General features: G+C 37.9%; 1 protein-coding gene across 4 annotated transcripts; it reads right to left on the bottom strand.

Annotated features, from left to right (window-relative positions):
* Positions 1-30,758: 30,758 nt before the first annotated feature.
* On the bottom strand, positions 30,759-95,265 carry MON2 (MON2 homolog, regulator of endosome-to-Golgi trafficking). 4 transcript variants are annotated; one of them, XM_066183165.1, is made up of 35 exons: positions 95,037-95,265; positions 81,894-81,957; positions 77,841-77,968; positions 76,883-77,014; positions 75,301-75,430; positions 74,678-74,775; positions 73,423-73,548; positions 72,462-72,656; positions 71,621-71,745; positions 71,097-71,236; positions 68,356-68,509; positions 66,100-66,329; positions 64,879-64,960; positions 64,000-64,181; positions 62,650-62,762; positions 61,466-61,570; positions 61,135-61,215; positions 60,977-61,050; positions 60,808-60,898; positions 59,506-59,607; positions 57,192-57,302; positions 56,343-56,518; positions 53,013-53,175; positions 52,228-52,521; positions 51,264-51,462; positions 49,307-49,935; positions 46,191-46,334; positions 45,675-45,692; positions 45,280-45,408; positions 43,151-43,341; positions 36,468-36,528; positions 35,051-35,174; positions 34,066-34,348; positions 33,275-33,357; positions 30,759-31,432 (listed from the first exon to the last, which is right to left on the bottom strand). In XM_066183165.1, exons 1-35 carry the CDS (start codon positions 95,145-95,147, stop codon positions 31,269-31,271), a joined length of 5,232 nt encoding a protein of 1,743 aa, XP_066039262.1. In that variant the 5' UTR covers positions 95,148-95,265; the 3' UTR covers positions 30,759-31,268. The 4 variants fall into 4 exon arrangements, with proteins under 4 accessions (XP_066039262.1, XP_066039264.1, XP_066039263.1 ...); XM_066183167.1 differs by having other exon boundaries at positions 34,066-34,273; XM_066183166.1 differs by lacking the exon at positions 45,675-45,692.
* Positions 95,266-104,204: the final 8,939 nt, after the last annotated feature.

Below are 104,204 nucleotides of genomic sequence, written 5' to 3'. Positions count from 1 at the left end.
CGGCTCTGTGTGACCTGCATTGGGGATGAAGTAGAAACCTCAACATTGCAGACATACCCAGGGTCATGTTCACAAGGGTAGCAATGGGGGAAGGATGTGAGCAGAGCATGAGCAGCTCTGTTGCTTCATGTGAAAATAAACTCTAATAGCAATTAAGGGAAAGGAGTAGGAAATTAATAAGGCAGTAAAGATTTTTCAAAATTGGTCACAAACCATTGGTTTATCCCTTGAAAAGCTTAGTTGACAAGGATTCTCTCATCCCTTTGTCCCCCTATCTCTTTCAATAACCATCCTTCTTCATGCAAATATAGCTGGAAAGGGGGGAACAGTGAAAGGTTAAAATGGAAGCAGGCTATCTTTCATCGACATGGTAATTTCGCTGCTTGGCTCAATGCCAAGCGCTCACTGCAGCCACTAGCTGCCATTCCAACATGAGTGAAAGGATCTTTAATAAGAGTGTAAATAAAAGCCAGGCTGAGAAATGAGTTTTCCATCCCAGCAATCACTGGCCTAACCTCGGCTGTAAATAGTCTCTCAGAGCAGCACAGATGGAGTACCAGCACCTGGGGATCAAGGCAATCTCTGCACATTGCAATTTAAACAGCTGGGTACAATTGAAACACGAATTAGCAGGGATAGACGGAGGGATTCCATTTTGTGTGCTAGGTAAAAACAAATAATTCTTTTTCCCCTTTTTAAAAAAAGGTGGTGTATGGGGGGAGAACTTTTGACATGATCTTGTGGGAGGTGCTCATTGCTGCAGCTGTTAGATTAATTTAACCATGAGAATTTCCCACAAGGTGCTGTAAAAACAGAGCCCTAATTTATGATCATTGATTTAACAGCTCGTAAGTGATTTATCTGACCTCAGTAAAGATAGCGAGGACACCAGAAGAATGATCGGTCATTCTGGGCTTTGTGTGGCTGTGATTGGCCTTATTAATTTAGAGCAGAAGGTCTGTTTCAATGTCTTATTGAGACAGTCAGAGGCAGTTGGCAACTGAACCATTTTAAATACTTTTTTTTTTTTTTTTTAAGCATTACTAATGCTGCTAAGAACTAAGGATTTATTCCACATGGGAAAGATTCTCATTAGTTAAGAAATGGTAAGACTTCATTCAGAACTGTGCAGAAACAGACGCCTGGTCTTGGATTTGCAAGTTGTTTTTTCTTAAGTAATTTTTTTCTTCTGTTGTTGGGAATCTAAAGCATACTGTGAAATGGAATTGTTAAGCGTAACAGTAAATGAGAAAAAGCTTTGCAAGAGATAAAAGACATTGGCACAAGGGATTGCTGGCTCTTGCTCTTTTTAAGGGTAGATTTCAGAAACACCTAAATGCTTAACATATTTTACTATTTTTATCATTTAGTTCTCTTTATGGAAGTTACAGAGTGTATCTATTGACAAGTAAATATATCTAGGTTTTATTTCAGAAGAATATGCTTTTGGTTAAAATGGGTGTAGCATCCACTACTGAAATGTCACAACTGAGTGATAGAATTTCTTCATAGAAATAAGAGGAGAAAGGATGAAAGGCAAAGGGAAAGGTGACTACTCTCCAGAAATAACAACTGTTTTTAAGAGAAGCATGAAATGAAATCCAAGTGCTTTAAAAGTTTACCTGAACTGGAAAATTTGAATACAGGATAAAGTGCTTGCACAAGTGTGTGCACCTGCACAGAAACCACACAGGAGTGTGTGAATAGGAGCTCTAACCAGGAAAATGGGCTGGAAACAGTTCTTACCAATTTCTCTTACCACCTGGACTGACGTGTGGTGGGGTTAAATGTCACTGATTTGTATGGCTCTGCATTTCATTCACCACTGGATTATGCCCAGCTTTAAAGTCCATCTACAAAGATCTCAGTAATTGTCTTTTCAAGGTGAGACAGAAATGCTGCAGGTTGGGATTTCATCCATGGGAGATGAATGCTTACAGTCATTTTACTGTCCCAGTGACATGCTATCTGACCTGAAACTAAGGTAGTCCACTTTATCTCTATACAACAGGGGAAAAAAACAGAAAACAATATTTCAGCCCTTCAAAATATGAAATAATGACAGTAATTTTAAGAAGTGAAAAGACTAGGACAATAGAATAAATTATGATGTATGTAAAGCTTCCACAAAAATCTCATACACATCATCATGAGATTGAAGAATACATGCACAAACTGCTATAAATCTCACTAAAAGTTTCGAGGGACCAATGGTACCCATAAAACCTACCCTCAAATCCCATACAAATAAGACAAAGCTGAAGCCCATGTTTGAGGCCTGAGGAAAACAGAAAGTTTTATGTCAGCCTGAGCATCTTCTTTCCATCTTCCTGTTTTGCCGTCAACCTTGTGTTGTGCCCTATAGCACACTATAGAGACTTCAGAAGAATAAACTGTGTGCAGTATTACTTTGCCTAAACTCAAATCTACAGGGAAAAAAAAATCCATGAGTAGCACACTAAAATGTTTCCTCACACTGTTTTTACCTGTGACAAAGGTCTCCTAAAAAATAAAATAAACCTTCAGAGTACTGACCTGCATCTTTGTTCATCCCAAAATAATGCTATGTATTCCTTCCCAGTTAAATCCCATTCTCGATGCGTTCAAATTTGCTTCTGGAAAATTACAAATAACCATCCTCAAGAGCACAGACATCACAAACACTTTGGAAGAAATGACTGCTTCTTAGCAAATGGTTTGTCCTCTTTTTTTTTCCCTATCCCTTAATTTACCACGGACTTATTCTAACCCTTGACACGATGGCACACATAGATGTAAAAGAATACTACACGTTAGTTTAAAGGCACATTTTTCATCACAAAAATAACAACCTGAAAGATTTTCTCTTTTAGGGGCTATAGTCCACATGATATGATTGTTAATCTCAGACTTCTCTTGTTTAATTTTCTTAAGGAAGGCTTAATTGGCATCTCAGAATCTAAACTATGATGTGACTTGTTTACTGCTGAAGCACTTGCAGTACAGGACTAGAATCTAGAGTATACAGATTCACTTGAGTTGTTGGGTTTTTTTGGTTAAGAAAAAAATCTCAGTTACCGCATTCACAAAAATATTCCGACTTAACAAGAGACAGACAATGTGAGAGGACAGAACCTTTGAAAAAAATGCTAATAACTGATGACTCCTACAAGGTGCTCTTTTACACATCGTCCTCCTTCATTTCTTTGAACTTTTAAGAACCATTTTCATGAAAAGGTGTCATTAATTACTGCAAGAGTGATCTGCAGACAAATGTGCTCAAGTGCCCATGTGTTTACCATTAAGACACAGAAAGAGACATTCCCTTCCTTTGATGCTACTTGACCTCTCCAGCTCTGGATCAACCCACTCCCACTCCTGCTTATGGTCCCAACAACAAAGACCAGAAGCAGACTTCTCTTGGAAAACACTAGAAGGAAATCATTGACTGCCCAAGGCTGTGATTAAAGCCACTCTTACACAGTTGCACACAAAACACAACAAAAACTGGTGTTGCAAGTCTCTTGCAAGTACCCACAAGTAAAAAAAGAACAGTGCTTGGGGGTTGTCTGGGCTCAGATTATGTGGCACGACCAGGAAAAGCCTAGTTCTGCTTAAGGAGTGCACAGCATAAACAGAACAGGCTTCAGGAGCACTTCTCTGCAATCCTCCAGTCACAACATACATCCCACAGCTAAGTATTCTGCCCACAGAAATGCATAACCTACACGAGAATTGAAATAACGAGCTAAAGGCACTGCATGCGATGTGTGGAGGACCACACGCACGAGGAAGTGTTTGCAGCGAGGAAGCGGCGTGTGCACTCAGGGACACCCTCCACTGTGGGCACAGGAGCCTGGTGTGAGCCCACCCAACACCACAGGGGCACAGACAAGTCCCACTGTGGGACACCAGCCACCACCACAGCAGGCAAAGCACCGGCAGCAGAGAAGCCACAGAAATTCAAAACAAACCTGCCTGGGACAGCAGGTTGGGGGTACACTGCTCTGCGTACGAAGGACTAGAGCTAACTCTGGCAGCTGAAGTGAACATTGTGCTCATATTCACTTCAATACTAAGAAAATTGCTGGAAAGAAGCTCATGGAACTGAATTAGGACAGCAGTGGGGTGGGGGGTTGGTTGTTTACCTCTGCAGAAGTTTTAACATTATTTGAGATCACCTGGAGAAAGGATCAGGCCCAGTAACTTCCATCCTGATTTGGTCTTCAAAAAAAAAAGCTGTTAAATATCTATGAGGTGTACAGCATATTGCTTATAAATGCAGAGGTAAGAGAAAACCTCCAAGAAGAGTTTTAAAGCTGCAGAACCATAAGGAAAGTCCTTTCTTTGTAAAGCTCCATTTTGTTGCCATCCATAGACCTATGAGAGACGGGGTCACCAGGAGTTTTGCTAGAGAGGATATAAATAATCTGTTGCTTGTGTGCAAATGCAGGACACAACTGGCCAGGGATTAGCAAAGCGAGAGTTTGTGAGATCAAAGATGTATGATCAGTCTTGCTTATCTTTAGGTTAAAGGTGCTGACTCCACCTCATATTTAAAGAACTATCTGTTGGATTACAGCTATTACTTACAGGTGTAAAAGTGGCACAGAATGTATGTGTAAGCTTAGCATAAAAACAGTCTTGTAGATGAGAAGATGGAAATGGAATGTATTTGTGTAACAGAAAAATGCTGAATACTGTATTTCCTGCTTTCAGCTGCCTTCCTATGGAAAGGAACTGAATTGCTCATTATCATCAGTGGTAAACACAGTCAGAGTTATTTAACTTAAATTTCAGCCCTTAGTGGAAACATGTTTCATCTGTACTGTTACTATTGCTACCATCATTGCATTCATAATAATTTCTTGTGGCTGGTGTTGCATCACCTTCTGTCATCTGCACTGATGGGCACAGGTAGACATGCAGGCTTTCAAGAACTTACTCAGAAGAATAAAACTCACCAAGTCGTAATTTCAAAGGAATTAAAAATTCCTTTGAAAAAAAAAAATTGTTCTTAAAAATTGCACTTCATAAAAGAACTGCCATGAAACGGTCTTGTTCTCAATACATTCTCTTTTCTCTGAACAGCAGAATTTTTATTTTTAAAAGAGACTGTTTGACTATGTGTTGATCATGCACCACTGCTGAGAAACCCTATGCTAGTTTTTAGCACACTTTCTGTAGATACTTACTTAGCTGGGGATGATCAGTAGTCCTTGAAAACGGGGACCAAGAATGATTCATATGTGTCTGCCTTAGTTTAGCAAAGTTCTAGAGTTTCCTGTGTTTTTCTTACACTGCCATTTACTCTGGAGTTGGGCCCATAGGATGATTTCTTGTGTGGATTTTAATGTAACTGATGAGACCGAGCTCTTACAGCCTCCACTAGCAGGGTCTCTTCCTTATGGAGCTGCTTAGATAAAGGCACTATTTTTTTGAAACTTAACATTTCTAATTTTTCTTCCTGTTGGTCAAATCTGGATGAAATAGGCCAATGAATTCAAGGTTCATAAAGAAAGATTAGCAGATATCAGCACAATCAAATAAACCGTGTTTTCTTAAAAAATCAGGTTAAAAGTGTTCAGCCATAGCAAAGTAATTGGTAAAAAAGGCAAGTGAAACTATGTCATAAAGCAGAACAAGTGTTTATGTAAGAAAGAACAACAAAGAAGCATGTGGCTATGGATTTATTTTACCCTTCTGTTTCAAGAGACATGGGGAAGGCTGAAATGCTTAAAAACTACCCAGTTTCAATGTTAAGTGTGTAACAATGACATGACACTACAAAATGGCAGTTAACAAAAAGAAGCTGTCACAAGACAGAATCAAGAGAAACAGTAAGAGACCATCTTGATAAACATTTAAACCATACAATAGGAAGGGGCTCTTGGAAACCCAGATTTTATTCCTCAATGGTTTTACAACTGTCTCATATGAGCATTGTCATCAGTTTACAAAATGCTTTCTTAAAACTAGTGTGCGTTTTTTGTCCCAGCAGTCTGCCGGGGGTGACTGTTGCTCTAACAGCACACTTTGTGTCTTTCTCCATGCCATAGTCTGTGATGAGCCTTCATATCTTACACCATTCCATGTGTTCATCTAGTTGTGATTTGTACATAAATGTAGCTCTATCTCAACTTTATTGCCCGCTGCATGGGTCTAAACTGAATCTCAGAAAGTATCCATAATGTTAGCATATCCATTATGAAATATTGTTTTACTGTAGTGTTCTTAGCAATCCAGAGATCTCAGCACCAACTCTTGAGTCATCTGTTGATCATCACACTTCTACCCTTCCTTCTTCAGGAAATGGGAAGATTCCACTTGAAGTTTCTATGAAATCTGTACACTTCTGTTCACCGGATCATTTTAAGTTTCAGATCCAAATCTTAAATTTTTATCTTAGAAAACACACTTCCAGATCCATTATTATGACAGCCTACCCATTTTTCTTCAGAAGGGAGTACCAGTTACATCACGTCTTGGGAAGGGACACAACTAAGCCCCCCTGACTCAAACTGACTAAAGAGATATTTCATACCCTGTAACAGCTCAGTTATAAAAACTAAGAAAATGAGCATGAAGCGGGGTATTCATTATTCACAATGTTTACCTTTTGGGGCAACTGCTATGTGTGCTGAAGCCCTGGTTCCTGGGAAGGGCCAAACATTGCTTGCTGATGGGAAATGGAGAATAAAAATACATTTTTTTTCTCTCTGCTTGTGTACACACAACCTTTTGCTTTATTAGACTGTCATCCTACAAGTTGTTTTCCATCTTATTCTCTCCTGTGTCCAGGAGAGAAGGGAGAGTGACAGAGTGACTCGGTGGGCACCTGGTATCCAGCCAAGGTTTACCCACCACAGAGAAGTAAAGAAAATAGCAATATTTAACTGCAATTACCCACCATCTTTTCTACATAATCAGATTAAGTAAGGTCAGAGAGCTTTGAGAAAGGGCAAGTACATAAACTATTTCAAAATTCATGTATAAGTGTTTACAGTTCAGCATTTCTTATAAAATACTAAGCTTACTGCCAGAGTTTCAAGCACCAGTAGAACAATAATTAAGCAGTAATCAACTTGGTCATCAGAACTTAACTGCAACGAATGAAATTTGCTTTCTTTGAAGGGGGAAAACTTAATAGAAGAAAATACTGCTATTAGTATAAACTGGAAGAAGATTTAGAAATGTGTTTCTATTAGAACCCATTCCTACAACACACTTCTCTATGTAGTCATTAACAACTGGGGATTCATGTAGGGAGAATGAGATTTCTACCAGCACTATTTGAAACACAGAAGAGTAAAAGTCTGGTCACTATAGACTCAATACCATGTTGATAAATCACAGAATTATCTAGGTTGGAAGAGACCTATAACATCAAGTCCAATCTTTGACAGATCACACCCCTGTCACTAAACCATAGCACTAAGTGCCATTTCTTGCACACTTCCAAATATGGTGACTCAGTCAGTTCCCTGGGCAATCTGATCCAATGCTTAACAACCCTTTCCATGAAGAAATTCTTCCCCAAGTCCAACCTGAACCTAGCACAGCTTGAGGCTATGTCCTCTCTTCCTGTCACTTGTTGCCTGGGAGAAGAGGCTGACCCCCACCTGGCTCCTGTCAGAAAGTTGTAGACAGTGATAAGGTCACCCCTGAGTCTCCTTTTCTCCAGGCTAAACACCCCCAGCTCCCTCAGCTGCTCCTCATAGCATTTATGCTCCAGCCCCTTTGCCAACTCCGTTGCCCTTCTCTGGACTCATTCCAACCCCTCAATGTCCTTCTTGTAGTGAGGGGCCCAGAACTGGACACAGTAATTAACATGTGGCCTCACCAGTGCTGAGTACAGAGGGACAATCACTGCCCTGGTGCTGCTGGCCACGCTATTGCTGACACAAGTCTGATTGCCACTGGCCTTCTTGACTACCTGGGCACACATTGGTTCATGTTCAGGTGCTGCTGACCAGCACCCCAAAGTCCTTTTCCACTGCATAGCTTTCCAGCCACTCTGCCCCCAGGCTGTAGCATGGCATGGGCTCATCTTAACAAAAGAAGTCACCACAAATAAACAAAACATCATGAGGATGTGAAGTCTTCTGATAGGAAGAAGTACCAAATTCAGAAAAGGAGGAAAAGGTTAAATTATAAGAACATTGAATCAGCACACATATTTTATGTTCATTACATGGTAAGGTTATGCTATTCCAACAAAAATAAACCCCACAAATTTTATGCAAGACAAATGAGGTCATTAGTTTATGTTTGAAACGGGTTTGATTTCAATCACAGGCCTAGGATTCTCTCTAGTACAGTGTATTTTTGGGAAAAGTTAATGAAAATGATCACATGGGAATGGTCAAAACAAACAAATAAATAAATAAATAAGGAAAATAAGGTCTGTCAGGCAAAGGTGTGAAAAAGTGCCTGAATACATGCATTCATTTTAAGAAAATTATTTTCCACATCTATGTAAAGATCTGTCTGTTTTTCAAACTGCCAAATCACTTGCGGGAGAATGGAAGTTTATTTTTAAATGCAAGAAAACCCCACCCAAACAGCCAAAATGGAAACTCAACAAAGAAGTGGAATTATTGCTGGAGAAAATGATCATACTTTCATCTTAAATTTGTGCAGCTCTTAAGGACCTGCTTATTTACATACTTCTTGATACAAAACAGCACATTCTTAGGTGAAGCAGCAGTCACTATCAACTCAAAGAGTGTAAGAACTCCAATTTCTTTCCATCATTTGCAAACATTGACAAAAATACACTAATTCACACATCCTGCAGTTTGCCAAATTCAGGTTAAATTTAAAAAAGGGAGGTGAGAGTGGAAGAAAATATAAATACCTGTGTTGCTTTTCAAGCAGTTCCTTCTTTTCTTTTGTAGATACCACTAACAGGCATTTCTGATAACCTCAGCATGACAGTGAGATAGAGAAGATTGTTTGCTCCTTCACCTTTTTCCTGTAGCTTTTAAGACAAGCTGAGCTTTGCAGGCTCTTACTAGAAATACAAAGGCAGCTGAACAAGTTGTATTACACAGCAAAACACCTGAACTACAAACAGGAAATTATGTTCTGGGTCAGGTTCAGTATCAGGTTTCAGAATACCAGCTAACAATGCAGCGAATATGCCAGTCTGTGTTTTAGGTGACAATACCACGGCAGGTGGCTGCAGATTCATCATATGAGTACATCCAGGTTTCACAGAAAAGGTTAGTCATTTTTTGGCATGGCTTCAGACTACTTCCAAACTACAGGACTCATCTCTGTGCCACTGTGTTTGAGTCCCTGTTCTCTCACTGCTTCCCCAAGCTAACTTTGGGCAGCCGAAAAAAATCTCAATCTATGTTTCCTGAAAAATTCTTCAAACAGCTCCTTTCAAGTGTTGAAAAAGTCTGAGATTATCAGGTTTAGCTGGTCATTCTGTAGCAAATCACATGGGAGTGCCCTTGGAGAGGAAGAGCAATTTCTCAGCACTACCTGAAGAGAAAAATCTGTTGGCACAAACACACTTAAATGTATCATTCCTGTATAAAAGAAGGAGAATTTTAAGGAAATTAGCTTTTATCACATCTTTTCTGATTCTTTTTTATTGAAAAGCAGACCCTAATGCAGATTGATCTAATGGCCCTTGTTAAGTGATAGTTTCTTGCTGCGACAGCTGCTCAGATGCTTCCATAAATAGGGCATAGGATACATATTACTTAAAAGGAATACTGACCATACCGGCAGTGGATCCATCAATTCCCCAGTCGCCTTCTATAGCCAAAAAAGACCTAAGTGGAAGATCCACTGCAAATGAAGGTCCATATTTAACACTATGGAAAACAAAAGCTGCTTGAATTAAGATGTGAACAAAGAAAAGGGAAGTGTTTGAGAAGACTAACATTCCTGAAGGAGAGAACTTGAGTTTGTTTGAGGGGGGTTTTTTGCAGTTGTACTTGAATAAGCACCCCAAGAGAAGCAAAGTGCTATTCACAACCAGAGCCAATGATGACAGCAAAGGAAGAGAAGCTTCAGTGAAAGCAAAGGAAGTATTCTGTTAAAGCCATGCCAAGACACTAAAATGATTGTAACCTGCTTGCTAATGCAGTCCCTCTGACAAGCTTTATCTCATAGCATTGAAATGCTCCATTTATAAGCAGCATTTTTAAATTGTAACACCAGTAAGTATTTACTAGGTATTTGCCACTGATTGATTGCTAAACATCCCTCACCCAAAAAAACAAACCAAAAAACCCCAAATAACAACAAAACCAACCAAACTAACAAAATCAACAACAAAAAATTTTCTCCTACAGTCCAATCAGCAGTGCAGACTGTGACTTGTGGAGATTTTCTGATTAGCCCTTTTCCTTTCAGGTGACAGCATAACACTTCCTGAGTCTGTTCATACTCCAGCATATAACCTCCCACCACCCCCAACCCCCCAGGAGGAACAGAGAAAGGAAATCACTGAATGTTCGGTTAGTAGCCATAGGCATTCTGCAGATTTTTATACTACAGGAAGAAGAGAAGAACCATTACCATAGTCACTGTCTCTTTTGGACTCAATGGAGCTGAGGACTTTAGGTACAGTAAGGATGACAGGATTACCACCTCCTAAAACAGAGAAGTCTGGGGCCCAGACTGCTGGGTAGAAGGAGCTGACTGTTTCGAAGACCAGACTTTGAAATCACTGCAGAAGCTTACCCATTAAGTAGCCATGGAGTCTGAGGCTGCAGACAACCCCAGGTAATGTTTTGGCCTAGTGGTACCACTGTTGTCACTTGCTCCATACAACAGCCATATAACTTTTTCAAATGTCAAACATCAAACACGGGTCAGTGTGCATTGTTTGAAGACACAGTTCTTAAGAGCTATAGCATGCTTCAATTCCACCACTTTTCCCAGTCAATTGTTCAAAAGTTTAATCACTCCTAAAACTCAAACTGTAGAAATTAATGGCACAAGATACAGCTGCATCTTCTGTGACTCTATATATTAAAAGCTGCCCACAGCCTTTAGTATATGTAAGTGCTATATCACCTTCCATCCTGTTCTTTGATCTGCTGACTACATATATTGCATATATCTTGACAGTTTTCTCCAAACACTTAATTTCTTGAATTCTCTCCAACAGACCCATTTTCTTCCTGAATTAAGATGATAAGTTTATCAATATACAATAATCTAGTGTTGCATACCGGGAAGATCACTTTGTTCAGCTTAAAAGCTTTCTTTCTCTACAATGACGCTTCAAGAGGACTATGCCAGCCCCTTTCCTAAATCTTTGCTTAATGAGATACAGTCCTAGTGGTGACTACCTTGGTTTTTGTACGGTGCCAAAATCAGTGCAAAGGAGTTCACATGATGCTGCCTTGCACTGTATGAAATGTCGAAGTTATGCACTCAGCACTTTCATCCTGCTTACTTCCGCTGCAGACAACCATACTAGAAATAGGCAAGCACTTTATAAAGAATGTGGGGGAGGCAGTACTAGTCCTACCCAGTTAAAGTATTTGAAGGGTAACCTAAATCTTCAGTTGTATCCCTTTCCCATTATGTTAGATATACAAAATATAGAACAGAAATAACACTCCTATTTTCACAGTCTTGACAAACCAAAATGTTGGTAATAGTGTTCATGGTATTTTTAGGGATGGGAAACCAAATTGAAATAGCTTAGAGATTCACAGCATGAAGCCAAAAGGGATGTATAAACAGGAGAGAGAGAGGGAGGAAAAAAACCTGAATACTAAACAAGGAAGAAAGTGCCATTTGGTCTTACAAGGTTCTCCCATACCAGCCACTATTAATGACCAGGTGTCACCTTTCAGTCACTGAAAGTTCTGCCGAAACTAGTGTGACATCAGACACTGCTTTTTACCTGGCCACAAGGCTGCAGAAGACATGTTTTTGGCTAATTAAATGAAACTTGATTAGCCCAAAGGAAAAAATCAGAAGACTATAAAAGAAAGAGGGAGAAAAAAAAGCACAAAGGGGCAAAAGGAGTGAAGTCTGGTATTTTGAATAAGGGCTGGGACTAGCTCAGTCAGTAAAAATGGTAAAATCACCTTAGTCCTTACTATCTTGGTATAGTCTGAGAACTTTGGGATTTCAAACATCATGATTGAACCCTGAAGTGTGGTGACCCACACAGGTGTTGACTTTGAAGGGAAAAGCTGCACATCTTCTTACCCAATTGAAAAATTCCAAAGGAGATGAAGAGAGGGGAAGCCCTCCTCCTCTTCTACTATTTAGGCTTAATTTCAAAACACTGGGTCCACTGAAATAATTTTCCTGTCAAACACTCCTACTACCCATCAGATATAATCTCAATATGTTCTTTAAACCTGCAGGAATTTTTGACTGAATTAATTCTATTTTTATGTTTTTCCTGACGTTTACAAATAATTTTATGTAACAGACCGAGAGTTACCATCTGTTACCTTAAACTACTTTTAGGTCTCTATACAACACATCCTGCAGATGTAGCCTACTTTTTTTGCTAATGTGTATGGTACTTCATGGTTGACAGTGTTAAATATGTTGGCCTGTGACTAAAGAAACAATTTGGATTGCTTTGTAACAGTAAATGCTCCACATGCACTGTCCCATCAATCACTCTGTCATCTGCAGCTGTCATTATGGATGGTATTTTGCCTTCCTGAGCATTGATAACTGGAATGAACAATACTGGCATCCATATACAGAACTGCAAATTTTAGCCTTGAGTAAGCTCTGCCAGACTAAGAGTGCCAGAGTGTATGGGCCTTGGGAAGCAGCCCTGTGCACAGCTCAGTTCCAGTGGTTCAGTCTCTGCTGGTTGTTGACAATGGGTCGTGCTGCTCCACAGCTGCCTGAAACCCCTCCTGCCACTCCAGTCAATAGGAGGCCGTGGGGGGTACCACAAAGATTTCAGAATTACCATAAAGGATTTTCTGGGCAAATGCCAAGTCCATCCTTGGCACAAGCTGACCACAGCCATCTGGGCAGCATTACACATGATCATCATGACCAGCTGAGCCACTTGCATTAAGGCTTTCTGACACCAAAGGTCCTAATAGCACCTTGAACTGCTCACAAACCACCTCCAGATTCAGCTTCAGCTAGCTGCAGCTCATGTGGCGGCTGCTGGAGGTAGTCAGGAGCCATGAGATATCCTAAGCACTCGACCAGCATGCTGCTACAACAGCAGGGCCATAGGTAGTACAAGGCTGGGAAAGGGAGGGGAGAACTTACTGCATAAATATTTAAGCACCTCTGCTCCCACTAGACCTGGCACTGATAATTTTGTGCTTTGATTAGCATCAGTACTATTTATTTACTTTCTTTAAACCTTGCACTTGTGTTATTAGACCATTTTTACTTTTCAACTGTTATAAAGAATTGGCAAACTTAAGCCCTTGCCTTCTCTGCTGCCCTTCCCTATTTTCTTTTCTACTCTAGCCTATAACCATGTACTAGTGTAGCAAAGGCAGCAGCCGGGTACAGGATGCATGACAGATCATGTATGACATCAGGGACATGATGAGAAAGCAATCTTTCAGGTGCTGGAAAGAAGAAAGATATTCATGAGGCTGGGGAGTAGTGAAAAAGTCAGTCATAAGAGGGAAGAAACCTGAGGGACCTGGAAAATAATGACATCTTAGCTGGAAGACTGGCACACCTATATACATTTAATGTATAGCACTGCTAGCCCTCACTTGATACCAGTTCAGACCTACCTTCCTCTAGGCATTCTAGCCAAATCTGCATGAGGTTATACAAAAGTAACCTACTGCATCCTTGCTGACAGAAGCATTTCTCGGGTCCATATGCAGGTTTTGTAGCATGAAAGGCCACCGTGACACTGATGGCACCAGCAATGTGCCTAGCTCAAATGCTTATTATTTCATCACCACACTATATCTCTAGGCTGCCAAATTTCAGCATGACTGAAATCACTGTGTAAATCAGATAGGATTACATGACACAGAGCAGCACAAGGCAAATCCAGACTGTGACAATGCATGTGTGCATCCTGATGGCACTTAAAATTTTCACCTTGGGAAAGAAGAACTCAGAAAGCACAGATACCACATATTTAGTACAGCCCACTGTCTGTGTAGATACTGGCTCCTAATGAAGTAAGCAGGTAGGTAAGTGGAGGTAAGGAAGTGATTTATTTTCCACTTAGCCTGAGAACTGTAGAGAAAACATCATGTAGTAAGTTTTTGCATCATTATCCCAGTATCAGATTCAGACATCAGATTTACCCATTCTAAATTGTCCACTCCACCAGCTGACAAGAACTGGGTGCAGCAAGGCTCACAGAATCATAGAATATTGAGGAGCCTATTACGATCATTGAGCCCAACTCCTGGCCCTGCACAAGACACCAAGAATCACACCACGTGCCTGAGAGCCTTGTCCAAATGCTTCTTGAACTCTGTCAGGCTTGGTGCTGTGACTACTTCCCTGGGCAGCCTGTTCCAATGCCCAACCACATCCTGGGTGAAAAACCTTTTCCTAGGACCCAACCTAAACCTCCCCACAATGTACAAACGCACAATGCGTGTCAAGTATAATTTTTCTGGACAAGACTGATACAGCTTTCCCTTACACTTACCTAAGGAAAAAAGGCACCACTTCATATTTCAAATACACTATCATGAGCAAAGTTTCCAGTAATTAAAACTTAGTATTTTTAGGTTTATTTTAATCTTGCAGAAGCTTCATTCTGGAAACTTAATTGGACCAACCTCCCCTTTAAGAGCATGGTGCAGAAACTCTGGGGCTGAACAAGATCCTTTTTAGTCTGAAAACAAGGCTTCAGCCTGAAACACAACACCTCAGCAAAAACCACACACACAAAATACACTGATTTTTACCAGATAAACTAGAAACCAGATTTTTTTTTTTTAAGAGTAGATTTCAAAGCAGCTAAAAATCTGTTCCTTTTTTTTTTACTGGCCTTCACAACTACTATCTTTCTTTGCAGGTGGCACACAACAGATGCTCTTGCCTTTCTGGTCAAAAGCCTTGGCACCACAGTAATGTTCCTTCTAGGAACATACACCTCAGGTAATACGAGGTCACTTGGCTATCACTTGGAGAGTTCCTCCCAATGATGTACTTCAAAAGTTAACCAACAGCAAAATTACCATCTCTTCTCTTCCAATCCACACAAACCTTCACAGAGAAGAGAGGATAAATAGGACCTTGTCTCATTCAATGCCAGCAATTTCATACCAATTCCATCATCTCATTTTTGTGAGACAAGGCTGGTTAATTTTAAGACAAAATCCTCTCCTCTTGCAAAGGGTGAAATCGATGGCAATGCATCCTTCAGAATGGGATGAGGCATACTCCAAGTTCTCACATGAAAGGAGGAATTTGGCTATATCACACTAATTTAATGAGATGTTTAAACCTAGTTTTGGGGAAGTCATAATTTTCTTCTAAAACATCAATCTTCTTTCAAGTGGTTGAAAAGAGTTGAAGTTACTGTGGAGAGGGTAGAAAATAGGGATAAATTGATCAGGGACCAGGAAGAGATATGATAACTAGGTGTCATGGATGCTTTTTTCTTAGCTGGCCTAGAATAAGAGACTTCCAGGAGTTATGAAAGAATGTGCAAGGCTGGATTTCTTTTTCATGTGTATACTGACACAAGGATGTAGTTAATCTCATGCACCAACACAGTTCTTTGTTGCAGCCACTGCATACCTTCACCAGAAGCCTATAACAGGCAGGCAGACTTCAAACGCTATCACCTGAGAAAATACAGGCACTTTGGCTTGGGTTGCAGAGACAAGCAGGTTAGACAAACCGATAAGGCATAAGTAAGAACTTCAGGTACAAAGGAAGCAGAATAACAGCAGAAATAACCAAACTTGGGAAGAGAAACTTCCTAAGGAGGGCTCAGGTAAGAGAGCCTTTTCTGCTGGTAAAGTCTTGGACAAGAAAAATAAATAGAAGTTCACTTTTGGTCTTCTGACTTGCTTCCCAGAGCAAACATGGCAGCTTTCACTGTGATATAGCAGTTTCCATGTCCAAGGAAACACTCTTGCCCCATTCCAACAAATGTAAGCCTTTCTCTTCAGGGATTCCAGTAGATCCCCAGTGCAGGTAACTTTTGCTGTTGTATTTCTCCTCATGTCTAATACCTTCAGTGGCAGGATGTGTTCATTTTGGACAGAAGTTCACAAAGCTTATACATTAATGCAGCTGAGAGGCTAAGACTCTTAGCTAAAAAAACTCAACTTGCTAAGAAGATTGACTACTTTCTTAAAAATAAATTTATACAGTTGTAAAAATTATGACCCAAAAATATATTAGAAGACTAATATTCAAGACATTCTAGAGAAATGTAACGCATATGTAAGACCAATTTCCCAAACATTCACAGTTATTTTGAGTGACACTTCCATTTCTGCTACAGAAACTCTCTAGAGGCATATACCCCGTGTGTATATGCATATATATGTATGCATGTATATGTGTATATATAACAGATATAAAAGCTCCTCCAGAAGCAATGCTGTAGAACTAATTTCTCTGATTTCACTGAGTAACACTTACGTACAGAATAGTGCCTAAACTATTTAAACATAAAGAATGTGGTCCACTTTCATCTGTAGTTACTAGAGTAAACACTTCCTTATGTTAATTTAGTACTCATTCTTATGGGGAAAGTAACAAATGAAAAGCCACACACAATTTATCTAATGCACTGAAGCATTTTAAGTAAGCACTTATTTATTTAGAGATGTAGTTCTCCAGAAACTCGCATTTCCCTCTTACTGTCTAAAGCTGCTGCCCAGCGTAAAGCAGGAGGTCTCAGTCATTATGACGTGCATGGTCCAGGACCTAATAAAGTAAAAGGCCCAAGCCAGCCACCAGTGAAGACAAGTTCTCAAAAATCAATTTTGATAGCATGGGAACACAGCACTCTCCTTGGTGACAGAGAGGGCAACTGCACCCTGCAGGGATGCAACTATCTTGGATCTAAGATTTTAGGTTGATGCATGCCAGTATCTTTAGAAGCAGCACTGACAGACAGTAGCTGGAGGGGTGAGCAGCTGGTGACTGCTCTTCACAAAATAGGTAAGACAATAGCACAAAAAGACATCAAACCAGGGAATAAGAGCATCCAAAGGTTAATCGACTATGCCGTGAATCTCGATGCATTTTTATTATTCCATGAGTCAAAAGAAGTGCTCAGAAAAGCTACGGATGAACATTTCTTGCAGTACTTTCTCACCCAGCACTGCAAACAATACACAATAGGGACACTATAAACTAAATAACTTTGCAGAGAAATTCCATCAACTCAGCCATGTGCCTATTTTAATGCTTCCATAAAAAATTCACACAAAATGTCTGACTGAGTGAAATCTCTGAAAAATAAAGGGGAAAAAAATCTCAGAGAGACTATGCCATAGACAATAACGTGCCAGCAGTACTGCTTTTTAACTGGCATGATGAAATTTTTCTTTCCAAACTAATTCAACAAATCACAATAAAGAATGACTAAAATTACAAGATATGAGTAACTCTTGCCATTTGGGGCTTTTGCAGTGTTTTCAGAGCCTTGACTTTTGTAACATCTCTAAGGTAAGGCTCTCCATTCCACTGAAGAATTAATCTTTTTGCCTCAAAGCTTAATGTTGCAACCTTCATCATACAAGTACACTAGAGAAGGTGGGCAGTTAAACAGTGGCTGAGATTAGGACAAAACTAAGGATGAAATTTGGACTGGATTAATTTCTATATTTTGAATGCTAGATTGAGTAGTGTTCTGAACCAAAAAAATTATGGATAGCCTTAAAGTAAAGCTAAGCATCTTGTATGCAACTCCTCAAAGAAACAATTCACATGTACTTACCTAAAACCTACTGAGTAATACACAACCAAGACCCATGTGGACACGGGGACAAACCCCCTCATGGATTACACAGCATCTCAGTAGTCCACTGCATACATTATTTCAGTAGCACTGTCTCATTTTAGTACAGGTTCTTAATATTGTCCTTAAGCCATCCACAGAACAAAACACTACTGTTCAGGTGGCAAGTGAAGTTTAGGTGAGATACTTTACACAGGAGATAAAACAACTAAGTGCTTAATGGCAGCATGGCCAAGCATATTTTCTCTCATTGATCCTTTTCCTCAAACCCAAAAAGCTACAACAGGAGCCAAGATCCATTCTACCCAAGTTGCCTGAGCATAAGGCAAAGCAACAGGGAGGACAATTTCACACAACCCACCTACAGGCACTTAGATTAGCTGAAGCACCTTCACCTCCTTTACAATCAACATACAGAGACGAGCTCAGTGAAAGGCTAATTCAGATCAAATAATGCTAAGGCACTTGCCAGCATGGTTTGTATCAGGGATATTTCTCTGCAATTTCCACTGAAGAGAAGGGGACTGGTGGATTAGCCAGTTAAAATAAGATGCCTAAAGGTAGATGGTGAAAATACCATCCTAACTTCCAGATCAAACAAGCTCTGTCCGGTATATGCTGTTTGTTAGGATGTGAAAAGCAGGCAGCTACAGCATCCTTTTCGACCCTTCAATTAAGTTAGGAAAAAAACCCAAGGGTGTTTTAAATTTGGAAACAGTCAACAGCTAGGACTGCTATTTTAATTCACAGAAAAGCTACCAGTTACAATACATAATGTGTTGGTTTATTAATTACTGAGCATGAGAAGACCTAGCTTGTGAAAAGTTTAGTTCATGACAAAGGTTGAATTACCAGAATGATGCAGTGCACAGGGCAAAAATGAAGTATCACCAGATTAAACTTTTTCTCTATGTTCTGCAAGACACTTTATATTCAGCAGAGGTGCAAGAGCAACTTTTGCATGCCTTCTAAACACGTAATGAGTTCAAACAATTCAAAAAGAGAGGCTGAGTTAAATATCTGTAAGTTTCTTCTCAATATTATAAATACATTACAACTGTGAATCAGAAGCACTACTAAGGCATCAACTTAATTTTAAGTTTAGCTACAGCTTTAGTTTTCACTATAAAATTAACAAACTCATAGTTAGGTCTTATAAAAATTCTGACTGAAAAATTAATTCGTTTTTAAAAACATGAGACAGTTATGCATATTTATTGTAAAGGGTTTAATATATTACAAGTTTAAGCCATTGTCATAAGCGATCAACACACTAAAATTTGTATCAAAAAGATCCCCTTAGCCATCACTATACATATACCAGCAATTTTAATCAATTCACAACAGCAAATTCATGACTTTGCTTTTAACAATATGTTAAAATATACAGGAAAGATATCTCAGAAGTTCACCTAAAATTGTGAGCACCAAGCAGTACAAATGTTCAACTACACTGCAAAAAGACTCTCTTATCAATATAAAGTGGCAATTACGTATTTTTGCTTTCGTTAGAGAAACACTCAAGATTTTTTTACCATTCAGACAAAAGCACTTAATACCACACATACAAGTTTTGCATATTCAGAACACACAAAATACAAGTCTGTCACTGATCCCCATCTTCACAAAATAGAAAATCCACCTCTTTCAAGGACGCCAGGTAAATAATAAGGTCTAAGCATGAGAAGAAATGCAGGCACTTGCTCTTCAGCCCAAATTCAGGCACCCTCCAGACAGCATGAAACTAGTGATTTTTCATCCAGCTCTGTGAAAGAAGGAGCATCCTACTGATGGGGTTGAACCCCACTACTTGTCTCGGTGGCCAAGGCTAGATTCCTCCTGCAGAACTAGGAAGAGAAGGAATTCTTGCCACCTCAGCAGCATGCAATCCCGGGAATACAAAGGGGATTCCCATTGTCATTGTCTTCATCTGCAGCTGATCATCACCAGCACTAGCAAGGCAGTAGCTTGCGCAGTTATCTCCACAGCGGGCAATGTCACAACCCGACCAACAGCACAAACTACTACCTCAGCCAGGGCCCTGGTGCTCCCGACCCCTTCTGAAGGGGGAAACAAGCAGGCAGACAACACAGCAGCGACAAACGAAATTAGACGGAAAACAGAAGAAAGATAAAAGGGCTCTGAGGTCTTTTGATGATCCTCGTCTCCTTTATCTGCTGCAGACATCAACCAGACTCCTCTCGCCTGACTGTGAAAAGCAAAGGGAAACCCCGCCCAGCTCCCTCCCCAGATTTGCCCTTTTCCTTGCATGACCTGAAACCGACGGGAAGAGCTTCATTTATCAGATACATTACAGACCCCAGCTGGTACAGTAAAGATCACGTTTAATTTCAAACAGCCACAGTTCCGCAAGCCTGTAACAGATGGGGCGGGGAGGGGAAGCAGGGAGGGAAGGAAGAAAGGAGAGGAGCCGGGGGGACAGAAGGGGGGAGAGAAACACAGCGGAAAGACAGCCCCCCACTCCCCCCCACCCTCCAGCCGCCCTCCTCGCCCCCACGCCGCGGGAACGGCGGCGGCAAAGCAGGACCTGCCCGCCGCCCCTCCCGGCGGCGCGCCCGCCCGCCCGCCCGCCGAGGAACGGGGTGCGGGGCGCAGAGGCGGCCGCCAGCCCGCCCTGACCTCCCGCCACCCCGCCGGGCCGGCCCGCCCGCTCCCCGAAGAGGCGGCGATGGGCCGGGGCGCTCCGGACCCAGCCCCGCTCGCCCGAGGACGCGCCGTGTCGCCGGCCGGGGCGAAGGGGCCGCGAAAAGACCTCCGCCCCGGCCGCCCCAGCGGAGAGCCCCCACCGCCTCTGCCGGCGCCAGGGAGGAAGCCGAGCCCTCTGGCGAGGACGCCGGAGGGCCGGGGAGGGGAAAGCGCTCGCCTTGCCGAGGCCGCAGACAAAGGAGGCGCCGCGCGGGCGCCGCGGCTCCGTCCGCCCGCCCGTCCCTCGCCGCCGCCGCCCGTGTGTCCGGCTGAGCCATAGAGACCGCGCGGCGCGGGGGGGCGCGGGGCGATCCGCGCCACGTGACCGGGCATGTCACTCACCCGGCCGCCGCCATCTTGCGGAGGGAGGGGGAGGGCTGGCCCCGACGAGTACCCAAGATGGCGCGGGCGGCGGCGGCCGCTCCTCTCAGGCGGGGGCGCTGCGCTCTGCCGGGCGCGCCGGGCACGGCCGGGCCGGGCAGGGCCGCATCTCCCGAAACGCCGCGGCCCGAGCGGGGCCCACGGAAGGCGCAGGCGGGGCGGGCGCGAGCAGCGGACTCGGCCAGGTCCGGGAGCGGCGAGCACCGGCCGGCGGGCAGGAGCCGTGTCCCCGGGCTGTGGCCGCACGGGCCGCTCTGGGGCCGGGGTTCTTACCTCAGCCCGAGAGGCACAGCGGGCACAGGCGTTCCGGGTACATACAGTACCTTCCTTGGCTCTGGACTTTTAATTTGGAAGCGCTTTTCTTTCTAAATGTAAACAGACTCCATGACGATTATTCCACAGAAACTGACCTCAAGGAAACCCACTGTTAACCTCATTATAGATTGACGAAAGATAGAAATATTAACGTTCTCATTGTTCTATCTGCCCTTCACCACCAACATACCTATGAACAGATCTATTAAAAAACAGCTACCAGTACACCAGAGGGATTCGACCGGGAGAGTTTAAAAAGAATTAAAATGTGTTACTGTGTTTACAAAAATTGTGTTAACATCAGTGGTGCAGAGTATGGAACTAAGAATACGGACAATAGTCTTGGAAGTTTCTAATGCAGAAATCTGTCTACAACATGGGTTAAGAAGGAAATGCAATGCCTTTTATGACAACTCACAACAAATTTGCAGTTGAGAAAGTCGCACTGGAAATGAGCCAAAACATTGCCACCTTAATGACAAAGATCCCTTATAATTAGGTAGCTCCCCCTCTTTGAAGTTGCTACCTACATCAATCATCAGGCACAATCAGATCACTGATCACTTGTTTAAAACACATTTAAACCAGTGACATTCTGTTAGAGAAAACAGGCTAAGAGATTGTGTATGATGAGGTGGTCCTGAAGTTCATGTGTTTTTAGTAGCACACGGCACCTTAAAGAACATTCTACAGCTGAGAAAATGGACGCATCCAGTCACTCAAGAGTCCTTTACTTCTGGTTCTGGAAGAGACTGTTTGATCTCCTCCAGACCGCTTTCTCTCAATTCCTGTTTTCCTCCCTAAATCCATATTTCTCACAGGGACAGTGGGACTTAATTGTTGTATTTCTTGAGGTCAACTAAGGAGAGGCAAAGTATTACAAATACGGATGCACCAAGGAAATGGATGCTCTGTTCCTACTCAGTTAAGGTGGAGTACACATAAAAACCCAGTTCTGAGAAAGAAACACAATTTAAAATTGGGACATTTAAGCGTTTATTAAAAAGAAAAAGCAGAAGCTAGATATTTTCATACTTTTTTTCCTACTAAAGAATCAGATTTATTTTAAGTATATTACAAAATATATTAGCAGCGGAAAAAAATCCTCCAAACTTAGACTATTAAAAGTTTTTATTTAATTCTGGGTTATTTTTTACCTTTTTTTTTAATGTGCACCCTTCTGTTCTAAGGCCACCTCAGCTATAATGTAAAGCAACTTTTACAAGAGACTATCGGTATTTCACATTTCAGTGACTTATTTTCCTGAATTAAGGTCTCTTTTATATCTGTTAATTAACAGACTGAAATCCATCTTAATATCATGAGAATATTTAGAAATTTTCTTAGACAAGGAATAAGCAATTTCTGTTTGAAGAAAATCAGCACTTCTGGGTGAAAGTAAAATGTAAATTCAAACCACTTAATTTGGATAAATTTATTATTAGAAGAGGAGATAACTAGAATACTGTTTCTTTTTGGTAAGTTAATTTAAATATTTGTCATTTATCATGTCTAAACAGAAATTGTTTTTAAAATTGTAACTGGATATCAGTACAAACTACTGGCAGATACTCAGCTTACATCACAATTTATTATATAGCAAATCACAAGACCTACCCATCTTTTTGACTTGCATTTATCTAAAAAGTAAAAGTCCAAGATCTATTACAGTAGATCCTGGAAAGCAATGAAAAATTACCTAAGAGGTTAGGAAATGTGCCAGATTGCAGCTGGATACAGGCACCAATCTGCAATCTTTGTTTGTTAGAGCCACCCACCTTGCTGATTCATGCTGTAATGCAAAGCTCTGAAAGATTTTGAGGATGAGAGCCCTAGTTACTTTTGGTAATTCAAGTTTTGTTTACCAAGAGTGTAAATGTGCAGGGACTTTCCAAGAACTCATGTTTACTGGCAAGTATTTTCTCATTTTCCTAAGAGATGACAAATTCAAATGCCAAAAATAATGATTCAGGTACCCAAGTGGACAGTATCAGAGGTAACTCTAACCTTGCTGACCTGAAACACTTATGAAAAAAGCAGCAGTTAAATGTAATATATAAAATAATCAGAAAAATTATCTGATGAGTGTTCTGAAGTGTAGCAGTGATGGAAATGTTTAGCTCTGTTTACTGAGTTTATAAAGACAACAACATCATGTACTCATCCAAATTGGGAAGCCAATGGAAAACCAAGGCTGCTCAGTAGCAGGGAGAATTTAGGGCTCAAAAAGAGCGCAGCTTTGTACAGTAACGGTAACTGTAGATCTCTTAACTCTTCGTGTAATTATTTAGACTAATGTCATGACCACCAGGAAGTCACAGCTTGTTGTCCCTTGCAGACAGAGGGAACAACAGATAAATATTTGAACATTATCTCCACCCAAGAAAAAAACAGGCAAGCCTTAGAGCAAGCCCTTACAAAGGATATGTAAAAACACAACAGGCAAACAAACAAAAGCCACAAAGAAGATACTCTTAGGGGAACTCAAAAAAACTGTAGCACCATCAACACATTGCAGTAGCAAAGTCAACTGCTTTTACTGTGGCTCTCTCATCTTCTCAAGACATCTTTAGACGTCTTGAGACATCTAAAGTAAACTAAAAAAACACCATGAAACACCAGATGCCTAAGCCTGAGGAAGTTGTCCTATGCTCTAGTTGCAAGAACTGTCACTTCCACACAGCAATTTAAATGACCTTTTAGGATGGAATGACTCTACTGCCAGGCCTGCCTATTTTGTCTTCCCTGACAGCAAATGAAAGCCAGACTAGTTAATCTTGTGGTAAACCTCAAAATTTTAGTTACCTAAATCTCAAAAGAGAAATCTAACTTGTGCATCTCAAAGCAGATGCTCCATACTGCCTTCCTAAGTTTGATTACAGGAGGAATGATTTCTGTCAAAAGTGACTTCTATTTAATAATGACTTAAATAAACAAGAAACTACATTTTAAACCTGATTTTGCATCTGCATTCATCTCCTCTAAAGGATTATTATTATTATTTCATTAGCAATTATTTAAATGTTTGTTTGCAATTAAATATAGCCCCACTAAGTCTGGTAACTTTTTAAAAATATATTTTACATAGCTAAGATTATATTGCTTGTTAGATGCTAAATGGTTACATTTTATTTGAAAACCTCTGAGTACATTTTTTGATTATTTAACTTCATTAGTTTGACAAGAGCTCTGTTTGGATTCAAAGTACAGTAATATGAAAAATGGCATTCAAAATAATTCTTAGATAATTTAAAACTTTTACTTTAGTAAGTTAAAATTATTTTAATCTTTTAAATGTATTGGACACATCCATGAAATACATTTTGTTAACAAAGAGTGCAGAACTGATTGTTTCTGGTTGCCACTGCCTTCAGCTTTTAGAAAGAGCAGATTTTACCTTCACAGGTCTATCCTGTGTATGGAAGAGGGAAGAAAGGCAGAACTTCTTAAATTCCTAACCCATTTCCAGGTTTGACCTAGTTGTTTGAATTGAGTTGGTTAAAGTGATACTAAACTGCAAGAAAGAGCTACTACTATCAGACTAAAGTTTAGCACTTCAAAAACTTGCTTCCCACTCTAACTCTATAAAGAGGGAGGGGTTTGGGTTTGTACTACTCCATTCATCAGTTCAGTGTGTTCTCTTTGAGACTCTGGCAACAAGACTGCTTGAAATTTTAAGACAGTATAGTGCATACAGCGGTAACAGACATTATTAGTTTTGTATTTTGAGAGAAAATGTTAAATTTAAATAACTGTTCTAAGATAAATCTTTCTTTCCTCATTTGTTCTAGGGCAGTACTTTATGTAGACTCTAGAGCTCATTTTAGTGGTAAGGTAGTACCATATAACGGTTTGCCAAGCCCAGAGGCATGAACAGATGTTCAGCAAGAAGATCTGCAAGTAATAGTCATGATGTACTCCAGAAACCAGTTCTTTGTATATGTACATCCCAGCAGTACTGTGCACTTAAAAGTCCTGTCCCCTTCCATGTTTTCTCATGACAGACGTTGATCAAAATGAGATTGCTCTCTGTGCTCTCTCTGAATTGGTGGCAATCCAGTTTTGGCTGCCATTTTTCTGTGGAGCCTCTCACCCCACCCCTAATGACCAGGCATTGGTCTGTGATGTGATGGGGGACCGAAGTGTGAGTTTTCTGGCAAGGAAGCCAGAAACATAAGCAATTCCTTGGCAACTTTAATTGTTCTAAGTAAGAAATAATTAACATTAAAAACATCAGACCGAGTGATATCAGGCTTCAGGTTTCCAGCCAACAGAGCCTCATGAACTTCTGCCATCTTGAAACAGCTTCAGCTTTGAAGATACCACTGGAGACTCATGTTAAGTCTAAGGCAGGTATTTTGTGCACAGAGCAGCACGCTGTTTGAAGACTCCACCTTGAAGATCAGGGTGTTCAGTAACAAAGCCGTGAAGATGCCAGATACCTGACTTCCAAAGGCTTTCCTTTCTTATTTAATTATTGGTAATCTCTTCTGAAAACAAAACAGACCAAGGGGCTGATGCCTTTGACTGTGTTTCAACATCACAATATTTTTGATTGAAGAAAAATATGGCAGCTGTATGTAACTCATTCTTTCCATAAGGAATACATTCTGGTGAAAAGAGAACTTCACTGCTGATAAATTATGAAGTTACTTATGAGATTACTTATAAAGTAAGTTCTTAAGGCAGGCATCTGGATCACCAGTGGAAATAAATGTGTTAACATGGAGAAAGAAAAGCTTATCACACTGATTATAAAAAATAAGCTTATTTGAGAGTTCCTCTAAACATAGATAATAAAGTAAATTCAAGCAATGAATAGTCTTATCTCTTGCTAGTAAAATCCTGTAGTTAGCACAGCAAACACACTGGTAAATCTTATCCTTTTTATCTGTTGTTTCATAATCAAGACATAAATTCATAAATAAGGAGCTTAGAAAAAGAAGGATCAGTTTTTAGCATGTTACTCTCTGATAGGACACAAGGATATCACAAAGATGATCTTAAAAATGCTGAAGTTACTCAGATTAGTTCTTCAAATACCAGGAAGAAATTCTTTAGACCCAGTCAATTTGACAACATGTAACCATTTTCTCTCCTGTTTCCCTTTTTCTAGGCAAGGTTCTTCAATATTTGTCACTCATATCAACTGCAGAAGCAATAGATTGGCAGTAGATGTCTGATGTTTTTGATTAACCATCACCATAAGAAACCAAAAAATTCAACACACAAATTGCAGCTCTGAACCAAACACCATCATCACCTGTGTAAACAGCCATACCCTTTTGGGTAGTCAGCACTTTTGTAAGTGACAAACCTTTTACTACTTGTGCATTTATTCTCTGTTAGCTGACAGGTGTATCTACCTTCCTCGCTATCAGTTAACACTCTTCTTTGGTGGTATCTGACTTCCTGTCTTTCATAAGCCTCTCCTTACTGTTTAAAGTCAATGAAATTCCTCGTTTAACTGAGCTGGTCTCTTCTTACAGCTTGTCTGGCATATACTTTCAGTCATGACCTTCACATCTCCAAGAAACTGTCTTAACTCCTCAGTTCCTCTCTTCAGAGTTGTCATCTGTGAGATCTTACTTATCAGTTTTCTGTGGTCTGCCTTCTTCAAGTCCAGTCATTTTTATTTTGAGGTTCTCCCTCTCCCCCAAGAATTGTGAATATTTAATTTCACTTTCTTTCTTTCTTACACAAATTGTCTCAAACCACCCATCCAATACTTCGCTCTCTTGCTGCTGCTGTAGTCATTCTTGATCTCAGCAATCGGTTCCTAGTAGGTGTAATGTTGTCTGTCCTAAATTAGACAGGAGTCAGATACTTTGAATATGACATAAATCTGAACACTACAACTCAGCTATGAACTCTCAAGAGTATCTACTCTCCAAATGAAATCTGTTTTCTACACTGACAATTTTTTTTATTGGACTTGTACTTGCCTTGATATACAAATGTTGTCTAGACAAAGAGTCAGTGCCTCCAAAAGTTACAACTGAAGCACACACAGAAAGCACTGTCAGAAGGTGGGCATGAAAAATCCAGGGAGAAAAGAAGCTTTTCTTGCAATATAAAAATATCATGTCAATATTTTGCTGATGGTTAAATGGTTTTCTTCTACTGATAGAGACAATGTCTGTGCACTATTTTGGATTCCAATTCAAACAAAACCTACACACTAGAGTTGCCTTATTTGGAACTTTCTGACACACCCCACTCTAAGGTGTTTTACTGGGCCTGTAGCAGTAGCACAATCAGAACGTGCACTGCTCACAAGGCAGCTGTGCAAAGCAATTTCTTCTCACGCTTGTAGGGTCTCACCTTATTCAGGAGGACTGAAGATGAAGGTTGCCATACAGAAAATGAGTAGCTAGCTGCAAATGTGAGGGGAACAACTAAGGAAGTAACACAGAACTGAGTTGTATGGAAACAGACGAGTAGAAAATGTGTTTCCTCCTCCCTCCCCCCAAGAACACTCGTATCCTGAGCTTCTAAATGAGTCTCTGTAAAATACACTGATGACTAGTACTTGTGTTTGTCATTATGAGGAAAAGAAAGGCATGAGCCTCACAAAAAGTATCTTGCCTGAAGAGTTCAAGGCCAACTATGAGAAGATTTGCTCTTTGGCAAGAAGAAACAACTCAACCTGGGTAAAAAATGAATCCCATCTGCAGAGTACAATGTTAAACTAAAGTATCACAGACATACTCTTATTCACTCTTGTAAATAACTAGCAGTTACCTTGTGTTTCATGTGGTTTAACATCCACTAATATTCCACAGTTCACCAATAAAATTCCACGTGTGAGGGAACAAAACAAATGTCCAGTTAGATAACCATCTCTGACAATAAGCAAATAACTACTGTAGGTTACCTCTGGGAATAAGATTTTCTATAAGAACTTCCCAGCTTGAGACATCTGTTCTTTTTTCATAATCAGTTACTATACAATCTTAAATCCTCATGTACATTAAGGCAATGTAATATCTCATGGCACTGAGACGTACAAGTTTTCCCAAGTAATCCAAAGTCTTGATATGAACATCCTAATAATCTAATAATTTTCTCTTTGGATTTCCACCTGCATCTTTTTTTGAAGTTGTGAACAAGAAGGAAAAAGGTGAAGATTGTGGTTACATTTAATAAGCCATTAATGCTTATCTTCTAACTTCCAGCTGACACATTTCTATACAGTCAGCTGTACCACTTTTCTAGGTGACTTCAGTGACATGCTGCAGACCCCATCCTGAAAATGTCCACAGGTTTTAATTCTCATGACTAAGCAACCCTACAGACTTGAAATTAACTTGGACATGGGTCTACTCAACAGGGAACATTGATTCAATTTCTTCTGGAACAAGATTTACCTTACTAGAAACATGAAGAAATGGGAGATTTAAATATTCAAAAATGCTACATGCCTCAAAGAAGCCCTAAGAATGATTTGCAAAAAGTACAAATAGAAAAAAGAAATTGATATTTCAAGTTGGAAGAAATATTTGAGTGTTGGCAAGAAGGCACCGTAAAGGGAATAACTCTTGTTCACAGACAAAATTAGTCAATGAAAACATTTTCTAAGCTAAGTAGCTTTGTTTTTAGTTTTCAAACTATTTATACAAAATACAAAAAAGCAGTTTTAATACAGTCAACCTCAGATTGCATGTCCAAAATATGCCTCAAATAGCACAGATATTATTTATTTTGTAATTAAGAGGAAAGGATGGTAAGTTAGCTCATCGGTAGTTTATTTCAAAACCTTTTGAAGATTAATATTCATAGGTGTAAAGTAGTCTAAGCTCTAGTCAAGAAAGACTCATGCACCCCTTTTTGAATTACAGAAAGATGAAGATTTGCCTCAATGGACAAAAGCATCTGTATTATCACTGAAAAATCCATTCAAAACTAATTAGAAACAAATTCACCCATAGCTTGTACTGCACACTTATCACTTATATATTCTAAAACAAATTAATTCCTCTTTCCTGTCCTACAGTTTGTTTCTTTAATGACCTCAACTTATCTTCTTCTAATTAGGAGAGCAGTTGTCAGGTTTTCACTTTCAGAGTATGGATGATGTTACTTGCATGTAAGATCCAGTTCTGTAGTATATTGGAACTGCTCCTCCAGAGAAGGTATTTTGACATAAATTCTATTAACAAGAAACATTTGTTTCCTTAATGTAAACTGTGTATTGTCTTAAAACTATTCAGGTTTGACAATTAAGTCCCATGCAACTTTGGTCACAGAAATGTGCAAGGTCTTGAAGCCTCTTTAATATTTTCCATACTTTGAAACAGCAAGCTTTTAAAAAGGACTATAAACTGGAGACTTGTGGGAGCAAGCTGTCCAAACAACTGCCTGGAGAACATTATTCATTGCAGGGTAACCCTGACCAGTTCATCACACCTTCAGCTTGAAGCTTCTACAACTTTTACACCTATTCACATGTACCAATCAGTGTTCCTTTAGCGAGGAAAGTGCAAAGCCAAAAGATGTAATACCATTTCTTATGCATGACAATCTTTTAATATCTACAAAAGACTTGAAGAAACAAAAACCTAAAGGTAAGCTCTGAAACTCTGAAATCCAAAGAAAGGCACCTGTCTTTTTTTTTTTTTTTTACATTTGGCCTTTGTGCTTTCACATCACAGATTAAAAATGTGAATACAGGTGAAACATTATTGAAATCAAAATTCATTAAATAAGAGTTTAAATGCTAGATCACAAACTTTAAAAACAATACTATTAAAAGTGGTTTGCTTCAATTGTGTATTATGTTAAAGTGAAACAAATTCACATTTACTTAATGACAAATTTTACTGCATTTCTAACTAATTATCTTCAAAAATACACTTCTCATGGTTTTTATCAGACACCGTTTATAATTAAAAGATTAGAACAGTTTGTTTGGGTTGAAAAGACATTACAAAACAAAACACTTAAAATTATTGAACAAAATATTACAGCCAAGTATTTTGGATATTTGAACTTGCCTTTCCTGGGTCATGATTCAAAGACTGAGATACTTGCCAAGAAGGTCAAAAAAGGCTAACAACCCTCAAATACGTTTGTTTTCTTTTTAAAGCAAGGCTGTGACTGCAAAAATGGATAGAGTTAAGTAGAACAAACATCTTGAAACAAATTTATTATGAAGTGAGGTATGGTAGTGTTGAAGTGCTACAGTGGATTTCTGCATATTCAAACTTATTTCAGGTCAACTACTCTGAAGTTTGAGATCAGCAGATTGTGACTGCTTGCTTCAATCTTTTGTTATATGACCCTTTGCAGATGTCCAATGGCCACAAAGAAGATACATTCAATTAAGCAAAAACTAACATGATCAGATATGAATGAGCATATCTGGCAATTTAGAAGGCAAACTGTAAGTAAAAATGCAAGCATACAGCTTATTCATAATAAATACATTTTCAAGCATTTGACATTATCAATATTTTTTAAAGAATTTAAATAATAAATGCAACTATTTTATACATAACTGTACCATTTATTATACACACAAGTATATCAGTTCCCTTTGTTTACAAAGGCTGGTTACAGATATATGGAATGTTACAGTACCATCTTGCATAAAATTTTAGTACAATTCGTACTTCAAAAAAGGGTGCAAAACACCAGCCTAATAAATCTGACTGAATTGAAATATTTTTAATTACATCATTAACACATACACAACAAGCTGTACATAAGCCCACTTTTCAATCACCACTTCAAGATACTGTAGCAAGTACATTAGATTATAAATGATTCCAACTAGTCAGTTAAATTTATTAAAGGTTTGCACTGCTACTCACTCTGGAACCTTTGAGATAAAGCCTGTATTCACGACTTACTGAGCTCTTGTTAGTACAGTTAAGAGGCAGTCAGCACTGGTTGCCAAAGTACTAGTCACAAGAGATTTCCTCAGAGAAACTTCACCCAGGAGCAAACATTTTTGGATATTCCCTTCAAGAATAAAAAAAGAAGTTTTATGGGGTCAAGACTCTCCGTTCTGTACCTTGGCTGCTGGTGGATGCATGAAGTCCTTAAAAGGAACCAGTGCCTCCTTCAAAGCAGAGCACACTTCTGAGGATGAGCAGGAGATACATTCTACTAAAGTCGGGTACAAGGCAATAACTTGCGCCCATGTGCTGGAATCAACTGCAGGGAAGAAAAGAACAGACTGAATCACTTACCACTGTCCAAATACTGACAACAGATTTTTTCCAATACCTCTAAGTAGTGGCAGATTCACAGTGTGCCTAAACATAGGTACTTAGTGCTATACAGACACTATGGCATCGACACAGGGCATTCAGATACAGGTCAGGATTTCTGCAGGAGAACTATTTGTTTTTTCAGCTGCAGCCGGAGGCCATATGGGATAATGTCCTTAAAGTGGAGCTACACACCTATGTGTCTACATATGAATCATTCACTGTGCCTTTGGAATGAAGAACTGACAAATTCAAGACAATACTTCTATTCAATCATGCATTTTCTGCCTGCTTTTCTCAGCTGTTGACAGAAAACTTTTGGAAAATTGTCAGCAATGAGAATTTCTATTGATTTCAGATCATTCAGATTACAAGATATATAGAAAGCAAAGGTAGACAAAGATAAAAAATATCCATGGTAAAGTTTTGTTAGTCCAACAAGTGAAATTAAACATTGTAGCATGATTCTTATTATAATGTTACTTCCTTGCTTATTTCTGTTTTAGCTCTGCTTTCAAAAGAGAACAAACCCCTGGCCTCTGACAACATTTCTAATATCTTAAATAAATAAAATTATTAAAAGGTAGAAGAAATGCGAGTGAAACAATTCTGTAATTTGTCCAGTGGTTCTCTTTCTAAGAAAGTGTGTGGGAGGTCTGGCAAGCATTGCTGCATATGGACAAGGGGAAGCATGTCTCTCATTGCAGAAAGAAGGATGTGGGGAAAAGTCCAGCTGAGTTGGTTCTCCACCCCTCTAAGAGGAAGACACATCAAAGTAGCATTTCAGTTAGCTTCAGGGTTAGCCAAAAGGCTTTATGCATCCTGGCGTAGTTCTGCCTGCACACTTTTGCCATGAACCTTGGAAACCACATCATCATAACCCTGGCTGCTCAGTGAAGAGGCAAATGAGGCATTGCCTCTTTCCAGAAACCCACCTGCCTATGTTTTTCTGAAAAGGCTGGTTGGTTTGTTTATTTCAGGATTAAAAAGGTGGTTTTTTCCTGTTGCTCCTAATATCAAAAGCAGGGAGGTAGAGAGAAATGTTATATACACAATTCTGTCAGAATTTCAGAGTCCAATACATTGGACTTAACCAAGACTCATGATTAAGTTTCCTTCCTGGAAATGCAGCTTGCGGGTGGAACAGGATAGGTGATTATAAATGAAGTTGAGGTCTTTGATTTGATTCAGCCCTTTGCATACATTTGTCAACCATTTACTCAGGCATCAATGAGCCAAGCTCAATCCAGGGGACAGAAAATAACAGAGCAGGAAGGGAGGGAAAGCAAGTGTAAGTATCTACCAGCCTGTCCATGCATTTAACTTGTACACCTCTTTAACTGCAGAGTGCACCTACGTGAACACAATCCACAGCAACCTAAAAGGGTATGAGAAGGAAAAAAGGATCTAGCCAGGCTAGGTCTAAAAGGATCTAAATCCATATATTTAAGGATTCCATTAATATTTTATGGAACGGAGTTTTTTCTTTGTTTTCAGAAGATGCTAAGAATTATCTAATAAAGAACACCATGAATTGAAGCTTTCTCTTTTGTTAAACATATCTTAGGTCCTTATACTTTTAGTTATCCTGGAAAAACTTTGTGGGGTTTCTTGTCATCTACCTGTCATCTTTGTAAATCTACAAAGATTTACAGAATACTGACTCTTACAGAGTACACTTTTCTTTCAAATTTGTGGAAAAACTACTAAAGGAAATAATAAATACATCTTTTGGGCAGATATAATGTTACCGTGTTTGGAACAGTGTTATTTAACAATAACTTACCATTTTCAGGTTGAGTCTTTTTAAGTGAATCTATGAGAGTACTGACAGCTTTTAAAACAAATATGATTTCTGTTACTTGCTGCCTACAAATGAAAAAATTCAAATAGTCAGCTACTCATTTTGGTTTCAAGAACATAAGTTTAATAGAAAAAGTTTCCCACCATCATTGCTGTTGTCTCAACTAGGACAGCGTTAACTTCAATACTGGAAACAGTAACACCATAGAAATCTCCATCTGAAAACACTCATATCAAAGTATGTGGTAAGGCTAAGATAAAGATAATCAATTTCCACATTCATGATCAAAACCTTCAAAAGTGAAGTGAATTTCAAGTAAGTTCCCATTTTAAAGAATTTCTTCATTTTTTGGTCTAATTTTGCCATTTCAAGAACAATTACATGAGTAATGATTCACAATATTGCTGTTTGGATGTTTTATTTTTGAGGAGATTCTACTTACATCTCAATTAAGAAACTACACATAGCTCTACTGGGAATAAAAGGAAATCAGATTTCAGAAATATAATGCTGTAGATATCAAAAACATTGTTTCAGTAATTGAAAACTGTTGTAACAGCACAGAATATGACCATTGTTACTTAAAGGGTTTTTTTTTAAAAATTGGGTACCAGCATTTTCTTTGAAATATCTTCCCCATAAACATTTCCCTGCCTTTTAAATTTCATTGTCTCCCACCCCCCTCATTTTTTTCATGACCAAGTGATATTTTGAATGCAAACTTCTCATAAAGTCCTGGTAATACCTTTATTTTCTAAAGACAATGCACATACCGTGGAAGAGGACATTTGCCACTCAATCTCTCATCTTCTATGTAGCGATGCAATACATCCTGTGACCTTTTCAAGAGCACAGAAAGTGCCATTCTAGAGATGTAGCCTTCTTGAGGAGTTGTGACTTTATTACTGAATGAAAACTGAAGCAGCGTCTCAAAACACACCTTAGAAAACTCCTCTCTCATTCGAATATCTATTTCAGCTTCTGTCAAAGCAAAATTATGCAATTCAATTGTGCAGTGTGCATGATGCTGCATGATTTCAATCCATTTATTATACGCTGAAAAAAAGTTATTACTCCTCTAGTATTAAAAAATATTAACAGTGATAAGAACAAATATTAAGAATATATTCTAAGAAAAAATGACTGTGCAAAAATCACAATAGTTCTGAACATGAGATGAATTATGCCACATTCTCAGTAACATCACATACCTGACATTGCTGTTTTTAGATTATTTCATGTACTTTATAATTAAAGCAAACTCAATCCTACATCATACTTGATACTGTACAATTTAATTTTTTTTTTTTTAATGTAACAGCTTATGGTCATTTCTTTCATCTTTCCAAAAACCCCTACAAATATTTTTTCTTAAAGGCAGAGAAGCTATCTGGCTAGGTACACCATATAGTTACACTAAGGTCATTTAGGTTTTAAGAACAGGATGTCTGTCTTACAATTGTCTGAAATTATTATTAGAACAGGCACAAAGGAAAATAAACTATGAAGAAAGAAAAAGAAGTACAACATTATATATGATACTGTCCAAACAGTAAGGAAGTAATTTTTTAAAAATTGCAAGGCAAGGAAAGCTTGGCAACTTCCACAAAATATAGTTTATAAAAAAAGTTGGATATCAAACAGTCTATCATGAATACGTCCCAGGGAACTTCGAGACTTTATCGTAAGTACACTCAACATTTTAATTATTTTCTAGTAGATTTAAACACTGTAATTTTTGTCATTCAGGTACCATACCTGTAAAGGAGGATGACTGAGAATGTATTGAGCCTTTATTGAGCATAGTCATTATCTGACCGACAAATTCCTTAGGAATAAAATTAGCATAAGGTAGTATCTCTGTGCTGATAAGTTGCACCACCTAAAAAAAAATTACATATATTTATATTGGTTTTCTAAGTACTAAAACTGTAAATCTAGTATGAAAAAATATTTAACAAAAGAAAAAAGTCTAATTAGACTTCACAAAATCTTCTATTGCTAGCATTTAGAATTTGCAGATATGTCCAAAAGTGTGGTATTGCATGGGACATTAAACTTGAAATAAAAACCTTGCCCCCCTCTACTTCTGCCAGAGTTTCTGATCAGATTTCAAATGACATTCGAAGTGTATTCTTCAAGTCAAATTTATGGTTTTGAAGAGAAGATCTAACATTAGGAATCTCTCTCTCTCTCTCCACCCTAGTTCAATACCCTATGACATTAACACACATACCCATCCCTAACAATGCGACATCTGCAAAGCAGAACAAGTGTGTAAATTATATAAACGAGGTTAAGGCAATACACATTAATTGAAAAGCTCTCAATCCTTGTCTTGATGGTCCCATTCAGGAACAAAATGGGTTTAGATCTCCATAAATTAAAGCATCAGATTTGAGAGCTCTGCTCACTGCAGGCAGAACTGCTCTCACTTTTCATCCAGATATTTTTGTGTCCCAGCCACTTCTCTGGAAAGATGACGGGTGATGAAACCACAGATACTGCCATGTCTTCTCTGCAACTCCTTTTGCTTTGTACCCCTAATCTCTGTTCTGCCACGTTTTTTTTTGTCCTGGAGTGAAAGGAGAGACATCCCTCCTCACTTCAGGTACCATCTTCTCCTAATTTTCTTTGACCATATGTAACCAAACATTATCTCCTTACAATTACAGCGATCTCTCCACTGCACAAACTACACATAATTTCTCCACTTATGTCAAGCTTCTCAGTATAGAGAAGAAATCTTAAGGGCAACAATGTATAATAAAAAATGAATTTTTGCTGATTGCCCCCTCAACACAGAAGGCACTCATTTCAGGTTTAATTGTCAACTTTCTCTGTGGTCTAAAATTACCAGTGTAAATATTCAGCAATAACAAGTAAGGATCACATAATGAGTTAGAGGCAGAAACACATTCTGGTTTAGCCAGTCTATACTGTTTTGCAGTTGAGATGACAAGAAGTGGCATCCCACTTCCTACTTTTTGCATTACCCTGAAGCAGCTGAATTCTGGACCTATGAATTTCCTGTCTTGTTTTCAAAAATGAAAACAATATCACAGAAAAAGTAATGAAAGGGTAACTTTTCAAGAAATTATTTCAGAACAAAATGCAACTTGTGAATGTCACTAACTCATTAATTTCAACAGTATATTTCTTATAGGCTCCTTACCTCAACATCAATACTCTCATTCTTCTGAAATTCTTGAATTGACAGATTATCAGGAGGTGTACTAAAAATAAACATACTACGTTATACTTTAAATTTACAACATATGTAAGGAGACAAGCATGGGAAAATGCATTACATTTACAATTATTACATGCATCAAGTTGGTACTATTATATGGTAATGATTAATGATCACAAGGTCAGGTTGGATGGGGGCTTTGAGCAACCTAGTCTTTTCGCTCACTATGCAAGAAAAATACTTTTGAGTTTCAATGGTACATTTAATTCTTTTCTTAATTTTACGTTTTCTTCTACATTAATGAAAAATTTTTCATTAATGGGATATTACCATGTCCTTTTCCCCTGATAACTGAATTGCTGTATTTGTTCTCATTCTTAATGAATTTTATTAAAAGAAAAACCCATTTTATAAACAATAGTTTTGAAGACATTTAGAACTTTCTGGAGTTCTTCCACTATATATATATACATATATATATATATATATATGAACTTATTTTCAGATTAAATGTCCAGACAAGGCAGCTGCCCAGGATAGGACTGTGGACCTGTGCCAGTCTTGTCCTCATAAGGGTACTCAGCTGGGCCTGTCTCTTCCATCCCATTGCCAATTTTAATGGAAGTTTAAGAACCTTGAAGGTTTTGAAATCTCATTCAAATATGATTAGTTTAGCTGACAGACATTTTGTTTCCTGTGAGTTTTTCTTTCAGTGCTCCTGTATGTTGCTGACAAAGACAAATAAGATTTTTCTGAGACAGGCTTTTTTTTCCTCATCTTCTGAATACTTAGCATAACACACCAGAAGATCAGTCTTCACACCTTACAGCTAATTTTCTGTTTTGACAATTAGGAATGTATTATGTATGTATCAATGCTTCTGCTTGAAAAATAAATATATCTCATAAATATAACGCTTCAAAGAGACTTTATGCAGATAAAGTCTAGATCACTTTACCTATGAAACAGACATGTATTACACATATGAGTAGAAAAAAAACAAAGAATAAAATATGAAATTATTGTATTTATTCCTGGGTTGTGTATTAGGCAGTCAGGAAGTTTGGAATTTTATGCTGAAAACATAGAATAAAATATTAAGTAGCTGTTCAGTCAGTACCTTTTCTAACACATAGAGTTGTTAAGTATGCAAAACCCTTAAACAGTAATGTAAACTATTATGATGCATAGAAATGCAGGCCATGCTGAAATACATGGGAAGATTTCAGTCTGACACTTCCTAATTTATGACTCACTTTCCAAGATGAGGTTTACTTAGAGAGGTGTTAAGGCTTTTCTACCTAGCCATCCATATCCAATTTACCTTATCTTCTACATATTTGTTCACGTGGCAAATTATTCCTTATTCCCAAGTAAATAGATTTTTGTCTATATGGATACATCTATCTAGGGGTCAAATGCTTTGCTGTTCTGGCCCAACATATCCATACTGTACCGGAGGGTCAAGAGGCAGGAAAGATAAGAATGTGATGCGTTGACTTTCCTCAGTACAGAGCTCCCAGCCCCTGCCCACTGAACAGAGAGGGTTTCAGAGCCAAGAGCAAAGACCTAACAACCACCCAGAGTCCTGCTGTGCACAGCACTCTGTTCAGAAGCATCTTTTGGAAAAGTATTGATTTAATTCCCTCATGTGAGCATAGACTTCTGCTCTAATAAATAATATATATGTGGATATATATACACACACACACATATTTGGTGAATTTTATTGTATATAATGGCTTGACATGCTTCTATGAAAGCCTCTGGGAAAGAAGAACAATATGAAATAATAAACAGACCAGCTTCTTACTAGGAGACAATTTTGTGTAAATTAAGTTATATGAAATGTATTAATTTTAAATGTCATCTTGATTTATGACAAAAATCAAGATTATTGAGTCTCCTCAGCTGCAGTATGCTTTAAAAATTTTTTAAAAAGCTAAAACTTCTGTCTTGAAAGTCGTTAATTCTCTATGACAATAACATTTTCCATTTTCATTTACCTGGACTCTCTTGGCTATATTTGAAATTTTTTGTTGTACAAAGCTGCAGAGAGGATTTTTGCTGTGTTTTGTACTTTCTAAATATCAGTGAGTATCCCCTCTCATTTATCCCCATAGCTGGCTTGAAATTCTCTTCCTATCCAAAAGACAGACGTGGGACCATGCCGAGGAGGTTCACTATTTTAAATACAGCTATTCACAGAGCTTTAATTTAAGGGTTCAAATTACAGTGACCTCTAGTCTAATCAATGCCAACTCAGTTTCACTGCCAGAAGCAATATTAGGCTATCTACACATAGGATTTCTAGGACCATGGTGACTAGAAGGGTTACAAGTAAAACTAGAAAAATGTTTGAAATATTGGTTAAAAATTTAGAACTTCAGTGAAATAATTTCATTTTTCTACCAAGTGCTCAGACAGGTATAAACTTGGAGAACATGCATACAAAAATAAGACAATGTGCACTGGCATATTTTAATAAAAGCTAAAGGAAAAAAACCTAATCAAATCTGTTATGCGGTGTTGCTAGGAGGACTGACTGCATTAAGGCTTTTCTGAGTCTTACAGAGATACAGATGTTTCATATTTAGAAACATCCCAGCAGTGCTAAGTCAGGCTTGGACAATAAAGGTTTGAAGAGGAAGTACAAAAGGAAGCCATTTACCTAGCTTTGCATAAAGCCTGGGACAGACAACAGCACAGAACATCTAGAACATTTAATAGTGGAAAGTGTAGAGTATGAAAATGTATCGAGACTGAAGGAAGAAAAGGAAGGGGGTTTTGTGACATAACATTCCAATTTCATTGAAACAAAGAGCTTAGGAAAAATTATAGAACACCAGCATAAGAAAGTGAATTTTCAGTTCTAACCTGAATATTCAGGTCTAACTGTATATATCTAACTATTCCTGTCACAAGGAGTGACATGTTAGAGAAGGCTAAGAATCCAGGTAGCATGATAATGGGGTTATTCTGTCTCACTGTCACTCTCTTGGGGAGTCAACTGAACTCCCAAATTCTTTGTGCTTCAGAACCTTTTCAATCCATGCTGACCTTAGTAAGATTTGTACACTCCTGCACCTAACTTAACAACCTCCCTGTCCTGTGTGACACATTTGCAAGCTGGAATGCCACCAGAGATGACCTGACTCACAGCTGCAGTAAAGCCGCTTGGTCAAGTTCAGCAGGGTCACTAAAACCAACTCAAGTTTACAAGTCATGAATCTAACTAAAAGCACTCTCCTCAGCTATGGCTTGGTTAATTGATTTTGGTGATATGGACAAAAATCCAAGTAGTACCAGAAGTTTTAAAAAGCACAACTCATTGTTAATATAAATAAATCAAGAAACACACCAAAACCAGTTCTATAGCACCTGGCCTTAAATAAAGGATTAACATTTTCACTGCCTTCCCCTGCAACCTGAAAGATGACATGCACATCAACTCAGCAATAAATTTTAGCTGTTACTTTCAAAACGGTGAATAGATTCTCTCAAATCACCGTGGAATAAGGCACCACTATGACTAACACATGTTTTCTATTAGAATTACAAAAAACAAAATTGAAAGAACAGACTTTGAAAATTCTGAAATTGCTTTCCTTACAAGTGGAACAACTACAAATTTAAGAGACTAAGTAAACTGCAATTATAGAAGACACAATTTAGCAAATTTCAAACCAAAAAGGACAGGTTGCCCTACTTGCCAAGGGTAGTCTCATAGCATCTTGCAAAGAGTGCAGAAAGATTTTACAAAGGAAATCAGAAGAGAATTACCTCAATGTGGGGAACTTCCACAGCTATCTCTAGAGCCCTCCTTGCATCACAGTGAGAGAGACGCTTCAGTAGCAATATGGGGAGGAGGAGGAGAACAAAGAGGATGAAGAAAAGGAGAAATGACTGCTATTACTAATTGTCCTGACTGTGAGGAAGATGTACTCCCTTTTCAGCTTTAATGTTTTTCAGGAGCACAAGGCCCAGGCTGATAGAACAGAAAGGCTATCTATCTATCCTGAAGACACCAAGGGACAAGGCTCTAACTGTATGTAGGAGAACCATACACTTGGAAGGCAAAGTGCTATTTAGAAAAAGATGAACATTAGGGAGGTAAAAAACCCCAGCCCCAGACATTCTGTAGCCACACAAAATACAACTACATAAGCAAAATTCATCTACTCACAACAAGCCTGGAAAGGGTAATGATAGTGGCCATTAATTATACTAACAGGTCAAATTATCTTGCTGTAGCCATGTAGTTCTGTAAAATATCGGCCTATTTTTAGTGCTTTAAATTCATTTGAACCTTAAAGTTTCTAAGTGAAAAAGAAGTTTCCTACACTTTTCTAAGAACACCTTTAATTATGATGAAAAAAATTTCTCTAAAGCACATTTTGTATGTTGAATTATAATATACACTTTGGTTGCTAAAGAGGCAAAACTAGACGTAAGTCAAGACAGACCTCATAAGGCATCATAAATATTCACACAAGTACTACTTTTTTTTCTACCTCCGGAGAATGTTTGCCCATGTATGACAAATGAAAAAAGGTATTAGAATTAACATAAAGAGTAATAGTTTCTAGCAAGCAACACATTAAGATGAAATTTCTATGTTTGAAATAATATTCAAGTAAAGTATAAATCATGCACTGTAAATTAAAAAAACTAGACAACATATTTGGCCAAAAAGGTCATGCAGATGACATTCGATTATCCTGAATTACACCAAAGAGCTGTGATAATTTTACTTCCCTGGATTTATGAACAATTAATATCAAAAAACTGTAGCAGTTCTAGTCTTGTTCAGCTAAGAACATGCAAAATGGAAATGTTTAATTTGCTTTGCAAATACTTAGGAATAATTAAATTACAATAGTAATATGTATTCCCAAAGCAACTTTTAAGTGAACATACATTCTTCTACAATAACCTGAAAAACCTTCATTTGAATCCTGTAAACCCAACAATGATATAGATTATAGGGCGTTAACTGATGTGGACTGCCTGTCTCAGAATGGAAGCAAGAATACTAACTGCAGCTGAAAGGAAACCAATCAAGATTCAGCAAAGATTATTTTACATTAAAGAAACAGTGAAGCATAAAATAAAAATTTGTCTTTTAAGCCATCATGATGACCTTTTCTATTTTAAGGTCCTCCTACTTAATAGAATTTTCTTTCAAGTAAATGCAAAAACAATAGGAAGGTTTTTCACCTGACTGGCATGTAATCCTATTGATGATATTCCAAACCCATTCATTATTATACATATTTTCACTAACGGATGTGTCTCTAAAATAAATTTTACTGGTATTTATTTTTTGTTTGTTTTGGGCAAGCTGCTATTTATCCATCATTAGTAAATACAGCTGTGTTTGGTTGCAGACTTTTGTGTGTTTCAAAACTAAACACACAGCACATTATCATAAGGCCCTGAGAAACCTTACTGTTTTCTGTTAAAAAGATTCATTTGTTACTGAAAATCAGGGAATTAAATTTTTCATGTTCCGCCTTGTTCTTTATTCTAAAACACTATTAGATATACTTAAACTGCTCCTAAAAAATGCTTGCCCATAGATGTTTACAGAAGATGGAAATTCCATACCACTCCTATGCAATTATCTAAAACACCTAACCTTCCTTAGAGTAAAAGGTTCCCTTTAGTGTCTAACCTAGAAAATCTCTGCTGTACTGAAATAGATTTTTACCTATTGCCAAGCAAAAAAAAAATTCTCTGAAGGAAGCTTTTATTATATTCTGAAAATTTACTATGTTTTTCTAATGTTATAGTCTTTTGGTTGAACAAATTAATAGATCCAAGTCCAGGCTGGATGGGGCTCTGAGCAACCTGGTCTAGCGGAGGGTCCTGCTTACTTGTCTTGCCCATGGCAGGGTGTTTGGAACTAGGTGATCTTTAAGGTCCTTTCCAAATCAAACCATTCTATGATTAAATTGTCACTGATCATTACTATTTTTCACTTCTGGACTTTCTTAGCCTGCCCATTGTAGATTGAGAATGTGGCGTTCCATTCTTGAGAGGAATCTGTCCATCTTTATAGTCATGAATAAGACTATTTAGCTACACTTTTCATAAAGTATCATAAATAAAGTGTGGTTAATTATTAAGGTGCAGTCAATTTATCTTAGGTAGAAACAAATACAACATAACTATGGGCTTCTAAGTGAACAGCAGCGTACAAAATAATTTTCAAAAATTCACAGTAAGTGGAGTATTTCAAGATGGAGCTCAGGAGAAAAACATTTAGTTACTGCTGTTCACCTTAATTAGAAAAAATACTGTTGCAACTCTGTTCAAAGTGAAGAAAGGAACAAATCGAGTAGGTATCAGCAACTCTTTATCAAATCTAGAGTAAAGGTCCTTGGGAGTCCACACAGAACTCCTTGTCCTGTTCAGAAACACTATGCCTTATATTGAGAGTTCAGCTGAGCTTTCTTGCTCTTATACTTCACCTTTTGATTGAAGCTTTTCATACTACTTTCTAAAAGTATAGCTTTTTGAAGGAGACAGATTGATTACCTTTTCTCCATCATTCATTAAAATAATTTTCATCTATCAAATAGTTCTGCTGACACATGCAGTGAACAAATTACTTACGAATGTTTTCCTTCAAAAAATAAAAAAAAGGGAACCATATTTACCTTTTTGTGAATAAAAAGTCTTCAAAAGTATTTGCTAGCTCTGGCCACATACTGTCAAATTTTCCAGAAGATGCATGCTGCCTTGCAACAGGTAGTCCAATGGAGAGAACTTTGAGAAGAGAGGACACAGCTAACTTCCATGTGCTTTCAGAGGGACATGAGTACTTCAGACTAAGAGGTATTCTGAGTGTCTGCAAAATGAAAGTCAAAGCAAAATTTATAGCTGCTCAGACAAATCTAAGATTACAGCAAGTTTCTGCACAAGATCTCGTAGGATACTGTTATAGATGGCAGTACACATCCCTACCTTTTTTGCTGGTATATGAGATGGCCTTTTACAAATGCAATTCTGAAGACAATTTATCATATATCAGCTGGCTAAAGCACAGGTCTGTAGCCAAGTACAAGGTTAGAAGTCAGAATTGATCCACTGTCATTTACACTACAAAATCACATACTAATTTTCTTTTTCTGTACTGTCATCCACCATTTCTGCTAAGTCTGACAAATGGGCCTTCCTAACATCTTAAGAGACTGCAGGCAGTCTGTTATCATGAGTGTGTTTTGGAGAATTCAGTCCCATTCCTATAAAGCCATCCCAAGTGCTTCCACAGCAAAGTAAAAGAGCCTCACTGAATTTAAACTTTTCCTAGTAAAGCTGAACTTCAAACACTACAACATAAACACTAGAAGAAATCTGGTCATTATTGACTGTTAAACCACATGATATTTGAAAGAAAGAACAGTAAGTGAAATTCTAAGATAAAGTCTACAATACAATGTAAAGCAAATGTAAAGCAGATGAAAACACAGCAAATTTTAAGTCTGTTAGATAGTCATCTTCAATATCTATAAAACAAAGTCATTAATGAATTTGAAAACATTAGGCATATGAACTATTTACGTTTATGTGCATTCCTTTTAGTACTTAGTCAAACCTTAGAACCTGATAGTAAGTTATCTTGGAAAACCAATTATTTACTTGACATTTCAAATACATAGCAACTAAATTCAGGTAATATATGCCCCCCCCCCCCCCATATATATACATGGATGCCCCCTATGCCTTTTGTGCAATCTCTGATCTGAGGAAAGCAAAAGGAGGAAAGACTCACTCTGACTCTCACAAGGGAGTCAAATATAATTAACTCTTTATGGCAAAAAATTATGACAGCCAGAATCTAACCCTAGAGATAAACAGAACATTTTTTTCTGCTGCTGTTGGTCATATGTGTCAAATCTAATTCCAAAATCAGCATGGGCTTTAGAGACAAGAAAAATAAATTTTAAAGCATTTTCATATATCACAATAGATCATATTGTTATCAACTGCAAATGTTACAAAAAAGTGGTATTTCTATCAGTTTCAGCAGTCCCATAAAAATGGAAGTTGAAAACAACTGCATTAACTTTGAAATATAAATATTTAATTCGTAACAGATTTCAAATAATATCACCTGTTTTAAACACATTCAGGTTTCTAAAGGTCTGTACAGGAAAATCTTGACGTCAGCCAAGTCAAACAAGCTAGCTCAGATAGATTTTTATTTTCCAGAAATATTACTGGAAAATATTACTTCTATAATTTACTATTTTTTTTTTTTTTTTTGCTGAAATGGACTGATCAAAAAAAGTGAAGCATTTGACAATTTGACTTTATAGGTATATTTACTCACCTGTAACATTTCATAGCTGCATTGACACATGAAGTCATTGAAAGCAAATCAAAAGTAACAGAGCACATATCCCTGAAGCATATATGCCAGTCTACAGAAACTGGGCTCTGGCCTTCAATGCCATTTTTACTAATAGGCCTACTTACCACACTCAGGTGGGCATAACACTTTCAAAGATGAAAATTTTGTGGCTTAACACATTTGTTAACTTTTATCTTAACACTGAAATACTGCTGCTGACATTACCAGCTAAGAACAATACATATAGACTAATAAATAGCCTTCCTGCTCCAAAAGAAATTATTCCCTGCTGCTCATCTTCATAAAATATCAATCTGTTTACTATAGCTTGAAGCTTCCCAGGAAGTGTTTGTCAACACTAGCTGAAAATAAAACTCATGATTTTCAATATAAGCTCATTAAATTCAGAGCACATCCAGGTCAAACTTTTACCTTGATAATGTTCTGAAGAACCTTCTCTGTTACCACAGCTTTATGGCAAGCTGTCTTTTGGTATAAGTCCACCACGACTTCCAATGATCTCTCTGCAAATGGTACATAATTCAATGCCACCCACTCCGCCTAGGAAAAGGAATTAGTAAATTACAAAATTATACGTGAGAACATATTAATTAAGGAACAGAAAGTGTATGTTTTGCACTGAACTCTCAGTTTAATGCATGCAAGGTTTGCTAAGAATATGGTCCAAGCAACAAAACTGCAAATACAACGTAGTCTGGTTATGAAAATGTACTCTACATTGAAGTAAAGTACATTTAAGTAGGAGAAATGTTGCAGTCTAAGCAAGACAACTACATTAGGACAATCTTGAAGGAAATTTAACTCACCGGTGCAAATAGTTGTATCTAGTGTGATTCCATTGTGTTGCAGGACAAACAGAATAAGAAGAATTAATACATACATATATAATAGTTACCTCTTTGATTACACTGAACGAGATGCTCATGCTTAGTGAACAGCAGTGTACACAGATAAAAAGAATTATTGAACACGTTCCATTTCTTTACAGCACGTGCAATTCAAAACTCTGCAGCTTGAGGGAATTTTCTCCATTCAAAATTATCATGTCTCTGTGCTTAATTTAGTATCTCTTGTAAGACAAGTTATTTTAGATTAATTCATGTACGAATTCAGATACATTTGTCTGGTGTCAAAGCCAGACCTTTCCTACATGAAGGAACACAAGGTACAAAAGCAAAGAAGAATGCAAAGAGAGTAAAAGAAGATAATAAAAGCATGTACAGCATGCAGTTAAGTTTTACTTAACTTGCTGAACAACCTATATCTGAAGCTCAATTTGATTAACCAGCCAAGTGAAACAAGTGAGATTTCTAATTAATTACCTGATTATACTTTGCATTTGCAATGTGCTTTGTTTCCAGCTGTCCATACTGTGGAGGCTTGCAGGAGAATTCTACAAAAGCCAGCAGTTGGTCAAAGATTGCAGGATACATTATCTGCATACCTTCTGAGCCCACACATATAGCCTTTATCAAAAGAAAATACAAAAGTAAATATATATATATATATAACACCTGCATCAGCACAAGGAACCCCTACAGAAAAACCCCATGTAAGAATATGCAAGGGTTGAGCTGTATTAAAGACAGTGTATAGTTCCAATAGTTTAAGGAAATTAAATTTTGTTACTTTATTGAAGTAAATAAAGTGGCAAGATACCTGGGCATATATAGTTCACTAAATACAGCTATCTCATCCAATAAAAGAGAACTTTTTCTTCACAAACTCTGCTTTGACTTGTCAGTAAAATAAAGTCTTTTATGTCTTGTATACAGATCTCAGCCACATCTTCTTTAAGTTCTACTTCAATAAACATTTAAATCTCAAAAGTAAATCATAGAAGGCTTAAAAAAGTAGTTAAAGGAGTATCTTATAGAAAGGAATACAAATAAAATGAGAATTATATGGTTTGGTATAGCTGAAACTCATAATCTTGCTTTAAAATGGAAAACATTTCAGGAACAGTGTACTGATATTACCAAAAAACCCCAACCCCCCTATACTACAGCAGTGAAAGTGTAGAAGATGAGTTCTAATGAGAAATAAAAAGACAACAAAGAACAAAACAAAGGATGTAAAATGGGCTCAACATTTGGAAGCCTGAGAAGAGATCCAAAGCTCCCTTCCATTCCCGTGTTCTTGAGTTGCAATGATGTCCTTTGTTAGTGGAATCACATTATAAAATATATTTATTAAACTAGTCAGGGTTCAGTCTGAAAAATGTTAGGTTTTTTTCATGCTAAGTTGTTCCACAACTTCTGAAAAAATCAGAACAGACCCAAGTCTTCCTGTATCAGCAAAGAACCTGATCCTACACGCAAACACAGAGAAATGTTTAGTTTCGAAGATTGCAAATATTTACATACTCTTCTTTAATGCTTCCACTAGCTTCTGTGTGTACTCCTGAGAGTATCAATTGATTTCAAGAGAGGAAGAAGGTACTCTGACCTAAAGCAAAACTATCTGACACATGGCCTTTGCTTCACATCAGCACTGGCTGGCTGCCTTGCCATGTGAACTATACTGTGTTTATAAGCCGAGAGAAGCAATCATGCAACTTCACAGAACTTCCTGATGTCCAAAAATACTTTAACTAATGTTTTTAGGAACTTCAGTGCTGCTGTGTTCGTAACATAAGTATAGGTGGGATGGGAGATTTAAGGTACCATCTTATGGAAGTCTGTATTTGCAAACTTGTAACTGCCATGGTAACCCATTGATACTGGGAGTGGGGAAGGGGAGATATCTCACTTTCTCATGTAGACTTATTGGTTTTGTTACTGTTTAGAAACCTTCAGCTAAAACATCTTGACAAGAACAAGAGTATAATAATGTGCAGTTTTTCCTCATGTTAAAAACTCTGGTAACCCCTTCTTTGAAAAGCCCTAATGCCTGCAGCCTTCAGAAACCAAGATCATCTGGATAAGGGGATAAGGAGACTAAAAACCAGAAAAATCTGAGATGAATAAATGACTGATCAAATGGGAAAAATAGGATTTGGGTTGGACTGACCTGCTGGAAAAGGGAGGATAAAAAAGGGTCAAGCCTCACTGGAAAAGGATAAAACTGTAGTAGACATGACTGGTTTTAAAACTTCATGTTATTTATACACCCACTTACAAAACTGAGATTTAATACCAACTTCTATCCAAGCAAACTGAATTGAAATTTAAACAAAATAATTCACTCTAGCATTTCCATGGCAGGGATGGTTGGAACTAGGTCATCGTTAAGGTTCCAACCCAAGCCTTTTTATGATGCTATTCTTATACCTCTCTTTTCAAAAGACATTAATTAATATTTGTTAAAACCATCAACTACAGGAATGTCTGCAAGATAATGTTTCTACTTTGCTTGTTTATGTTTGAGATTAATCAGCTCACACTAAGCAAAAGAGAAAACAAGACACTGAATTGCTGCTCATTTGGCAGCCACCATGTGTTCTATGAGCTAAATGGGGCAGGATCCTGACAGCAGCAGAGGGAGGATGTATGGCCACACAGTTAAGTAAAGTAGTTGTAACATGAAAGCCCAAAGGAAATGAAGTCAGGTCACGTGGATATTTTAATTCTGGCATTTCCCAAGGAACTTGTTGGGTTTTGGTGGTTTTTTTGTTGTTTTTTGTTTGTTTGTTTTTGTGGTTTTTTTTTGTTTGTTGATGTTTTTGTTGTTTTGGGGGGTGTTTTTTTAAAAGTAGTGCTTAATATAAATGCATTATTTCATTCATTATCAACTCTGCTTCTTCTGAATAAATAAGTTTTGTGAATGAGCACTGTATTTTGCAAGGAGATGTTTTACAACTGCAAAAAGAAAGAAGCAAGCAGTACTATATTCTTTTTTTGGCTTTCAAAGAAAGAGCATCCTCATTTGTTGTTTACAGATTCACTTGCATGAAGGGTGCTCTTTGAGGACGAGTTCTATAGTAAGAATTTCTTAAGCAGAAATGCAGCATTTTCTTTAAATAACTGATTAATAGGAGGCAAGAATGCAGGTAATCTGCCAGAGAGCCTTCCATATTTCATGCTGCTTGCAAACTGTAAGTTCTCATAATCACTGTTCTTTCTAGCCTGCTCATGACAGCACCTGGACATCATATGGAACACTGTGGGACTGTTCCTCCATCTCCATGTACAGACCTTCAGTATCAACATCAGCAGTATTTCAATATTAAATAGACAAGTAAATGGCTACAAACACAGCACAACACTTAAGATACTTCTGCAATCAAGCAAAAGCACATTTCATAAAGATTACACCATTCCTTTCAATGCAGAGCATCTATTTTGCAGCAGGAATGGAGATTAGATTGTTATAACAGAACACACTGTGCAATTATAAATAATTTTTAAAATTGTGTTTAAATCACCACACTATAGTTCTATAGAGAAGTAGGACACACTGTAGTTTACCTTTCACACACTAGAAGTTGCATTATTACCTTTTGTAAAACATCTAAAGCTGTAAGCACCGCTTCCTGTAAACTTGTCAAAACTGCTTCAGTGTAAGATGGAAGGATGAAAGGGGAAGCATCTGAACTGATTGGAACTGAAACAGCACCGTGCAAAATGACACCCAGCTTTTGGAGATCATCCATGCTGAAACCAGTTTTGATGTGTTGGTAAAGAGCTGGGAATATTTGAATTAAAGCTGTAAGAAAAGGCTGGCTGGGAATGAAAGTCAATTTATCACAAGTAATTGGAGGCCTTGTACTTTCTGATCCAATCCTATACCAGCTGTTCCAGGCTGCCCACCAAAGATTCAAATCTTCAATCTCATCTGTTATTACAGGAGGTTCAGATCCATTGTATCTTCCTATTCTTTCCCCTATGGAGTCAGTTCTCATGAATGACCTGCCAAGACTAGTGGCAGTTGTTGTCCCTACCACCAAAGGTACAGAAACATTGATGGCAGGTGGTGTCTCAGGCTTCTCAGAGTCTCGAACAGGAGAAACAATTTGAAGGATCTCCTGGAAGCTTTTCAGAGCAGCCAAGGAAACTTCATTATTTTTGCTAAGTGCTGCTGACTGGATGTGATCAAGAAGAACATCCCAGGCTTGGGAAAAGTCTCCTATTAAAAAGAAGAGAGAGGAGGGGGAAAAAAATCAATTTGGAACTTGCTTCCTATTCCCATTCCCACCTGCCCCGTCTCTCTAAAAGGCTGCTCATGTACTTGTTACTCTAATACACAAAAATTTCAAGAGATTAGATGGCCACTTGAATGACTTATCTATCAGTTCAACCATAACCTGAAAGAATGAATGTGACAGAGAAACACAGATATGGAGAATGAAACAATACACCTATCTCTATCTTCATGCTAAATTTCCAAGCAAAAAATCACATACCACATCCCATACCAGTAAAATACATTTTCTTCATTCAGTACAGTGAAACAGATTTGTCCTTATACATACCAGATGCCTGTTGATTTCAAGAAGGGTTAAGCCCACATAAGGAATTAAGGGTCAAATCTATACTCATGCAATGCATTTATAAAGAACTGATTTGAAAATGCTCTGATAACTGTACTGTGGAAAGATTTCATTTGAGGCATTTGAGTTTTTCATTAAATTTAGCCTTAACCTTCAACTTCCTATATTACTAATTACAGAGTTTGAATAATTAAAGTAGTTCTAATTTTATTATTCAGTTTTCACTCAGGTTTAATATAGTCTAAATTCTACCACATTTTTGCAAATGACTAATACACTTATTAGCGGTTAATATGTTGATATCTGTATCACAAATGACCAAAATTAAATACAACACAACCTATATCCAGTTAATATACGTTAATTGTATACTGTAGGATGCTGAAGGTAGATAAATCTAATGAGGACTTTTCTTTGTAAGCTATACATTCTCTATTCCTTTTGTACTTTTTCCTTGTACAAATTACCAAGCTATTGTAAAATACTACTACATACAGCTGAACAATGTAAATGTTCAATACTCCACTGACTTTACAGGTAAGCTCTCCTTATGTTCTAAGAGAACTGTTAAATTTGACACAATGATGCCCCAGAAGAGTTCCAGGCAAGTGGTGCATTCCAGACCAAAAGAAAAAGTATGTTCTGACAAAAACAAAGAACAGACCAAGTATTATTGTTATCAGTCTACTGTAATTTAAAGCCATTTAGCACCCAGAATTGGAACTGAATTGTGACTACTGAGATTTAATCTCAAGTACTGTGACACAGAAGAGGAAATCTGTAGGTACAAATTTTGGCTCTACGGAGCCTGAATTAATAACTCCGTAATTTTCATAAGATTTGAGGTGACACAGCAAAAAACATTTTTGAGCTAAGGTTAAGATTCTTGCCCAGTACTTTACTGAAAAGAACATACAAACGCAGGAAGTTTATCATTGTGTCTTTTAATAACTATAAATTTTACCTAGAGGCTGCAGTAAGTATCTCCTGGTGTTAAATATTCTTGCAACTCCAGCCAGTGTTAATACCCATGTCTCAGCCCACTGTTTCTCAGCTGTATCCCTTGAATGATGAATGAGAATGTTGCCTCCTCCTGATTCAATCTTCTCTTTGTCAGCTGTCGTAGAAGATTCTCGAACCCTATCCAACAGGTGAAATAAAACCTGTAATAGCCAGAAAAAACAGGAAAAATGCAACTTTTCAAATAACATAGTTGTATTCATAGTAAACCAAAAAAACCCAGTAATTCTTTCATTATCCTTTCTGTCACTACGTCACCCTGAAAATTCCCTTGTTCTAAACAGTCTCCACAGCAGCCAAGATTACCAATCAGTCAACTGATGGCCATTTGAGAAGGGCTGGAAATAGCACAGTCAGACCCACAAGAACAGTGTCATCACCAACAGAACGCTAAAACCAGTGGATCTCAGTCAGTACAACAGGTACTTCACAGGTACAACAGGCAGGCTCAAATATAGCCTAAAGTTTCCATGAAGCACAACAAACATGACTGTAACTTAAAACAAAGCATTTGATAGATCCTCTCAAAAGATTCAAAACAGAATGCAAAGCAAGGCTCCATCTAATAACAGATCAGCCCAGTCACATGACCCTCAAACATCTCCATTTTCACACAAAAGTCATTCATTCTTGTAGGAAGTAAATAATCTCTTTGTGAAACTCCTGAGTAAAAAAAAAAAAAAGGATATTAAAATTACATTTTAGAAGAGGCTTTAAAGACCAGAGAAGACAAAGTGCAAAAAACATTCCCAAAACCCAAGAGATCAGATTACTGCCACCTTATGTTATTTTTTACATGTCTTAATAAATTATCTAAGTGATAACAGTTATTAAATGGGAAATGGTCAATGGTTATTAAAACATAAATGCTCTTTACAAAACCTTCAGAGGAAGCTCACATATCATACCTTCCATATTACTGTGTGCCACGTTGAATGTTGCAGTAAAGTTCCATGAGCACCAATAGTAGAAAACAATGTCTGCCCAGCACTCTTTCTAACTGCAGGTCGGGGATCCACGCACAGTTCTCCAAGTTTGGCATACAGGCATAGCCAAAGACAGTCAAATGGTGATGCAGGATGAAAAGGTCTGTTCAGCATCACCCCCTTTTCTTCTGCCTGTTTCTGCAACACTGCTTCTTCTTTGTTTAGCTCCTTTTCAATTATTTCACCTCTTTGGAAAAAATAATCTGAAATATTCCACTAGAAAATAAATAAGACATATGGTGTTGTAGAATAAAAATAGGGCAATGCTCTTAATGACCATGAAATAAATTGACTCTGATTTTCACAAAGTATTTTGCAAAGTACATCAAGATAAAAAATTTCCCTATATTGGTGAAAAAAGATCAGCACATAAATATTGCAAGATCAAAAATTACTCTTCTTTCTCAGCTTTTAGGTTCCTGTTATAGGGGGCACAAAAAAAAGTATTAAAAATAAGATACCGATGAACATGGTTACAACACAATACTACTTCTTTTAGTAAGCCAGGAATCATGGAGATTAAAGGTAAGATGTGCTCAGTCAATTTACCTATGATTCCAAATGACAGCATAGGAGTTCAGTAAAACCCCATAAAGCTAGGTTGTGGCTTTCATTAGTATAACTGACTACAGATAAGTTTTCATTAAAACAGAAAAGCAAAAATGAAAGCCAGAAGCAGCGTCACAGTACGTAAATAAAAAACTCACCAGCAAACCAATTGAAGTTAAGCTAATATTTAGCTCTTGATTGTGAAGTCCAAAGCTTCCTGCAACTTCTACAACTATCTGCAGACAAGTACATGGCATTGTAGGAAGGAAGTCAGTCACAACCAGCTGAAGACACTGGAATGCAGTCCGTATTAAGGACTCTCTTAAAAAAACAAAATAAAAACAAAGTACACACACATGCTCATTTTGCATTTCTCCAAGAGCATGGAAATATTCTGAATACAATACATCAAATCAATGTTTTAAAGAAGAATTTTGCACCATTTAAAATGGGTTTCTTGAGATATAATTTCAAGTTGAAGCTTAAAATTTTGACGAAGTAGTTTAATCCACGTTAACTACCTAATGGAGTTGAAGTTTAGACTTTCCTGTGGTCCTTAGCTAATTTTATTTAGTGAAGTCCATTTCTCTGTTTTAGAGTTCTAAGACTTGCTAGTTCAAGTGTTGTGTTAGCCAGAACATTAGAAAAAAAAAAACCTACAATGAACAAAAAAGAGCTTAATTTAAGCATGATAATCTTCCAAAGAGTAAGCTGTTCTGAAGAATTTCTTTAATCAGCAGTTACAAATTACTTCCAATTTGCCAAACAGGTGGGCAAAATTTGTTATTATTTTTTAGGAAAAATGCATGCTAACATAATAGTAGTCTTATTTGCTTCAATACTACATTATATCAGACAAAAATTTTTCAAAATATCTACCATTAAATAGATCCTTAATAATTACTTTGCTTTCAGAATTAGATTCTGAATACAAACATAAAAACATAGTACAGAAAAGGTTTCCAAGAAGACTTTTCAGAAGCAGCAAGGCCATTTACAACTAAAATCTTGTTTAGTGAGAGACAAAAGGAAGGAATCAAAAGGAGTGGTGGAGTGTAGGTAACACAAAGTAGGGAAGCTGCATTTAAATTTCACTGCGGGTTTTTTTCAATGTTTAATGTACTACAGAAATCAATTTAAAAACTTTGTAATACAGAAACTTGGTGTCCTTCAGGATATATACCCTGGGAAAAAAATTCAGACTATAGATATGTCAGTTACCTATTGCAGAATTACAAATGGAATTTGTTTTTTTGATTAATCCAAAATCAAAATCAGAGGTAGGTCATTTCCCAAACATTACTGTATTGTAATAGCCAACACAATATAAAAACCAGAGGAATACACAAGAAACTTCACATGGACAGTAATGGTATAACTAATAATTCTCTAATATGATGAATACTGCAGAGAAACATCCATCCTACCATGTAAGATTCAAGTATTTATCATTGCTTTATTGATGGAGGATAGACTCACACAATTCTTTCCCCCATACTCATTACAGGAGTTTATAAAGTGAAGGACCCAAAACTGCTGCAGTTCCCCCTCCAGTACAAAGTTTCAGACGTATTTGACCTTCAAGGACTCAAAGAGAAAAGAGAAGGAGGCAGGACATCGAAGTATAGTGCCACTACTCATTTTGAAGTACTGAGTGGATGGGAAAGTAATCTGTCTTTCTAAACTTCAAATGCAAGGCTACAAGAACAAATTCAGAACAGTTCTTCCTAATTAAGGTCCCACACTACTGTGGGTTTGAAAAGGAGTTCTAAAGTCCCTCATGCAAGTAACAACAGTGATACCACACTTCAAATTGTGGAACTATCCTTGGTGTTATAGGTGACCACAAAAAGGTAACTGTAAATGGAAGAAACTCAATCTTAGTAAGAAATCTTAAGATTGTATAGGGCTTTATCTATGTTCAAAACAAACAGAGGCTTTCCACTGAAAAAGTCTACAAAGACAGGCTTCCTTTTGTTTGGCAGGCTAGTACTGTACAATCCAAAAGTGACCAAAGTATGGGTTTTGGCTATCAAAACAGCATTTTCTGTGTTTATAAAAGCCTGGAATGAAGTTCTCCAGGAATGGAGGTAAAGGAATTTCTGTCCTGGAATCCAGGATGCTCACTGATCAGAGGGAAGAAACTTGTGAAGGCAGTCTTGTGGTCAGTAAGTTAATATTTGAAGTACGATAATAGTATCAGTATCTTGTGCTCAAGTACCGTAGGTAAGAAATTCAGTTCTTTCTCAAGGAAAAGGAGGCATGCTTATATTTTTCCTACTGTACTTAATTTGATGTGGACAAACAGTGCTATGTAGTTGAAGTAGATTATTCCATATGTTTTGTAGGAGGAGACTAAGATATAACACAAGATGTTAGTAACATCTTGTGGCCAGTGAGTTATGGGTTTGAGATTTAATGGGATCTGAAGACTGTCTTAAGAAGGAATTTGTGGTGGTTCTCATCCATCACTAACAACAGTGAAAATCAAAAGGCATGCAGGAACACATTGCACCAAGTGTGGAAACAATAACTACCAAGCTTAATTACAAAAAAAAGAGGATACTCACAACCAAGAACGCCCAAAAACTTGGGAATTTTGGTAGGTACTACTGCCAGTGTAAACAATACTGGTACAAGAGCAAAATCCCTCAGGCATTTGAAGGGGCTTTAGGTTTTTATTTGACTAGAAAACTAAAGCTAAGGTGGGACAAAAGGAGAGATATGCCAAGGAGAATTCTACTGACACTAGAGTGATATGATGACCTATCCTGCTGCTAGTCTTGACTAGCACCTAAAAAACCAATAAATATGGTTTGAGTGTGTGGGAATAATTCTTGGTGCTTACAGTTGCAAAGGCAGATGTTCAATTCACTGCTCATTTCAAAAATGCTCCTTGCAACTTCATCTCTCACTTTCCCTTGTGGGCAGAGAATAAGTCCATCTCTGCTGGCAACAGAGTCAATTGTGTAAGTCAAGGGATTCGCCCACAGCCAGTAAATAATCTTCCATCCTTCTGCTACCAGCAACCATTTAGTTAGGAAGGCTTCAAGAAAAAGAGAGAGGGATCAGAAGAAAACACACACTAGAGACTACTGGAAGATTTAAGAAGAAAAAGAAACAATAGATAAAGTGAGCAACAGCTGATTCACACAGAAGTATCGGCAAGCACCAGAGATGTGTCCACTAGAAGGTCAAGATCAAATAGAATGACACACTAAGTACTCCCCAGTGTATACTGCATGCTGACTACAGGAGAACATAGAGTGGAATAATATTCTGGTCTTTTGGAAAATTAATTCAGTAAAATAAATTGTGCTTCAGGAAGAATTAAAAAGTATATTTTTGTTGAGTAAAATTTTTCACAAGTGAAAAATTACAATGAAACAATGATTGTTGAAGTGGCTATTAAAATACAAAACTATAAGCAAAATTTCTTCCACTGTTCTTAACTTACATGAGTTTAAAATTTTATTTCCACCACTTACCCCTGATCACTTTGGATTGCCCCCATGACTCCAAGCACCAATGGCCAACCAGGTCCTAAGCTGTCACCCTGACTCTGTAAAATCTGTAGCACACACTCCAATTGCTTGATCCTGATATCAGGATGACTAATATTTGACAGCTCCTTTAGTGGATTCAATAAAAGCAACTGGAGTCTCTAAAAGTAAACAGTAAAGCATATTAAGGATGCTAACATTTAACTGATTCTTAAGTATTTTTATGTATAAGTGAAAACATACAGTACAAATTAACGATTCATTGAATTAATTCAGTAGCTCGCTCACTTAAATACTCAAATTCAGACCATAAAGGGTCTTTGCAGAAAATCTACCTTCCTGGCTCCCTTTCTCCAGGTTCCTCAGGAAGGAGATACAGATGCTGCTACAGTTGCGCAAAAAGTGTCACGCAACTTTATGCTCACTCAGCAGAGCTACACTCAAGCTTCATACTCAAGAGAGCTTATAAAAAATATCCAATGAGTCTCAGTAAATATATTAGAATGTTTTATTAGCATGGATTGAACAGCTGTAATTCAGAAGGTTAGGCAACACATTTTTTACCTGCCACAGCATCACATATATAGTTCTAAACATTCTGGAATTCCTTTGCTCTTATGAGAGTGACCCATACGTTGTTCTAAAAAATGGACATAATATGCAAGCATCACTCTTTGTTAGGTATTTGAAAAACGAAAGAGGATAGTTTATTAGAATGCGCGTGGTGGTTCACAATAGTTACATCTGATGTAACATGTTATAGCTACAGACTTTATATACTCAATTTGCTTTGTGAATGAAGGAGGAAAGCATTTGCTCTTAAACTTACTTTACCTGATTTTGAGATAATGGAGGATCATGTCTGAATGTCAGTCCTGCTTTAATGAGCGAAGTTAAAGCTTCTGCTCCCCATTCTCTCATTCTGGAGTTGGGATGCTGACACACCTGAAAATGCAGCAATGTTTTGTTTAAAGTCACTTTTATTTAACCAACATATATAATACACTAAAAAGCGGTATTTTAATTATATTAGAATGTACATACAATAATACAAGAATGATACAATAAATCTCTACATGATAAAATTTGGCTTCATAGTAAAAAAAGAAATTGATCTTTTAGATAGACATACCTTCTGAATAAGGAAGCAATAGGAAGCAGTGAAAGACACAGAAGGAAACATAATGAAAATTACATATATAATTCAAGTAAATAAATTTCCCCAAATAAATAAACTAACTACTAATTCTGATAATGATTCATTAGAAAGCACCTAACATCCCTTCAATAAATGCCTATGACTCTCAGGTTTAACTTAACCTAAAGCTACAAAATTGGAAGCATATAACACTGCTTAATATAATCAAGTGAGAAACATGACAGTAGCCAACAAAGAAAGTGTCTTCTATACTTTCAAATACAAAAAGTAACTACATATTGAAGATAAAATAAACCTCACACTCCATTATTTTAAAAACTTGGCAAAGCAATAGCGAGCATCTTTAAACTTGAGTTTCAAATGCATACCTTCATTTCTCTTTGTCTCTAAATTCTCTAAACCTAACAACTTTGCTAATTGCTATTTTTAGAATATAAAAATTAAAAACATTGTGCATATTCATTTCTTAGATAGCTAGTACGAACTGTGATGTATCTAATACATTACGCTCAAACGAATATGGGAAGTGTTCAGTTTCATTGACCACTAAGTAATTATTCCCACCCACCCTTCCAGCCCTAGCTCTAATGGTGTGAAAACCCAGTCAAGTCCAAGGCAGTATCATAAAGAAGGCTGATGTCTTTTATTGGTGGACCATTCTCTTATCAACCACTAGCCAAACTGAAAAGGAGAACGATGTAAAAGACCTAGCTTCATGTTTAAAAATGCAGACAAGAAATAGCCACTCTCCTGATTTACTTACATTTTTAAAACTATATAAAATAAAAAGAGAGGATTTGAAGTACTTCATGCTCTGATTCTGCACAGATAACCAGTTCCAGAACCAAGAAACAAGCTATTTCCTCAGATTCGGCTTAATTGAATTATAGCTTATGTTTTCTCCTTCCTTATTGTACCTCAACAACTTAGGTTTAAAAGGAAACAAGGCAGTTCTTCAAAAGCAAATGAAAGACTCTGTATTTCCTACAAAACAGTGGCAGACTACCTGCAATGCATATGGTGGGTAACGGACTGAAACAGACTTCTCCCTAAATGAAACAGTCCCAAGATGTGGATGGTGAACCCTATTGTCTTGTAGGGCAAAAAATAAACAAGAGAAAGAGATGCCTGTGCTTTAAGTCTTTAAACCCAGAAGTATCCTTTTTTTTTTTTTTTTCCTTCATAAAGCAATATGTGGCTTCCATAAATAGACATGGCCAATCCTTGACACTGGTTGAAACAATGCACTGGTGCTAAGGAAGTGTCTGATACATTCTGAATTATGAGGAAGAAAAGCCTTCTCCTTTACCCACTGTAAACCAAATCCTGTTCTTACATTTTATTCTCCTACATACTTGTGTGGAGAATCAAAACTAAAGTTACATTCAATCACCTGTTTTTAGTTTGCAATTTAAAGTGTAAGGTTTTTTCCCTTGATAAAGTACATTTTTCGTGTTGAAATTAAAATACTAAAGAAATTGCAATAGGATTACAACATTTTTATACTTGGACAGTATTCTCCTAAAGAAAGCATTCAGAAGTAAGCTTAAATATAAAAAAACCAAACAAACAACCGTTTCTTAGTAAATCTCCTGGCTGCAGTTCAAGGAAGATCTATCTCAGAATCTTCCTAGGTATTTGTACTGTGTGAAACAGTAAAATATGTCTTTGCTACCTTAACTAGAACAAATATAAAAAGTATAATTACCTGATCTTTTTAAACACCGCTATGTCAAAAACATATAAAGACTGAGGGCACCATAAAGAAAAAGTTATCAAAAGATATTAAAATATTGTCATTTAAATATATAACTTCACCTTTAAATTCAAACCTTAATGCATTTGAATTGCAACAATAAAGTGCCTAAACCAAAATATATAATTACAATTTAGAAATTTCTTTTAAATTACACACTAAAAACATATTTCTACAAGATCTTCATTAATACAAAGCAAATTCTAGCATAAGTGATAAAAGCCATCAGTTACCTCCAGAAGATGACCAGTCAGAGGTCTCCAAAGAATCTCAATCCTGCGCATGTTAACTAGTCCCGTTTCCAGTAATTTAGCAACAGCAAAAAGTGATGGTTCCTTAATAAAATGGAATTTGAACACATGACTTTGAGGTAACTGCGGTAAGGCAAGAGCGTTTTGTTAGGGGATAATTTCTAGGCTGAGGCACAGCTCGTTCCACAGCCGCCAAGGCTGGGAAGCCCCCGCGGCAGCGCAGCGCCGCAGCAGCGGCCACAAGGGGGCAGCAGCCTGACAAAAACCAGAGCACTAGAGGCCCTTGTCAAATCTCGCCTCGGCACAGCTCTCCCTCCAACCAGCTCTGCAACATCACTGCACATCGAACAGCCTCTTCCCCACTGCAACTTTTCAACTTAAAATTGTATGTGAAACAATCTGGAATATTTCATTCCATAATATCCCAATCCTTTATCTTTCATTGCTTCATAAATGCTCGGCAGGAATATGATAAATTTCCCATTCATCAAACATATCTGCAAATATTTGTGATAAGCTTAATTCAATTTTACTTTTTTTAAAATTATAGTCAAAATGACTGTTGCACTGAAATCATTCTCTCTTCCCATTTCTGCTGATTTCTTACTCTAATTTTCAACTGATTTTAAACACAAACTTTCCTTATTAAGTTCATTCTCTGTTGCTGTAGTAGTAAAATATTATAAGACATGTTTGCTGCCTTCATTATCTCTAGTGCAACAGATTAAGGACAAACTTTCAGAAACTCTCCTCTGGGATAAGAATATGACTAGGAGAATATATATTCAATCTTACCCAATCCAATCACAGGGTCTCCAACCTTCCTGGGCTAAAGGTTGTTTACTGAAGCTGACATGATTACTATGACTTATCAGGTTTTTAAATACCTAAATTGTCAGGCTTTCTCTGAAGTACGTGGTAAGTGAAAACTGAAATGAAAATTAGCATGTCACAGCACATACTGTGCTACTCAGCATCTCTAACCTCTGAAATTACAAGGGCTTTTAAAGGTTTCATCCACCCACAATCTTATTAATGGAAACACATGACATTCCTTAACTGATAAAAAGCACAGGAACACAGTGAGGATGTTCAGAGAATCTAGTAACTGTATGAACATTAAAACAAGACATTCTCTGGTTCATATTTTGTTTTTTAATCTAGAGCATCAAAGGTATCACTAGTTTTAGAATTAGAAATAGTTAGCTTAAAGGATAAATGTACAAGTCTTCTGCCTATTTCATAAAAAAATCTAAAAAAATCCAACAACAACTCCTTTTATACCTTATTGTTTCCATAGGCCATATCCATGGCTTCCAGAGACAAGGAGCAAAGGGCATTTATTAAGTGATGTAAAGACACATCATCAAGGTACCTGAAAAATAAAAGCTATCAAAACTCTGTCAAGTTTGATATACACGTATTATTTTAATTACAAGGTAAGGTTTCTTACTGTGAGTTTTCAAAAAGTTTTGAAATCATGCTGGATATAGATGGCAGATCAGTCATAACTGCTGTAGTCAGAACCTTGAAAAAAAAGACAGAGATAAGTCTTAGAGATTATAATAGAAAACACTATTTAATCATTAACTGAAAAACAATCATGCTTACTGTGCTTGGCCCTTCCACAGCTCTTCCAGGTTTTAATGCACCCCCAACACTAGGCTTCAGTCCCAGAATCCACACAAGATGCTGAAAAATACAAAAGGATCCTTTTTCAGGCAGAGAAGAAATTAGCATTGTACTCAAGCTAACCACCAAGCTTCCAGCCTAACAGAACTCAAGAGAAATGCTACAGTACTTATTCAAGGCAATCCACAGTACACAATGAGAAGACTCAAAGCTTCTTCTATTGCTCACTGAGCAACTGAAAACCAAATTATAGCAAAACACCAAGGCATAACAGCAAGGCACAAGGCATTTCCTGTGAGGGAAATATTACCTGAAGAGTAGCCAGGACAAGTTGCCATGATGTACCAAGAACAGCTCCATGGAAGTGAGCTAAGTTGAGTAATGTCCTCATACACTGGATATTTTTCGATGTCAGCTAGGATAAAAAGACAACAACCAAACAGCCATCCAATTTTTATCATTCCACAAAGACAGGGTTTCTATCAAACTTCGAATTTTTACTGAAGTGCTTTAAAATTACATTTTGTCTGCACTGGTGAAATATATTTTTTTAGAGAAGTAGTTCAGTATGCCTACTCCTTCTCCCAGGCCTATCTTGGTGAGGCCAAATATGAGTACTTGAGTGCTGCATCCAGCTCTGAGATGCCCAACACTGGAAGGACATTGATCTGTTGGAGGGCCACCAAGATGTTTAGAGGGGTGGATCACCCCTCCTATGAGAAAAGGCTAAGAGAATTGGGATTGTTCAGCCTGGAAAAGAGAAGGCTTAGGGATCACCTAATTGCAGTCTTCCAGTACTTGAAGGGAACTTTCAGGCAAAACAGGGCAAGACTATTTACAAGGACACGCAGTGATAGGACAAGAAGGAATAGGTTAAAATTGAAAGAGAACAGGTTTTGGTATTACGAAAGAAATCTTTACTCTGAGGCTGGTGAGGCACTGGAACAGGTTGCCCAAGGAAGTAGAGCCGCATCCCTGGCAGTGTTCAAGGCCAGGTTGGATGGGACTCCAATGCACATGTCCTGCATGTGTCCCTGCACATGGGCAGTGGGTTGGGATGAGATGATCTTTAAGGTCCTTTCCATCCCAAACCATTCTGTGATTCTACAACTTGACCACTGCCCTCTCCTCCCAGTTTCACATTACTATCAGACACAAGTTCAAGTACTCCAGCTTAATTGCATCATCTCCACAAAATAAGTATATCTTAAGTGAACCCTCACACATAGGTACATAACACATCTGAGATCTAGAGTTTTCCAAATAGAACAGATAAGAACTTCCGAGCTAAAAGTCAGAAAAAAACAAGAATAGGACTTCTTTGCAATAAGATAACTTCACTGTCCAGGGCTGTTCCAAATTAAAGCCCTCAGAGAGCAGTTCAGCTGACCCTTATTTGTAAGACTGCTGTGTATCTGTAGCCTGGTTTTGAGACATGTTTGATGCAGGAAGAAAGAGTTAAGCCAAGTAAGATCACTTACAAGTTGTACTTACCATAACTGTTCCCTGTGGCTGAAGAGCTAAGGGCTGCCCTACTGCTACAACTTGCTGGTGAGACTCACTTGAGGGACTAATCATCTGAACATTCTGTCCCTGAATGGAATATGCTGGAGGAAAATTGAAAAGACAATGAAAAAAATCTAAATTTTAAATCCAGTACTTATGTACTTATAAAGCACCTTCTGGCAAAGGGACTCCAGAATTTTTTTTTACAGTATTAGCTTTAAACATACCTCACTTTGAGATCTTTAGTTATATTTAGATTAAAGCATCATTTCCCTAGAGAGTTAAAGATTCAGCAATTACTCCCTGTTTCTAACTATTGCTTGCAATACATTTATATATTTTATGTCAAGACTGAAAAATTTATGCTTAAGGTAAAAGCACTAGACTGTCTTAATTCAGTTTTTGGTAGTAATTGTGTGTAAATAGTATCACTGTGTGCTACCATTGTACCAGTGCACTCAGAAAATGATGGTGCCATCGATGCTTTATCATGATATTTTTCCAATATGGGACTTCAGGACACCCATTTTATAATTCACTTGTAAAAAGAAGAGAAACCTACATAAAATAACTGAGGTTCCTATTTTGTTTCTATAGATATCTGTGTAGTTCAGTCATGTGTACTTCTTCACAGACTTACAATCTAATAATACACTTACCTGGTACACTGGACTGAAGTAAGGGTGCTGTTCCTTGTTCCCTGAGTAAGATTTTTGTTTTATATTAAGAGCCCAAATGTTAGATTCACCTGTATATTTTTCATGTAGTTGCTTTTCTTAGTAAGCAGTAATTCACCTTCCAAGTTAGAAACAGAGTACATACTAAACCAGCATCTATTATAAATTACAACATTCTCTCAAGATGTAGGACAAATCAATTCAGCTTTTTGTAGGCTGAAGAGAGCCCAGAACTTGGACCTCCCACTTACACATAAGTATTACTATCATTAGAGAATTGTAGAAAAGACTGTAGTACATCACAAATGCAGGATGTTCTAGCTTAACAATCCAAGTAGCCCAGAGACCTTTTCAGATTTTGAATGCCTGAATTACATATCCTAGTAGATCTTTACAATGGTAGACAGATCTCCTTAGAATCTGAACTTTTGTCATTTGTGAATCATCAGGAAATTTTAGGTTCATCAGAATGACAGTCAGCAAATGCTGCAAGACTAACCAGTTCTGGAAAGCAGGTGATCTAGGCGCTGTCTGAGGATTCTAACTTACTTTAATATAGCCAAATACTACAGCTGCGTGTCTTTGGAATCATATCCTGAAAAAACATTGGGGTTAGAGGACAATACAGAGAAACACAACTAAGAAAACTGCATATACTTACATTTGCTGGACAGAGCTGCAGTTGTGCTGTTTAATACAGTAAGGGCATAGTGAGGAGGCAAGGATCCTTTGCAAATGGCAGTGATAAAGGCATCTCTTGATGTTACAAGACCCAGTCTTCCACAAAGTGCAGCCATGGTCAATTCTGCTTTTAGAATATTTTCAGTGGCAGCTTCATCAGTGCTGAAAGAGTACATACACATTGTTCAGGAAGAATTAATAGAGAGCACAGAAGCAGGCAGCTAACCAAAAGTGAAAGCCATAAGAACATATACTTTAAATCCATTAACACTGTAAATATTAAAGAACAAGCATAAGTCATCAAAAGAATTCTTCAGAACCACTTCCTACAAAATTGGACTTTACTTCTCAGCGACTTAGTAATTGAAACTACAAGAAGATATTTAAAACTAATTTCAGAAAATGGTGTTTGATTACAAAAGGCTCTTTGAAGGAGTCAATTAATTTACCACAGTCATTTCCTAGTAAAAAGCTTTCCACTTTTAAAGATTAGACAGTAGTAACAAATACCAAGACATTACTTATTCTCTTACTTGCAGTAATCAGGACATAGAATCACTTCAATATGTTCAAACATGCAAGCAAAGTAAAAAGAAATAAAGATAATTTAAATCATTTAAATGCAACCCTTAGAAAATGCAATTAATTGTTCTCTATTGAAATACATTAAAGGTTGATATTGGACTTCCGGAGACTTCTGTGTCATTTACTCATTCAGTCTAAGCCACAAACCTGACAGCTCAGATGCCATGAACAGCACTTACGTTGACAACTGACAATTCGACTAGTATCAAGTCAGTTCAAAATATAGCTTGGAATATCAACTTAGAAAAATCAAGAGAAATGAAAGACCAGATACCTTGCATCAAGTAGGAGGGACAGAGCAGCCAAAAGACCACACCAACAAGCATTCACCATTTCTTCCCAGACAGCTCTGCTAACTGAAAACAAATAGATAAACTTTTTAATAGCAGAAACACAGTAGTTCCCTTAATAACTTTCAATTGTATCATGAACAAAATGCTTGCTACTGCATCTTTTGACATGTGTTTTCGTATGCATGTTTACACAGCCAGATATATGTGCATACAGAAATACATTCACATCAGTATAATTTAAACAGTGTGCATTTAAAGTAACATTTCAAAGGTAAAAAATAGTCACCAGGCAATGCTTTTTCTAAATAGCCTCAAAAAAACCCCACCAAAATCCAAATTACCACAGTATATATAACCATTTCTGATCTTCGTCTATAAACATTCAGAAGTGCAAAAATATGGGACTCACTGAAATTTTGCAGTGAAGTAAAAATACTCTCCCGTGGTAAAAAAAATCTCCATAATTTTTTTTGTTTCTTTCATTTAATAGGGAAAAAGACACTGGTCTAGCAAACAGGCAGCGGCCCAGCCTATTTGCATATCTCCCACCTCTCACCGGCCACGCCAAGCCCTTGGGTGGAGCCGGCACTCCGCAGCACCACGGAGAGCTCCTCGCTCCCGAAGCGCCGCCCAGGACGCAGCCCTTGGCTTCACCGCGGTCCTTTGAGCCTTGGCTCAAACTTCAGCTCTACTGCTTTGGCTTCCTGGGGCACAAGCCAAACTCACTGTTCAAACACAAATCTTTCTGTACGTACAGACCCCTACACAGACTCATCATATGTTCCACAAAGACAAGCCTCACTTCACAGCAGTTCTGCTTTTAAAGAAGTCCATCCCTATATATTGCAATCTTGCTAAAAATTTCTCCATTAAAACATTCTTTTTTATCTTGTTACTAGAAATATATATTTTTTTAACGTGGTCGTAACTCCATTTCTGTCAGTCAGGTTGTCTCTTGTGACCTTAGATCTCAGTGTTAAGTCAAAAGCAGAACACCAAGTCAAGCATTTTTTTAAAACAGAATTGCTGTGCCATTAAAAAAAACAAAAAAACAAAAAAACACACCCACACTTAATTAAAAGTGAATATATATATATATTTATATATAAATAAGAAACAAGTTAAGCAAAAAGCCATGAAATTTTAAAATCTGCTTTCCATGAAACTGCTGCATTTCATATAGTGTTTGCATTTTCAAATACCTAGTTCTTTCTCTGATTGGTCAGAAACGGACTGCAAATCCTTTTCTGAAGACTGTGCTGGTAATGAAGTTGCCTCTGTTGTGGTTTGAATGACAGTTTCTGCCTCTCCCAACTCTCCTTCGATCATGGTAGTGATACCACGGACAAGATCCAGCAAACAGTGAAATGCCACTGACATTGCATAGCCTTCAGGAATTGTAGGTGGCTCGACTTTGTCCAGCATCTCCAAACTAAAACGTTGAAAACATGACAAGTATGTAGCAATACCACTGTTTTTAAAAACAATCATAAAAACCAAGATTCCAAATGAACGTTAAGTACAAACAGGCTCCAAACACAATCCTTCAAGATTTATTGCAACTAAAGAAAAAAAAAACTTTAAGTCATTAAGTAAGAGTTCACTAACCACTAAATGAGACAGCAACCAAAAGGGTACAAACCGAGTATAGATCTGCAAAAAATATTTTTAAAAACCAACACTTATAAGCAAGCATCTTTAATAATACTACTTGCATTATTATTTTACTTAGAGACACTGCAACAGAACTCATTCAGAAGAATACAAGTATTTAGGAACAACAGAGGAAATACATCAGAAAGTCATGACAGTGTGAACATAGTTACAACAAAATAAGAACAAGTCAGATATTCTATTATTATCTTTGAGTCCACATGACTAGAAAAGCCTGTCTGTAGCTAAATACTACATGGCCAAATATTCACATACATGCATAGGTAAACAATGGAAGTTGTATTATGAAGAGGGTATGTCTACATGATTCACTGCTGAAAAGCATGCAATTAAAACATCACTATGCTGGAACAGCAGTCTCATTGCCACTTTTCTCCATCTTTTACTTTAAAAGCACATAAAGAACTGCTGAGTTACAAATCCAACAAATTGTAGCTGACACAGCAGCACCATCTATACAAGTAGAGACAGTCTGTTACAAAAACTACCTGCTACCACAACAATAATTGTTTCATCATTTTTTACTCTACAAACTCCTCTTAAAAAAGCTACATATTCCAACTAAAACACGCCAAAGATACTATTATACTCTAGAGTCACCACTCTTGCCTGCACAAAGGATTTCTCCCTCTCCCAAACATGCCACACTTCAGTTATTACCTCTAATTTCCTGGAGATAGCTGTCTCAGATATCTGGGGGAGCAGGAACTACAGCTAAATCAAATGGTCAGCATTTCATCCTCTATATACAAATAAGTGGGAATATATATACAGGTCTAATTAAAACTATTAGTGGGTTTTGAAGTTACAGTGTATTTGTGAGGTAGTGGTCATGTCCTTTTACTTTAGAAGATAGAAAATGCTAACTACTGAATAAATTATATGAGTTGTTACTGCTACGTGGCAATGGCTGTGAAAAGTCTTGAACAGTTTGTCTATTCCTCTTAAAAACATTCAGTTCCTTAAGGAAAGGGGAAGACAAGGCATAGGGGTCTGTGGAGGAACTTGTAAAGAAGTATGAGATGTGGCCACTGTTTGAAAATATAATGGCAGCAGAAGAGAATAGCTGCGAGGATGTGACACATTGCAGCAAGTCATCTCCTTACATACAGGGACTAAAGACAAAAGTACAAAACAGGAGGAAAAAATTGCTGTGAAATGCTTGTGACAACTCTGTAATCTTATACAAAAGAAAAAATGCAAAAATTATGCAGAGAAAATGAGAGTCACTTGAGGTATCCAAAGGTAAAACGCAAGCAAGCTTTGAGCAGGACAGAAGACTGATGGTGGCTGCAACGTTCTTGAGCCCGTTAAAAATAGATAGGAAGAAAAAAGAAAAGGAAGAAAAGTGGAGGTTGTAGTAGCTGACCAAATTAAAAATTTGCATTTCTTGAGAGCAGGCAGGTAAACTAAAACAACATTCATGTCCACTGCTGGAATAAAAAGTCACATATACATTAACTATTGAAATCTGAGGATGATTTTTTTCTTCTGCATCTCAGAGGCCTAAAAGTGAAGAGTTAATACAGATAATATGGTAGGAAAACAAAATCCTACTGATGCTAAAACCTATGGGAACATTCCAATCAGAATCCAGAGCATGCAGAAAAAACAGCAAAAAGACCAGAACACCTCATGGCACCGACGAAGAGAAAATTCCTGATAGACTTCAACGCCAGTGGAACCGAACCCTCAATATTCACTAGTAAAAAAAATCCTTACATCATCAAACTCAAAATAAAAGTACTTGTTACATACATTTTCAAAAAGATAGAGGTACTCACTATGTAGCTTTAGCACTGCCTTGTACTGTTACATTCAGGATAGGTATCCAAGTGCCTCTGTACTCAAAGGCAGGTAATACAGTTGCACCTCCACCCATTCCAAGCACTCCTGGGTTAGTTTGTGCTGAGCCAGTATTCCCTGATGCATTGCTTCCTGTTCACAAAACAAAGTCATAAAATCAACCAATCTCACATTTGTCATCAGCAAACATCTTTTTTCTACATTTTACTTTTGAGACACCAGGGTTAATCTGGAGACACCCACTTCAACAACAAGAAATCAATAATATAAAAAACTATTTATGAGCTCCCTCTGCTGTCTAAAATATAATCTTATGTGCAGTTCATTGAATCCAACTGCCTAATTTCCAGTGGAATGTAATGTTTCTGTGAAAGGTAAAACAACATTCATAACATTCTGTGAATGAATCAAACTTACACAGTCTTGATGAAACTATGTATGTTTTAGTGAAGAGTCATACAGATACTTGAAAGTTAAAGACTATTTATCTAGTTGTATCAAGAACTCAGTAGCTAGAAGGTTGAATTATTTTAATAACAAACTTCCAAGATTTCATAAATGCAAAAACCACAAGAAGCGAATCAAAGAGAACAGCAACATTTGAATCTGTTCTATGCCAAGGTAGAATAAAACAAATGCCATCAGGGAAGAAGTGACAACGTGTCAACCAACAGCTAGGAAGGGACAAATTTTGGTTCCAACTGAGGAAGCCAAAAAAAGCAGTTAAAAGTACAAGAAATTCTGTATACATACACTTCCTTCATAGAGAAGGACATCTATACTTACATAATAGGTCCCACAAGTTCAGATTCTCTCTGAAGAGACAATGGGGAGAGCGAGCAGAGTCCCAGGATGGTGACTCACAGTGTAACTGCTATTTTGGTGTGCTTGTTCTTAATATGTGGGGAGTAAGCTACCAATTTAGGCAATAAACTACTAACTTAGGCAATATGAATACACAGAAGCTTATGCAGACACTTTAACACAGCAACACTTAACAGACTGAAGCAAAAAAATCATGCTGCTAAAGAAATGGTTAACCGAACATTGCCACTAACACAGTTACACTGGTGTCATTTTCTATGATGCCACTGTGCAGTCAGACATATGAAATTATTTTTGTATTAATCTAATTCATTAAAGTGGGTGGTAAACATTGCCCAGTATGACAAAATTGACACAGAACTTCAGTAGATGCACCTTCCACCTACGAAACAGGTAGCCTGTTGCAAGACTGAGGCTCAAGAATCAGGTGCATAAGGAGTGTGAATGTCCAAAACCAGGATGGATAAGGCTTCAAGCAAGCTAATCTGTTGGAAGGTGTCCCTGCCCATGGCCAGGGGGCTGGAACTAGATCAATCTTGAAGGTCTCTTCCAACACAAGCCATTCTATGATTCCAAAAGACAGCATGCTATGAGAGGACTGCTGTTATAATCAGAAACTCAGTTCAAGAATTACATTGCATTGATCTGCTCTTTGCATGTTAAATGTGGCCATAGGAGGAAAAAAGGTAGAAAAAGCATGAGAAAGTGACATGAAAAACACTCAGACAGAAAGAAGAAGTGAAACTGAAATAATAACCCAGAGAAATACACAGCACTAGAGATAGGACCCTACTGCAGTGCTGTTTCAATTGAAGCAAAATTTAGGTTTTCAAAATGAGTATTATAGAATGGTTTCTCATATGTGCACATTATGTGGTGAAAAGTGTGATTCTGATTTACATTAAGATAATTAGGCTAATCTAGAAATAATACTAATAGAAATGTTCTACCAGTTGCTGTATAAACAGCTACTGAACAACAGACATTGACTCAAATTTCCTCACTGCTAACTCCAGCATGGGATTCCAATTTCCTGAGTAAACACTGAAAGGTATGAGTCTAAACCCAAAATTATTAATGTTTCTTAATTTAATAGTAGATATGATAGACAATAATTACACTTATTATCTGGGTTTTATCTCTTTTAAGAAGGCATATCAAAAGACAACCTTACAAATTTTTTTTTATGTTGTTTGTTGCTGAGGACTCTGCTTCGAGAACTACAGGAAGAAACAGAGAGCCTTAACTTGGGACATAAACACGAGCAAAGGCATTAACAGGATAACCATTTCTTCTTATTAAAATACAAATATACCTAGTGAAATGCCAAAACCATGGCTGCAAGAAAAAACAATCCAGTTTAGTTTCAACGTGTCTGATTTCAGCTTACAAAAAAGACAGAGATCATTTGTAAAATACACATCCTATATTCTTCCTCTTGGCTCCCTCACTCAAGTTTTGGCCTTGAACAACCAGAAGAATAAGTGATGGCCCCCACAAACACACACTGTCTTACTGCTTAAATTGCACACTGCCATAAATGACATCCCTGCCCAAGGAGACAGAAATCAGACACGTTTTTTTTATAGTCAGAAATTAGAAATAATGTCATCGGAATTTCCCTCTGAAAAGTTGTGAAACAAGGAGCTTGGTCAGTGCAGAAACAGAAATCAAGGCAGGAGCACTGCTCTGCTGACTGGGGTCTATGCCTTCCCCACAATACAGATAAAAATCCTCTGTTGTACCAGAGCTGAGAACACTAGTTGGTCTCAAGCTAGCTTTTCACCAAAATAAACACAGAAGTACAGAGCTGTAATAGAGCTGAACGAAAACAGATTTCATTATTACAAGAAAATGATGGAAAAATAAAATTATAATAAGGACTAGGCTTTACCAGTTTGGTTTGGTGTTGCTGATGTGTTTCCTGTGCTTGGTACAAGAAATAGAGACTGGATAAAGGAGCCCAGTGCATTCACAATATCACGGAAAACTTTAGTGGAATGTTGCTTCATATCATATGACTGACAAAAAGACCTGGAGGGTATTTTATAAAACAGAAAGTATTTGATAAATTGGGGATGAAAAGAATATTTTAACAGCAACTTCACCCCTACACACACTCCAAATTGTAAACAAAAAGCACACATTAACAACAAATATTTAGGTAAACAATAGTATTTCATTTTAGGTAAATGTTCTTTTGACACTGCTAAGACACAGACATACTCAAATAAGAATAATTCAGCCCTTCCTGGTTAATAAGCATTGCCTAATGGATTACACAATATTATCATGAAGAGCTTATTGCATTTAAGTTCCGATACATTTGCATTGTTTTAGGAAACATTTTCCATTAGAGAAAAATAATAAAAAATATCTTAAACTTTATGTAAAAGCAAATGATAATATATTTAATACCTTAATAGCTGAGGCTGCACACAAAGCCTGTGAATAGATTCTACTGCAACAGCTCGTAGCCACTGTGGTTTGTCTGCATCCAGAAACTTAACCAGCAATGACAGAAAGATTTCACATTCTGTTACCTAAAATATATAGTTTATAATAATTAATAAAAATAAAAAGACTCCTACAAAATATTTTCTCACAAAAACTTTCATCTCAGGAGTCCTATCACAGCAAGTTTTGCACAGAATCTAAAAAAAAATCCCTGGAATGCATATTTACCCAGGATTGTAATATTTTTGTTACAATGTTTACTCAGAAACATAACATTTTTGACAAGCTGAACTGAAGGAGTTAATTTCCTCACAGACACTGCAATAAAGGTCATACATTTGCTACAGTACATGAATGAAAAGTATCTTTTTTAGCAAATACCCAAAACTCAGAACATAAGTATAGCTGAACAAGTAGTTTTTACCCACATTCTGTCAACAGCTTTAGCAACTCAAGTCAAAAGCCTCTTAGAAAGTATTAACAAGGCACAGTAATCATCACTATCTAAAGTGAAGCAAAAAACAGAAGATCAAAAGCTTCCCAAAATCTGAAAGGCAGTTAAATACAGAAAAGACAACAGCTAATCTACTATGAAATTCATACAAGTCCATGTTTAACAAAATAGTACATTTAGAATACACGTAAACACAAATAAATGTAAGCGGAAAAGAGTATTTAGCTTTCTCTTCCCTCAGCAGACATCAACAGTTCCCAAGAACTAATCAATACTACTACTGATCACAGCACTGGCATTTACATAGAAAACCAAAATTGAATAAAGAAAATTTGAGCATATTCTTACCAGCAAACTGTAAAACTGTTTAATTAAAACAGAAACTACTCGCAGCAAACGCATACAGATGGGAAAGTATGGTTTTTCCACTGGCGCTGGGGAAGATGAGGTGGTGGAACCTTGCCTGAATTTGATATTTGGGGAGAAGAGCTTTATAACAAGAGGGCATACCCTTTCTTTAAGAAGAAAACTGAATTCCTGATGCTGAAAAAGAAAACAGAAAAAGTTATATGCAGATATTCTTTAATTGCTGCCAGTAGCTCTGATTATGCATCTTATTTACATTTGTAGTTATGATCAAGCAGTCTGAAATCATGTAAATCTTGGTACATGTTACAATCAGGAAATGAAAAGGCAGAACTGCAGACACCATTGTAAAGCTACCAAAGAGTATGAAATTACAATGGTCAGGTTCATATCATGCACCCTTCTTGTAGTATTTTGCAAGTTGAAATAGGCTGCTAATATATCACTTATAAATATAGAATTTTTTTTTAATTCACCTACAGTCAGCTAATAAAAGACATTACTGCAGGATCATGGTGCATTTATATGCAGTAGATACATGCAATTCAGTCTTAATTCTTCCTTTACAAGTGGGGTGAGGTTAATGTTTTCACAGAAATAACAATTCCACAAATTTAGTGACAGAGCAGTCATAAATAAGGCAAGATTAAAAAATGCATCTCTGGAGGAGATACAATCATCAAAACCAAAAGTGAAACAGAGTAAAACAAACAGCTCTACAAAATGTATAAACATAAATAAAACATAAATGCAGTGTTTGGGAAAAGAAAAACATTCAAAAAGCACAGGGAACTTTTCAGTTGAAAACCCTCCCAACACATAAAAGTTACAAGTCCTTCAGGAAAACAATATTCATGTTAAATTAAAGAGGATTTAATGAAGTGTAGATTTTACTACCCATGTGAGTAAAAGTCCTCCTGTTTTCCATCCAAGAACTACTCACTTGTAAAAACACTTGTGGAAAGTCATTGAGGACTGACTCAAGAAGTTCAAGGCCAAACGTCCGTGTCATTTCTGTCATACCCACGAGCCAGTAGGGAGCATCAGCATTAACTAACTGACAAAGATCCTTAGAAAGAAACACAGTAACATTGACATTCTCTGAACAGTCCTGTACCAAGAAAATTTCCTGAGTTCATAATGAAATCTACACACTATCCTCTTTTGTGAGTAATTTTCTAATTTTAATGTAATTTTTTCTATAAATACTTAAATTATAAAGCATAGAAAATGCTTAAAAGAAATTTTAAACTTTGCTGGTACCCTTGTAGCATGTGTGTTCATTCCCACCCTCAAAAATATTTCAAGACCAGTGAATTTGGTAAGTCAAGAAGATTTTTATTGGTGTGATGAATGCAACTACTCCTTTCCATTACATACTTGCCTTTAATGTCCTATATCAACCAGGACTGAACTACAGTTGCAATGTTTTGCTCTGTATTGGGTCTGGCTGAGATTGAGTTAATTCTCCCTGCAGCAGCCCTTACAGTGCTGAGCTTTGCATTGGTAGCTAGAAAGGTGCTTATAACACATCAGTGCTGCCTCCCAAGATTTCCCACCACCACCAAGGGGCTGGGCAAGATCCTGGGAGGGGACACAAAAAATGTCATCCCAAATTAACCAAAGAGATATTCCATACCTCAGTTACAGAACTTAAGAAAAGGAAGTGGAAGGGAGGCATCCATTATTTACAATGTTTGCCTTTGGGAGCAACCACCATGCATTCTAAAGCTCTGCTTCCCAGGAAGTGGCTGAACATTACTCATGCACATGCAAACTTTTGCTTTAGTAAATTGCCTTATCTCAACCTATGAATTGTTTTCCATCTGATTTTCTCTCCCCATCCAGCTGGGACAGGGAGTGGTAGAGCAGCTTGGTGGGCGCTTGACAGTCCATTCAGGGTAAACCCACCACGGGCTCACAGAAATAAGAATCTTGAATTTAATGCAGACAGTATACTTAGCTATTATTTAAGATTCATAGTAAAACATTTCCCAAGGCCACTTTGTCTTCATTTTCCCATCATTCCCTTGTGATACAGCATATCATCACCAATTAGAATAAACAGTATTAGAAAGCCCAAAGCTCTGGTTAAGCACATTGTCAATATGCCAAATGCAAATTCTTGGAATTTCTTAAAGAGATGTAGAAGTACCCAATCTTAACTGTGAATACATAAATACATGCACCCCAACTACCTGAAAAAGCATATATGCATCCTTAGCACATGGCTTCAGTGTACTGACAGATCTTCTATTACTATTGCCTTGAACTGCAGCTGGCTGGTCAACAGCATCTGTGCAAAATAAACAAAACAAAGTTTTGTGAACAAAGGAACTGTTAAAAATCAAGTACACATTAAGTGTTCTTACAGGAATATTCTACAAGAATGGCCAGGTAATTCTTCTGATCATGTCTATAGAAACAAACATTAGATTGACTACCAAAAATCATCAATACCAAGCACGGCTTTCCAATGTTCCCTTCAAAACTACTACTGCCATGTATTTCCCACTCAGTAATCTATGGTACCTGCACCATAAACAACACCCTCATCTCAAATACCTTTACAGTACTAACCTGAAGACCAGTTCACACAGCTTGAAAAAAATTTTGCACTGAATTGGACTGACACAATGGCAAAGGACTTCATCTCCTTTAAATACAAATAAGTGTATAAAAGACAGCTAAAATTAATGATGCCTGTGACTTTTTTATAACACCTATAGACATTTCACTACCACTTCTTTATCTGAAAGAGAAACATCTGATATGTGTCAAAAAAGCAGGTAAATCAAAGCAAGCTGAGCAGTGTACCCACCTTTGTATCGCTCATCTTCAGCAACCACTCTCTCAAACACGACAGTAACCACCTGCCGCACTGTGGCTGCCGCAGTGTTGTTTGTGATATTATCTTTTGTGAAGTGCAACCGAAAGCAAAGTACAATTGCCTGAAAGAAAAAAAAAAACCGGAAAAAAATCACCTTACAACAATACATTTCATCCTTTAGCTAAGAGTCAAGAATATTGATGGATTGAGGAATGCTTTCTGCTACAGTCTGCCAAAAGGTTGTCCAAAAAAAAAAAAAGAAAAAAAAATTTAAATTTGAAGAACCAGAATACATTTTTTGGTTTACCCTAGCCAAAAAACTTTTTAGTAATCCTCCCCAAAGGCAATCAAAAAGTAGTATTTACTGAACACATTACAATGTGCCAATAAAATTGCAGTCATCATACAGAGAATACACAATAATCATCACACAGAACAACTTGTATGAATATTAATGTCAAAGCGACATTAGGATTGTAAAATTAATCACAAAAAGGTCAGTCAGCTCCAAAGCTGTCATTTCTCTCTTACACTGAATCACAATACTTTCACAATCATGTTGCCTTGACTGCTTTTATTCCTAAGACATGCATTTCAAAGTGTCATTGTGCTGGCAATGACCTGAATACTTTTTCCCACTGGATTTTGTTATTTACCTCTAACTCATAGTTTAATACTTACCTGTTTTATAATGAATTTTGAAAATTAACATCTGTATGTGTAGTGAAACCTGTGTTTCTTGTTCTTCTGTCCATATACAGTGTTCCTGCACTTTCACGAACCTCAACCACACCCGGCCATAGTGCTACATGCAGTGAGCTTTGCAAGATACAGAATTTTCTTTTGCCTCTTTTTCATGTCTGTGATTTGTGGACTCTACTCAGATGATATTGCCACGTTACTTTAAAATCTTACAACACCTTGACTGAAACACAAACACGCAATGTGTGTCTGGCTGAAACCAATTTTCTACAAGGTAATCTAGAAGAGAAACTTAATAAGCAGAGTTTCACAATGCATAGATGGTAAACAATGTTGCTTCTTCAAAGAGATGTATCTTACAATTTAAATTAAAATGGACTGGGGCCTCATTTTTTGTTTTAGTTGAAACATAATATCCAAAATGTTTCATGTTTAAAACTAAGACCCAAAGTTACTGCTGAAAGAGCAATAACTGGACTGTTTTCAAAAGAGACTTAAGGCAGGGTGGAAGGCAGCTTCTTTTAACATTTTTTCCATCAGTGAGAGTTTACACTGTGCTATCCGCTCTGATTCCAGTTCAAAAACATCCAATGAATTTAACAGATGAGAAGGATAGGCATTGGCTTACTGTTTTTATTTCAAGTTCCTATTAAGTCCAAAATGTATTATTGTGCAGGAATTACAAAACACATGGAAAAAGAAGCTAAAAGAAATCCCGTTTTCAGAGTCTAGTCATACAGACAATAGGGACACAATAGAATCAAGAAAGCCCGCTCCTCATTCATTGTTTTCACATGCTTCGTATGTAAAATTTCCACATTTTTCCTCTTGGATATTTTAAATTCTATAGTTGACACCAACAAATTCTTACCTTGGACAATGCTTCATCATGCACAACTGTATTGGTTGTTAAAAGTACAAGAACTGTCTGGAGTAATTTAAGTTCTTCAAGACTGTTCTCCATCAATTGCCAAAGCATATTAATAATGTTTCCTGCTGCAGCCTACAAAGAAGTAAATTTTTGTCACCTATTACAATATTTATGTCTTAGTATATCATGTACATATGTAAGAATATCACTGTCATAAAGGCATTCCATAACTGAATGTGCCTGTTTGCCTATACCATAGGACTACATTGAGAATATAAAGCCAGTTTCATTGTCACAGGTTTCCCAAAGTATTTTAAAGAATTGACAACAGAAATGTCTTCATATGCAGTACAAATTAAAGCCTGTACTTAATCTTCTACTTGGAAATATGGAAGAGACAGTAAAAAAATATTTTACCCTCAGAATTCACTCAGACAGAAAACAGCATCACCTTACATTATGCAAGCACAACTGGAGGTGTATTTTAACAGCATTATTTTCATCAGCTTCCTAACACACCATATATGCAGTACCATAATATATCATAACATTTACTGCTGCAGAAAATGTGCATCCATTTAACCTTATTTTTAAAAATAAAATGTCACAAAAGCACAATAATGTTATTGCACAGAGTATATTTTGTGGATGCACAAGGTTCATTACATGTTCACTTCCTGCAGTGTAAGAACATGAACTAAATGAGCTGATTTCAATTTTTCATGAAGATTTCCTTCTAGAGGTTACTAATACTGCCTCACTTTTTTTTTTTTTTTTTTTTTAATGGTGTACAAGGTTTTCCTTTAAATTACTGAAAAACAAGATATAAGTTAAATATTTTGTGGACCGTGTTCATTATAATATAAAGAGCCTCGTAAAACAACTCATTCACCTTCGGATAGAGGTCTGTATTCCTCACTCTGAAATAGTTACGTCTTTGTATAAAGATCAGTCTTACCTCTGAAACAACTTCGTGAGACATGAGCCTCTGTATGGCTGCTAGACACAGCTGGGTGATCTTTGGTTCTTTTGTTCCACAACCCATCAGAAAAGGCTGAACCACCTCTGAGCTGTTCTCTTTCAATGCTTTCAAAGAGAAATACGGAAGTAGTCAATGTTTAATACTTTGAAAAATACAGTGCAAAAATTGTTAATCACACCTATTAACAAAAAGCAATCTCCAGTCTTGGAAATTTGGGATTTACACGTGGACCACAGGGAAAAGCCAAGTGAAGACAGACACGACCGACACAGCTCACTTCCACAATTACCCTGGCCAAGGCTCAAATTCCAACTACCTTCTCCCTTACACACTCAAGTGACTCTCCAAATCCAAAACATCCACTTAAGAGTCCATGTGGTTAGCAAGGTGTAAGGTTCTGCCAACCCAGAGCTTTCCCTGGCCCTGCCACAGGAAGCAGTCTCAGGCAGAGAGCACTGTCCTTCTGCTCTGCTTCACCTCAGCACCTAATGCAGGAAGCAACGCAGTGTGGCACAGAGTGACACTCCAATGCACAGGGCAGCAAGGGGAAGAGCAAACTGCCACTGGCAAAACAGGAGGAGAAAGAGACTAGAGGGACAAAACAGGAGAGAGAGACTGAACTGTATCCTGGGTATGTTCACCTGGCTGTGCATTTGTCATACGGTGTCTAAGTGACAAAGGGTAGCTTCTTAAAATGCACTTTTGCCAGGAGAAAGGAAGTTTCCATAAACTTCTCTCACCCCCCCTTTTCTTTTTTTTTTTTTTGTTTTGCTAAGGAGAAAAAGCTTCATAATGAATACAACATTCTACACTGGCATTTGAAAGTTTATTTTCCCATAAAAGTAATTAAAGAAATCTGAGATAATATAATGTAAAAATATAAAAATATTAAAAATATGAAAGGAAAGCCCTGCTCTGACTGATGAGTGGTTTTCCATTTGTAGGTATGATTGTTGATTCATACAAACTTCTAAGACTTTAGCTGCTCATCACCATTTCAGATACTAAAAATTTCCTCACAGTTGAAAGTTCAGTGTGTGGTCTTACACTGAATGTTATACACTGTGTTTTAGTCTATGTGTAGTAGAAGAAATGTATTCATGAAAAGTTCCACACGCTTTTCAGAGGACAGTAATCACCACAAACAAAAAATACATTCTCACATAAAAATGCAAACATGACCTATGCTACTAAGCATCATTGCAGCTAATTTGGAAAAAAAAATTAAGCAAGCTAAAACTACAAAAATATACTTGAGTGATATTTTCCAACTGAAACACTAACTGACTCAGAAATTTAAATGAAAAGGATAGGCTTTTATAAATTATAGATGCCAACTTTCTATAAGATAATAGTTCTTACAGGGTGATATCAACACAGGCCAGTTTCATCAGCCTCTTCAGAGCCAGAGCAGGCTCTATGTCCAGCTGATATTTCTGAACTGCCACTAAATTCTAACCATCAAGCAGAAAAAAGCAAGCAAAAAGATACCACAGAACATTTATCCTTAACATGAGACTCAAGATATAACTCTGAATGGCAAAAACGGCATGAGTTAATAAATAACAAGACAAAGAATAAATTTAGCCTTTTACAATACTTTCTATAATCCATTAAAAGCAACAAACTCACAACAGAATCTATACAAGTATTTTTAATTTCTGCAGCTGAAAAATAATGTTTTGTAGATCTGCTTTGGAACCCATCTGGTTTTATAGCAACCAGGCACATGGGGTGACTCTTGGGGCTTTCTTGTTCAGAGGGTCTGGAGCTAAACTTTGATGATCCCTTCCAACTCAGAATATTCTGTGATCACATGATTCTGTGACTATTTTGGCTTCAGTCTTAAAATGCACAATGAATTTATTATTGCTAGGTCTGCCTTCATTTTGCTACCAATTTAGGGCAGAATATATTAAAAAGAAATTTATCTTACTGAACAATAACAAATGTGAAGTTTTTGGAAAGTATAACTTACTCATTCACTTCATTAGCAAGATTATAATTCTGATTTTTTACAAGAACTCCTAAACCGTAAGTTTTTGCACATCTCAAAGCCACATGGAAATAATTTCTCAAATTTATCTCCTGTGATTTAAGGCTTTCTTCTCCTCTGGAATTTCTCAAATTCTTATAAATAAATAATAAAGCATGTACATACTGGCAAGAATGAAGACTTTGAAACAGCTCAAGTTAACTTTTCCAAAAGAAAGAAATAAGAGAGATCAATGACCTCAAATTTCTGGCAGGTTAAACATTCCCACCAAAAATAACAAAGATTTTTAAGATTTTAATAAAGGTTTTAAGCCTGCATCTATTTTCCTAAAAATTATAATCCAACACAATGAAATGATTCAAGAAAGCATCAGATCAGCTTATTCAAACAATCTGATACAGCCATTCTTATCTATGCCAGTGAAATGATGGTTTACATCAAAATATTTATTTATATTACTAGAATGTCTCATAGATGTTCTTAAACCATCTAGCAGTCAAAAAGTATCCACTAGATTTCACAATTACATTGTAGCATTTTACAGCTTTATTAGCACTGAAGTATATATATAATTTTTCTTCAGAAGATTTTAAAAATGAGATAGACAATCTCTAGACACTAACTTTAGTGTAAGATTAGCTTATAATGGATACCTCAAAAAATACAGGAGTTCATAAAAACCTGAGTGTGTTTAATGACATTTTGATTTAGCTGTGGAATGTTAGGATAATGTGCAGGCAAAGTACATTTTCCCAGTACAGAACTGTGAAACAGAGGAGGAAAGTTATTATCCTATTAGCAAAGATTAATTAATCAGAATAACTTTTAGACCTGCTTGTTTCCCAAACCTCTTAAGAACAAATCTATGCAGGTTTTTGAATGAACTAAATATTAAGTACATTCTATTTTAAACTTTCCAAGAGAAAATTATTTAAAATTTTTTACTAACTTCAAGAAAGTGTTTCCTCAAAAAGATGAAAGCAAAGACTGCCCATCCATTACTAAATTGAATTATCTTTCCTATCTCTTCCCTTTGAAAACCAAAAACCAATTAATTTTGCAGGATTAGAAACTAGCTTTCTAAAATATGAACATCTTTATGCAGTAATATGTTGACAGCTTCCCAAATGGCTAATTACTGCTTTCCCTTTTTCATTTGTGTATTTTGATATAGCTGACATTACCTGGCATACTTTTCCCACTTATGTCAGCATTCATGACAGCAGTAAAAACAAAGAAAATAAACAAATAAAAAAGAGGCATTACAGTGAAATACTGAGGAGTGGGTGTGTTAATTCTAATAATCCTAGAAAATGCCTCCTTAACAATATCTGATTTACATACCCCAAAACAAGACATGGTTTTGCAGCAATTTCACTGGACCTTCCAAACAATCTAGCATTTCAAGGATTTTGACTACATCTGAGGTAGACATTCAAGTATTAATGAAGGGACATTCAAATCTGGCCAAGGGCTTTAGCAGCAACTGGCAAGAAGCCAACTTCATAAAGCTGAACACAGTCAAGAGATAGTTTAAAGCACTTACAAAGCTGCAGCTCACAAGATATGTCCCGTTCCTCAAGGCACTGGAACATCTTAAATTGAATGACCTTGTCTCAGATAAAGATGGATTTTTGCCTGCCAGTTACAAGTCCCCAAGGGCTGGACTAATACATAAATGTGGATCACACTGCAGAACTCCACACAGAGCACTCAACCACTGCAACTAAAACACTGAGAATGTAGGGTCTAAGTACTTCATGTTATTTTTCTAAGTGGATGATTACTTTTGTAGAGCATAACTGAAAAGGAATGGAGCCCTTCCTCAGCATCCTAACAGCACTAACAAAAAACAAGTAGTGTCAAAAAACTTCTATGCCACTGGATTTTTTGCTAGGTGCCCAGAAGTGAAACATCAACAATACAGCACACACTAAAGGACATGTAGTATTATTAGACATATCCAAGACAACTTTTTAACATTTTGATCTGTAACTCAGCTTTATTTTTCCTATTGCAGAGCAAATAATTACCTGCCAAAATATCTGTGTTCCGTGCAGCTATTGTTTTCACTTTTATTATTCCTGATTCAGCAGCCTGGAAGAAAAGAAAACAAGTAGTTTAGATGCTACACCATACATCAATATCTGCAAAGAAATAAAAAATATTGCAGGTAAATAAAACGGTATCGTCTGAGAGCATGAAATGTGTTTGCAGTGGTTTCTGCCAGCAGAGCTAATGCAGAAGTGAAATTTTTGTTGCTGCTGGAATTCCTTTCTAGAATTCCACAGGAAGGGTTATATTCAGAATTTTTAGAAATCATGGTTCTCATTGTATTACTTTCCAGTCTCATGAACCCCCAAAAAATCACTAGTAAGCATAAACACTGCTACATAGTCTCTATACAGTTTCAAAACAGGAGTATAAAAATGAAACCCATCTTTCCCCTGGATGTTGGCGCCCAAATGTCCTGTACAAATTATCCCAGGGCAATGCCACAAAGGTGACTTTCTAACAATACTCTCTGCTGTTCCCAGCATGCCATACAGTGCACAGCACCAGTTCCTCCCCTTTGCCCACAAACACGACTTGGCAGAGCAGCAGCACCGTCCTCTCCCTCGCACACTCCCTCAGCAGGGCCGGGGCTGCGTGGGCACAGTACGGCCGGGTGACAACCGGGGCTGCCCAGCCCCACCGGGACATCACACACGGCCCCAGGGAACAGCAGCTCCCTCTGCAATGCCGACAAACACTTCCCTGCAGAAACCACTCAAGTCATGTTCCCTGACGGAAGCCAAGCCAAACTGGAAACGTAACATGGAAGCTTTGTGAGACTATGACTTCTGAAAGCTTTGTGTACAAAACACAGAAGATATATTGTACACTGTGCCTTTCCAATTTTTAATTTCATTAATACACTGTAAGCCTCTGGAAAGAATTAAAAAAATCAAAATAAATGCAACAGGTTTTCCCAAATGACTGGATGTAAATTGCTGGAAAATACTGTTCTGCAAATTTGAAAGCGCACTTCTCCTTTTATTTCAGCTTTGTATTTCTGTGCACTTTCCACACTAAACATTTCTACTTTTCCTGATACTACTATTTAAAGATGTGTGCTGTCACCATATAAAACAGATTAGAGAAGCAGAGAAGAGCTGTGACAGCAGAACTATGAAAACGATAGTACATAAAGTTTAACCAGGTATTAATATTCCATCAGAACATTATTCAAACAAGATTTCACAGAAAGTCAGGTTAAGGTGACTGTATAAATTCACAATTAAATATTTTAATTAAGAGCTGATATATATATTTCTCAAAATAGCTAAATGAGAAATGCAAAGCTCAGGGGTTTTTTTGTTTGTTTGTTTGTTTTAATTTTCATTTCCCAAAACAATATAGGAAGACTAAACACTGCCTTAATATTGTGGAGATTTATTGAAGTTTTTCTGAACCCAGTTTTCTACTTTAAAAATAAAGTCAATAATATCCACAGTGCCTGATTAACAATACAACATGCCCAAACAAGCACAAAGTAACATGAATATATATATTTTGCATAACTAAAATAAGTCATGACAAACGCAGCTCTCATTTATTTTAATTATATTAACTTAATGTGTTGAAGTTCTTGAGATTTAAGTCAAACTCTGTTCTTCTTCAGTTATAAACTGTCAGCTAATTGGAGGGGTTCTTGTCATAACACATTGTTCCTATTAATTAATATGAAGGATTTGTCACAGTCCAACTTCAATTATCCTTATACTAAAGCTAATCACATCTACCGGCAATTGATTTCTGTCTTGCCAGGAGTGACAAACTCATTCTGATTCAAAGAATATTAAGCCTGCTCATATTAGCAGCATTCGCAAACACTATGCACTTTGCACAAAAATTTTCTAACATAATGGTTCTCAGTAGTTTCCATGCTGGCTTAATATAAAATAGTATACTTAAAAAAAAAATAAGGTAAAACAAAACAGCTGCTGAATATAAGTATTCCTCTCCATGAGATACAGAAATTTGTATGATCATCTGCATTATGCTATGGTTTCTATTCAGAATCCCACTAAAAATGTTTACAGTTAGAAACTAATTACACTGTGCACATCCTGCAAAAGAAAAATAAAGTACTTTATTATATATGTAAAAGAGACAATGCATTAACATTAAAAAAGACCTCAGTTGATCACAAATAGCCAACAGAAAACATGATAACTATAAACAGTTTTAATCTGTATATATGAATGTAAAAGTGTGCTTGGATTGCATCAATCTAAATGACAAATTAAAAGATATATTCATAGCTTTTAAGTTTACAAATTTACATCAATAACTATAGCAATTTGCAGGACACTGCAACATGAGAAAGGGATCTTATAAAGCAGTAGTCAAGGGGAGAGACAGCATTATATTGTGTATATTAATGGGTATAAATATGATAATTTACTTTCACAAAAATATAAGGCACCATGTTTTTAAAGCAATCACCAATTTTAGATGTAACATTACCAGCTTCTTTGGCACCACAACTCATAATAGTCTAACGAGCAAGTCAGTTCCCTATTTTGAAGAGAATCAAATACATGTAATTCCTGAAACATAACAAAGCTTAAATGTATTAAAAACCTTTTGCCAATTAGATTTCCAATTCTGCCGCTTTAATACTGTGAAATGAACTGATATAAAATGTCTCAAATACGCTCCTGCCATTATTGAGTTTTGGTTCATGTTTCTCCTGAAGCAACTGCAGCATTCAGTCTGGGAAGGTGACATATTAATGAAGAAGAGAAATTGACTGTCAGTGATAGCACACACTCAAGTCAATCTCTTCCAGTACTTTGATCGGGTTTTAATCAAACAGTCAATAATCCCACAGCAAAATTCAACAGGACCCTCTGGCCCCATCATCTTACTGCTTCCTTGGAAATTACCAAGTATTTGCTAATTACGTGGAAGTCACCCTTCACAGAAATCAAAGTAAGGCAAATAGAGAATTGATGGGCCAAAAATAAATAAATAAATAAATAAATAAATAAATAAATAAATAAATAAATAAATAAATAAATCAGGACAGTGCAGTTTCAAGAAGACTGAAAAGATGTCTGGGCACAATATCTATCTCCTGGCCTCAAAGTCCCTCTTTGAATGTACAATCTGACAACAACATTCACAGCTGCCTTACAGACAGAGGTTCTCTGCACATGAGTGACCACAATGTGGAAACACACAGAGACTTCCAAAACCAGCTTCAGAGTTTCTCAGATGCAAAACTCTTCCCCTCTTAACAGACTACTCAGTCTTCAGTTGAAACAGGGAAGAATTTTGGCTTTCCTGTCATTAAATTTGCTGTGAGCATCTTCCCATTTTTTGGAAATTTTCACTTTGTTTAGGATCTAAAGTACTTTTTGGGTAACAGAGGCAGGTAATATCTGCTCAGGAAATCAGAAAGGAAAGATTAAATGTATCCTCAAGCAGAACCAACATTTACCAACATGCAGGTAAGATTCACAAGCTGAATTTCTCCACATTGTAGTCTGTGTACATATTTTTAAAGATCTGTAACTCATAAATAGCATACGAAGGTATTAGGATAACTGGGATATTCAATTCTACATGAATTCAGCATGACATAAAGGCAAGCCATCCACACCATGAGTGGTAAGCACATCTAGAAAGCACCAGTCCTAAAAATCTGTCTTCATGGGACATCATGGAAGCTCTTAAACCCAGCTGCAGCAGGCAATCAACATTACCTAAAGATACCACTAGAGCTAACTCCATGATCATCATCATCATCATGTTTGTTACTCGGCAGCCCAAGACTGGGACTTGTCTTGGCAGTACAAACAATAATGGCATGGCATATGCTTGAACATTTAACTCTGAGAGGCCAAGACATCCTAGACCTCTATGGCAATGCACACAGACAGGCAAGTAAGGGACCAGAAGAGCCAGCTGGGATGTGATCTGACAGTACACCAGGTGCTCTGCAGGAATCTCTATGGATTTGTCTTTACTCTGGCAAACATCAAAGAGTTACCCTTCTTTTACTGGAAAAATAGTAACATAGTTAACAACTTTTCCTAAGAGAAAGATGACACAAAATTCAAATCTAAAGTGAGAAAAAGCAATTGTTGTCCCTGCCATTGCAATCATTCTTTTAAAAGTTTCAAACCTGGATTTTTAAAAAAAGCTTTAAAAAGGATAAACATGCTGACCTTCAAAGGAATTAGGAATGGAAGTCAGCACCTTTTTGACTTTATTAACCAAACAAATACGTATTTCTGTAAGGATATTTAATATAACAACCAAGCATGTGCTAATTTCTACTAAGGTTTGATCTAACATTTAGAATATTTTTGTATAAATTTCTAAATGTGATAGCATTGTTACCAAAAGTTAATAAAACCAAGAATTTTCACTGCCAGTGCTTCTGAATGACCATTTGTGTTTTAATTGTACATTAGAGCAAATTGCTATCTCCAGAGACACTAAAATTGTTGTGACATTTGCAGTCCTTACCACATAAGTTATTGATTTCTCTATTCTAAAAAGAAAAGCATTCAGGAACAATGGTTTGTATTGGTATTTACATTACATTGTTTGCCAACCTTTTATTAAGACTGGATGAGAGTAATATGGTCTCTATAGTCACTTCCATATCTATTACATGAAATAAAAGGAGCAATTTTTTTCTATCCATGACTGTCTGCTTTTCCAACTGGAACACTAACCCTATATCCATCAGTTTAGATAAGAGGTCCTCCTGTCCAAAGCACAGTTTCACTTCATTGTTATTCTGGCTTGCTGTGCAAAAGCACATTCTGGACCATTACTGTACTGCTAAACTATCATTTGGAAAAGAACACACAAAAAACTCCTCACTAAATCAGTTTCATGAAAGCACTCAAGTGTACCACATTTATGTGAAAAAGCATTGTACTTGCCTTCTGTATTTTTATCTTCCCCCCCCTGAGTACAATCCCTACTCTGACCCTTCTCTTTTATACATCTACTCATTTGACATGTAATTTAAACTGGCAAAACACCAGTTTTGATCTGACATTGCTGTGCACTCACAGGGGCTTATTACACTGAACAATTTATCATTTTGTTACAAAATTATCATAAATAAGGAAAAAAAAAAAGCATTAACAGATTCTATCATAGACTTTCTTCTCCAGCTGAAGACTTAAGATACGGCAGCTGATGTCTTTTGTTTTTTAAAAACACACAACCTTGTTCGTTTCTAGTGCAACTATATTAGTTACTCTCATATTCAGAGTGCTCTTTGACACTTGACAGGAGTGTCTACTCCTCTGGTCCATTAATCTTCTGAAATTGTCAGTTTGCAGTACCAGTAGCCAATTCAGAATCCTAAAGGTTAACCATCACTAAAGCCAGGAGAATTGCCAGAGTTATCTGGCATAAGTGCTTCAGAGCTGCTGCCTCTGGAGCTGCCTCACTTGATGTGAACATAAAGATACTCAAATACAAACACTTAATATCACAAGTTTTCATTTGACAGTCAAAATACTGCACCTCAGCTGGAAAAAAATCACATATAAATTAACAGATCTAATCACAATGCATAACAAAAAACAACTTATTACCAAAGAGCACTAATGTAAACAGAAAGGCAAAAAACCTAACACCTGAAAGAAACAAAAGCTGCTTAACAACAAATTTTTAAGTTCTTCTCTCTTTAATAGACAGAACAAGGATGTACCTCATATTCGATATTGTATTCTATACAAATTATACAGATATCTAAATATTATATGTAATATATAGTATATAATACGTGAGATACCTAGGTAGTGTGAGGATATCCTGAGAGAGCCCATTTCTACCACTAAAAGATTTCTGAGTGATCCATTCAAGTACCACACAACTGATTTTAAACCACTGAAACAGAGCACTGGCACTTGAATTTTAGTTACATACTTGTGACACAACAATTATCATTCTATGTTACAAATAAACAACACCCTGTTTCAGAGCTTTAGGAGACATACACTTGAACTTCAAACTAATGTTGCCTTCAGCTTGTTGATCACAACAGATGGGACTAGGCAACTCTTGAGGACTTGCCACAAGTACTATTTACAGTCAGCAATGTCCATTTGCCAGACACCTGGTAAAGAGAAACAACAGTTGACAGTTTCGGCACTACTTGAGAACTGGAGTCACCAAGGATTTCCAACTTCTGCTACAAGTTTCCTGGATAATCTTCAAGAAGCCATGGGAGGCAGATGGGAATTAAATCAGAGATTAGGATGCACGAATTTAAATATTTAGACTCCCATTACAATAGAGATTGTCTCTCCTGAATGCTCCTTAATTCTTAAAGCCTCTCCTTAAGCTAATTCAGCTGACCCACTAGTGGGGGCTCAATGCAGAGGTGTAAGCTGAGGTCTCTGTATCCAAGACAATTACACACAGACACCAGAAGACCCACACTCTTCTGGACCAGAGGCTGGAAGCCAAGGAAGAAACATTACTGTATCTCAAGCAGCAATGGAGAACATCTAGTGTGTAGGTGATAGAGGGAATCAAACCCCTGGCTACGAGATACTCTGAATAGTTCTTTGACTCTATTGACTGTATTTTCATAACAAGCCAAGCCTGCACAATCAATGAAGCTTAGATACCCAACATTAGGCACCTTAAACCTGCACTGAAAAGTGTAACTTGGAAAGCATAGACAGACCAATATACTGAAACTTTTAATAATTTTCTTAATTCATTTAATTGCAGAAGAAGAAATTTGACCTGTGGGCCTTATGTGAATCACTTCAGAACATGTGACATTTCTTCTTAAAGACTAAAATGATCACATGAAACATATGATTTACAATGGACCATGAAGCTTAGAACACATCTGAATAATGTTTTCCCCTAGAAATGTAAGAATTCACTTTTAAAAACATAATTTTGAAAAAACATTACCATGTAAGGGTCAATATGGAATAAAAATCACTGCAAAATTAATGGACTCCAAACACAAAGCTAGCAGACACAGCAAGTGGTAAAGATCAGAAATTACAAAAGAAACTAAAAGAGATATTAGGGATTACTCTTTTCAAGTTCCCAGCTCAGCTATGGGCTGGCAACTCAAGAATGCTTCAGAGTAATCCCCAGTCACATGCACAAAACACATGTTTTAGTGCAAGCTGCCTAAGTATGACAACATACATTTTACAGAGCTTTGTTTCTCTGTTTCAAAAGAACTTTTAAAACACTAGTTAGGTGAATACCCATTAAAAAAAAAAACAAGCCACAAAAAACTCTATTTTCATCCTTTTAATGTTGTGAAGACCTGAAAATAAACCAACCTGGAAAGTTCAGTGTAGGTTGAATTCCCTGTGGGCTATAGTGTCAGAATTACTTAAACCATTTTATTAAAAAAAATAAAGAAGGAAACCCAAAACTTTGGTTACTCCTACAGAAAATGGTCTATGTACAAAGGTTTCTCCTTTCCTAGGTTCATTTGGCTCATCCTTTTACCACTAAAGTAGCATGAATGCAGAGCACTCAGAAGCTATTCAATGCTAAAAGTACATCAAGTGACTCAGATGCTCAAATCACAAGACAGCTCAGGATGTAATTTTCTTTCTAAGCCTTCTCCAATATGTCTACTGCACTATGTTCAACAAAATTTCTGAAATATTATTACCATTACAGAACAAACAGCTAACAAATATCCACATGTTTTAACTGTTCCTTCCAGCTGAATTAGGAGTCCTAATGATCACGTGGACATTATATACTAAATTCATTGATCTGTATCTTTTTAACATGTGTTTAACTTTTGCAATACATCCTCATGTTTAGTTTCGCACAGCTACCCAATGACATCAGAGGTTCTCTAAAAAGGACAAGCTTCCCAATGAATTTTCTGACATTAGCTTTAAAATGTGTTTGCCGTATCATTCCTAAACAAGAATGATTTAACCCAGGGGACTGAACTGTCATGTATGACACTCAATGCAAACAAGACTGGACTCCAAAGGAAGAAATGTAGAATAATGCTTGTCTTCACACAAAGCAACACACAGCCTCTCAGAAAGGGCAAATCCTGTCTCCTGCCTCAGGCTAGTCCACGCCACATCTACTGTAATTAAATAATTTAAAGTTTGCTTTGTCCAGAAGTCACTCAAGTCCTACCTTTTTAACTTTTACCCTCTCAGCTTCATAAGGCTACTTGCCTGCAAGAAGAGTTACTTATAAAAGAAGAAAAAAATAAGGTTGCAAAATTGGATTCTATTCTTTTCCCTAGATACAGCAAATTACAATACAGTTTCAAAAATATGTCAATGTGCCAAAGGCACACACAACTCAATAAGTAGCTAAGTAGAAGCAATGCTGCTCTTTCAGACAAGGTTCTAGTAAAGAAACAGCACAGTGAGGCTACCAAAAGCTTTCTTCCAAGAGACTCAAGAGAGCATTTCTACTGACCAAAGTATTCAAAGCTAATTCTGTGCTGCTCTTCCAGTGGAGGCAAGTGGAACACCAATTCTTTTCCAATCCTATTACAGTAACAAACACCTTAAAACAGGCACTTGCAGCCCATCACACAACTGCCAAGAAAAGGGCACACCCTGGCCCAGGCCAAGCTGATCCTGCCACAGAATGATGCAGTAGCCCCTGTCTGCCCCAATACCGCCTTGTCCTCTCCCTTGCCCTCTCCTATCAGCACAGACGTGCCTGAAACTGTGCAGGGAGCTGGATAAAATACCACAAAAAATTAATTCTTTTGAAACTCACTTTCCTTTTACTGCTATTTAAAAGCCAAGAAAAAACCTGAGACTACACAGAAACTACAAGCCTACTAGAAAGCTGCGACTGCTTAATTGGATCTGTGTAAACAACAAATATTTACATACAACTGGAATTCAAGCTGTGAGAAACTTTTGGGTATACTTATTTCTCATTTTAACTCCATTATTTCTGCCAATTATAAATATTTTCCCCTTGTATTTCTAAGATTTTTAATGCAGTGGAATTATCTAAAAACTCAGATGCAGTTTACTGAACAGTATTTTCATTCTGTAGTAAGAAACAGCAAGTAACTTATTTAGGACACTAAACCATTTCCAATTCTGTGATAAGAGAAAATTCTTACTCCAGTTCACTAAAGAGAGCATCACCAGCTTTCCACAAATGCAGCACACAATACCAAAACTCCAGTCACTAGCAGGTTAAAATAGTTTATAAAGCTCTATGTGTGCAGCATGCAATTCAGTGCAGCATTAGCAGCATTACAATACTTTCTAGTACAGAGCAGATCTCAGAGCCCACTGTACTAAAAATTATGTATTAATAACCAAGTAGTATTGTTTTCTCGGAGAAACACCAGATTACCTTAGATAACATCAACACAATGTTATCTCTAACAAAGACTGTCTCATCCTTTATAATTTCAAGCTCCAAAAGACAGTGGTTTATTTACACTTCCCTGTGAGCTTCTATCCCATCCATGGCTGGCATCTACTCAATGCCTACTTAATCAGGCAACAGAAATACATCATGAAAATACAAACACGTTTTTCAGCAATGTCATTATTTGTCATATAATGCCAGTATAAACAGGTTTGGCATATCAGAGACATAATCACCAAATCACTTCTTGGTCATAATGTACAGCATTCATGCCTAGTACACCTCTGTTGTCGGTGCTGATCTGAGGAAGTATCAAACAAAAAAAAAACCATCTAGCAATAAAGAGAAATGGGTTTCAAGTGTAATAGAAGCTTGGTGTTCTCCATATCCATAAGAAAAGTAAATCTTTTATATTACTTAAATCCCAAACATTGTCAGCAACATAATTTCAGACCTAAAGGTTCTTTCCACAGCTCCCATTTTTAAAGCCTTAAATGGCATAACCTAGGAAAATCCTATTCGGGTATTATTTGTAACACAGAGCACAGACAACATATGGATACTTTGGAGCCGACCAAACATCCTGTTAGTTCTCAGTTAAAAGCTCCAGCTAAGGGGAAGGAAGTTGGCCACATATTTGTGTCCCAAGTGTTACTCCCACTGGGAGTAACTCAGTAATTTCAACGGTTCTTAACAGATTATTGAAGTCAGCAAAAACCTCAGACTCTACTGCTGTAAGTTACTGGACTTACAACTACACAATTTTCACATAAACATGACCTACTAAGAAAACTTTACAGACTCAGAGTAACAAAAATTGAAATGAAAGTCCTCAAAACATTGAAGAGCTCAAGTTCCATTTTCAATAAGGGTTCATTAAGAACTTATTTCTACTTCCTAACTGAGGATAAGATCTAGATCCCATGGTTGGCTGTCCCTTTCTTTTCTGCATCCAAACCCCACCCTCAGCCTCCTCCCCCAAAAGAACTCCAGTAAACTTCTTCAGCTTTGTCCTTTACATGCCTGTTCAAAGAATCATTTAATATTGTTTTAGTCCCTCTGAACCTAAGAGATACTGAAAGGTGCCTAAAGTGTGAAAACTAAAACCCTTTTAATAAAAAGGGCTCTATTTTTCTGATCATACTGCTGGTCTAAATCCTTACAGTACTGATTAAAGAATTTACTCAAGTTAATCATCGGAGCAACAAGCAGAACTAAGAGAAGTACACTACAACTTTTATCACAGCAAACCTATGAGCTAAATTCACTTCATGGAATTTTAATACCATTAATATAAAAACAAAACAAACAAAATAAAACCAGAACAGACAACTCATTTTAGAAGTGGCTGAAGATAACAAATGTGAGCAAAATCTCTGACTATGTCAGACGCTAAAAAGATAATGAGAAGCAATTTACCTTTATAAAGTACCTATCAAATCTAACAACTATGACATATATCTCAAAACTATTAATTTGGGACTAGGAGTTTTTCAATAGTTTTACACCAGTACAGTAAGCTTATTAAGTGATATGAAAGCACACGCATCAACTGCAACATAAACTTATAAATTACAGTGCATGTGTGAGAGTTTAGTTACAGTGCAGGTAAAAAAGTGAGATTGTAAGTAGTATGAATTTGTTTTTAAAAGCCACTATTTAAACATGGTTTAAAAAAACTGGTGCTGTTTCAAGTCAGTAAGAAGAATATGCCATTCCTCTGATGACTCTAGCCAAATCTTATCATGAATCACACCAATAGCATGCAATTAAAATATCTCTTTAGCAGTTGAGATTTGACCAAAAAAAGGACACCCATTTTCTTTAAAACTAGAACCAAAAAAGGACTTCCAGAAGTGAGGAAGTAAGATCGTTTCCTGCAACTGTGTCACACATCCTACTGTAGGACTGCTTTCGCCTCAGACTCTTTGTAAGAGCACACAACCCCCAGGAGAAAGTCCCACCTCTTTATAAACATCTTCCAGTACTATTCCAATAAATCTATCCAAATCCCAGACAACTGTGAAGGAATTTGTTAGGTACTTTTAATGAAGAAAGCTATACAAATTGCTGTCAATTTAAAGTAAACAACACAGAAGTTAAACTTACACAAGAATATGACACACGTGCTGAACAAGTATGAAGTACATCCAGTACTTACTATAATATTCAGCCATGGCAAACGTAATGAAACACTACTAAAAATACTAGCTTACCAACAACACTGCCCAACTCCTTTGTAGATCACAAAGAAAATAAACATTAACACAGTGGGGAAACTTGTTCAGAGACTAAACAAGAGTTACACAGTAACACACAGAAGGCAGTGCAAGCAGAACTCCCATCTCCCTCCAAACACACAGATTTCTGTTCTACTGACCACAGCTTTTTCTTATTTACATGTGACCACACACAATTCCGCAGGACTGATCACAACTTTCTCTTGTTTTTCGGTGACCACACAAAATTTCTCAAACACACCAGCATTCCTCTGAAAACTAAAATAGTACATAACATGCTCTGCTACAGTGTGTCACTTCATGTCTTTCAAAACAAGCAGAGTCGCTAGCTTCAATTCAGCTGTTAAAGTGTATAATACTTCATGCAACATTAAATAGCCTATCACTTAATTGGAACTTAAGTCACAAAACACAGGCAATGCTTTTCTTATGTGCTTCTGGGTCTGCATCCTAATCTGACTTAATCTTTTAGTATTTTTCCTCCCGCTATTTCATAGAAAACTTTTTAAAACGGCAAGTGGCAAACTGCTGATAGGGAAAAAGCTAAACTGACTATATAAAAACAACAGAAAAACATATGGTTAAAAAGTATATTTTAAGTTAGCAAGAAAAATTCCGATTGTTCTTCAATTAAAGTAATCCTGCTGACTGAGATTACTGAGGTCTCAGGCTGCACAGCATAAACTCAGGCTTCAAAAATAAAACATACAATCTTACTGGAATGAGTTTATTTAAGGGTTTTTTAAGAAGAGAGGAAAAAAAAAAAAAAAGTAGCCCAAGCCCAAACTTCTGTGTCTCCCAAGCTTCCTCGGCTGTGCCCGCACCATTGGAAAGCCACACAACCCCAAAACGACGCGGTAGCGATGACGGGCGACCCGCACAGCTCACACGGGCAGCCACGGGCGTACAACGGTGAGGAATAAGGCACACCGGCCCGGGCACCGCACCCTTCGAGAGAGGGGCAAGGCACAGACCCGAGGGGAGACCTGCGGGACCCCGGGCTCCCGCCGCAGCCGCAGGGCCGGCCGGGGCTGAGCACGGCCCTCCTCGGCCTCAGCCGGCCCGTCGGGCTCCCCGCTCGCTCGGTGCCCGCACGCCGGGGCGGCCAAGCCCCAGCGCCGAGCTCGCCTCCGGCGACTTTCTCTCGCTCGGTGGTGCCGAGAGAGCCAAGCCGAAGTTTGTGTTTTCCCCCGAGGGGGCCGAGGGCGCAGCGGGGCCGCCCCCGCCTCGCCCGTCAACAGACGGTCTGTCCGCCAGCCCCGCTCCCGGAGGGACACAGCCCGGCCCACGGCCCCCGCCTCGGCAGCGCACTGAAAACAACAGCCCCGGAACACGCGACAGGCACAGCCACGTCTGGACACAGCCATCTCTGGACACAGCCAGCGGCCGTGGAGGTCGGAGCTCGCCGGGAACGGCACCGGGCTGGGTACTGGAGCAGGGGCACGCCGGCAGCTCCGCTCTGGCCGGGCCCCGGGGCCAGGGAGGCCCCTCCGGAACGACGTCCGCCGCCCGCCTCAGCCCGGCTCGACTCGGCCCAGCGCCACTCACCTCCTTGACGGGGGGGAATTTTTTCCGGCACTCTAGGCTCAGGCCCCGCAGGTCCCCCTGCATGTTTTCCAGCAGCTTCTTCACGGCTTCGGGGCTACTGGTCCCGGCCATGGCGCCGCCGGCCGGCCCCGGGCCGGGCGCTGTTCCGAGCGGGCAGGGGCAGCAGCGCCTGTCGCTCCGCGGCCCCGGCCGACACGTCTGCGCCCCACACCGGAACCCTCCGGCCCCGGCCGCGTCCCCTCCCCGCACCGCGTCCCCCCCGCTCCCACAATCCCGGGCGCCGGCAGCTTCCGCACACACGGCCGGGGGCGGGGAGAGCGGCGGCCGCCGGCAGGGAGGGACGGAGGGAGGGAGGCGGCACCCGGACCCGTCCTGCCGGGCTGGGGCGGGCTCGGCCCGGGGAGCGGGGCTCTAGCCCCGGCGTCCCTTCCCCGCAGTGACACTGGGTCGGCGTGAAGGGGCACGAGAGGCGCTGGGACCCGGGCCCAGGCGGGGCCGCCGGCGCTAGGGAGCTGCCGGGGGGAGGGGACAAACCGCGACGTTTGCGAAGGGTCACTGAGAAAAGAGATGGTGAAGCTCTTTGAGTTTCAGCAGCCGCCAGCCCCACCGAGCACCTGCAGGGTTGTAGGGGTCGGTTCCCTCTGGCTAAGTTCGGCTCTCAGGAGCGTTTGATTTTAAAAAGCGAGGTATACTGTTTTTCTTTTGAATGTTCTGAAGTTCTTGCTTTGTTTCTAATGCGAGAGATTGTGCTCTGAAATACTGCCCAGAGTTCATGGAGTCTCCCTCGCTGGAGGTTCAAGAACCGTCTGGATACAATTCTGTGCAATGTGCTCTGGAGTGACCCTGCTTTAGCAGGGAAATTGGACGAGTTGACCCCAAGTGGCTCCTTCCAGCCCTGCCCGTTCTGTGGCTCTTCAGAAGGAGTGAAGCTTTGTGCCCTTCTCGGCCGGTGTGTGTACGAAGCGCTCCGTGGTTTCCTCTGAGGGAAGCGAGGGTGAATCCTTTATTGAGAAGCTTTAGGATAAACACGGGCAGGAAAAAAACAAGGGCATGTGGAATGGCTGGGTCCCGGGTACCTTCCATGTCACCAGTAGTGTCCCTCAGAATTCCATACCAGCAATTTTTAACCCATTTCTAAAGCTGACTCCTGAACAACCAGCTCTTCAGTATCTGTTGCTTGCAGTAATGCAGGGAGCTTAGGCCTGATGGTTGCCTGGGAGCTTCCTTCTGGAGGACACCACTCAACATTCACCATATCAACATTTCACAAAGATTTTGGTCTCTGCAATAATATTTTTTTTACATATTCTTGGTACTGCAAATGCTGTACTGTGCTGGCTTCCTACCTGTAATGCAGCATGGTTCTGCTCCCCGTCTATAAACCCAGAGAGTTGGAAAACATCCGTGACTTTTGACATGCTGTAGTTTTCAAACCTGGGCGTCTTGAACAAAAAATTATGAAAAAGAAAAATGAAGGACAAATTTTTACTGCCATACAATTTTAAAAATTTTAAGTAACAGCTTTGCTTCAGACTTTCCTGAGAGTCTTCAGTCTTACTCAGACAGTGTTCTAATATTTTGGGGATTTTGTCTTGTTATGAAAAAGTTAAGACTTTTCACAAATTTGGGCATCCCTACTTGTATGTTGAGTTCACTTACTCTGAAAACTATTGCAAATTATATAGTAAACAGGCTGCCACTGGCACAGCATTGACTATACCCATATACATAAATCTTTAGGAGTGCTTTGTGAAGCAAAGAGTGCAGGATTGTTTTGTAATTTGTTATTTTAAGATCTTTATTTTTATATTGTTTTCAATATACTGGCTGTTAGCTTGACAGAACTAGGTACATGGATGTCAGCTTTTAGAACTGCGTAATGCTGTCGCAGTTGAATTAGGTGGTCAAGCTTTATGTGCCTTCAGACAAGGAATTAGGATTTCACCCATATCCGGTAAAAGCAAACATGTTTCTATAACACTGTTATACTTTCAAAGTGCATTGGTCTATGTATTATCAAAAGCCTTGATTTTTCTATGCTTACTTTAAAAAAACCCAAAAAATAAAAACAACAAAAGAACAAGACTGTTGTCTTCAGTAGAATGATTTACGTGCTTAACCAATAAGCATTTTCCTAAGGTTTTGCCCATCTTAGTGCATCTGTTCTGAGCTTCAGGCCTGATGCAATTCACAGACCAGTCCAAATACCTTAATAAGAAACATGGATGATTAGCTAGGAGAATGAATGAATTAATTAATTATTGACTATGCACAAGTATTTCATAGGTAAGCTTTAACAATTTACTTCCTTTTTGTTGTTCGGATTTTTCCACTGAACAACTGTACACAGTAAGCCATAGGCATACTGATATTATTCCCTGAATCTGCTTGTCTGCCTGTTTGCATGCTTGACAACATTTGCACCGATTGTACAGATCTTTTCAACTACCAGCTTAGGCACTCAGTCTGTTCAGCGTTGCCAGCCAAATACTGCAAAGATTGTTCACGAGTTTGGAAATGAATCTTACAGTTCGTAGAATTCTTACAGAATTGTAGAATTGAAAACTCTTCTGGATCTGCGGAATACAAGAACTGGGAACATGTGCCTGAATCTCAGACATGTCTCTTAAATAACAAGGTCATCTTTCTCACTGTTTTGATGTATGCCTCTTGAAAATGCAGAGATTTGTCAGTTAATCTAAATCAGTGCAGTTAAACTGTGTAAACTAGCCAGGATCCTTTTAAGTGACACAGATTTGATTGCGAATGTGACTTCTGCAGTTGCATTTCGTTGCAATAGGTTCTATTGCAGGTAGTCCTAACCCTCAGCAGAAGTGCTTCCCAGTCTTTTGCACTTTTAAATCTCCCAGTTACAATTCAAGTCACTTTTGATTCAGAAGGTGGCGTGGCGCATGTGGACATCTCTGAGGGCATTTGCCCAGCAAGCTAAGAATGCTAGATAGCTGTTAAGCTGACTTAATTGGGAATAGCACATGTCTGCATCTCAGGCACATCTCTCAGCTTTTAAGCTAACTTTGTATTGCACTGCAATTATTATGTTGTGGTTTGCTTTGTTATTAAATTATGTGTTATTTTGTGATGGGCAGTGGGTGATTGAAATAATTCCCTGTAGCTTCATGGCCCTAATTACCAACAGAAATGCTCATGAGACCTATTGTGACTCATTAAGTTACCTCATGTTCATTCCAAATGATGCACATCAGTCCTTTTAATTGGATTAACCATGGGATAGCATTTGCCTGTATTAATTTCAGGTGTTAATTCCTAGTTAAAGCCCATTCTGGTCGATGTATGCAGATGCAGGCTTTGTGTATGAGAACAGGGTTCTGTCATGCTGTACAGAGGCAAAACTATCAGATTTCATTCCCTGTGGCAATGAATTGGTTTCATCATAATGGGAAGAGTTGTGATTTTTCTCTGAGTTCACTTTACCTACACTCCTGTATGCTTCTGTAGGTGATATGAATCTATAAGTAGTGACTTAGTACTAAACAAACTTCCGGATATGAAAAATCAATTGTGTGGAAAAGTAAAGGTGTTTGTTGATGTCTCTGGTGATTTTTTTTGTACTGCAGAGGTAAGAGTCACAATGGAGAAAATTTTGTCTCAGATTGAACGTAGATACTGATATCAAAAGACAAAGTTAAATTTTAAATTAAAAGACAGTGAGAGATCAATTAATACCAAATACGTCCTGTAGCCTTTTATAAAAGCTATGCATTGTATTAATCTGTATAAGCACAAGGAAGCCCTTTACTATGTGAACACTTCATTAGTTCCTTAAATTACAGACCAAAGAGAGTATTTGTAGTCATGAGAGTATTAGTTGTGACACAAATGGGTTAAAAGAAGTAATAAACTTCCCACTAGTATGTGGTATTCTTTGGGGGTTTTTTATGGAACGGAAGTCCTTGTTCCTTTAGGATGTGGCTGTGCAAGGAAGTTAGATCTGCCAGCAGATTGAAAAGTACATTTTCCAGTGTGAGCTCCTCATTAATTTAGCCTGTGTTCCTTTCTGCATAGGTGTGAGCATGTTTACATGTTTTTACCTGTTTTGTTTGTATGCTTACAGTTAATACAGATTTGATTTCATTTTCTTTGCAGTTAGCAAACTGTTGGTAATTATGTCACATTTTGTTTAAGGTCACTCACAACAGTGTTAAGCAGCAATGCCCAAAATGTCAGACCTGTGATGTGTATTAGGTACTCAGCAGTGATTTCCTATTGAGTGCAGAACCCCAAGGGCCTACACACAAATCTCTCAACCAGAGACTTAGGTGATTCCAAGACTCTCATGTAACCAGCCAACAAAGCTGTTTTTCCAATCTTTCCTGCTTGAATCTTGTCCAAATAGATTCTCAAAGCAATGGGGTTTATTTGTTTTTGGTTTGGTTTTGGTGGGTTTTGTTTGTTTGTTTGTTTGTTTTTAATTGGCCTTTTGAGTGCTGGTAATTGAATCAGCTGAACCTGGTAACATCTTTTGTGAGAAAGAACTGTAGTCCAATGCTTGAATTAAATTATTGCTGTGTTAGAGCTGGCAGTGTAACAACAGACCAACGGAGACATGATAATCACAAAATTTTATCAGCTCCTCTCAAGCCCTTCATACTTTCCAGCTCACACAGGAAGTATGTGGCTGGCCTGGGAAACAAACATTACTCTGTGCTTTAAACTGAATTCGTCTTTCATTCCCTTACACAAATAACAGAATTAAATCTGTGATTTTTTCCCTGCATGATGTGTAATTCCTGGCATGAATGTGTACCATTCATGATACATTTCCTTTTCTGTCAAGTGTAGAAAATAGAGAAACAGAGGTGGAGATGCTACTTGACTTACCTAGAAAAACTCAACACTGACCACCTTAACAATTAGCACAGCATCAGGTCAATTAAGAAACTTCAGTGATGTTGCACTTATGATCCGAATTCAGCTTCAAACTTCAAGAATTTTGTTAGGAATTTTGGTTTAGAGATAAAAGCATAGTTGTGTTTGAAGCAAGGCAGTTGTGATTCAAGGAAGTTCAATTATTTGGTCCAGAGCTCTTCCAGTGGACAGTGCATTCATCTGCACCCTCGGCAGAAGTTTTTTCCTGGTTACTCATGCTGACTGCAGGATGTGTAACTTAAAAATACCCATCAAGAATGTCAGTAATTTTCATTGTGCTGCAGTCTCTTTATTTGCTGCTCTCTCGTCTATTTGCCAAAAACCTCCTTACATCTTAATCATTTTCTTTTTATATCTTCTTCAGCTTGTATGAAAATCATGGAAGTACTTCCAGACACCTAGTAACCTTCAGACAATCCACTAATCACAGAGCAATACTGTAGAGCAGAAGGGTGTTCCCCTGTGTAAAAATAAATCTCTTTGACTGCTGCAGCAGAGGCAAGAAGTCACTGGATGCTTTCTCCAGGCTCTGGTGAATCCTCTAAGATAATCATTACAGGCTGAAGCCCTGAGGCTGCTGAGTGATACCATTACTACAAGAAGAGTTTTCATCAGCTGAATGGATGTTAGTTCCTTTGTGTTACGGGTGGCCTCTATGATAGCAGGCACTGCAGTCATATCTGTAAACCACATAAAAATAATTATAGAAATAGCTACACTCACTATACTCATATAAGTAGCATGGAGGCTAGCACACCATGTAGGTATTTTTTTCTCACACTGCCACAGCTACACTGCAGGCATGACCAAAGTAATTTGTAGCTAACTCAGCTCAGCCTAGAAAAGACTCAGTATGGCCATGTACTTCTGAAAGCCTCCAGCACAACTGTTTGCAAAGATAACTGAAGTGAGACTGTTCCATTCTTTTACAGGCAGTTCTTTCTATAAACCCCATGAGGATTAGAAATTTCTTATGGAAGAGATCTGAATGAAGAATTTCTGCTTGTAGAGGCTTTGGTTTACCCTGTATGTTGCACTCATCTTTGTTGCTTTATAAAGATTATATTCTTCTTATGTAATTCAGAGGACTTTGCCCTTGAGATAAATATTTGTAGAGGTTCATCTGTGGCTCTGTTTATAAGCAGAAGTCCAAAAGAAATTTTGTTACTCATGTTGATCCAAACAGCTAAACAGAATGAACTTACTTCTCAGGAAATTTGGAAGACAGCCAAAGGTATCCAGTCATAAAGATCCAAATGCTTTCCTTTGTAGTAAAGTGGCTACCCAGATCACCTCCACATGTGAATATACATTCCCAGTAAAGCAGGGCAATATCACTGTATGTATCTACACCCTAGGTCATGTGCTAGCAGAGACATCCACAATCAAGGCTGCAAACGTGTGGCAATTACATAGTTGATTTCATTAGTTAATACTGGTATTTTGGCAGCATTTCTACAAGTTGTATTCAGTATTTCACAAAGCGCAGCCACTTTCTGGAACCTGCTCCCAGGGCACAGTGGATGAGCATGTCTGTCTCCTCACACCAGTGCATGGATGTGCTCTTGGCTACCTACTGGCTAGAGCATAGGAAATTCCAGGTCTGAATACTCACTGTTCCACCTGAGAGCCAAGCCCTGGAGCTACTGAACAGATCATTAAGTGGGATGTAAAACTTGTTCAGCCAGTCTGAAACCTTATTTCCCTTTGACAGCATGGTAATCAGTAGATTCCTGTGGCTGTTTGTTTCTAAGGGCCTTGCTTCCCTGCTTCAGTCACAACTAACTAAACCATGCCATAGTCTAAGAACATTTGATAAACAACTGAATTATAAAATTAGAAGTTTACATGTACTAAGTATTGATAGATTCTTTACCAAATGGCTCAACCACTCAGCCACACTTCGTTATGGGTGATACAAATGTCTGGTGGGCTTGAATATCTCAGTTTGTTGGAGTCAAGATCACAGAAAGCAAGAACCAGCCTTACCAAAAGTAAAATTTCAAAGAAATTGACACTTCCTTGTCCTGTGAGGAGCAGCTGAGGGAGTTGGGGTTCATTAGCCTGGAGGAGGCTTCAGGGTTACTCACTCTCTACAGCTACCTGAAAGGAGGTTGTAGCCAGGTGGGGGTCAGCCTCTTCTCCCAAGCAGCTTGTGACTGGATGAGAGGACATAGTCTTAAGCTGTGCCAGGGGAGGTTTAGGTTGGACATCAGGAGGAATTTCTTCACAGAAAGGGTTATTAGGCATTGGAATGGGCTGCCCAGAGAGGTGATGCAGTCACTGTGTCATTGGAGGTGTTTAGGGAAAGACTGAACATGTCATTTAGTGGCATGACCTACTTGATGTGGTGCTGTTCCATTAGGGGTCTTTTCCAAACTAACTGATTCTGTGACTATTTTTATCCCCTTCAGGACATTTCAAACCTTCCTTTGTAAACTAGTTTCTAAAAACTATTAGAAACTCAGCCCCCGATCCTCATAATGTGCTGAAATCACCTCTAGATTGTTTCCCTTCTACTGGTTTACCACTATGTTTCACTAAAAAGTTAAACCCTGTTTTAGAAACCAAATTACTGTTTTGTTGTATCTCTGAAAGCCTGTTAATGACTTTTGCAGCAGGTGCTTTTTCTAACCATAGGACGCTGCTCCTTTTTGAAATCCTCCACCACCTCCTTAGTAGTATCCTACAGGTACTTTCTCACTACATTAATCTTTTCTATTCATGCAGTGTAGGCTTCTCCATACTCTTGGCTTGTCCTGGTACGATTCATTGTTTTCACATACATTCACAATTCTGCACCATTTCTTCCTCTCTGATATTACAAAAACAATGTGCATCATAAAAATGAGCTCCCTAAATTACAATTTCCAACTGGCCATGACACTAAGCAAAGAGAATTTCCAAGATGACAAATACAGGATAAGCCAGTACTTCCCATAATAAGTAGTACTACAACCTTCTTTGATTTATCATTTAATCTGCGCTACCTTAACTCAAAAATACATAAATAGCTAAGGTGAAATTTTCTGAAGACATCTGCTAAGGCATTATTTCCCATACTAAAAATCAGTATGTTATTTGTATTTGCTTTTAATAGGTATAGATGAAACAGAGTCAGTAAATACTGTCCCTTGTGTTTGCAGACTTTCTCCTCAGGCAAAAGACAAATTTACACAATACCCAGAGCATAATATGTATTTTAGAACATTGACAGATGTTGAAAACAAGCATTGCTCATCTGTAGTCTTTCCAGACAGCATTCATTGTGTTCTGGAAAATGCGTTTGTGCCCCCAGAGCTGGTTGCAGACCTCTTACCAATTGCACGATATGTAGGTTTTAATTTTCAAGAAACTACTCACTTTCAACAGGGGCATGTCTGAATTTCTGTTTTAACAGAAATTGTCAAGGAGAGGCGAGGATGCTCTTCCAGAATGGAAAAGAAAGAAGGAAAAGGGAGATGTATGTTTTGGTATAGGCTGCCACTGGGGGAAACTGTTACTTGGAGAAAAATGACAATAAATCAAAACCCAGCTGGAAATTAAGCCCCACACGGGCGTTCCCCTTCCACACCCCTCTAGTGAGAGAGAAAAAAAGTAGAGATCCTGAGCTAAGAAAAACTAACTGGAAACAGCAATGAGGTAAGAAAATGAGCAATATCAGCAACACCATACTAGCAACAGTAACAAAAGTACACAAAAAAGACTGTGATGTGCTTACAAAAAATGTATGACTGAGCAACCGAGCAACCCAACCTGATGCTGCACAGCTCCAAGACAAAGAAAAAAATGTCCCCCTGCCCCTCTTCCTACCCCGTTTCCCCCCAGGCCCAAAACTGTAAAAGACAATGAAGGAGAAACCCTCCGGTCAGCACAATTGTTACCCCACTGCTCCCTGGAGAAAGGAACACCTGCCCTGTCCCGGGAAGGGAGAGCCCCTTTCCCTGCCCCTGGCCATGATGTAAGATAATATGGAATAGCACAATGACTTGGCCACACACACATGGCTCCGGACTATGTCCCTCGTGTCCTTGGCCTGACCCAGGACAATCTAACATAGAGGGTTTGGAGTGCCTTCTTGAGTTTAAGTTGGAAGCAATGGTGAAACAAGGGAAGAAAAGTCATACCATTTGCTATGCTGAACAAGAGCATGTGTTTTATTCTCCTATTAATGAATTATAACTCTACTGAGTAAAGGCCTTCCCTCAAACCATGGTGAGCTTGGAACAAATATGGATGCATTCAGGCCTCCATTCAAAA

The sequence above is a fragment of the Chamaea fasciata genome, unplaced genomic scaffold (genome assembly GCF_029207755.1).
Source record: "Chamaea fasciata isolate MVZ Bird 193981 ecotype frontalis unplaced genomic scaffold, bChaFas1.0.hap1 SCAF_5, whole genome shotgun sequence".
NCBI classification, from domain to species: Eukaryota; Metazoa; Chordata; class Aves; order Passeriformes; family Sylviidae; genus Chamaea; species Chamaea fasciata.
The sequence above is the reverse complement of the archived record's forward strand: the minus strand, read 5'-3'. Positions and strand labels throughout refer to the sequence as shown.

Coding starts and splice junctions, on each gene's coding strand:
- MON2 (XM_066183165.1), bottom strand. CDS start 95,147: ATGGCCGGGACCAGTAGCCCCGAAGCCGTGAAGAAGCTGCTGGAAAAC. Junction 75,431..76,882: donor ATGATGAAGCATTGTCCAAG/GTAAGAATTTGT, acceptor TTTTTCTTTCAG/GCAATTGTACTTTGCTTTCG. Junction 59,608..60,807: donor TGGCCTATGGAAACAATAAG/GTATAAAAGGAG, acceptor CATTTTATTAAG/GAACCATCACTTTTTGCTGT.